This window comes from Cnephaeus nilssonii, assembly GCF_951640355.1.
Source record: "Cnephaeus nilssonii genome assembly, chromosome: 12".
NCBI classification, from domain to species: domain Eukaryota; kingdom Metazoa; phylum Chordata; class Mammalia; order Chiroptera; family Vespertilionidae; genus Cnephaeus; species Cnephaeus nilssonii.
In genome coordinates this window covers 65,443,725-65,566,311 of record NC_137083.1, presented here as the reverse complement: position 1 = coordinate 65,566,311, position 122,587 = coordinate 65,443,725, and the positions used below count along the sequence as shown (strand labels likewise).

The 122,587-nt window shown below is 38.6% G+C and overlaps 1 protein-coding gene across 5 annotated transcripts; it reads right to left on the bottom strand.

Annotated features, from left to right (window-relative positions):
- Nucleotides 1–28,811: 28,811 nt before the first annotated feature.
- POT1 (protection of telomeres 1) lies at nucleotides 28,812–101,473 on the bottom strand. Of its 5 annotated transcripts, none has more exons than XM_079785641.1 (20): nucleotides 101,322–101,473; nucleotides 97,817–98,015; nucleotides 95,729–95,801; nucleotides 94,634–94,725; nucleotides 84,902–85,012; nucleotides 82,911–82,958; nucleotides 80,889–81,003; nucleotides 69,052–69,182; nucleotides 65,711–66,001; nucleotides 62,436–62,591; nucleotides 58,007–58,176; nucleotides 56,806–56,888; nucleotides 51,155–51,211; nucleotides 49,387–49,543; nucleotides 46,606–46,811; nucleotides 43,393–43,528; nucleotides 37,041–37,129; nucleotides 34,974–35,065; nucleotides 32,340–32,445; nucleotides 28,812–30,557 (listed from the first exon to the last, which is right to left on the bottom strand). In XM_079785641.1, exons 2-20 carry the CDS (start codon nucleotides 97,937–97,939, stop codon nucleotides 30,445–30,447), a joined length of 2,349 nt encoding a protein of 782 aa, XP_079641767.1. In that variant the 5' UTR covers nucleotides 97,940–98,015; nucleotides 101,322–101,473; the 3' UTR covers nucleotides 28,812–30,444. The 5 variants fall into 5 exon arrangements, with proteins under 5 accessions (XP_079641767.1, XP_079641768.1, XP_079641770.1 ...); XM_079785642.1 differs by lacking the exon at nucleotides 101,322–101,473 and adding an exon at nucleotides 101,189–101,300; XM_079785644.1 differs by lacking the exon at nucleotides 97,817–98,015 and having other exon boundaries at nucleotides 101,322–101,369.
- Between the last annotated feature and the right edge of the window lie 21,114 nt (nucleotides 101,474–122,587).

The window sequence follows — 122,587 nt, the reverse complement described above, 5'->3', positions numbered from 1 at the left end:
GGGGCGACGGGATCCCCTGGTGGTTTACGGCTCACTAATCCGACACGCGTTTCACTCCAGCCCTTTGTAGCGGCTTCCACTCCTGGGAGCTGGAAGCCGGCAGGGAGGAAACCAGGGCGGAGGCGCGGATCCTGAGCTGCTCTAGGCCAGGGGTGGGTGGGACGTGCGAATTCCCCAGGTGTGGGAACCAGCCCGACCGGTCCGGGAGAAGGGACGGGGGGAGACCCGAGTGATCGCTGCCCATCCGCTGGGCCGGTGCGCATGCCCAGGCCTCGGGCCCCAGCGGGTAGCCCAGTGAGGCGCGCACCTCCGTGGGTATTCCGGGAGAGAAAGGAAGCTCAGAGGTTTCATGCAGAGAGAATGGACAGTTGCTAGGGTGGGATGCAGAGTGAGAATGCTCAGTATCCACCCTGACCTCCAAGGCGGTTAGGAAGCAGTCTACCAGGCGCTGCTTAGCACCATCCGGAACGTAGTGAACCTGGTTTTGCTTGATGAAGTCCTGGGAGGTGATAGATCGGGGGGGGGGGGGGGGGGGGGGGGCGGGATTCACTTGAACAAATTTGTCACCATAGCTGACCGTGCCTTTCCAACCTTTATAATAAACCCCACACTCCTACCACAGCTGTCAGGGTGTAGTTATTAAAGTGGGCAAATGCACAAATTGCTTGAGAGAAAGTGACAGTGGAAGAGAGAAACACCTTTTGAAATGAGAGACAGGATAAAGTGCAATGAAAAATATGACGCCAATTGTAGTCGATAGAATAATGGCCCTCCAGAAGATGGCCACATCCTAATTCCTAATACCTGTGAGCATGGCAAAAGGGTCTTGGCAGTTGTGGTTCAGTTAGAGTTCGGGATGGGGAGAGTGTCATGGACTGTCCAGGTGGGCTCTTGGAGTCCAGGGGAAGGCAGGAGGGTTAGACTGAAGTGGGGCCATGAGCCAAGAAATGCTGGGACTCTATTGAAGCTGGAAAAGGCCCCTACTTGCCCATTTTAGACTTCTAACCTCCAGACCTGTAAGATAATGAATTTGTGTTGTTTTAACTCACTACGTTTGTGGTAATTTGTTGCAGCAGCAATAGTAAACTAATATACCAATTAATCTGACAATGTAGATTAACAAGAATAATTTTATAGAAAAATACAAACTAACAAAAATAACTCAAGAAGAAATGTTTTAGAAACAAGTAGAACTATAACATTAAAGAAATCAGATCATTCATCATGCTCTACTCACAAGGAAGCACTAGACCATAGCAAATCCAAAGAAATAAGTATACATTTATACAAAGTGTTTGGAATAAAAATATACATTTATACAAAATTCATTTTATGAAGCCAGAATATCCTTACTATCAAAATCAGACAATGACAGAAAAAGAGAAAAAAATTATAGACTTATTTACTTATATATTAAGTTATTCATTTATATACACTGATTAATTATATCACATGAATTAATTCAGTAAACAAATATTCTGCCCAAGTTATGTAAGGTAGATTAATGAACAAACTAAGGTCTGCTCTCACTGAATTTATATTCTCTTGGAGGAGATAGGCAATAAGCAAATAAATATGTAATGTCAGATGATGGTAAGTACTATGGAGAAAAAAATAGAGAGTAAAGGAATACAGCAATTAATGGGGAAAGCTGCCCCTTTATAAAGATGGTAGTGAAAGCCTCTGTAATAAAGTGATGTTTTAGTATTTACACACTCATATCCAAAAATACCAAAGAAAATTCTGACAAGTTGATTTCCACACCACCTGTTTGTTGTTGTTGTTGTTGAATATAGCATTTAATAGGGCTTGTCCCAGGAATGCCAAGATACCTTAACATTTACAACATTTTAAAAAATAATTAATGAAATTGAGATATTGAAGGACTAAGATATATTCATCTCAACAGATGCAGGAAAAAACATTTGGTTAAATTCAATCATCATTATTAAATCTGTTAGCAAACTACAAATAGAGATGTTTCCTTAATATACTAAATGTTAACTAATAAAACACGGCAAAGATCTGTGTGAAATGCGGTTTATTTGACAGGAAATGATAAAATGGTGGTAAAGAGCCTCAAGATTACAGCATCATTCTCAAAGCGGTCAGCTGCAGCTGAGGTCTCCAACTTGGAGAGTGGTTTAGGAAAATCCTGGAGGCGGGATGCCTTTTGTCTGAGAGAATGCCTCATTATTTATAAGAAGTCTCCTCCTTAACCTGAATGATGATGCCTTCCTACTTGGATGACTGCCATGCTCTGGCACCTTAAATAAAGTCTTAGTGACCATGAATAAAATCACAGAGAACTCCAGCCACTCTATTGGAGCTTGCACAATGTCAATCACCAATATTAGGAAACACAATTTTCTTATCAGTAAAACAAAGATACTCATACCTGGTCTCAGCTCTGCCCGCCCAAGTTGTTATAATAAGTAGGCACATGTGAAAAGACTTCATCAGTGTACAATATTTGTTTGCTTTTAGGAATTCAACTATTTCTTGCTGTTAGCAAAATTTCAATGCCATCAAGAACATATAAGCCTTGATAAATTAGTCTAAAGTAATGAGTTTATTTTATAAGAAAATTTAGAAAGCATTCACTGCAAAAAGAAAAATAAATGTCTTTCAAATCTTTTCCCAAAGCTTATCGCATCTGTAATTATATTTTTTAAATGAAAATTGTCACAGCTCATCTATAATAGGAAAATATGTTGGCTAATCATTGTCTGGTTCACATTAGAGGTCATTTGTCTGTACAAAAACTGATTTGAACATGGATTTTTCTGTGTCAGCATGCCACAGGGTTTCTAATATATAATATTGACTTTTTATATACAAAAGAGAACATGTAAATTATTACCTGTCTTGGCATTTCTATACAATCTATTAACTTCATTTAGTGTTTGGTGTGCTGAAATAAGACATATTACAAAATAAGAGAAATGACTATTTTAAGTTTTAAGATACATCATTGAACAGGAAAAGTGTTACTCAGCACTCAGTTTACTTCTCAGATAATTTTTCTTTCCTTTTGGCTCCAGAGACTACAAATGGACCATTTCTCTAAGAGAAATTCTAACATGCAACCAATAGTTTATTATTTTCTGAGATTCAAAATATGTCTTTTTAAAAGATCGTGGCTGCTTTCTCTGTCCCTAAATTACTAATTGTTAGTTTGAAAGCCTTTTATTGACTATCCTTCCCCTTTGCCACATGTAACAGCCCCTTTAGAATCAATGACAAAAATGGTACTGTTAAGGATAAATCGCCAATATGATTATGTCTACCTCAAAATTCAACTATCAATGTATAATTATATAAAATTTAATATGAAAGAACAATGATTAAAATAATCCTTTATTTATGACAGAAAAAAAAAATGTGTCTGTTGGGCTCCATAAAATACATTTGGGCCGCCGAAACCGGTTTGGCTCAGTGGATAGAGCGTCAACCTGCAGACTGAAGGGTCCCGGGTTCGATTCCGGTCAAGGGCATGTACCTTGGTTGCGGGCACATCCCCCGTGGGGGGTGTGCAGGAGGCAGCTGATCGATGTTTCTAGCTCTCTATCCCTCTCCCTTCCTCTCTGTAAAAAATCAATAAAATATATTTAAAACATAGCCAAGTGTTTGTTTGTTTTTTAACCGGAAAGAAACATGAATGCAAAAAAGGGGTAAAATTAAAGATGAATTAACACACATACATTCTAACCTTTAGCAACTCTTTATGGAAGTAAATGCTCTGAAATGCAGCCTCACCTTGTGATGAAAATCCATTGAGAAGCAAAGATACCAGTTGGCAATGAGCCAGTATGATACAGCTGGAGACCAGAGGACCTCAAGCTTTAGGCCCTTATAACATCTCAAGTAATATATTCCCCCTAGCTATTAATTTAGCTTTAAATTCTATAAATAGTTATAGTACGCAGAACTTTTCAACAGTATCCAAAGAAAAATGTGGTATTATAAAGATACATATTTTATTTCCTTCTATTATTTGGATCCAAGCTGTTTATTGATTCAATAAGATTCCTTCTAAGACTCTCCAAAACAAATCCTCCTATTCTATTAATGCTTAGTCTCTGATCAAGTATCATACTTTAAGTCAGCTTTCTGTGTAAAGTTGATACTGAATAAAACCCAAATATAAAAGCAAATAAAGCCAAATTACAGGAGCATTCTTTTTAAAAAGTTTTCAATACTAGTTAATTTGAATTTTTAGCAAATTGACTAGAATGTAATTTTTCTATACAAAACCAGTGAGGAATATTTACACATTTCTATATGAAAATTGAAAAGCTGAGATAGAAGGATTTAAAGTGAGGAACACATCACTGATTTGGCTCTCTCGGCAATCTATTAACTTTTAGCTCCAGCAAAGAAATTGATTCAATGGACATATCTAAGCCTTAAGTCCTGCTACTTTTTAGCAATTACATTCTTGACTAGTAGTTAAAATGCACTAGGGTAAATGGTGCTGAGGCAGGATAGTAAGAAGCTAGAAAGATTCCTTGGCAAGTGGAAGAGGGAAACAGAGACAGATAGCTGAACAAACTGGTTGAGCAACTAACTTATAGCCACTTACAGGTTACCAGGATGGAAAGCCCTGGGTGCCTAGCAATGGGCAAAACTGGTGCCAGACCTCACCCCCTGGGTGGCCTTTTCTCCCTGGCATATCAATGGACCTGCCATTTAGACCCCCTGATCTTTCCTCCCTAGAGATGACATCGAAATCTCAGTTGTATTTCAGCTGCAGACAATGCCAGGACCAGCTGCATTGACCCCCTGCCCTAGCTCCGATCAATCAGTGAGACAATGACCCTAAAAGAATACACCTGGAAAAGCTGATGACTATTCTATTGAGATTCACCCCTGGGACCTTCCCTAAAAACCCTCACCCTTGAATGTCCTTATGGCTCTCCCTCCTTGGACACGCCAAACCTTTCCTCTCCACCTCTGCTTCCTTCCAGGTGTGTTGCCTTTACCTTTCTCTCTCCTAAGCTCCAAGGAACCTTCTTTTTGCCTCTGAAACTTGTTCCCTGAGCCCATTTCTGCTATGTATCACGTATTCTACCTCTGTGACTTTCTAAATAAACTTTCTCTTAGAGTTTGAGTCTTACCTCTGAATTCTTTCTTAACCGGAACTCAAGTACCGAGGTTACTGAACTGAGGTCCGGTCTGACTGCACGGTTCTAACACCTGGTGCTGTTTTGCTACCACCAACAGGTTCATGTTCATCCCTTCATGAATTCAATATCTGTCCCTAAGCATCCACCTTCAGGGGTAGGGAAGCCTTTCATTTTCACTCTCAGCTAACAAAGTAGCCCATCAACTCCTCGTATAGTAGAGAGAGGACATGAATGTGATAATATGACTGAGGCCCCTTGCAGTGCCTCCCCGGGGAGGTGACCCTGATGATTGTGTCCACAAGGGTGGCCCCGAGTAGGCAGTGTAGGGAAGATGCTTTTTAGCTCACTGGAGAAGAAAAAAACATGCATTTGCTCTATGACAGACTTCTATTAATGAATATATTGGACTTCATAAAGAATTTTATTTATAAAATAAGAGAACTTGGCTGCTAAACAGAAATTAAAGATCAATGATCTAGCACAAGTCCTTCATTTTCGAAATAAGGAAACTGACCAAAGTGGGTGAGGGTGTTTGCTCTCCTTCGTGCAGTGCAGCACAAGTAGACTTTGAACTAAAAACCAAGTTCTCTGAGGGAAGGGGGAGGCAATCAGTCCGTGGGTCAGGAAGGCTTCCTGAAAGAGGTGGGAGGTAAAAGGGCAGGGGGGGAGGAGTTGGTTATTGAAGTGGGAGGAGGAGGAAGAATCCGTGTTGCAAGCAGAGGGATTGCCCCTCAGAAAAGACTGAGAGAAGAGAAAAAGGAAGACTATGGAGCAAGGAGCACTTCGGTGTTGCTAGCATAATGTAGGAGAATTATGTTTAAAGAATATTTTTATTGGTTTCAGAGAGGAAGGGAGAGGGAGAGAGAGATAAAAACATCAATGATGAGAGAGAATCATGTTCGACTGCCTTCTGCACCGCCCTCCCCCAACTGGTGTATCGAACCCACAAACGGGCCAGGAATCGAACCTCGACCTCATGTTAATAGGTCAATGCTCAACCACTGAGCCACACCAGCCAGGCTGTAGGAGAATTTTTGTTCTTAAAAAGCTTAGTGTCAATTTTATTTTTTGAAGAGTACTTAATAAAGAAAATAATTACATGCTATTTGACTTGGAGATCTACTTATCCTGAGTCTGATAATACTTAACTATAGATTAATCTTTTATTCATTCAACAATATTTATCGCTTACCTCTTCTGTACCAGGAATTGTGCTGTGTGTGCAAGATGTATAGTGGCAAACAAAACAGCTATGGTCCATCTCCTCAAGGAACTTACACTATAATAGGAAATTCAATCAGGCAAGTAGGCACTGAATTAGAATCTACCATGTGCCATGACAAAGTTAGCTCTAGAATAGGGAAGGTGGAGCTGCTAATGAAAACTTAAAGAGCTGTCTTATGCAGACTGTATAAATAGGGTGATAGTAGATTCCCTTGAGGCCTGCCAATGAATGGGGTGGGAGAGGGGAGGGGAGAGTTGGACATCCAGAAGAAACTAGGACAGAGCTGAAATTCAACAAGATAGACACTACAACAGTGGCAGCGGTACAATGTGCCTGGGAATAGAGTTAAAAATGAAGTAGGGCGAGTCAGGTCAGAGAGGCAATAAAAGGACACATTATGAATACACTTAAAAGCCAGTGATTTCCCCAGAGCATCCCCCTACAAGGATGCCCTGAGGGAGAGACAGGCGTCAGTGGAGGTGCAGGAAACCATCTGAACAACAATTCACCCTTTGACTCTCTTCTTTCTGCCTTTCCTTTCTTCCAGCATCCCCTCTTCTTTTGCACCTCAAATCCTAAAAGGCTAATATGCGAATCGACCGAATGGCAGAACGACCAGTTGCATGACCTGCACTGACCACCAGGGGGCTGACGCTAATGCAGGAGCTGCCCCTGGTGGTCAGTGCACTCCCATGGGGGAGCGCTGCTCAGCCAGAAGCCCTGAGCCGGGCTCAGGGCTGGCGAGCGCAGGGGCAGTGGCCAGAGCCTCTCCCGCCTCCGAGGCAGGGCTAAGGATGTCCGACTCTTTCATTAAGTACCAGGCAAGGTAGTTTGGGGAGTGTCTCTAATCTTCCTATACTCATGTATCTTCATTTGTAAATGGGTAAGGCATTTAAAAAATGTAATATTCCAAAATAATAATTGTTTAAATGATCACATAATGTCCATAATAGTGATATACATTTTTATATTATTTATAAAAATATCTCTTTGGTACAAGACCTTTGTAGAAAAGAAAAAAATTTAAAAACTCTAATATAGGTGACCAACAATCACTACTAATATTTATGGCTTGTTATAATTACACGTTGCTATGTCTATATGATGCATGTACTATTAGCTAAAAACATGGACCATGTCTGTGCATTTCTGGACTGAGAATGATTGAAAAAATGATTGAAAATATTTATTGTGACTTTTCAGGTGGTACATCATATGTGTGGTTTTATTTTCATATTTTTTTTCAAATTTTTATAAAAAATGTTATTCTTAAGATGAGGAAAAAGTAAAATTTTAAAAGCATGTTGTCCACTTAGAATTAACCGAAATTTTGAATTCACTTAGAGCTTCATTCACCTCTAAGACACGGTCTGCCCATGGCCACCCAGTCCCTGACAGCTACTCCCCAGCAGCCCCGGACACTTGGCTCCCTCCCTCTCCTTGAACCGTGTTGCTTACAAAGTCAAAATCAGTTGTGTCTGTTTCTTTACAAGTGGAAGGCAGTTGTTCTTATCACTAATTATTTAAGTTAACATTATATAAAAAATAATGAGGTAATTATGAAAAGAAAGTGTTGTTATCTTTGAATATTTTATAAAGAAATGATTAAAATGCTATTAAATTAAGGTGATGGTGAGACAAGTGTGAAATGTTATGATGAAAACTTAAAATGCTTATACTTTTAGGTTGCTTTACAAGTGATAGGTCCTTTTTTTTCCTTAATGAAACTCAAACTGGAAATGTAAATGATGTGTTATGGGTGTGGTGTATGCAAGAAAGAAGATGAGGACCTTGCATTAGAAGACAACACTCAAAAGGTTGGTGAATGAGCAATAAATTTATAGGTTTATCTTAAACTAGTAGCCCATTTGCAGGAAGAATCCTGCAAGCGGCCACCGTGGCCGCCGCGCCTGCACCCATGCGCTGCTGCCGCCTGCCCCGCTCCACCCCGCTTTGCCCCGCTCCAACCCCACCCGGGCTTTCCCTCTGGCAGCCACCTTGCTTTCCGTTTTTCCTCCCTCTTCCTTCTAAGTTGTCTTCAGTCTTCACTCCTCCCTCCCTCAGCGTATGCAAATTAACCACCACATACTCGCCCTGATTGGCTGGTGGGCGTGGCTTTGGCTGGTGGGCGTGGCGAATGTGCGGTCAATTTGCATATTACTATTTTATTAGGTAGGATAATAAAAGGCTAATATGCAAATTGACCAAACAGCAGAATGACTGGTCACTATGACATGCACTGACCACCAGGGGGCAGACGCTCAATGCATGAGCTGGCTCCTGATGGGCAGTGCACTCCCACAGGGAAAGTGCCACTCAGCCAGAAGCTGGGCTCATGGCTGGTGAGCACAGGGGTGGTGGAGGTAGCCTCTACTGCCTCTGCAGCAGTGCTAAGGACCCCTCAGGGGATGTCCAACTGCCAGCTTAGGCAGACATCCCCCAAGGGGTCCCGGACTGTGAGAGGATGTAGGCCAGGCTGAGGGTCACCCCGCCGCTCCCAGTGTACGAATATTGTGCACCGGGCCTCTAGTATTACTATAAAGTATTCAAGGTATATGTTAATCACTCTTTAATGAGTCCTCACATTCATTGCTTTTCAATTATGTAACCAACTATAGATTTTCCTTGAATTAAATAAGAGAATTCCTATTATACTATTTATTTAGATGCCAATATGTTAAATAATTATTCTGTGGCTCCTTTCCTACTACATCTATCTTACCTCAAGCCCTTCCTTTCTTTTCAAATCCTTTAATTATCAACAAAGTTTAGATACACCCTGAACTATAGCAAAATTATCTCAGAAGTACCCATTAACAATCTGTTTTTAATCCTGACTATTATTGTAATCACTACAATTTTTAGGGAATTCATTTTTTGGTCAAATCAGTCCATTCACTCAACTTTGTTGGCTCCTATAGAGCAAAGGATTATTACTAGCTTATATATTAAAAGCCACATATGCTAAGTGTCCGGTCGTCCATTCAACCAATCAAAGCATAATGTGCTAATGATATGCTAAGGCTGCTCAACCACTCACTATGACATGCACTGACCACCAGGGGGCAGATGCTTCAACTGGTAGGTTAGCTTGCTGCTGGGGTCCGGCCAATCGGGACTGAGCAAGACAGGCCGGACACACCCTGGAGCCCTCCCATGGTCCCTCCCCAGCTGGCCAACCTCCCGTGTCCTTCCCCAGCCCCGATCATGCACTGGTGGAGTCCCTTGGCCTGACCTCTGCCCTTTCACAATCTGGGCTGAAGGACCTCCTCCTCTTCCCCCCCCCCCCCCCGAGTGCATGAATTTCATGCACTGGGCCTTTAGTAGTTTATATTTTTGAATGTTTAAATAAAAAGCATTTTACCTTGACCAAATTAAATAAAGTGTTACTATTTTTTCAGAATAGCTTGTAAGGGGAGAAATATACAGATATAATTATTTTAAGTGCTTTTTTTTTTTTATGTTTTCTAAAAATTGATTTCAGAGAGAGGAAGGGAGAGGGAAAGAGGAATAGAAACATCAATGATGAGAGAGAATCACTGATTGGCTGCCTCCTGCACACCCCCTACTGGGGAATCCAGCCTGCAACCTGGGCATGTGCCCAGATCTGGAATTGAACCATGACCTCCTAGTTCAGTGGTCAGCAAACTGCAGCTCGCGAGCCACATGCGGCTCTTTGGCCCCTTGAGTTTTTAGCAAAGGCCAGCTTAGGAGTACCCTAATTAAGTTAATAACAATGTACCTACCTATATAGTTTAAGTTTAAAAAATTTGGCTCTCAAAAGAAATTTCAATCGTTGTACTGTTGATATTTGGCTCTGTTGACTAATGAGTTTGCCGACCACTGTCCTAGTTCATGGGTCAACACTCAACCACTGAGCCACAAGGCCAGGCTTATGTGCTTATTGATTCAACAAATATTTGCTGTCTGTTATGTGAAAGACAGTGCAGTGTACTTGTACATACATTAAAAAAGAAAAAAAAAACCTTATATAAGAAAACCTGATATGCCTATTGTCCTCACTTTGGGGAAGTTTTCTTTTGATGATTTTAAATAAGTATGAAATAGACTATGTAAAAAGTGAAGTGAAAACCAATAGTTTTGGTTTTCACTAAAACTATTCTAAAATAATTCTCTGATAAAAGCATGTTTCCATGAATAATATGAAGACAAATGCATTAAATTGAAAACAGTGGGCAAGAAAAACAAGAAAATAAAAATAACAAGGGAAGCTCTCAGGATTTAGATTAAAGGTTATTGTTGTTTTAATCTGTATTCAACATGCTGAAAATTCATCATAGTTTTCTACTAAAACCTGTACACTGAATCAATGCCTGGCATTTTCTCACTGTGTGTCTTCAGCAATGCATTGCCAATGACAGCATTTGATCTCGAGCCTTCCCCACAGGAGAGCTACAGCCCTTGGGGTGAAGAATTTTCTAAAGCAGCAGACCTGCCATTGCTGATCTGTCAGGGTGAGTCAGACAGGCATTCCGCTCCCTAAGGACAACAAGAAAACAAATAAACATCAAACAAAACGCAAACAATTTCATCAAAGGCAATTGACAAATTAGTAGGTGCCCTAAGGAATCAAAAGCAAGGGCAGAAACAAATAGCACTTCATTCATTATAATCTTTTTATTTCAATATTCCAAACATAAATTAGACCATCTTTTATGTCTTCTGATATTTAATTACACAAATACATGGGCTTGAAACCTGGCCAACATTACATGCTTTCATACACTGCTAATACTCATTGTTCACTCTTTCTACAAATGTTTATCAAGCTTCTACTACTCCAAGGCACAGTGCTGGGCCCTGGAAGAATGTCATGGTGAACAGAAGGCAACAAGGACTCTCCCTCACCAAGCCCTTAGTCTACCGGGCGGGGATGGCGAAGCAAGCATAGTAATTACATTTTCACAGAAGCAAATATGAAACTGAAGTAAATACAAATTTGATGGCGAGCTATGTGATTCATAGAATCTATGGTTTTATCTCATCCGGAAGGTCAAAGATGGCCTGTATAAGAAGTTCAGAGGGATTCTTAGAAGTTAATTACTCAAAAAGGGAGGGAATGATACCCCAGGCAGAGGAAACATCCACCTTCTGAAGCATGGTGACAAGAGAGGGTCTCATCCATTGAGGCTGAATGTAAGTCATTGGCTAATGCAGAGCTTGCCAAGGTGCTGTGGCATGCCATGGGTTTGAAAGAGAAACGCAGGAGCCAGAGCATGAAGGACCTCACAGCTGTGATACATGGTTTTGCCTCTATCTTGAGAGCTATATAAAGTCAAAGGAGTGTATGACGTGTGTGTGTGTGTGTGTGTGTGTGTGTGTGTGTGTGTGTGTGTGTTCACGCATGGGTGTGTCTGCTGGTGGTGAGGGTGTCATGCTACTTGAGTAGCCTGGCTTGATGCAGTTTTCTTTCATGCTCTTATACTTTACATAAGCATTTCTTAATTTTACCAACAAACAACTGTCCTTGTTAACAGTTTCTCCATATGGAAAGAGTAATTGGAGTTGAATATAAAGTAGTTTATGTCTAGATTGTGGAAAGCACAAATATAGCATCATTTATGAAGAAAATATTAAGCCAGTATCAATCACAAGTTTTGCACGTCATTTGTAACATAATGTAACTGAATGGTTTTTTTAAATGTATGGTCTGTATTCTAAAATACAGGTGTGGCAAAAGTAGGTTTACAGTTGTTTGTATGGAAAATACTACAACAATGAATAAATAATACAAGAATAAACATCGTGTTTCATGTTCTCACAACTGTAAACCTACTTTTCCCTTCCCTGTAGTACAATTTGCTTTACACATGAAGAGGATCAAGAGTAAACTTGTTCTGACTAAAACCAATCAAATACTTGAATAATCACCCTTAGCATATACACTGTTGCTCCTGAGCAAAATAATGAATAAAATATTATATACCCACCAGTACTGGTTACATTAAAAGTGAATAGTCTTCCTATTTTAGAGAATTTAAAGTAGAGTACATGTACAAGAGGTTGGGAATATAAAAGATCTGAATATACTCTAAGCATAGCACATTGAACAACAATATACAAATTATCACCTTTTTATAATCCTATCTAATAAAAGAGTAATATGCAAATTAACCACCACTCTGCTACACCCACAAGCCATGCCCACCAGCCAATCAGGAGCGAGTATGAAAATTAACCCAACCAAGATGGCTGCAGCCACTGAGTGAGCAGGAGGCTTGGGTTTCTCCTGGCAATGGAGGAAGCCAAGCTTTCCGCACACCCTGGCCAGCCCAGGTCTCCACTCAAGGCTACAAAGTTTCAATTATAGAAGATAAATAAATTCCAACAAAAATGGCTGCAGCCATGGAGCGAGCAGGAGGCTTGGCTCTGCTCAAGGCTACAAAGTTTCAATTATAGAAGATAAATAAATCCCAGATACCAGGGCCTCCGCTTGGGTTGCTGGGGGACATGGCCTGCATGCAAACTACCACAGGCCCCTCGCCCAGGCCACCCCACACCCCAAGGGAACCCCCACTCTGATCTGGGACACCCTTCAAGGCAAACCAACCAACCCCCACCCATGCACCAGGCCTCTATCTTATATAATAATCCTATCTAATAAAAGAGTAATATGCAAATTGACCATCACTCCAACACACAAGATGGCTGGCCCCACGTGGTCAAAGATGGCTGCCCCCATGTGGACCCAAGATGGCTGCCACAAGATGGCCAGCAGGGGAGGGCAGTTGGGAGGGACCAGGCCTGCAAGGGAGGGCAGTTGTGGGCAATCAGGCGGGCAGGGAAGGTCAGTTGGGAGGGACCAGGCCTGCAAGGGAGGGCAGTTGGGGGCAATCAAGCCTGCAGGAGAGGGCAGTTAGGGGTGACCAGGCCGGCAGAGGAGGGAAGTTGGGGGCGACTGGGCCTGCAGGGAAGGGCAACTGGGGGGGGGACCCAGGCCTGCAGGGGAGGGCAGTTAGGAGTGACCAGGCCTGTAGGGGAGGACAGTTAGGGTAAAAAGGCTGGCAGGGGAGCAGTTAGGCATCAATCTGGCTGGCAGGGGAGTGGTTAGAAGGTGATCAGGCTGGCAGGCAGAAGCGGTTAGGGGCAATCAGGAAGACAGGCAGGCGAGCAGTTGGGAGCCAGCAGTCCTAGATTGGGAGAGGGATGTCCGACTGCCTGTTTAGGCCCGATCCTACCTGATCGAGCCTAAACGGGCAGTCGAACATCCCTCAAGGGGTCCCAGATTGGAGAGGGTGCAGGCTGGGCTGAGGGACAACCCCCCCCCCCGTGCATAAATTTCGTGCACCAGGCCTCTAGTAATAATAATAATAACTTCCTGACATGGGTGACTTCAGCCATAAAAAGAACCCAGCTCACAGAATATTCTCTTTTCAAATCAATTTAGTAATACAGTAATATACCTATAGAATTATGGACACTATTACACATGTTGCAGAATTCCAGTTTTTCATGGACTTAGTGCCTGTTATGTGTTAGGTGCTTTAAATGTTTCCATAGTGAATCTTTGTGAGCTGGTTGCTTGCAGGAGGGTCCTCACAGAGCTTGAGTCCGGGGCATGCTGAAGCCTGAGTGTGGGTCACAGGACCTCACTGCATCCCACCTCCATGTAAACACTCAGGAAGGTGCTAATTCTGTTTTGCACTAGTCATTTGCACCTAGTGAGGAGGCAGGCATGCAGCCAGGGTCTCCAGAACAGCCTGCCTGGAACCAAGAGAAGACTATTTTAAAAAAAATTGAAAATGGCAAAGGAAGCTTCCCCCACCTGGAGGAGCCCTCACTCCATTCAGGCAGTACTGTCCCAGCTGCATCATCCCACTGGGACGCACTGGAACGCAGGAGAACATGAGGAGCCATCCCCATCTCTGAAACCTCACTGGGAATCCCCTGCTTCCTGGAACTGTTGTCCGTTTTTCCCATCTCCACCAGGTTCCTCACCTTTTGCCACTGGAACCTTACATCATCCTGCTGATCACATGCTCATCCTCTTGTGAGGTGGAAAGGACCGCTCCCACTCTAGAAAGGAAGACCCTGCGGTTCTGAACGGCACAGTGACTCATCACATGAACAAGCAATCGTGTCACGGTCCTGAGCAACACAACGGAAGCCTTGGTGGATGGAACTGTTAGGAAAGGGCAGGGTGGCTGGTGGTGAGTACATTGTCATGTGAGCACGATGAAGAGGAAAAGAAACCCATTCCATAAACATGCACCTATGACCCGGAGTGGAGACACGTAGATAGATATCAGATCATATAGAGATTAGTGTCTTTATAGCTGGATGTATAGACATCCTACATAATAAAAAGGCAATATGCAAATTGCATCACTCCGCTACGCCCACGATTGGGCCGGCTGGAGGCGCAGGGGGCGGGACTCAGGGTGGCCGATTGGCTGGCGGTAGGAGCGGGGGGCGGGGACTCGCGAGTCCCCGACTCCCGCTCCTCCCACCTGCCGTTAGGCCAACGCTGCGGAAGGACCCACGGGGCCGGCGGAAGACGCTGGTGGTGGCCGATTGCGTGGCTGCTGGCAGCAGTTTTCCGCCAGCACCAGTTTTCCTCTGGCCACCAGCCGATCGGAGCGCCTCTCGATCGGAGTTCCTCTCGGGGTAGCCGATCGCGCTGGTGGGAGGCGCTCTGATCGGCGGGTGGCCAGAGGAAAACTGTTGCCGGCAGCCAGGTGAAAGTCTATTGCACGAAACTTCGTGCAACGGGTTTCTAGTAGGTGCATATACATGAAATATATGCTTTTGTTGTGTGTTTTTTTCTAGTCAATACCATCTGTATGGATCATTCTGACTTCTCAAATGACTTTTCCATCTTTTCCATCTGCACTCTATAGCTGAGACTCAGTAAGACATAAGCATTGCACTGTGGCCGCTACTTAGTGGTAGAACCAGGGACCCATGTGTCCTCCTGTCCTGCTTTTTCCTCTAGGACTCAGATTGCCTCCTTTGCTGAAGATTTTAGTTGAAGAATAGCTAGATGTCAATTTTCCAATTAAGTGCCATTTGGTTTCCATTTTCCTCATTTTTCTTGAAAATATACAGGGTGCCCCAAATATATATATACACACACATTAACAGCTGAAAGCTCAATTTTGAAAATGAAATGTATTTTAATAAGCACTGCCTTTATAATTATTCAAAGTGTGTGTATACCTTTTGGGGACATCCTATAACACCCCCTTGCACTATTTTATGAAAGTTAGAAACCTATTGAAATATGTCTTTTCTACATGGTAACCTCTGTTTGCAGATGTTTTTTTATTTCTGAGGAGAAATTTTATGTGAACTATTGAATTCATCCTGCTACACTTCAGTATCACCCTGGTTTTGATGTTCAGTCCTCTGCTGAAACTAAATGTCCGTTGACTTGCTAAAAGCAAGAACATGATGCTTCCACTTTGGGAACTAATGACAGTGACTGGGATGATAAGATGAGTACCTCAAAGCCTCTAGAATGTATAACACATAAAACTAACTCAGAAGGACAAGAGCCTAGAAGTTATCAATATAGTTACTGTAGAGACTCGGTCTTAAGGCCTGGGAGTGTACAATCCTCACTCTCTTTGTTAATTAAAACAAATGTTTCCAAGCTATCAGTAATGCTCTAAGTAAAGAAGGGAGGCTCATGACCATCATTGTACAAATTAAAACAGAACAAAAGGAATGCAGGAAGATTCTAAGTGTTGCGTTCCAAAAATATGTCCCTAAAATCCTTCCTTAAAGAGAGCAGTGGCAGTTCAAAGCTTCAGCCCTCCAAAGATCACCAACTTGAACTTCGTATTTCAGAACGCTCAAAGGATATGTGAAGGGGAAAATCCAGACTCCAAAGTTAAAATCTACTTTATTTTCAGGCTTATGGCCTCCTCCACTTTCTAGAACCTTACCCAGGAGTAAAGCTGTCCTAACCCAGCAGCCCTAATTACCCGGGGAATCTAGTCAGAAGGCACTTGCCCAGTCCGTCTAGTTTGAGTCCAGCACACTGATTGTGGGCTGGGCCCTAGCTGGTTTGGCTCAGTGGATAGAGCGTCGGCCTGTGAACTGAAGAGTCCCAGGTTTGATTCTGGTCAAGGGCACGTGCCTGGGTTGTGGGCTTGATCCCCAGTAGGGGGCGTGCAGGAGGCAGCCAATCAATGATTCTCTCTCATCATCAATGTTTCTCTCTCTCTCTCTCTTCCTCTCCTTTCATTTCTGAAATCAATAAAAATGTGTTAAAAAAAAAAAAAAAAGATTGTGGGCTGGGAGTGCACATGGGTGAGCTGAATGGAAAGCCCTCCTTTTTTCAGTCTGAGTGGGCACTGAAACTTTAGTCTTCTCTGAAACTACCCAGAATCTCTGAAAACCTCCACACAGCTGTGAAAGGTCCTCCCGTCCCCAGCTGTGTTAGGCCTAATCATATTTCTCAAGGTCTCCAAATAATGGCATTGCCCTGATGCTACTGAGCATGTGGGGTGTTTCTTCTGACCGGCTTGGCTTCTCACGCCTGATTTTTTCCGGGAGGGTTAGGTGAGGAGCTCCCTCGCCGCCTCGCAGAAGGTCATGCCTGGGTGGGCTCATAACTGCCTCCCGCAGCCAATCTGTTCCATTCGATCACGTGGAGTCTGGCTAGATCTTTCCTGGATTGATAGCCCTTCATTCGGAAACCCAGGTTTCATGTATAAATAAATGTATAATTAAAACATCAACCATAGATTGCATGTATAAACAAAGTGTATAACTTGCTCATGGGCTACAGATTTTCTTCAGAAAAACAAATATTATTTCATATGAGGTTTTGGAATTAATAGAAATCTGTTCAGTTGTGAATTATGTGCACTTCCAATCTGAAATTGTTACAGAGAAAATTGTGGCAGTTAATCAACATGCAAATTACATGTTTATGTATGAGTTAAAATAAATTTTGACAAAAGTATGCATGCCAAATATTAAAATTTAAAGCGTTAGCCTTGTAATGAAAGTGACTCAAACCACAGGAAGATCTGCTTTACCTGTAGATATATTGAAGGTCAAGAGAGTTTTAATTAATACTTGCCAGATAATTTTTTGCTTGTTGATAACAGGTGATATAAAATAAAATATTCAAAATGCAGGGAGTCAGAAAACACTCATACTCAAAACCTCACCTGCCACCTCCATCACAACATTGTTATAATATCCATTCCAGTAAATATAATTTTTAGATATGTGTTCAGGATTAAAATGGGTACATTTAAATGGCCATTCTGAGACAGAATTTCTGTTCATAAATATTTAAAAATGGACTCCTGTTTCTGAACCTCAATCATGAAAGTTCAACTTTTGTTAGAAACTTTACAAGATTCTGAATAAAAGAAAGGTGTTGTGTCCTGGCCAGGTAGCTCAGTTGGTTAGAGCATAGTCCTAATACGTCAAGATTGCAGGTTCAATCCCTGGTTAGGTTACATACAAGAATCAACAAATGAATGTATAAATAAGCAGAAGAAAGAGATTTTTAATTAATGTTTTTCTTCCTCTTTCTCTCTAAAATCAATAAAAATTTAAAAAGCAGTTTCTATGAAAAGGTGTGAGATTAAAAGCAAACACAAAGTAATTAAAGTAATTTGCATTTGGAAGATCCTCAAGTTAATATGATTAAACAGAAGTTAAATGTTAGCTACTGTTCTGTACTAGGCAGTGTGCTAATTGCATTACATTCATTATTCTCTTTAAATGTTTGGGAATTGAAGGAAATTGAACCAAACTGAGGCCAAAGGAATGAAATAACTTGACCAGACCACACTGCCAAGAAGAGGAGAGCTATGTTTTCAATCAAGGTCTGGTCCCAGACTCCTTGCACTGACCACTACACTGTACATCTCAGACTATAAGATAGACTAACAACAATGCTTTCTCCCACAGTTCCTTGTCATTTCCTGGGTACTACTGGTTAATGAATTTGGTGTGGAACTAAAGGTGGAGTTACAAGATCCAGGATAGCACCCGTAATGCCAAGGAACAGTTCGAGAAGGAAAACGACTAGCTTTTGGTGTGAGAGACAACAGGATGTCAAAAGAGGGTAGCTGTGAAGAAGATAAGTAGATTTGGGCAGGCTCTGGGCAGAGACTAATTTAACAAATAATAGGGCTTCAGTGAGACAGCCAGGTATACAGTAGAGAATGGAAAAAGTGTTAGAAAATGCAGGATGACAAACTTAAAATGTATATTAAAGAAATTGAATTATAAAGCGGAGATGAAAATGAACCAGGAATTCAGAGCCAAGACTCAAAGTATAAGAGAAAGTTTATGTAGATAGCCACAGAGGTAGAAGCGAGCTGTAGAAGAAACGGGCTCAGGAAACAAGTTACAGAGGCAGGAGAAGGGCCCTTGGAGCTTAGGAGAGAGATACCTGCCTTGGGAGACCAAAGAGGGAGAAGTCTGAGCATGCTGGGGGGGGTGGGAGGGAGAAAGAGAGAGAGAGAGAGAGAGAGAGAGAGAGAGAGAGAGAGAGAGAGAGAGAGAGAGAAACTCACTCTGAGGGTGGGGAAACACACAGGCCTGCTCCATAGAGGGAGCTTTTATCTGAGGTCTCAGGGGAGGATCTCAATAGAATACTCATCAGCTTTCCCCTTGTGTCTCCTCAGGGTCCTGGTCTTCACTGATTGGTCAGTGCCAGGGGGCTCATTACTCATTGCAGCTGGTCCTGATGTCAGTCATGACTCATCCTGTCTGATTTTGCTGCTTCTCTGGGCCTGGAGCTGAGACACAGCTGAAGTCTAGATGGCACCTCCAGAGGTTAATGCCTCAGGGAGTGGTCATGCAAGGGCTTGTAGTCTTGCCCATTGCTAGGCACCAGGCCTCTCCGCCCTGGTGACTCTGCACCTGGCCCATCGTTCCTGCTCTGCTTACGCCTGTGTAGCTGCCTACGACATATTTAGTATCCCACTTGGGATAGGCATTTTTTAATATTTTACTCCATTTAATTTTCATATCAACTGCTCCAAGAACAAATACCTTAGAATATTTTTTTCCTCGTTGTTACAGCTGCAGGTACCAAACATTTTGAAGAACACTGGACTAATAGAATTTAAAGAGTCAATGTTTGAGCCCACACCCTTTGATTCCAAATGCTGCCATATGTTTAAGTACAAGGAGGGAGGGCGTTAATAAAAATAGATGTTTTAGGTGATTTTGAATAAGTTCTTTGCATATAATTTCTAGTTGTTCTTTTTACTATTTTAACCACTTATAACTTTATAGTTCAATAGTGTTAAGTACATTCACATTGTCCTACCAATTTCCAGAATTCTTTTCAATCTTACAAAACGGAAACTCTACCTATTAAACAACTTTCCCATTCTCCCCGCCCCCAACTGTATTTTATCTTTTGAACATGAGAATTATTAGTTTAATCTACTCTTTTGTTTTCTTTTTTTATTGAATCTATTGGTTAATAAAATTATGTAGGTTTCAGGTATACAATTCTATACTACATCAATTGTATATTGTGTTGTGTGTTCACCACCACAAGTCATCTCCTTCCAACACCACTTATCCCGCCTTTACCCTCTTCTATCTCCCTCACCCCGCCCCCCCCCTCCATCTGATAATCACCATACAATTGTCTGTGTCTATGAGTTTTGATGTTTGGGTATGGTTTTTTTTTTTTTGCTTAATCCCTTCACATTTTTCACCCAACCTTGCAACGCCCTCTCCGCTCTGACAGCTTGTAACAGCTGTACATATTTATGGAAAGAAGTGGGAAAAATATTTCTAAAATTTCCTACTTTGTTTGCATTGCTTTTAAGAAGAAAATATCTGTATTTTTCTTGTGAATTGAATTGTATTTTTATAAGTTCAAAATGACCTTTTTTGTTTCAGTCCTCTCCATCTTTAAAGGAAGGTCTATTCTTGAAATGGGGTCTATCAGGCAAGGATTTAGAGCCCTCTTGGGTATTCTGGGTGCAGACAAAGAGGAAAGGGATGAATTTAGAGGTGCATACTATTTCCTCAGTATTATTTTCTTTGTTTTGATTGGCAGGGATAATTACCTAAGATAGGGCACTATTTTTGTGCACATGATAAACCAGGACATGTTAAATCTGGAGGATGTGTCATACTTACTGTGGTTTTAGCACCAAATCAGATCCCTGGGCTCCCCATATGGTGAGCATCAGGGGTGTCTGTGAGAGCTTCCCAACACGGTGGAAGGTGACATGTAGGGACACAGGAGCCTGGCTCACAGCGAATCTCCCATGACTTGCCTTATGATGTCCTGCTGGCCCCAATGGACGCTGGCATTTCTGAAAGAGCCTCCACCTTCCACACAGCCTCGGCTTCACAGAAATGCGGTAGGTGGCCTGGAGACATTTGATTACATTTTAAAAGAATACCTCTCTAAGTTGCAAAATGGAAATACCCCAAAATAGTGTGCTCTTTTTATTAGTTTCCCCCTTATCCCAGAGAGGAGGAACATGTTGAGAAGATTACCATAATGCTGTGATGTCATGAGACTATTTTTCTCAAGCTGTTTAAGAAAGACACTTTTATTCTGCTAGGGTTTCTCCTCGTCTAAGCAGAGTAAAGTGAGTGAAGTTACAAAAACGTGTTTATGCTTTAGTTTGAATATGAGTTGATACACGATCCTCACAGGATTTGGAAAAGTGTACACAGGTTCAAAAATCTGAAACTGCTCGCATTCAGTCGGGCTCTGCCTGTATTTTGGCCTGGGTATGATTTTGAGGGAGGGGGCTGTCTTGTTTTTGCTGCATTCCCAGTTTTCATCACAGTGCTCTGGAAATGTGCTTGTTGAAAAAATGTGTGGACACACGTACTGAACGGGATCAGAGTGCGTGAAGGCTCGAACTGGATTCAAGTGTCCTGACTCCCAGTCGGGGAGAGGTGGGCGCAGCAACCTCTTCTTCTAGACCGGCCTCCACTTCCAAACTTCTTCGTTGAGGCTGGTGCCACGCCCCTGCCGTCTGTGGGAGGTGATCCCTGGAGTTGTGCAATGTGGCCTCTTATTCTCGTACTTGGAAAGCCTGGACAATCTTCTATCTTCAGTCAAACGCCACTTAAGATTCTACACTAACTTTAAATATTTATAACAACATAAAGTATTGCCTTTCTTCCAGACTTGTTTGCATTGTATGAAGGCCCAAGGCCTTGAACCAACGAAGGAAGCTCTTCCAAGTTCAATCTCTTATGAGGTGTTCTTTTGGCAGAGAGGAATTTCTGGTAAAGAGCCAGATTAAGGCAAGTCTGAAGTGGATATTAGCTTTTCAAAAAGCTTTGATTTATTAAGAGTGGCTCCGGGGGAATCCTGTCATGGATGGCTTTCCTTTTAAGGGAAGGAACTGAATTGTAGTTTCACCTCCTCTGCCATGTTCCTTCAGGTGTGGTCTGGTTCTGAAAGATCTGTTTTATCACGGTCTTAGGATAACCGAGTGTTGTGTCATAAAGACAAGAATACCTGGAAGCCAGGTTTAGGTAAATTTTAAGTACCTCATCTGTGTTATTTCTATAAGAACCAAATCTTATTTTCGGAGGCATTTAGATTATGATATGTGTCACATTCCCTTTTGGTGATCTTAGAGTAGAAAGTAATTTTGCACATTCAATATTGGAAATTCAATGATTTTGAATAGGTGTCAGTTACGGTCTGTGGAACCATAAAATAAGCATTAAAATAGCTCACCAAATATCCTGGCATAAAAAATGCATTTTGATTTGCATTTAGATATAACTAAAACCACAGGGACTGAACACTAGTGGTGTATTACATCCTTATTCTTTGTTTAAATCTCTAGTATAACAAGAAGAGACAGGTACATGGAGCCATATAGCTCATTCCAAAATTAGGTGCTACCAAATATTAAGAAACTTTCTTGATGACTCTGAAAACAACTAATAAATAGAAAGGGGATGACTTATTAAATATAACCATTCTTGAGTGATAAAAACATTGGGAAATCCACCGAGTTATTTGCATTCTAGTTGTACGTGACTCAAATGAAGAAACTGAAGAGACTTTTACAGACTACGTTACAAAAAAACTGTCCCCATAATATTGACTTGACTTCTTCTTCTTTTCCACCATCACTTTAGAGTTGTTTTCAATCAGACAAAATATTTTCTCTCTTTCTCAGTGCTTGCGCCCTGTGCTGTTTTCCTCCCCTTGCCACTTAGTCAAGCTGTTCCCAGGGTTTAGACCACTGACTATTTCATGTTATAGGTCAAGGTGCTTCAACCCAAATGCTTTCAGGGCCAGGCAGGTAAAATTAAGGAAGAAAGGAGATGCAGACTCCATACCTTGAACTATTTTGAAAACACTGGTTCTAAATCTTTTACCTAAAAGTAATCATCTGGGAGATTATTAAACATTTAAATTACTGAGCCTCAGCCCCACAGATTCAGTTCAATTTTTTTTTTAAAATACCTAGGTTTGGGCCCTGGCCAGGTAGCTCAGTTCATTAAAGCATCATCCCAATTCACCAAGGTTACAGGTTCCATCCCTGGTCAGGACACATACAAGAAGCAACTAAGGAATACATAAATAAGTGGAACAACAAATAGATGTCTCTCTCCCTTTCCCTCTCTCTCCTTCCCTTCTTCTTCCTCTCTAAAATCAATAAAAACACACACACACCTAGGTTTTGTTTAGATGCAGATTTCTGGGTCCTGGAAATCACTTTAAGGGCTAATATCACTTTAGGTGCCAATAAATTCTAGAATTCTCAAATATTTTATCCATTCTAAAAATATTGCTGAGCACCTATTATACGCCAGGAACTTCTAGGCACTGGGTCAACAGCCGTGAACAAATAAGACGCCCTGCCTCTAAGGAGCTCATGCTCTGTTGGGGAAAGGAAACAGAGTATGAACAAATAAATGGATGTCAGGTGGGTAAGTGCAAGGGAAAAATTGTGTCAGGGGTGGGATGAAGCGTGATAGGGTAGACTGGTCTTTTATATGGTCAGAGGCTGCCTTTCTGATGAGGTCACTTTGGAACAGGGGATGTGAGACAGTCACCCAGGGAACCTGCAACAGCTCAACCATGCTCAGACTAAAGTAAGACCAAGACAAAGTCCTTGAAGGGAAAGTTTGCCTGGTGTGCTGAAAAAACAAGGAGACCGGTGTTTGGAGGGGAGTGAGAGGAGAGAGTGATAGTAATAGAAGTGAGAGGGGCAGTAAGGAAATGGATCACATTGGGGAGTGAAGGCCATGGTTTCACTCTGTGTGACATTAGAAACATTGGAAAACGACAGTGTCTGCCTTTCATTTTGACGGATCAGCCTAGCCTGGCTGCTGTATGGAGGGTGCACTGTGTGGGGCAATGTGGAAGCAGGAAGGGCATTTGGGGAGCTATGGCTCTGGTCCAGGCAAGAGAAGAAGGAGTACACAATAGTCAAATGTTGGATATATATTAGAGAGCAAGCCACCACGATTTCTCAAATGAGGTATGCATGAAAGGAATCAAGGATAAGATCCAACATTGGGGCATTCAGAGTTCAGCAAACCCGGTGTAGGTGAAATATTCTCCCAGCAAATTCCCAGGTGGGCACCGTGTGAACCTTGTTTTACTCGTGAGAAAGCCACACCTTCTCTGGGGCACGGAAAGTGATGCTACAGCACAGATCTTCCAGGGACTGATTCGTTAAGACCCACTTCCTACCTGACATGAAACACTGAACACAGGACCTTTCTGTTACTTCATTACCTGTGTCTGAAAAGGAAAAGGTAAGAAGAGCTAATTTTTGCAGTGGTATGTATACCAGAAGAGAATTGACTTTTTAATTTTCTCCGGTTGTAATGCATTAAGGCTCCTAATAATTCTTGCATAAGCAGAGGTATTTGAAATACTTTGATCATTAATGAAACCCAAGCAAAAAAGTACCTCAAAGAAGAGCCGAAGGTGGACGGCCAGCTGAGAACTCCCTGCTTCCTTTCTCCCACCTGCAGGGCGGCCTCCCACCACTCCGGATCAAGTTGCTGCATTTTAAAATGACTGCTATCAATCACAAAAATCATTGTTTAGTGGGTTAATGAAAAAATTCACCTTGTTACTCCTAATAATGACATAAATAAAAGGTTTGCCTTTTTGAATAACATGATCTAACTTTTGCTATTTGATAACAGCAATGTAAACTGTTGCATTTTCATGCATAAGTTTTGTTCAAAACCTGTAGGTTAGGAATATTGAGTTGTTTTTAACAGTCTTTTCTTTATTTAGCGCCTGTCTTCTTGCCCCATTTTTTAAAGGTTGTGTCTTTTATTGTAAACCACATCAAATCTCTCTTGGAGAGACACTGTATGAATAAGTGAATACAAATGTATAAGCAGGCTTTTAAATACCAATTTTGTATTCTGTGTTCTTTATCTTAACCCCCATTTAAAGTTTTGGTCATTGTACAGAAATATTTGTCAATTATTCCAAAACTTAAGAACAAGTTTATCATTCTAGAACCTTATCTAATGGGGAATAAACACATAGCATTTCTTATCCAATAAAATCAAATCACAGCGATGCCTATCTAATGCAAGCTGTATTTTCATCTGACTCCACAAGTTGGATTTTGTAAAGTGTGTTACCTTTCCTATTAACTGTTACAGAAGCTTGGGACAGAAAGTGGGACAGAAAGTCATTTAAGAGGTCATTAAGCTAGGCAAGAGATTTTAAATTCTAGAAAGACTCTGCCCTCCAATGGAGGACAAAAATCTGCTGAATAGAGTTATATGTAATGACAAGTTGGCTTTTATGTGGGAGTTCACATTTCAAAGGGAAAAAATCATTCTAAACATGTAGGAAAAAAAAGAAGGTATATACTTGAACTTGAAGATTAGATATGAAAAAGTACTTGTTCAGAACTACAATATTTGATGGGATATTTTATGAAGAGATGATAAATAGGTTTTCAGTGAATACATGCTCCAAATCATCAAAACATTGTAAACAAATAGCTGAAATAAAAGAAACTTTTCACACAGTTAAAAAATGTCTTTCTTTGGCAGTTGATGACTAGACTGTCAAGTAAATTGCAATATAGTACCCTGCAAAGTAAACTCAAAACAGAGAATAAAAGCAAGCCACACACACACACACACACACACACACACACGCGCACACACGCACACACGCACTCACACATACACACCTCCCAATGTGACTTTCAGGCCTAGATTCCAGGGGGGAAAAATAGAAATTATGATGTTGCTATTGTCTAAAAATAGCAGAGGAGTTTCTGAACTGTCCATGTTTCATCAACTGGCACATCTGAGGGAGAGCTCCCATAGACATCGATGCATTATCCTTGTCATGTAATTGATGCCTAGCACGTCTCAACCCATCAAATGCAGTCCTGAATGGAAGGGACATTCATCTCCATGTAAGAGGATCATCACTTTGAAACTGCAAGTGATCTCCCATTTCCTAACAGCTCAAATGACAAGATTGCAGGGTGCTACCGATTCATTGCCTGGCTGCCAAAAGAAGACAGAATCTCACATACCAGAGCACACTGGGGCGTCCCAACCCCATTTCCAAGTAGCAGAGGGAAGAGATCACTGTTCCCAGGTTTTACTGGCTGACTAGGTCTCCGTTTTCCTGGGGTGTAGGAGGCTTCGACACTATCCAGAGATCCTGAGGGGAGGGTACAGGAAGAGATAATTTTACTTCCCCTAAAATGATGTTCTAGAACTTCAGTGACCTGACTGCCTTCACAGAGCCTAAATTTCATAGTAAAAGTATTACAGAAGGCATTTTTCTTCCTGACATTAACATAATTCTTTTTACAATGAGCTCTTTAAACTATGAAAGAATATTTCAAGGTAACTATGTCATGGCAGAATTCTGATATGTATTAGAAAGTCTGGACAGGCTTTCAAAATTCTGATCACCTGAAAACCTCCAGAAAATATTCTGAAATCAGATCCCAGGGGCTCCAGGTTTATTTAAAGGGGGGAGGGGGTGGGGGGAAACTACCAGTTAAAATACAGACTAAAATAATAATAACATAATATTATGAATAACTATAAAGTAATAAAGTTAACAAAAGAGGTAATAGGAATACATCCTTACAACAGTGTATTGGCAGAATAAGAAATAGAACCCTTACTCTATGAGTATTGACATAAAAAAATGTCTACTCCATAAAAAGACAAAAGCAAGTTGCAGAAATATATTTACAGCGTTATGCTAGTTTATGTATTTATAGTGATGCTATTTTTAAAACAATTTTTAAATTTATCTTTATTGTTGGAAGTATTACAGATGTCCCCCTTGTTTGTTTTTTTCTCATTGACCCCTTTCACACGGTACCCACCCCTCCCAGGCCTTCACCACTCTATTGTCTGTGTCCATGGGTATGATTATATGCATATAAGTTCCCCAGTTAATCACTCCCCACCTTCCCTCTAAAAGTTGTCAGTCTGTTCTATGCTTCTACGTCTCTGGATCTATTTTGTTCATCAGTTTATTTTGTTCATTGCATTCCACATATGTGTGATATCATGTGATACTTGTTTTTCTCTGACTGGCTTATTTCATTTAGCATAATACTCTCCAGGTCCATCCATGCTGTTGCAAATGGTAAGTTATATTTTTACAGCTATATAGTATTCCATTGTGTAGATGTACCACAGTTTTTTAATCCACTCATCTGCTGATGGGCACTTAGGCTGTTTCCAAATCTTAGCTATGGTGAATTGTGCTGCTATGAACATAGGGGTGCATATATCCTTTCTGATTGATGTTTCTAGCTTCTTGGGATATATTCCTAGAAGTGGGACTACTGGGTCAAATGGGAAACTCCATACTGTTCTCCACAGAGGCTGCAGCAGTCTGCATTCCCACCAGCAGTGAAGGAGGGTTCCTTTTTCTCCGCATTCTCTCCAGCACTTGTTGATTTGATGGTAGCCATTCTGACAGGTGTGAATGTCATTGTCATTTTAATTTTCATCTCTCAGATGATTAGTGCCTTTGAAAATATTTTTATATGTCTCTTGGCCTTCTGTATGTCCACTTTAGACAACTGTCTATTTAGGTCCTTTGCCCATTTTTTCATTGGATTGTCTTCCTTTTGTTAAATTGTATGAGTTCCTTATATATTTTATATAATTTTATTTTTTTTTACAATGGAAAACAGTCTGGAAAACTATATACCAAACTGAAAAGTAGTTTCCTCTGTGGTACTAATTAGAACAGCAATTAATTCAACTTTACATACTTTATGTTGTTTCTAATTCTTACTTTTATTAAAAATATTCTGGATGAAAGAAAAACTTGATGAAATGCATGGGCAAATTCAAACCACTGAAATAATCAGAAGAATGTAGCTTTCCCCCCAGATACCAAGGAAAGCTTCCAGAAAGTGTAGAGGAGAATTGGCTGGATTGAGAATCACACGCTTGACAAACTCATGCTTTGACTGTGGAAACAGATGATGTGAGAAGATTGTGGCCCACTCCTGTGATCTGCAAGTGGCTAGAGCCCAGGATCTACCCTGAGTCACAAAACTGGGCAGCCACTGCCCCATGATGTGGAGACTGCTTTCTCAGGTGGACAGGGATGTGGTCAGCTTCCTCACTTCCATCAACACCAGTTTTTCTATATTCACTTAGAAACAACCCCGGATGTACAGCATGAGACCAGGGGTTAAAAAACAACAACAGGGAATGATGCATTGCATCTGGGCACGTGCAGCTTCCTCAAATAAAGCAGTGTGATGTGGGGGGGAGGGGGGGCGGGTACAGGAAGAACTTGCAAGCAGTGCATATTTCATGACCATAACGAGATAAAGAAGAATCGACTGCCTCGGCTCTTCTAAGAACGGCATGCTCTTCCCCATAAGAACAATCCAGGAGTGTCCAAAACAATGGACGCTGCAGAGACTGAGCTGTAGAGGCTGGACACACACTACTTCCTTAACTTTATGTAATTTTAAAACTGACAGGAAGACTTTACCAGTATTCACAGGGACAATACAAGAGACAGGGCTCAAATCTGGCCACAATAGACTACCATCTAGTTGCTGCTCCAAGAACAGAATTCTATTACTCCGGGTTCCTGTCTAGCGTAAGGCACATACAGCACCACTGGGTAAGTACTAGAGTTGATGGAACTCTTGTTCAAAACTGAAGTTAAAAAATAAAACTAATGATGACAATGTAGGGTGTCCAGGAAAAAGAAAACAAAAGAGAAATAGCCCATCATCATGAAGCTTCATAGTTTCCCTCCTTACTCTGGAGACAGCACAGGTTGACACTCTGAGCCTGGGCACCGTTTGCCCCTACTCTTCTAGACCCGGCGCTTCCTGCGGGCAGAGAAAATGTCTCTCCCCACTTTGTAGCCCAAGCATACCAGCAACACTGAAACTTACCTGTTCAGGTTTATGTCTTGAACCAAGAGTTTAAATCCCCAAAACAGCAGCATCAGTCTCTTTTCATTGTCTCAACAAGCTGTTAATTCGGTGGTAGGGAAGGTGGGTAGTTAGTTCCGGAGATGTGCTAACATGCTCAGAAACTAGAATTCAGAGTTATTATGAGCAGAGGAAATCACATATTCAATTATTATTTGCAAATAAGATGTTAAAAACCTTTTGGTGAGTGTAAGGAAACACATCACTGACTCCTCTCACTCCCAATGATCCAGATGATTAAGGCAGGACTCGTTTGTAGAAAACCCCACGCCAGTTTCTGCTCCAGAATCCTCAAGTAGTGAACAGTGCAACCTCTGGAGAGTACTGACTAGCATTTAATAATGGTATGAACTGAGAAAGTCAGCTCATCAATCAAGCCTTCGTTTATTAGGAAAATGGGTTGTTGTGAAACTCAAATACATGTTAAGTGCTTAGCACAGTACCTGGTGCATAGAGTCCTACATATGTTGTACTGATATACCTGCTTTGATTCTTTGCTTCAAATCATGCCTAAGTTCAAATAGGGCAAACAAACAAAAGAGCTGAATTATGTGCATTTATTCATGATTGAACTAGAAAAATCTGTATCTCTCAGTCTTTAGCAAAAAATATACACAAATGTACACATATATACAAATATATAGAGTAGTTTAAAAAAACTGCATACTTATGATTTTGTTTTTTCAGTTGTTTTAACATTATTTAATGAGTTGAGCAGTCTGTATTTCTCCTCCCCATTCTGTGTTTTAAAGATATCCCAATTGTTGAAATTTATCTGATCTAAGAATTCCTGACAGTAATGATTGTGCTCATTATTCTTAGTAGCATACATTGGCAGTTCACATAATACACGGTTAGTTACAGACTCATAAATCAAGTTTATAAACATAGTAAAAAAAAAAGTACACCACATTCCCAGCACCCAGATACACTAAAGGTGAATCTGACCACTTACTTAAGTCGGGATGAAATAGAATGACTTCTAATATCATACAGAGAAATAAGCAATCAAAGCATATCATTCTGGTCTAAAAAATGGATTTATCCTAAATTGGTCAATATCAGCACCCAAAGAAAGCAATTCTACCACTTGCACTTGAAGTAAACCACTCTTTAAAGTACACCGTGGCTCATTTGAACAAGCGTTTTTTTGAGGGGTATTTGTTTAAGCAGATCCCTTTGTACAAAACTAAAACAAAACAAAACCATTATCCACTACATACCTTGAACTCAGTCAAAGCTCAGATTTCAGGCAAGGGTATCTTCTAATCTTATAACCATGCTAAACTCAACACTGCTGATCTAAAAACCTAGGCAAGAAAGCAGCTCAACCAGGGATGGGGGATGACAGAGAAATCAGTGGCAAAACCAACGGGAAAGTGACTTTAATGCAGGGAACAAAATAGCTTCTCGGAAAGGTCTACGAAGAGTAAGTGAAAGTCTTTATTTATTCATTGTCTCTCTTTCTTTTATAACCCTAGCAGCCATCATACTGGATATTTCGGAGTAACAGGAACATTTTCAACTTACAACAAGGTGTTAAGATAACACAAGGTCTATTTTTTAAAAATTAAATAGTGGTTACAATGGAAAATAAACTACTGAGTTAAAACTTTTACATGTTTATAGCAATCTCATAGAAAATAATGTTTTTTAAAATTACAATAGTTTACATATATTAAGTTGAATGTCAATATTAGATAGCATCATCTGCAACTGTGGTGTCAAAAATCTGATAGCAAATTTGCTGCTCCGTTCCACTTGTGACATTATACGACTTGATGAAGCATTCCAACCACGGATATGTATCTACAAATCCAAAAGAAAATGTTACTTACTCATTAAAATTAAACAAATAACTCTGGCATATCTAAGCATAATGCTTAGCTAGAAAAATTAACATATTTAATTTGAAGATAGAAAAGTAAATAAATATACTTATCAAATGTAATGTTATCTACTCTTTCAAAATACACATTGGATTCATGTTATTATTTTACAGTGATTCTGACTAATTTAAATTTTTTTCTAACAACAGGAAAAAGTACTGTGGGATTTTTAGAATGTTTGATAGAGAATGTTATAAACTACCTCATTCTGAATTTTTATTCCTTTTTTCCCTGATAATTGCTTACTAATCTGTTTTGCTTATTTATTTATTTACTCTCTTGGTTGACTGCAAAGAAACAGATCGATCCTGAATTTCTCGAATCAGCTGAACACCTTACATTTATCAAGGCAAAACTACAGGTACCAAGTACTGAGTCAAGGCAAAGCTGGCAGCCATCGATGCCATTTCCAACCGTTGGTTATGACCACAGAAGGTCTATTTCTAACATCTAGAAAAGTTTCTGAAGGTTTCTTCAAATTTGAATTTGAAAGACATTTAATCTAGTCTTCAATATTGGTGAGTGTCAAGCAGGACAGGGACTATAAATAGGTAAAATATTACTGAAAAGCAATTTTGAAGTATGTATCAGAAGTCTACCAGACCTGTGCTTTTTGAAATGGCAAAACTATTTCCAGAAATCTATCCAAAAGAATCTAAATAGCCAACAAAAATTAAAACTGCCATCAAATAAAAGTATGTAAGTTAAACTTTGTTTCAAATATATAAGAAACTATCTTTGTAGAACTGCTATAAAATGTACAGACTGACCAGGGAAAAATAAAGCCTGATTAAAAATAACCTATAAGCCCAGCGGGTGTGGCTCAGGGGTTGAGTGCTGAACTATGAATCAGGAGGTCATGGTTGGGTTCCTGGTGAGGGCATGTGCCTGGGTTGTGGGCTCAATCCCCAGTAGGGGCTACGCAGGAGGCAGCTGATCAATGATTGTCTCTCATCATTGATGTTTCTATCTTTCTCTCCCTCTCCCTCTCTGAAATCAATAAACAAATGTGTTTTTTTAAAAAAACTATGAAAGTTAAATGAACAGTTAAATCTATAGCTGGTAAAATTTGTTACTGATGGAAAATTATTAGAAGGGTCAAACTGTCTTAATATGATTTAGATCTGCAAGTTTCACTGTAAAAACAGATAATGGCCACAAAAGGAACACTCAGTGGCTTTCGTTATAGTCATCTACAAAATCTGACCTGAAGATTTGGTTGATGAATCAAATGTTAAATCAAAAGCAACTAAAGCTGCTAAAAATAATTAGTAAAATAAAAAACTATAAAATCTGAAAGTAGTTAATACTGAATAGAAAATTTATCAATTAATTAAACTGGCTAAATGGAGTTTGTTATAGAAAATGCTTCTTATAAAAATTTCCTCCCTGTTAATAAAATTTCAAATAAAATATTTGTATGTATAAACAGAGTGTCAAATGTGCTTATGCTCAAAACTGCCTCCCCTTTATTGTATTTCAAAATATTTAAAAAACCTTTTCATTTCAGGAACTATGATTCATACCCATTTTATAGCTGCCACTGTCTTCATCAAAAGGTAGATCATACACTCATCAAGCACTACTTAGTAATTTATTTGGATTCACATTTCCAAGTTTGCATACCTCTAAAAGTTCATAAATTAGAGATATGCTGGTGCTATTTTTAAAAGAAGAATGAATGGCAAATACTACGGCTTACCAATTTTTTTTCCTGGAGGGCAAAGCATATTCATGATCATATCCATACTTTCCTGAAGGTAATCATTGGTTAGGATTTCTGATGCTGAAATATGGAAGAATTTGTCCTTAAAAAATTATAGAAGAAAAAGGAAATGATATTAATCTTTAATTCATGTTATAATTAATATAAAAAGGGTGGGCAAAGGTAAGTTTACATTTGTACTGACAATCTTTTGAGTTAATAAAGCTACTGTAATAATCATAATCCTGTATATCTTTTTCCATAGGAACTATAAACCTACTTTTGCCCACCCATGTATTTTAATACTATCTAATTAAAATAATCTAGACTATGTCACTCTATCAAGATTCCAGAATTCATAAATGACAGTGCTAGTCTGAACTCTAAAATCAGATTCACTACTTTAATCTAATAACAGATTTGAGATATATAATTGAGTTAAATGGCTCTGACTTAATAAGAAAACAGGGAGGTTTACTATCAGCTTAATAACACAGATATTGAGTGCCTACAATGTGTAAATATTAAGTTTAAGGGTATAACATATTTATTTAATTTTTTCCTCTTCTAATAGAATATAAGGAGGAAAGGGATTTTGCTTGTCTTGCTCACTGCTATGTCTTTACCACAAAGAATAGTACCTGGCACATAGCAGGTGCTCATTAAACATTTATTTAATAAATGGATAAACAAACTGTTTAGGCAGGAGAAAAATTCCCCACCTTACCCCAGATTCTCTCACAATGTGCGTAGTAAAAACATAATGTTACCAGCCTCTCCCTTGGCTTCTGGGAGGTCATCTTTAAACCCTGGGATGTCATGCCTGACAGGAGTGCCCTTGTTTGCTGGGGACACGGGGTCACACTGGATAGTCTAACAATGTGAGTTTGTGTCATGCAGTATTAGCCTGACCACTGCAGGGGGCTGGAGACGGAGATCAGTGACGTGTACATTCGTCCATGACTATGTGATGGGACTCCAATGAAAACTCTGGACACTAAGGCTCAGTGGAGCTTCTCTGGTTGGCAATACTCCATATGGACCCTTACACATTGTTGCCAGAAAGTAACTGTCTGCTGTCTCTACAACACGAAAGAGGACAAATGAAAGTGCCACATTTGAAACTTTCTTGGATTCTGCCCTATGCACCTCTTCCCTTGGATATTTTAATCTGCATTCTTCAGCTGTAATCCTATCCAATAAAGAGGGAATATGCTAATTGACCCTCACGCTGTCGCAAACATGGCGGTGCCCACAGACAATAAGGAGGGAATATGTTAATTGACTGCCCCGCCCCCAAAGATGGCAGCACCCACAGCCAGCCACAAGATGGCGGCACCCAGTCCCCTCAGCCCCACCGGTGTGGCAAGGCCAGGCCCATCCCCAGGCGGGCCTGGCTGCTCTGTGTGCCTGCCTCTGGAGTCCCCCAGTGCCCTCAGCCTCCCAGCCACCCAGGGCTGGCCTGAGGCACAGGCAAGCCTCAGATGGCGGCTGCCCAGGGCCACCCGAGGCTCAGGTGACCCGGGCTGGCCGAGGCTTGCGCTGCCAGCAGTGGCAGCAGCAGAGGTGTGATGGGGCGTCGCCTTCCCTTGATATCTGGGTCGCCTCCCACCCCTGAGGGCTCCCGGACTGTGAGAGGGGGCAGGCCGGGCTGAGGGACCCCCCCCTCCAGTGCATGGGCCTCTAGTAAACTATAATGGTGAATAAAACTAACAAGCAAAATAAAAAGACTCATAGATAGCATGGGGTGGGGGTGGGTGCAGCTGGGTATGGAGTGTGGAGAGATTGAGCAAAAAAGAAAAAAAAGATAAAAAACTCACGAACATAGACAACAGTTTGGTGACTGCCAGGGGGATGAGGGGAAGGGGAGGTGGAAGAGGGAAAAAAATAGCTTTCAGTAAATTCTGTGGGTCTTTCTAGTGAATTATCAACTAATGGTGGTTTTGGGGACCTGTGAACTTGTAACCTGAGTCAGAGGTTACAAGTGGAACTGTTGCTGGAAACGAGGGTGGTCTTGTGGAAAGCTCCCAAGCTTTCCCCATGTCACTATCTCCCTACCAACGTAATTGTGTTCCTCTCATATGAAATGAGGAGGCTTAAGAAGCCTAGGGAATGCTGATAGTTAATGCCTAGAGCAGTGATGGGCAACCTTTTGAGCTTGGTGTGTCACACTTCGCCAAAAAACTGAGCATAACTCGGGTAGTGTGTCACTTTGAGGAAAAAACATTATTTCGCAAATGTTTCATCCTCGGCATGGGGCCGCCTCAGCGGCCACGTGTCATCAAAAATGGCTACGCGTGTCAGTGCTGACACACGTGTCATAGGTTCGCCATCACTGGCCTAGAGGATGTGGCTATACTCTGCCTTTTGCTCCTGGCACAGATTTCTGGGTGGTATGAAAAATGACTCTCCTAAAACCCCTATTTCTCAATTTTTCATTATTTGGACATTAAGATTTATAGTATAATATCAAAAGAGAGATAAACACATAGACAATTTAAGATCTATGCACTCATATTTTTTTCTACATTGCCTTAAATCTTGTTAGTAATAAAGCAGATATGAATAAATATATTAAAATTAAAAATATATTATTTTTAGTTAGAAATATCTTCACCACCTGTTACTTACAGAATCCATGAGATAAGCTTCCAATACTCCTGTTCCATCATCAAGAGTGAATGTCATCACAAACACATGTTGAAGGGGTACAATACCCAATACTAGTGAAGGGAAAAATAGATGAGATGATATGAATTTGTTTTCGGATAGTATGTACCTGTTAATTTTGTTTATTGAAATAATTTAAAAGAGAAAGAAAAACATATACATACTATATCTTTTTGTTCTCTAATATCAACATATTAAACTAATTTTAGAACATTACAATATACCTATATAGGGGCAATGACTTATAAACAACTGTATTTTTTTGACTAAATATTAATATATCTTTAAAATGAGTTGATCTTGATAGAAAACATAAAAATTGACTAATGAAATACAATTTATTACATGTTAACCTTATGAAAGACAAAAACAAAGTACCAGAATGCTCTAAAAATAGCATGCAGTTCAATATTTATGATTATGTAACATGTCTCTCCCCTTTGTACTATAGGCATAGGGATCACTTATTTTTTAAGAGACATCATCAGGTGAATGGACAAAAACGTCAGAATCTGAGATTTCATAATTTAGTAAGATGAAGAAATTAATGAAATAATAAATCATATGAAAATTTACAAGTTAAATGAACATCTTTGTGTTTGGAAATGGAAGACATTCAATATGTTTACATAATGGAATAAACAGAATTAATTAGGGGGGAAACTAAGAAGAACAAATTAGGGCATACAGTTGTGACAGTGATTGTTAATACAGATAAATTGATTTTTAGGATTTAAGGGGTCTCAATAGGTTAACACTGTGAGCTAAAACCAAGAAATATGAACACAAAACCTACTCTGAGGGACCATACAAACAGACAACTGCATTAAGAATAGGATAGGAAGGCCACGCTGTCTAGCCAGAAGCTCATGTGAAAGTAACCTGGAATTGCACTGGACCACAAACAAAATAAGAGACAGCAGTATCATATAGCTGAATTAAAAGAGAAGGAAAACAAAACCAAGTATACAAATTAATATAAAAAACAAATTAATATAAAAATTAATATCTATACAGTAAGTTCTTAACAACATTATCAACAGGTTCTTGGAACTGTGGCAAAACAACATACAATAAAACCAATTTTACCAGAGACTAATTGATATAAACAAGAGTTAAGTTCCTAAGGCATCTCCTCAATGTTACAAGTAAATGACAATGAACAAAATTATGTTATTTAAGAACCTGCTGGACAATGAAATTTTCCGGCCAGCAGAGAAGCAAAGTGTCCAATTTTAGGGAAATACAAGTTTTGTTTGTATTCTGAATTGGCCAATATCTGCAGCCCTATTTCCAGCTTTGAATGCTAAACTTTGAGGAGAGTATTGGTAAAGTGAAATGTTTACTGAGAAGGAGAAATAAAATACGAAGGAATGTGGGAAAGTAACAAAGGAAGTGAGATGCTTGCTTGGACAAATAAAGACTAAATGAAAGCTCAACAGATATTTTCAAATGTACTAAGTCTGCTGATCTTTGGAAGAGGGAACAGATAAACTCTAATTCTAGTAAACAGAATGTGGCCCAGGTTAAAATTATAGGCAGGCACAGTTTGCCTCACTATCAAAAACTGCCTAAGAATTAAGGGAATATGTTGCCTTGCAGTGTAATGAGTCCCGTCACTGAAAGTTTTAAGCCAAGGCTAGGCGAACTCAGTTAAACATGTGAAATAAAAAGATAATTGTTCCAGCTAAAGACTTGTATTGGGCAAAAAGTTGTAATAGCTACTGGTATCTCGAACACTCTTTTAAATTCAAGGTACTATGAGCTGAAGAGATTTTTCAGAAGTTGTATTTGTGATCAATAATTAATACTAAAACAAATTACTGAATATTAAAATAAGAGTAAAAATTACAAGATACTGGCAGATGCTTGAAAGTTAAGTTTCCAAATATTTTAAGCATTTACTTTATACTTTTATTATAATCACTTTGCTCTGGTTTTACTATATCCAGAAATACTGAAATATAATCAGTGAGATCACCTGACACAAAGACAGTAAAAATTGAAGGACAAAGAAATTTAGCTAACCTTCTGCCACAGAAGAAGGAATCCAGGATGTTTTATCAACCAGATTATTTAGATTTTGTATTGGTCTCAAACTAGAACACCTTTTACATCTGAAATTAATAAAACAAAAACAAACATTTTAAAATAACTTATATTACTTATTATAACTCATTTAATATTATAACTTATTTTTGCTGTTCGAGTATGCACATTTAAAAAATATAAATTAAACAAAATAGTATTGTCCCTTCTATATTGTGCATATGACAATCAGAATTATTTTAAGAAATAAGCTTTTAACAATAGAAGCAATCAAAAAGAAAATATAGTTCAGAATCCCATATAAAAAAAGCCCAGCGACCAAATGGTGGAACGACCAGAAAGACCAGTTGACCAGGTGCTATGACACACACTGACCACCAGGGGGAAGATGCTCAACAGGAGCTGCCCCATGGTGGTCAGTGCGCTTTCACTGTGGCCGATCCCCGCAGGCCATGCCCCCCACCAGTGCATGAATCCCAGGCACTGGGCCTCTAGTAAACCAATAAATTGAGAATAAGAGAAAGGTTTCAGGTCCGGATTATTAACTTAATTTGACTGATTTCCTTATTTGGTAAAACAAAAATGTTTAAACAGATAATCTTTAAGAACTTTCATTTTATGGCTCTGTGATCAATAAATAATAGCCAAGGTCTTAATATGAGCAAAATATTGTGACTACAGAAGGCTGTATTAGCAACATTTGGGTATTATATTCAGTAAGTACATATTTATAGTTTTATAGTTTGTGATGCCTAATACTATAGTTATTCTTCATAACATAAATCAATTTAAAACTATACAATATTATAAAATTATACATTATTTAGTATAGATATTTTGATTACTTATATACAACATATTTAAAGTAATTTTTATTACATAACATCATAACTTTTAGGAGATGATAAAATATGTATTTAAATGAAAACATAAAAATCAATATTCAAGAGGTTCATTCCTTTTTATTTGCAAGCTGGGGGAAAACAGAGGGTAACAAATATCACCTCCTACCCTTCAAACAAATCTAAGTTCTATGTTGTTTTTTAACAGAAAAAGGCAATTGAAAGAAATATTATTGCCTTAAAAATGGCAATATTAACTTTAGACATTGATAAAGTATACAAATAAAAAATTAGCATGCAAATGAAAAATTAAGGGTAACAAATAAAAATTAAATAGAGAATTCATTACTTCTGACATAGTGAAAGAGAAAAATGGAGAAAATTAAGAACATTTTTTATAAATCAATTCCATAGAATATTGAAGAAAAAAATAAATAAAATAATAACAAAAATAAGAGGAAAACAGCAATAGCAAAGTGAAAAACAACATAAAATGTAGAAATAAAACCTAATTATATCAAAAATTAACATTTTAAACTTATCTATTTAAAAATAACTAAAATCTACTCATAACTATTTATTCACGAGACCTACTAAAAGATAACAACAAAGGAACATGAAAGCAAAGGGGTGAGAATAAGATACCAAGCAATTACGAACTGAAAAAAATCCTGATTCAATAATAAAAATATAATAAAATCCAAAAATCTTAGGGCAAAAAGTCATGAGTAGAGATGAAGACATTACAAAAGGATATACCAAACAATGAATTCTCCAGAAGTTTAAACACTGAACCTGAATGAACCAGCAGCGTCTCAAATACCTAAAGCACACATTGACAGAATAAAAGGTCACAAACCCACAATCACAGGGCACATTAAGCACACTCTCTAAGAAATGATTAAACAGATAAAATTACAAAGGAAAAATAACACAGTTTTGAATATGATTAGCAATCATATTTTTGGTTTAAAGCAATGACTATTTTTTTCTGTCTAACGAACATGACAACACACTAAACATAACTATTTAAGAATACAAATTCTCTAAAAGTCTATGTAATATATTCAAAATCTGAATGGACATATTCTAGGGTAAAGCAAAGCTAAACGAATCTCAAAAAATCATTATGAAATGCATCAAACTATTTGGTTATAAAGTCATCTAACCAAAATGCAAACAAAAACATGGCACCTGAAATGTGTGTATAAAATTTTTAAAAGAATTCATGGGCCAAAGATATAATGGGAATTATGAAACATTCAGCAGTGACAAGAAAAACACTACTTATGAATCTTGGGTTAAAGCAATGACTATTTTTTTTTTCTAGGAGAAAATTATAGACTGAAATATAAATATTAAAAAATACATTAGAATTAATAAATTGAGGTAACTGTTCAATTAAAAACATTTGAAAAAAACAAGGAAACCTAATGAAAGGAAACAAATAAAGAAAAAAAACAATAAAAATAATATAAAGCAACAACAAAAAGAAGAGCTTGTTTTGGCAAAAAAGGCCAAGAAATAAAAAGGTGAAAATATTATGAAATGAATTAAAGAATGGGCAAAATGGATATTTAAAAATTATCAGAAAGTACTATGAACAATTGTACGTCAATAAATTTATACTTTAAAAATAAATGAATACTTCTCTAGGAAACTTTAATTAATAAAATAGATTCAGTAAGAAACAGAAATCATTAAAAGACATGTAACTGTTGAAGAAACTCAATCATTAGTTTAAATTCTTTAAAAACTCATTGGATCCTGAAATCAAAGTAAAATTTTATAAAGCTATTAAGGTTTTGACAAACATTTTGGTAAACCTGACTATATTAATATTTTAAAAATCTGTAAAACAAAAGATACCAGAGTTTAAAAGGTACAAGACAGACCAGAAGTTTCTTGAAATAATTAACTGACAAAAGATTAGTATCTCTTACACAAAAATAATTCTGAAATCAGTTAAACACACAACCAAAACAGAGACCAGTAACTCAAAAGAAAAACAGGTAAGAGATGTAAATATAGAATTCAAAGAATAGAAAACTGAATAGCCAATAAAAAGGAGGGCTGTTTACATTCACTAGTCACCTAGGAAATGCAAATAATAACACCATAGATAAATACCATTTGATGCTCATCAGAATCGCAAAATATCAAGTTAGACCAACACTAAGTGTTAGAGAAAATCTGGGGGAAAGTGAACATTTTACACACCATTGATGGGACCATAAAATGTTACTATTATTCAAAGAACAATTTGATACCTTCTACTAAAGCAGAAAATATGTATACTACTAATTCCAGTTCTAGCTAAATTTTCTGGCAAGAACTTAGAGTAAGAAATTTATTTTATATCATGACACAGAATACCACATACATGCACAACTGAAACAAAGGTTTAGAAAACAATACTGACTCTTACTATGTAAACAAGGTCTTTGTTATCCTTCTGATTTATTCCATTTTATACCATACCACACCATACCATTATATCACAACATGTCATTTAAAAAAGAAATGCTGACCATTAACAAGTGACAAGTGCTGGCAAGGATGTGGAGAAAAGGAACTGCAGACTGGTACAGCCATTATGGAAAACAGTATGGAGTTTCTGTTTAAATAATTAAATAATTCTAATAAAAAATTAAACATGGAACTACCATTTGACCCAGTGATCCCACTTCTAGGAATATATCCTAAGAAATCCAAAGCACCAATCAAAAAGAATGTATGCACCCCTATGTTCATAGCAGTGCAATTTACAATAGCTAAGATCTGGAAACAGCTCAAGTGCCCATAAGTAGACGAGTGGATAAAAAAAGCTGTGCTACATTTACACAATGGAATACTATGCAGCAGTAAAAAAGGAGGATCGCTTACCCTTTGAAATAGCATGGAGGGACCTGTAGAGTATTATGCTAAGCGAAATAAGCCAGTCAGAGAAAGGTAAGTATCATATGATCTCACACTCATATGTGGAATCTAATGAACAAAGTAGATTCAGAGACAAAGAAGCATGGAACAGACTGTCAAATCTCAGTGAGAAGGTGGAGCTTATTAGGTGGGTGGGTGGGAAGAGATTAACCAAAGAATTTGTATGCATATATACATAACCTATGGACACAGACAATAGGGTGGTGAAGGCCTAGGGCAGGGGGTGGGGCAGGCTAGAAAGGGTAAGTTGGGGGAGAAAAGGGGAACATATGTAATACTTTCAACCAAAAAGATTTAAAAAAAAAAGAAAGAAATGTTGGGCATGATCCAACTGATACTATGACAAAGGAAATATGCAAAAAAATATATATAAAAGCACTTCATTTAACATTTCTGTAAATGTAATACATGAAAATAACATATACCTATTAATAAATAGGAAGTTGATTAATAAATCATAATATATCCCATATGAAATAAAATACCATATAGATATTAAAATACTAAATCTACATGCATCAATATGGATAAATCTTTCAAATTAATATTGAATGGGGGAAAAAAACAAGTTGCAAAAGGACTGTCATAGTATGAAACAGTTTACATTAATTTTTAAAGCAAAATAATATGCTTATTCCTTACAAGTTCACACATATATTATACTAAGAGAATAAAAACATTGATGAGAGGAACTGACTCCCAAGTTTGGGAAAGTAGTTACTTCTGAGAAGGAAAAGGAAGGAGAAGACCTAAAAAATATGTTAAAGCATTTAGATTTCTAAGTGGAGGATATGTAACTGTTTATGGTATAATTCTTGACATTTTTCTGTAGTTAAAATTATTTTTTCAAAATTAAAAAGTCAATAAAAAATATGTTATGTTGGCTTTTCTGACATCAATCAAAGTAATGGAAAATCTAAAAAAAAAAAGTCTTACAAGTTGGAATGTGAGCATAATTTCCCAGTTTATGCTGAAAATGGGGGAATATTGAAAGCCTTAACAGAACTTTTATTTTAGAAATCTAGTAAGTGAAGGATATTCCAAAGCTTAATAATTAATATTGTTTTTTCTGGTTCGAGACTGGCCAAAGTGACTGATACTAGTAAGTGTATTAGAAGAGAGGAAGAGAAGAGAAAGAGCAAGCGAATGAGGATGGGCATGTAAAAAAGAAAGAGAAGGCCCATGTTAGTGACTTATTAAAAAGAAACAAACAGCCCTAGCTGATTTGGCTCAGTGGATAGAGCGTTGGCCTGCGGACTGAAGGGTCCCAGGTTCGATTCTGGTCAAGGGCACATGCCTGGGTTGCGGGCTCGATCCCCAGTAGGGGACGTGCAGGAGGCAGCCGCTCAATGATTCTCTCTCATCATTGATGTTTCTATCTCTCTCCCTTTCCCTTCCTCTCTGAAATCAATAAAAATATATTTAAAAATAAAAGAAACAAAATTTGATAAACTTTTATTTATTATTATTTTCTAAATCCTTACCCAAGGACATGCTTTAGGGAGAGAGAGAGAGAGAGAGAGAGGGAGGGAGAGAGAGAGAGGAAGAAATGAAGAGGAAGAGAGAGTGAGGGAGAAACATCAATGTGAGAGAAAAACGTCAATTGGTTGCCTTTTGCACGTGCCCTGACCGGGAATTGAACCAGCAACCTTTTGGTGGTGCACAGAACGATGCTCAACCAGCCACTCTGGCTGGGCAATAAACTTTTAGTTTTGAACTAATTGCTGGATAAATCTTGATGAACTTGACTCTGAGGTCATAAGTCCAATGAGAGATATAATTAAAAACACCGGGCACATCAGAGTAAAAATAGCTATCACCCAGGCTTTAACTCAGTGGCACACTAGTTCCACCTTATTCCTGAAGTTTGATATTTTGTATATGGAACAGAACCCAGGACAACCTCCACATGCCTACCAATGACTTCCGCAGTCACAATCACAGTGATATCGTGACTGCAGGATGGTTTTCAGCTGAAATCGAGATTTACATATTATACCAATGAACAACAATGGCTACAAATACAGGAGTACGCAAGGGGGAGGGCTGGTATAAGATGTATTTTATAATTCAAGGTTCTCAAAGCAGAGCTTTTCCAAGATGATTGTTTCATCAAGTGAAGGAAAGGAGATGTTATCCCCACTACTTCCTTCCAAAGGTAAAAATCTATTTCTAGTGCCTAATGTATTCTCATATGTTCCAATTACTCAGTGGCAACTAATTTGTAACTTTGTGCCACAGAAATTCTGGAATTCAATCACTTAACGTTGACTAGGCGGCAGCTCTGAACCTTTCTCTGTAAGTAGTTAAATCCTTGTGAAAGCAAACAAATGATAATTACTCTCTGGGTAGCCTTATATCTAGCACATTGTAGGCACTCAATATATGTGCTATCAAATCAATAAATACGTATAAAAATTCTAGTACATATAAATTGGTATTCAGTAAGTATCCACTGACTATACAGAAACAAGTGGGTAAAATAACAAAAGTAAAAATTACTCTTAAAGTATTTTTAATTTATAAAGTTCCCAGAATTAAAAACATACCCGTAGTGATGTATTTTTCCTTGGATAAGGAATGGTACTGAAAGGTCAAGCAGTTCCAGGTCTTCATGGCCAGATCTCACAGGGATTACACTATGAAACTTGTCTGCGAGTTTGTAGATTTCACTTAGTGTACCTCCTATTAAGAGAATAAAAAAACCCTTCAAGTAGCACAAATATAATGTAGGCAAAATGCAAGGTATAGTAAAAGAGAAGAAGACAAAGCCATGAATTTAGAGATTCAATATATTTATACATTCATTCTGAAAAATGATTTTGTAAACTTAGCATGGAAACCACTGAACAGAAATGCTGAGACTTGAGCAAAATATAAGGCTTATGAAATTTTAATCATCTTCTTACATGTATACAAGTTGCTCCTGATGCCAGGAACACTTGGTTTCAAAGAATCAAAAGAATAAAACCGAAAGGCCAAGTACACAGGATTTTCATTATTACATTTTCTATTACAACTAATGTCTAGGCAAGTTCAGTCCTGAGTTTGAGATAACTCTTTTAACTTTCAGGTCAACATTACATTTAAGTAAAGATGCATAGTCCATGTAATATGAATTCATGTATAGTGTTGGTTCATTTTTCCTGGGAAAACCATCTCAATTACCTCAATTCTATGACAGGGTGAGCATTAAAACCATCACGTTGGCTGAGCAGAAACAATATGCCCGATGGTGCACCATTATTACAAGGCAGCATTTTCGGGGAAAACTCACACCTCTTGGTACCTTTTCTGGTGTACTTTTTACTTAGATTGATAATTTTCCTCTCTAGGGAAAAAGAATATGATTTATAAAAATACTTTGGTGTATTTCCTAAAATCTGTATCAAATTAGTAACATTAAAATTCAATTGTGATGGGAAGCAATTCTGGCATAGCTGACTAAGGATGTCCAAAAACACACTTCTCCCTAAAGACAAAATGAACACTGGCAAAACGGTCAAATTCAATTCTTCCAGAGCTCTAGAAATTCACCAAAGGCTCACAACAATGCAAGGATAGACTTTCCCCATCCCTCTGTCTGCAGCTCTGTGGGAGCTGGGAACCACAGCTCCGCCAGGTCACACTGCAGTTAGGTCCTAGCCTCAGGTTAGGCAGGGCTACAATACTCAGAAACATAATAAAATACAAAAATTACATTTTGATGATACCCTTTTAGATTTTAAAGTGCTTTCAACATACACTTTAATTCTTTGTAAGGTAAAGTGTTCTTGCTTTGGATGTACTTATTTATTTAATAAATATTTACTGAGAGCCAGTTATATGCCAGGCATACTATGCCAGGTGCTGAAGATACATAGATTAAAATAAACGTGTATCCTGTCCTTAGGGAGCTTACATTCTAATAAGAAAAAACTTTTATGAACAGACAGATAAAACACAAATATAATACAAGAAGAAAAGTGCTCTACTGGAAATACAAGCAGTATGTAATAAAAACCACTCAAATCTGGCTGGTCAATCAGAAAAAGGGCTTCAAATGTATAAGTGCTCTTTAAATATTCCACATGAATTGCTAAATAAAGGGAATTACTGAATTTACTTCTAAACATGTACTACAGCACAAATTCTCAGAAGAGCAATGGAGTGACAAAAAGGCACAGAGTAATATACAGGGTTCAGGAATTACCACCAGTTCAGTATGGCTGGAGAGTGGGGTGGGAATTGTGGGAGCAGAGACTGAAGGTTTGTGGCTGAGTGGTAAAGACAGGATCAGGAGCTAAAGGGACTTTGTAATTCAAGCTCCCTTTGGCCTTCAAAGCCACCTTGGCTTCAGCACAGAATTCTGTGGGAGGCAAGTGTAACAGGAGGGCGCTGAGGCACACAGCACACCCTCCAGTTGGCCCTGCAGGACAGTTCTTACAAACCTCAGAGGACCGCGGCTTTATTTCTATAGCCTTCAAATACTCTGACTCCACTTTTTTGCATGCATGTGTCTGTGTTTTTGTTTTGAAATCTATCTCCTGGTACAGATTAAAATAATGCGAATGGAATAAGATACCACATTTCACTCATCAAAGTAGCCCAATTCTTTAAAGTACTAGTATATGATCACGTGGGTAGGGAGCAGATAATTGCCTACGCCACTCAAGCATATGCAACTAGGATAACTTCACTAAAAAGGAACATTTACTTAATTACTGTGCCCTCATAATTACAGTTTATCCAAAGTTCATCACAGAGTTACTATGTCAAACAATGGAAAACAATTCGGTTCCACCACTTACCACCTATATTGCGAAAAACATTTAACTTCTCCGCAGTTCAGTTTTCTCATGCATAAAAACAGCTTATAATAGTACCAAATGTATAGGATTGTTGTAATGATTTAATTATTACACAGAAATTAAAATAGTTTCTGGTACACTATAAATGTATTAAAATGAGATGCCCATGAAAATGATAAAATGTGTATTCTAGATATACCTATTTTTCTAAAAGGGTTATGTATTGCTACAAAATAAATACAAAAATGTCAGTAATAACAATGATCATAACCCACTGTAATAAAGAGCATTCATTTCATGCAACTACAGATTTCTATAATGCAAATTAAAGATGATGTTTTCCTTTTATTATGGAATATTCTTAAGAAAAAAGTCTCAAGGAAAATAATGAAACTTTAAATTTAGCATGGGAAAAAATCTGTGGTAAATATATTAGATAAAAATAAGACAAAAGTGGAAAAGCAATGCAAAAACAAATAAGACTCAAATTTTCATTTTTTAAAAACATCTTTACTTGTCTCAAGGGTCCCTTCTTTGGTTAGATATCAATAGATGATACCTATTTCATTTTACTTTTATGAAGCAATAGTGACACCCAGAGGCCAAGATAACAGCGACTGTACATCACAAGCAGCCTCTTAATTATTATTACTCACCTTGATAATCAGCTTGGATCTGATTAAAATTACATGCAAAAATTCAACAAAATGAACAAATGCAAACACTCAAGTTTAATGTACAATTTCAAAATGTCATTCAGATAAGTTTATATATGTGTGTGTGTGTGTATATATATATATATATATATATATTTGAATCTAGTTGTTATTGATAATATATTCCATTTTATGAAATTTAAATAAACAATATTTTGGCTTAATATGTCCTAGGTTGCCCCTAAAATATGTTTAACAATTAGAGAAAGACATAAGAAAGCTGTAGTCTAATAAAACAATAACTTAAATATCTTACCTTCTATCAAAATTAGACAGTCATTTGAAAGTGGGAGAACACCATTATTTTTCACAAAATGAATAGCTACTTGTCGTTCTCCCTGATCTTTAGTGGTCCAGACTTTCGAATCATATAATAAGGTATTTTGTATTTTGGTATCAGGAGTTTTAGTTGTGTTCTCTTGCAAAATTCGATCCAAATCACCTTCGTGCAGAACTTCCTGCCTAAAATAATCAACAATGAAAAAACACAAAACATCTGGCATAAGCTTGGAAATTCAAATGTTACAAATTATCCAATCCAAAAATTGTTTATGTGCTGAAGAGCCAGCTACTTATTTTAAAATATGGAGATAATTCACTTTCCTGATTAAAGACCATTATTCAACAGAAAGATATTTGTATTTCATGGCTAAGTAGCTCCTTATCAATAATTACATTAACCACCAGCAACTTCCTTGCCTGGTTTTGTGATATCCAAGTTTTTAATTATAATTATTTGTAGCACCAATTTGTTCTCCTTTGTAGGGAATGCTCAACTTCCCAGTGGGATAAGAAAATGCAGCAGTCCCCTTTTTGTCTTCAATCCACTTACCACCTAAGAAATCTCAAAGTCATGCGGTAAAGTATGCCTGAGTAGAAATGGCATGATCTGGAATCAACCAGCTATGTAACTTTAGGTAACACCTCTTAACCTTTGTAAGGCAATTTCCTTATTTGTGTCAAAACAAAACAAAAAAATGATCAGAGAGGATGATTTTGTTTCACAAAGTTAAGCGATTTTACAGAATTTGACAAACTATCATTTGATAATGTTTCAAGAACTATCTAAAATCTGTTTGATATTTTAATTCCATCTATCATTTAAAATTCAAATGGGCAGAAAACAGTCCCCCCTTTCAGTTAAGAAGACATGATCAAAAATCTCTACAAATAGTATTACACTTAGATTTTAGAGGGGACTATACATATATTAGTGTTCACGGAGGCATACTAGTAAACACAAACAATATATAAACACACAAATATAATTGAGATGCGTATATAGTAGTATTTATACATCATATATTTAGAGGGAAGATTGTTGAGCTAGTAAGTACACATTCATTCTAATGTATTATACATTTATATGTTTATCTATATATATAAAAATCTAATGCAAAAAGACCAAACAGCAGAACAATCGAACAACCGGTCGCTATGATGTGCGCTGACCACCAGGGGGCGCACATGGAACATGGCGGACACTGACTGTGGCGGGATGATGGAGCAGGTGAGTGGGGGCGCCAGACCAAGGCAGGGCACTGGGCTCTGTCATCGGGGCGAGCCTATGGTGGTTACTGAAAATTCTTTGCTCCCATGTGCTGTGGTCCTGCCCGGCGCTCACACCCGCTGCTGGCACCTGGCACTGGTCTCAATTGCTCGGCATCATCAGCAGGTATGAGCGGCGGCTTCCAGCCCCAATCACCCCTGAGGGTTTCTCCACCTCTCCCTGCTCCTGAGGGGCAATTGGGGCAGCAGCCACCACTCACACCTGCTGCTGGCGCCGGCCCCAATAGCTCTGTGCCGTCAGCGCCATAAGCGTGTGGGAACAGCAGCAGTGGGAGAGGGGCTGCCTGCAGACAGGGGACTGGGCGTCACAGTCGGAGGGGCCGGGTGGGGCGTGGAGGATGGGCAGAGACCTGCCCCTGTGCCCACCGCAGCCTCATGGCCCACAGTTCCTTTCAAGTGCACAAATTCATGCACTGGGCCCCTAGTATTATAATAATTGATGTTTAGAATGAAGACTTTAAGGTACTGAGAAATTTTCAATTACTAACAAGAATTTAAATTGCATTTACTATATTGTCGTTATTAAACAGGAGAGAAATATTTCCAACAAGGCTTCCTATTTTAAAATTTTCAACTAACCAGAAGTCTTTTCTATTTAAGAATTTTAGTTGCCTTGACTATTTGGGGTCTTTTATAATTCTATACAAATGTGATGATTATTTTTTCTATTTCTTTAAAAAATGTCATTGGGATTTTGATAGGATTACATTAAATCTATAAATTACTTTGAATAATATGGGCATTTTAACTATATTGATTGTTACAATCCATGAACATGGAATATTTTTTCAATTCATTGTGTCTTTTTCAATCTCTTTAATAATGCTTTGTAGTTTTCAGTATATAGGTCTTTCATGTTCTTTGTTAAGTTTATTCCTAGGTATTTTATTTTTTGTTGCAAATGCAAAAGAATTGTTTTTTCCATTTATTTTTCTGAAATTTCATTGTTAGTATATAGGAATACAGTGGATTTTTGTACAATGACTTTGTATCCTGCAACTTTACTGTATTTGTGTATTGTTTCTAATAATTATTTGGTGGAGTCTTTAGCGTTTTCTAAGTAAAGAATCATAAAATCATTTATTTTAACAACAATGTTATCCCAATAAATTTAATTTAAATAAATAAAAAGAATTGTAGTAGTTAATGGTTTATTTTTAAGAATATTTTTGTGACAAGTCTCCCCAAATATTTTAATAGTTTATTATTTGTCTGCATTTGACAGAGCTACTAAATTGAATTTCACATCTAAAAATAGGCCCTACTTTTATTTGTTATTACTAAGAAATATCAGAAGGATTTACTTTCTAAGAATTTAGTATTTTCTCTTAAAAATGTTAGCAATCTATCTAAATATAATGCAGAGAATCACAATTTACTCATTTCCAGGACTTAAACTGACATATATGAAAACATATATACATAAATATTATGAAATGAAACTTGTATTATTATGGAAGATACTTACATTGACTGACAGTTAGGACAATAAAGTTTAACAGACTGAAAGAGTCTTCTGGGTTTATATGATCTCAATTTTGCTCGGATGCGATATCGTTGGGGAGCTTTTTGTTTCAAAATAGCACATAGTGGGGTGTTCTCCAAATATTGATGATCTGTAAGTACTATAAAGAAATTTTAGATTAAGGCAGAATAATCTCTAAGAATAATAAGTATATTCATGACATGAATCTCCTTGAAAATATATCCAAAAAAATCTAATTAAATTGTATTGTTTGTCAACCTTGATAAGATTTTTCCACATTTATCATCACCTCCATCTGTCTTTATCTCTGTCTCTCTCTCCACATATACAGGGTGTCCCTCCCAAAATGTATGCACATTCTAACAGTTGATATTGTGTGTATATACATTTTTGGGGGGACACCTTATATCTTACAGATCATAATTCATTTATATGTGTGTATATATATGAATCCTTAGAGAATAATTTCCAGGCATCACACCCCTTTATCCCTAAATATTTCAGTGTGTATTTCACAAAAACAAGACTTCATTTACACAATACAACAGACTTTATTCAAATTTCTCCAACGGTCCTCTCATAATGTTCTTATTCAGCATTTTATTTCTGGGTTGAGAATCCAATCATGAGCCATGCATTTCATTTACTTTTTAAATCTCTTTAGACTCCTATCATGGTAAAGAATGGTTCCTCAGCTTTTCTCTGTTTTTCATGACATTGACGCATTTGAGAAGAGACCATTTATTTGGTTGTGCCTGCCTTTTCTCATGAACAGATACAAAATATGCATTTTTGGCAGGAATATTACTATACAAATAATATTGTGACCTTCCTTCTCAATGTATCACATCAAGAGCCAGAGGATATCAGTGTTTTCTTTCCTGGGGATTTAATTTTGTTGGTTGAGGTGGTGTTCAACAGATTTCTTGAGTATAAATTTATTTTTCCCCTTTTTAACTAAGAAGAAAGTAATTGGGAAAATATAAATATCCCAATCTTATTAATAATTGAAGATTCCACTAGTTTAGGACACACTGGCAATTCACAAATGAATCAATTACTTTCATGGTTGCAAAATGGTGTTTGTTTGTTTTTCCTAGCTTCATCATTCCTTTTATATTCATTAGTTGCCATTCTATTTTTAATAAGAGCTTCCAAGCCTGGTTGGTGCTGCTCAGTGTTGAGAGTGTCATCCCCTGCACCCAAGAGTATTGGGTTCAATTCCTGGTCAAGGGCACATACCTGGTAGGTTCAATCCCTGGTCCTGGCCAGGATTCCTGTGGGAGGCAACCAATCAATGGGTTTCTCTCACACAGATGTTTCTCTCTCTCTTCCTCCCCCTTCCCACTGTCCCTCCCTTCCGGTCTCTAAAAATAAATGGGGAAAAAAAGTTTAAAGAGTTTTCCATTCAACTTCATTTGTTTTGTTCTTTTATTTACTATCCACATGAGCTAGTGGATTCTACTTTATTCAATAAGTTCTATTCCATCACTAGTATGTTTTATTTTGATACTCAATTTGAACAAGATTTGACATGTTCCATCATTAACTGAGAATTTCTTTTCTGGGTTTCATTTTATGCTAGTTAGGATGAGGTAGAGGAATAAAAGATAAATATAGATATGTTTTTGCCCTCATGGACATCTGCTCTCAATATTTAATAGAAATGAATTTGTTGATATGTGTAAGGGCAGGTTTTAATATCCTCAGAATTATGCCGTATTTCAAAAATGAAAAATGGTCATCTTACTTGTAGCTGATAGTTGTTGACATCTTTCTACCTCATACAATGATACTGATCCAGAGCCTATGGGAAGAAAAAGGAATAGGGAATTATACAGTTTTAAAATCCATTAAAAATTTAATGAGGCATTGAACACTATAAAACATTGCAGAGAAACTGAAAAAAAATTAAACATATAATAAAATATGCCATGTTAAGGGATGGGAAGTTTCCCAAATTACTCTGTAGATTCAATATAATCCTAATCAAAATTGCAGATTAACTGTAGAAAGAGACAAGCAGGTTCTATCACTTAGGTGGAAATATAAGAATCTAGAACACATCTTGACAAAGAATAAAATTGGAGAACTTATACTCAAGACTTAAAGACTTGCTAAATTAAAACCATATGGTACTGACATAAAGACTGACCAATATATCAACAAAATTAAATAGAAAGCTCAGAAATAAAACCACAGTTACATGATCATTTTATTTTTGATAAAGGTAGCAAAGCAATCTAAAGGGAAAGCACAACTCTTTCAACAAATGAGGCTGCAAGACTGGAAATTAGTGTGAAGAGAAAAATTGCTTAATTTATAATATTAGTAGGCACTGAATGGAAAACCCAGAAATAAATCCACATTTATACCCATTTGATTTTTGACAAAGATGCCAAAGCCATCTTACAGAAAAACAAGCAGGTGATACAACTGTAAATTTGTATTTTAAAAATGTCTATCTCATACAATCCTATTAGCATTAAAAAGGAACAAACTATTGACACATGCAACAATCCATATATATATAAAAGGCTAATATGCAAAGTGTCCCCTCGGGAGTTTGTTTGCTCACTATGATGTGAGCTGACCACCAGGGGGTGGCATAGAACGAAGAAAGGCCCTGGCCAGCAGCCAGGGAAGGAAGGCCCCGGTCAACAGCTGGAAGGTCCCGATTGGCCCTGATCTCCAGCCAGGCCTTGGGACCCTATCCGTGCATGAATTTTGTGCACCAGGTCTCTATTATGAATATAAAAAACATAGTATATATAGGGTACAAGTAATTTATTTATTTGAAGTTCTAGAAGAGATGCAGTTAATCTAAGGTAGAAAAAAAATAATCAGAAATTCTGGAGTGGGGGTAGTGATGAGGATTCACTGGGAAGAAGCATGAGGGAACTTTCTGTGACAAGGATAATGTTTTAGATTTTAAGAGAAATTAGGTTACACAGATTTGTGTATTACTGAAAAGTCATGAAATCGTACACATAAGTTGTCCATTTCATTGCATATAATTGTACCTCAAAAATAAAAAATAAAAAATCCTAAAAAAACACTGAACTCTAGTTAATGATGTTCATTCTGAAATGTTTAGGAGGTATACTAGGTCTGCAACTTATTTGAATCAAAAAATAATATGGATAGATTAAGAAAGATAAATGACAGAGCACATAGAGTAAAAGGTTAACTTGAGAAACAGGTTATGAGAATATGAGTGCTCACTGTAAATTGTTTCAACTTTTCTGTATGTTTAAAAATTTCATTATTTTGGAAAAATACAATGTGAAGGAAATAAAGGGAAAGGTGGATAAAATAATAAACTTACTAAATTTAATAGGATGACTTGGTGAACTACTTTTATAAAATAGAATTTTAATTCACCAAGAAAGCAAAAGTAGTGAACAGAGCAATAAATTTGAGTTTTAATAATACTTTCTAAAATGAAGAATTTAACACTTCAAAAAGTACCTATATTTTGTAATTACTCTTCCTTAGATTCTATTATATAAAACCAGAGACCCAATGCATGAAATTTTTGCACGGGCATGGCCCCTAGGTCTGGCCGGCAATCAGGGCCATTTTCCCAGGCTGCCGCAGCCAGCCCCACCCCCCGCCGCCACCCACCCCTGGTTCCCTATTCACCATCCGGCAATCGGAGTCTGCAGGCCAGGGAAAGGGACCAAAAGGTTGGCCGGCAGCTCCTGCGTTGAGCATCTGCCCCCTGGTGGTCAGTGCGCGTCACAGCGACCCATCGTTACACCGTTCAGTCAATTTGCATATTACCCTTTATTATATAGGACAGTATATTATAATTTAGGGTCATCATGTATAATACTTGTCCTTCTTCTTCAGCATTACTAATAAATTACATAAGAATCCATGACAAGAGAACTTGAATGGACATGCTAAACTGGGAAAGTATAATTTCAATGAATCTTATTGATTTCTTAATAAATGCCATTCTGCATGAAGTAAAAACAATGGCTAAAATCTTAAAAGTAGTCAAGTAATGAGAAAATTTGTGTAAAATATATACATGGTCTCTCATAAACAAAAATGATAAAGAATCCATAAAGAATCCAACAGGAAATCAGATAAGGGATAAGAGCTGACAAAGAGGGAGTAAAAAGGGCCATTAAGTATATGATAAACTTTTACGTGTCCGGGTTCAAAATGGCTGTGGAGTAGATGAAAAAAGCAAGACACACCTCCTTCTGACACTAAACTGGATTTACAGCTAAAATTTAGAACCATCAACCTGAATAAACAACTGAAGGGCACTTGAACAGGAGTATTACATCCAAGGACTGAAAAAAATAAGCTACACTGAGTCTGTTAAGAAAGGTGGAGACACGGAGAAGGCTGGTCCCTACACCCAGGTGCAGGGGCTGAGAAGTTGGAGGGATATCGTAGCTGCAAAAGTCCCCCCTGAGGAAAGTAGGGTCTCAACACCACACCGGGACCCCAAACCAGAGCACCAGGGACAGGAAGAAGATCCTACATAGTATCTGGGAGCAAAAATAAGCGGGGACTTTGTCCGCTGAAGAGTGGGGAGGTTTGCTAGAATACCAGGGCCAATGCACTGGGGCTCACTCTTTGGCACTCACCCAAGGCTCTGGCAGAGGGAAGGAGACTCAGGGCATAGGGAAGCCATAAAGAGAAGATCTGGGGGGCACAGCTATGGAGATCTGAAAGGTTGGCTACTGAGGTGCGGGTCCTGAGTCAATATCCCAAACCACCCTCAGGCGCCATCTTCCAAGGTCGAGCACTTGTATTCTTAGAGCACCAGCTGGAAAAAGTGCACTAACCCCGTCCTCCAAATACTGGTGACACCACCCTGCCAAGACTGAGTCCAGCAGAAAGGACTGTTGGCTGCATCCAACAGGGACTTAAGGTGCACTCTTACTAGAGCCACTCAGCCTGAAGGGTTACCTCCACCCACTAAAGGGCCAACAACAGTCATCAAGATGCAACTAAAACAGAATGCACATAACCCATAAGAAACATTCCTGGAGCACTGAGCACAGGTGATCTCAGAGACTGTGCCACTGAGCCCAACAAGACACCTCGAGACTATACCTGCACAGCAGCTTACACACCATGGTCAGGGCCAAGCCTCAGTTAGCCAGCCTGAGGGTCGATCCCACACTTGAACATGCTAAAAAACAATCAAGACCTAATTACAAAAAGAAGACCCAAATAATCCACACAAGAGACATTCCTAGAGTGCCCAGCTCAGGAGATCAAGGAGACTGCACCACGGGGTCCCACAGCACACCTACTACAGAAGGCCACCACACCAAGACTGGGAGTCATAGCAGTTCTATGTACTATATAAAAGAAACACAAAGAGACATCAAACTGGGGAGACAAAGGGAAAAACCCTAAGTAAAAGAAAAGAAGGAAATCCAGAAAAAGAGCTAAATGAAATGAAGGCAAGCAATTAATGAGATATAGATTTCAAAGTGGCTATAAGGATGCTCAATAGCATGAAAAATGACATAGAAACCATGAAAAATAATCAGGCAGAAATGAAGAATACCATAGCTGATATAAAGAATACATTAAAAGAAAAAACAACATATTTAACAAAGCAGAGGATCAAATCAGCAATTTGGAAGACAAGGTAGAAAAAAATCATCCAATTAGAGCAGCAAAAAGAAAAAAGAATTAGAGCAGTGATGGACAACCTTTTGAGCTTGGTGTGTCAAACTTTGCCAAAAAACTGAGCATAACTCGGGTAGTGTGTCACTTTGAGGAAAAAACATTATTTCGCAAATGTTTCATCCTCAGGAGCAGCAAATGTTTCATCCTCGGCATGCGGCCGCCTCAGCGGCCGCGTGTCATCAGAAATGGCTACGCGTGTCAGTGCTGACACGCGTGTCATAGGTTCACCATCACTGAATTAGAGAAAGAGGATACTTTAAGGGAACTTAGGGAAAACATGAAACTTAACATCTACATCATAGTGTTTCCAGAAAAAGAAAGCGAGCAAGGGATAGAGAATCTATTTGAAAAAATGACTGAAAATTTCCCTAACCTGCTGAAGGAAAAAGTCATGCAAGTTCAGGAAGCACAGAGTCCCACTCAAGATGAAATCAAAGATATGCACACCATAATTAAAATGGCCAAGATTAAAGACAAAGAGCGAATCTTAAAGGCAGCAAGAGAGAGACAATTAGTTATCTGCAAGCAAGTTCCCATAGGCTGTCAGCAGATTTCTCAACAAACACTTCAGGCAGGAAGGGAGTGGCATAAAGTATTCAAAGCAATGAAAAGCAATGACCTGAAACCAAAATTGATCTATCTAGCATGCTATCACTTACTAGTAAATTCAAAGGCAAAATAAAGAGCTTTCCAGACAAAAAAAAAAGGCTAAGGGAGCTCAGTACCACCAAACCAGCATTGCATGACATGCTATAGAGACTGCTTTAAGAAGAAAAAGAAATAAGAGAGAAGAGGAACATAAGCATAAAGAAAAAAATGGCAATAAGTAAGTACCTATGAAAAATAACCTTAAGTGTGAACTTATTAAAAGCTCTAATTGAAAGACAAAGTAGCTGAATGGATAAGAAAACTTGACCCATATAATATGCTGTCTACAAGAGACACAACTCAGAACAAAATATTCACATAGGCTGACTGTGAAGGGATGGGAAAAAATATTCCATGCAAATAAAAACAAAATAAAGCTGGGGTAGCAATACTTATTTTTGACAAAATAGACTTCCAAACAAAGGCCATAACAAGAGACAAAGAAGTTCACTACATAATACGAAAGGGATCAATCCAGCAAGAGAATATAACACTTATAAACATATATGTACCCAATATAGGAGCACCTAAATATATTTTTAAAAACTGGTGCTAGACTTTGGGGGATAGATCAACAGCAAAATAGTCATAGTAGGGGACTTTAATACCTCACTGTCATCAATGCATAGATCTTCCAGACAAAAAAATCAACAAGGAAACAGTGATCTTAAATGGAACACAGGATCAGATAGATGGATTTAATTGATCTTTATAGAACATTTCATCTCAAAGCAGCAGAATATACATTCTTCTCAAGTGCACATGGAATATTCTCAAAGATAGACCACATGCTAGGACACAAAATAAGTTGGGGCGTGTGTAGGAGGAAACCATTCAATGTGTTTCTGTCACATCATGTTTCTCTCTCTCTCTCTCTTTCTCTCTTTCTGTCTGTCTCTCACTCTTCTCTCTCCCCCTTCCCCTTCCACTCTCTCTAAAACAATGGAAAAAAATATCCTCACTCCTTGGGTGAGGATTAAAACAAAAAAAGAGACAGATATAAGAAGATATTAGAGGATTAATGTTGATAAAACCATTTTACTTGGCAGAGATTAAACTGTGAACGTTAAAAGTTGTCCTTACTTGTTGGAAAGCTGTCCTCACATTCCGATTGACATATACCATCTGAACTCTGATTGGCTGTCAAACTTGCACATTCTAAAGCCCTATAATTGGAAGAATGTAAGTTAAAATCACATGAAACAAAGTTAAGATGGTCAGTTTAGCTCTACCCATAGAAACCAAGAACTCACTAAAATTGCATAAAAAATTCTGTGTGTGTATGCATTTCTCCATAGGTCTATATATCTGGAGTTCCAAGGGTCCTCAAAATTAAAAAAACAACAAAACAAAACAAATGAGTCTAGGAAGATACAAGTGTAACAGTGGGATGGTGAAATATTGTGAACAAAAATAAGTTGGTAATTTAATGGATAACATTCTTAGAACAATCTCACTCTAGATCCAAGAAAGTAAAATATTATAATATGATAAACTAGTGAAACTCATATAAGATTATTAAAATAGCTAATTTAACTGATTTTAAAGTAATTGCTTTTAATATTTAGAATTTATATTGCTTTTAATATTTAATTTTAATATTTAGAAAATATCTACGTCATTTCAATGTACTAAATGGGATATTTTCTATATCTCTTTGAAGATATGCAGATTTACTTTTATTTCTCTAGAATATTGGTCAAAAAGTTTCTGTAGAGAGACTAAAAACACATCAGGAAAAAGAACTGCATGTATCTAGCAGGACTTAGGGTACTACTCACTTTCTGGAAACATCTAAAAGTTTTAAAAATATGATACCCTAAAACACTTCTGTTAACCTATTTTATCAGCGACAGGCGCTTTAGAAAGGCCATTATTTTTTTCATAGCAGGATCAAGTATGTTTGGAATGCTAGATATGTACGCAATTTTCCAACTTGAGCTAAGCTCCAGTTTCCTCTCTTTGTTGCTGTCCTTGGAAAATGTGGCAAATGACAGAAGAACATATGTGCAAGAATAGACGAATAGAGGTAAGTACGTACATACTGAAGTAGAAACCTTAGATTATCTCCAGCTCTGCTATTTAGCTATTTGAAGCTACAATCACTTGATTTGTTTCGTTTGGTTCATCTCACTAAAAAATGGACAATGCCACAGAAGGCTATGAGGATCAATTACAAGGAACCTTTTAGATTCCCCCTTACCATCCCAGAGCAGTATTATTTTAAAAATCTGCTTATTGATACCTTATTTACAATTTTTAAATAGATGTCTAATAAGCCTACTTTTTCAGCTGATCCACATCAGAGTTGTTTTCTGGCAAGACTCTGATTCCACGACCATAACTGGTACCTCCATGGAGATGAAACTCTAGAGCTAACAATGTTGCCTGGTTCTCCGAATTCACTGACTGAAGTTTGGTATGAAGGCTATAAATTCTAAGAAAGCTTCCGACCTAAAAAGAGATTGATTTTTTTTTAGAAAATGGAGAAAAATCAAACAATTTCTAGTACTCAAAATATTTAACAACAATATGGGGTACAGACCAACAACCAGGGGCACTTTAAGAAAGGCCAATAATCCTATTTAATAAAAGAGTAATATGCAAATTAACCACCACTCCGCTATACCCACAAGCCAATCAGGAGCAAGTATGCAAATTAACCCCAGCCAAGATGGCTGCGGCCCTGGAGCGAGCAGGAGGGAGGCTTGGGTTTCCCCAGTGATGGAGGAAGCCAAGCTTTCCACACACTCTGGCAGACCCAGGCCTCCCCTCCAGGCTACAAAGTTTCAATTATAGAAGATAAATAAATCCCAACAAAAATGGCGGCAGCCACGGAGCTGGAGAGAACAGGAGGCTAGGGTTGCCCCCAGCGATAGAGGAAGCCAAGCTTTCCACACACCCTGGCTGGCCTAGGCCTCTGCTTAAGGCTACAAAGTATCAATTATAGAAGATAAATAAATCTCAACAGAAGTGGCTGCCACCATGGAGCGAGCAGGAGGATTGGCTCTGCTCCAGGCTACAAAGTTTCAATTGTAGAAGATAAATAAATCCCAGATACCAGGGCCTCTGCTTGAGTTGCTGGGGGGCGTGGCCGGCCTGCAAACCACCACAGGCCTCTTGCCCAGGCCGTCCCACGCCCCAATGGAACCCCACTCTGATCTGGGACACCCTTCAGAGCAAACCAGCTGGCCCCCACCCATGCACCAGCCCTCTATCCTATCTAATAAAAGAGTAATATGCAGATTGACCATCACTCCAACACACAAGATGGCTGCCCCATGTGGTTAAAGATCCTGCCCCCATGTGGACACAAGATGGCCACCACAAGATGGCCATCAGGGGAGGGAAGTTGGGAGGGACCAGGCCTGCAAGGGAGGGCAATTGGGGGCAATCAAGCCTGCAAGGGAGGGCAGTTAGGGGTGACCAGGCTGGCAGGGGAGCAGTTAGGCATCAATCAGGCTGGCAGAGGAATCGTTAGGGAGTGACCAGGCTGGCAGGCAGAAGCTGTTAGGGGCGATCAGGCAGAGGGAGGTGAGCGGTTGGGAGCCAGCAGTCCTGGATTGTGAGAGGGATGTCCAACCGCCCGTTTAGGCCTGATCCCACTGGATCCCTAAAGGGCTGGTTGGACATCTCTCAAGAGGTCCCCGATTGGAGAGGGTGCAGGCTGGGCTGAGGGACAACCCCCCACCCCCTGCATGAATTTCGTGCACCAGACCTCTAGTTTTAAAATAAAGGTACAACAATTAAGACAGTCTCGTATTAATGCAGGCATATGTATGAACATAGATAAATCCTAAAAATATAATGTCAAAGAAAAAAAGCAAATTATATAATGATACATATACAACATACACTTTTCAGACAAAAGCATATAAAAGTATAATAAACATGGGTATTCATGCCTACATGTTAGGATATGCAGAAAGAGAATTTTGAGGAGGAAAAATGAGAAAAAGCAGAGATACACAGAAGGTTCAGTATGTAGTTTTAGTTCTAGAAAATTCAAAGTACCTAAAATAAGTGTGTCAAAACATTTAGAAATGTTAAGTATGAATTGTAAGCACATCAATGTTTACCATACTATCTTCTCTATTATTATTTTCAAAATAAAACAAAATTTAAAGACCAAGAGAGAATTTATTTATATAAATAAAGATGACAAATTGTTATTTCCAGAAATTCCTTCTGGAGGCAGCATTGTATTTTTATAAGCTTACTAAATACACTAGGAAATATGCCAGATGTTCTATTATTAGGGACAAATATTACTTAATCTTGTCGGGAATGTGATAAGATTCCAGAAATACAAGTGATGGCGTCAGAACCAAACAATTACAAAAACTACTTTAAAAATTGTTACAAAAGCCCATTTCAATGCAGAAACATTAAAAATAAAGTAAAGCAAGTACAGGTATTAAGAAATCACTATCCCTTTAGAAATAATTTAAAGATTCCTTATAAACTCTCATGAATTTCACTTTAGGTTTAATATTTTTAAAGATCTGTATATGTCCAAATTTAAGGAATCTTTAAATTATATCTCTTGAGTCACTGAAGGCTAAACAAAACTATTACAACATGTTTTATAATTATTTTTAAATTGTGTCAGGATAAGACTGAGGATTGAATAGATACTGTTTTAACTTCCAGATAAAAGGTTTAAAATAACAGTTTGTGTAAAATGCTTAGTCAATGAGATAACCTAAAAGCAGCATATATGAAAAATGTTATGGGCAACTTATGCTGTAAAAAATGTGTTATAAATAGAAGTCAATTATATTTATTTTATAATTGCTTTAACTGTCCTCTTTATTTAAAAAAAAACACTTTTTTTTTTTTTTTTTTTTTTTTTTACTGTACCTAAGCAGTAAAAATGTGTTCCATGTATTTCGGTATAGAAATGGAATTTTAAATAGTTATCCCCAAATGTTGATAAGAATTCATTTGTATCAATGTCATCTGTCTTAATTTCTTAAATTAATATGGAATGGTTAAAAAAAAAAAATGGAATGGTTGATATAGAAGTTGTCTCAGAAAAATTTAAATGTGATATAAATGTACATTTATAAAAGCCTTGAGTTACATTACTTATTCACAGAAAAAATCCTCTTCATTTTTCTATTACACTGCAGATAAATATGTCATATCTTCAGAAAAAAACTAAGCGCTCAATATTTAATTGTGTGCTCACAGCACCCTCTAGTGGCTGAGATGAAGCAGACAAAAAGGAAGAGGGAAAAACTGAAAAAAAATTCACAGTACATACTCATTCACTCATTTACCAGTAAATACTTTTTTTTTTTCATCCTTTACTACATGGAAAGCACTGTGCTGGGTGCTGCTCAGGAGTTGGATAAGGGAGTCAGGACAAGTGAGGGGAAACAGAAAGACATATGGAAGCAGCAGAGGGAAAGATAGGGCATTTGAAAACTGATCTACAATGTAAATCATTTTCACTTATAAAAGAAATCAATATTTTTAAAAGATTTTAGCACTAGCTTTAACATTACATTTTTTAAAAATAAGCAAATCAATGTAGATAAAATGAGGGAAAAGCATCAAAGATCTATCTCCAACAGTTAATTTTCTCTAATATGTCAGAACATGAATGTATACACACGCATAAAGGAGTAAGGAAGTGCAGTAGTTATCACCATCATGGACCCTGACTTAATCTAATTTATTGATTTGGGTTGAGTGGGCTTTATTTGTAACACAATGTGCAAATGGAAATATTTCCTCCTCCAAAAACATGTATTTACAAAGGAAAACTGGGCACTAAAATCAGTTCTAAAAATTGCAATTCACTTTCAGTTTTCTTCCTATAAGTTGGTTGTATAACTTTGTGTAAGTAAGCTGTGTACCTAACTCCCTAAAGCTATTTGCAATAAAGAAAATAATTTCTTTATACTGGTTAAGAGGATTGGCTTTGGAAACAGTGTAAATTCAAATACTGGCTTCAACCAAGTAGCTGTGAATTCTTGGGCTTACTCTCTGAGTGTGTCCGTTTTCTCATTTGTAAAATGGAAATGATGACAGTTATCTACTGCACAGGATAAAACTAAATACAGATGAAGTGCTTAATAAACTGTACTATTATTATTGTTATTATTAATGATGCTATTCTTTGCTGGAAAGAACACTTGCAAATAAGATATAAAAAAATAAAAATATTCCTTAAAATAGATTATTACTAAGCAAAAACTACTGTATCTAAATAATATATGTTTTCCTAAAGCTATATCCCCAAAACAGTGAGCAAATTCTCATAGACTGTACAGTAGACACACAAATAGACATACAATTTAAGATGATAGAGGTGGATTAATAATTTCTTAAATTAGTATGTACAAAGACTAGATTTTATCAAACCGAAAATTAGCAAAGCTTAATGTTTAAATTTACAAATATTTTATAAATCCTGTCATTTTAAAGCAGTACATTGTACACAACAAAATTTTTCTTTACTATTTTCATAGTAATATTGCGTATAGATTTAAGATATTCAGGAAACATTCTTTACTTTGAAAAAGCTGTTCAAGCCATTATATTTTAGTACACTAATAATTATTATGAACATACATTTTACAAATTAAATATTAAAGAATATAAATTTGGAGTTAATTTCTAGACCTCAAATATTATCCACAAATGTGATTTACCCCATTTATAAAAATAAAAAAAGCAAACAGCTCGCTATTCAACATCACCTTCAGAGATTTTGCCACTTGAATATGGTTATCATAGACTAAAATGTCTACTGCCAGGTTCTGCAGCCGACGGATGTAACTTAAATCACCGTGAAAAACAAGGTCTTGTACGCAGACTCTCCAGGATGGAAACGGGGTCCTGGTGCCATCCCATACCTGCCGGAAGAGGGGAGAGCAAAGTTTAATGACCTCTTTGTAAAACTGTGGAGGCTAAAAGTGTTTCACTTGCTGGAAATATAACTTAAAAGTAATTAAATGTATCCTCCCAAATATCTGCTATACTTTAAATATGATGTACACCCTTTTCTGACTGTAAAAGGACTACATATGAAGACGTAAAAAAAAAAAGTTCAAACTACTATGACCACAGAAAAAAGTGTTGAACTTTATACTTTTTTCTTCAATGTATTTATGTCTTGTATTATTATTATTTTTTAACAAACTAGCATTATATTCTGTTTTTCATTTCTTAGTATATTTTTGAGCAACTTATCAGGAAATTTAAATATTCTAAAATATAATTTTCAATATAAATTTCCTGGCATGGATGCACACAAATTTATTAAACCAATAACCCCTTTATTGGTCATTTGAGTTGTTTTAAACCTTTCATACTATTTCAAATAATTTAGCAATAATTATCTTACATATATAAACTTTTATGAGTACCTCTGCTAATATTCTTAAGTATAAATTCCTAGCTTTTAGGAATGTTTGCTCAGTTTGTTTCGATTTGGAAAAGGCCTTTAAATGTACAGACAGGACTATTTTGCTCATGTTAGATGTTATAAATACAAATGAATAAACATCATTGGTGCTGGAAAAGGAAAAGGGATGTTGATTGCTATGTAAGGTGCACTCAGACAAAGATGGGAACAGGCCACAGGGCCAGCATGTACTGCCCCATCCTTAGGACAAGAGCCAGCCCGTGCTGTGCTGTAAGAGGGGATGAAGTGGGAATGCCTCTGCATGTCAGGAGTTTGATTTGAATAAAAAAACACTACATTTCTAAAGAGAAGATGTCTGCCAGTGTCAGGTTACGGAGGAAGTACTGAGTAATGCTGGTGACAGTGCAAGTTTCTAATAAACAACTGTGGGTTTGTGTCACTCATTCGGATTCTGCTCCCTAACTAATTCAAAGACGCAGGGCAATTACTTGGGGAGCAGTAACATCGTATGGCACAAACATTATTCTCCATTTGGAATTTGTTCCACTTTGCGTAGACTGTTTTTGTGATTTTAAAATGTCTTTACAGACCAATCCACAAGTCTTTTGAGGGGAGGAACTGAGAGGGCACAGTGTTGCTATATTACTTTTATGCTCTAGTTTTAATTGCCTAGAAATCAGACTTTTAACAACCTTTCTTTACCAATTTGAAATGTTATTTTTATCACATTTTGATTACTATAGGTATAAGACCATTCCTGAGGTTTCTAATCCTTTCCATTGATCAGTCTTACTATAACTAACATTTTTAAATATCTGACATAGAGCTCCCATTTAGCTTTCTTTGGCAAGCTTTTCTTGTTTTATTCCTAGTCATTTAATGTTTCTAATAAACTTCAGAATTATAATCAATTTAAAAAAAACAACAATGTAATTTTAATTAAAATCTTATTTTATTGCCCTAACTTGTTTGGCTCAGTGGATAGAGCGTCAGCCTGCGGACTCAAGGGTCCCAGGTTCGATTCTGATTAAGGGGCATGTCCCTTGGTTGTGGGCACATCCCCAGTAGGGGGTGTGCAGGAGGCAGCTGATAGATGTTTCTCTCTCATGGATGTTTCTAACTCTCCCTCTCCTTTCCTCTCTGTAAAAAAATGAATAAAATATATATATTTTTAAATCTTGTTTTATTTAAAAACATTTTAGTAAAAAAATCAAAAGTCTTTTATTAGTTCGAGTTTTCTTTAAAGCTCCTCAGTAAAGTTTTCTTCACAGAAATTGAGATATTTCTTACATGAACTTTATTTTACAGTCATTGAGATTTTGAAAGTTATTTTTTAAAAATGTATTTTTATTGATTTCAGAAAGGAATAGAGAGGGAGAGATAGAAACATCAATGAAAAAGAGAATCAATCAGCTGCCTCCTGCATGCCACCTACTGGAGATCCAGGTGGCCCCAACTTTGGCATGTGCCCTGACCTGAATGGAAATGTGACCTTCTGATTCATAGGTCCATGCTCAACCACGGAGCCACACTGGCAGGACTGAAAGATTTTTGTTCAATTATCTGTTCTATTTATTGCTGATATGTAGAAGAGCTATATTTTACTAATGTTTTAAACCACTTAGATCACTGAATAATTTTATTAGTGAAAATAGCTTTTTAGTTTATTGTTGGGGTTTTCATGTCTTGTGAGTACTAGGCACACATAAATGATATTTGCTTGTGAATACTAAGCCAATAGCATGCATTTACATATTCAGAGTATTTAATGTGTATATAAACATGTGTTATTATCAACTTCAAAAACTTCACATTTTACTCAAAGATTTCTATCTTCACCATTCCTTAATATGGGCAAGGTATAAATGATAATAATACTAAAGCCCAATATTGGTCCAAGAACTACTGCAATCCATTTCCTTCCCTACTGTTCCAAAGAGCCAGAAGCTAAAGTAAACCCACAGGAGCAAGGCTGAAGCAGTGTTGTTTAAATGCATCCTGCCTAGGATGGGTAGGTGAAGATAGTATCAGACAACTGCCTTCTTCAAAAGCTATTCATGATTAAACAGGGAGAGTGGCAAACAAAGACTAGATGGGTCTTAAGGCACTTTTTTAATTCTGTTGATTTAAAAACATAAGAAGAGCAACAAATACTTCAAAACCATGACCTACCCAGGAAGCAGGCAGAGAAATGACATGAGAGGAGAACGTGACATCAAAGGGCCAAAAAAGTAAATGAGAAGGCTACTTTGACAAGGAAGCAGAAATATGCATATATAGAACCGCAACTAAAAAATAGTAGTATTTTTAGTACTAAAATAAAAAATACATATTTTATTAGTACTAAATTAATAAATATAACAAAGTATACTACATTTAAAATGTAGATCTGATAATACTGTTTTTCTGTAGTCATACAGGATAAAGGGAAATGCAGGAGTAGAGTTGCATGAATATCCAGGCTTATCAGAAATGGTAAGTTAGAGTTTAATTTCATCATATAACACACAGTATATATAATTATTCCATCAGAATGCTAAAACATAAGTACCTTAGAGACATGTAGGTGGTACTAATTAATAATTGCAAGTGTTTAAAAATATCTACCTTTAGAAGAAATGATGCTCCATCCACTTGAGCTTTGCCCAAGAGCTGACAAGTCAGGTCAAAATACTGCATCGAATGAACATCACACAATTTTACTAATGTCGAAGAAGGTGGAATATGAACAGATGCCCAAGCACGTAAGGTTTCTACCATTTTGTGGTCCTCAGTTGTGAAGTTAAAATACTTGCTCGAAGTACGAGGTATAACAGGAGTCCCCAAAGTTCCCTCAAATGTCAAAGACGCAAAGCCAGAGCTGGTGATACCTTGGGTCTCATTTTTATATACTTGGATCTAAGAAAGGGGGGCAAAGTAGAAAACAAAACAGAAACACATAAAATTGCTTACTGATGCAAAACCTGGGAACTGAAAATCTGAAAGATTATAAAATCTTGCCAGTATAGTTAACAGAGGACATAATTCTTTAGTATTTCATTTAATTAGTATATGAATTTTAAAATCAACTGGGCTCCATCAAGATCCGCAAACACCACGTAAACTGTAAAACACTATGCACAATCTATTTCTATTTTCTACAGAACTAGGTGTTAGAATCCCTAGTCCTACCAAGCTTGTACTTTTACATTTATTAGGTTTAAGAGAATTTACAGAAAGAAAAATAACAAGTGCCAGTTATTTATGAGCATAATAGAGAAAACTAGAACACCTAAAATGTAAGTTTGAAGTGAATTAAATGCAACTGAGGCTAAGGTTTCACCAGCCTGAGAGAGCTGAGTGAGATATGCCACTTTAGCTTTCTAAATTTTCAAGCTCAGTTATTAGATGCACATGCACTTATGATACGTATTTACAAAGCAACCTTGTGAAACGCTCCCCCATGCCGAAACCGGTTTGGCTCAGTGGATAGAGCGTCGGCCTGCAGACTCAAGGGTCCCGGGTTCGATTCCGGACAGGGGCATGTACCTTGGTTGCCGGCACATCCCCAGTAGGGGGTGTGCAGGAGGCAGCTGATCGATGTTTCTCTCTCATTGATGTTTCTAACTCTCTATCCCTCTCTCTTCCTCTCTAAAAAAATCAATAAAATATATTTAAAAAAAAAAAAAAGAAATGCTCCCCCATTCTGATCTTTTGTAAACTATCTGATATTAATAGTTATTTTATTTTTTACTTACTATTTGCTTGGTATATCATATCTTTTCTACAGCTCTGCTTCCAACTTGTTTGCATCTTTATTTCTTGTACAGATATATTTGGTTCTTGCTTTTTATCAGTCAATTTTTTTCTTCCACAAGAAAATGTAGTACCTATTGATATGGTTATATTTAAGTCTACTATCTTATTTTCCTTTTACAATTTTTTTCTATTGTTTCTTTCCTGTCTTATTTTGAACAATATGTGTCCCATTGACTTCTCTTTAGCTATGGATGAATCCTAACATCTCAGTCAATTTGGAACACTTTCTCTTCTCCATTTCACACTTCACACTTGTCCTATTCCATCTTACACTTTTTACTGAAAGTATAATAACCTCTAAAGGTAACAATCTTTCAGTGGCATAATTCCGTTTAACCTTCCCACCATCCTTTGTGCTGTTGGTGTCATGTTTTCCTACATATTTTACACACTTCACCTTCCAAAATAATTGTTTTTCTTTTATATAGCCATATGTATTTTAAATTATAGGAATACAAAACACTGTCTTTCATATTTGTTCATTAGCCATTTCTTTCTTTTTCATTCCTCTTTGCCCTGAATACTTTCTTATAGTGAAGACATGCTACCTATGGACCCTCTCAATTTCATTTATATAAAAACTAGAGGCCCGGTGCACAAAATTCGTGCACGAAGGGGGATGTGTGTATGTGTCACTCAGTCTAGCTTGCACCCTCTCCAATCTGGGACCCCTCGAGGGATGTCCGACTACCCGTTTAGGCCTGATCCCAAAACGGGCAGTTGGACATCCCTCTCACAATCCAGGACTGCTGGCTCCCAACCACTCGTCTGCCTGCCTGATTGTCCCTAACCGCTTCTGCCTGCGAGTCTGATCACCCCCTAACCACTCCTCTGCCAGCCTGGTCAATGCCTAACTGTTCCCCTGCCAGCCCAATTGCCCCCAACTGACCTCCCCTGCTGGCCCGGTAACCCCCAACTGCCCTCCCCTGCCAGCCCGGTTACCTCCAGCTGCCCTCCCCTGCAGGCCTGGTTGCTCCCAACCCAACTGCCCTCCCTTGCAGGCCTGGTCACCCCCACATGAACTCCCGTGCAGGCCTGATCACTCCCAACTGCCCTCCCCTGCAGGCCTGGTTGCCCCCAACTGCCTTACCCTGCGGGCCTCGTTCCCCCCAACTGCCCTCCCTTGCAGGCCTGATCCCTCCCAACTGCCCTCCCCTGCTGGCCTGATCGCCCACAACTGCCCTCCCCTGCTGGCCATCTTGTAGCGGCCATCTTGTGTCCACATGGGGGTGACCATCTTGTGTGTTAGAGTGATGGTCAATTTGCATATTACCTCTTCATTATATAGGATTTTTATCTTTATGAACATATTTCTACTATTCATCTATTCTTAGGGGAAAAGTACTGATAGATCAAGAGAAGTAATTCACACCATAGAATATAACACACCTGGAATATTGTGCTAATTTATAGGTTTCACATTGACCACGAGGGACACAAACAAACTGAAGTAGTTAGAAAAAAAAGACAACCAAGATAATGAAGGAGTTGCATGGAAACCCATGTAACGAGAAAATATTGAGGGACTAAAATGCTTAAAATCTAAGGGACTGAAAATATTAAAATACTGAAAAACTGATTTAAAAAAACACACATACCACTTATTAGCTTTACTTTTATATCAAAGGTTTTCTTATATTTAATTATTTAACTGTTAGCATAACTTTAAAATTATCTAAGTATCTGTTCACATTTTAACACATTTGATTTGTTTTGATTTTATACTTAATTTTTCAATGCTTTCATTGTACTGGAATTAATACAACAATCAGGAATGAATAATATAATCTCCCAATCTTTGTACACTTTTGTTGTTGTTAACCTAAGATTTTTTTAAAACAAAGTTCTGTATTCATGGAAAACATTTAAAACATCGATCTATAGATGTTAGAAGCAAGATGACAGAGCACAACCAGTCAGAATCATAGCATCTAACACATTTGCATGGAAGAAAGGCAGGCAGCTGGCTCAAATAAAGAGGTTTCCTAATATACATTATTTGAAGTCTGATACAACTTACAATTCTTCTCATCTCTTGAAAATGCTTGATGTCATGTTCTAACAAAGCAACCACATAATTAGTGCTAACTAGTTTTAGTGAATACAGTGCTTTCTTAAAAAATATAAGTTCTAGACAGTATGAATTATACCTTCAGCCTGTGAAAGCGAACGATATCTCCATTTTTATAAATTATTGGAAGGCTTTCATAATTTCCACTGAAGAGCAGGCAGGTTAACTTTACATTTGTCTGGTCCACAATTGTAACAACCGAACAATAATCTGGAAAACACAAGAATATTTTTACCTGACTCTTATTATTTCAAAAGATTTCAGTTCAAAATATCAAACAAACTTTATGCCTTTACATATTATAAGAATAAGATAAAAACACAGAGGCATTTTCTTTGCTCTCAAAATGTACTATAAAATTATTTTACAAGTGTTTCACCAAAACTAAATTTGGTAAAACAAAAAATAAAATCTTACTTAATATAACTTATCTGGAGTGGCAATAACTTTATATTACACCAAAATTTGAAATCATGATTCAGATAAAAACATTCAATATAATTTATAAAATAAACAACTACAGAGTGAAAGCAAAAGACTAAATGTTTGCAACAAATCTGAAGATGAGTCAATATACTGCATAAAAGTCTCATGAGAACTGGTTATAAAACCTGGATTTCACAGTAAATATGTAATTCCAATGAATGAACAATACATTGAGAATTATATAACAAACTCAAATGGGAAATGATTTATTAGTTACTTCTATGAGTTTACACACTACAGCAAGAAATATTTTATATAATTTAAACTGGAGAACAATTAATGATACTTGAGTTGCAATGGAAACAGTAACTTCAAATATTGTTGGTAGTAAAATTGCAACATATGCTGCTTTTTAATATACAAGTTTCAGAAAATTGTACACTCAAAAAAATATGTTGACTCGTGTCCTTCACAAGAGCCTAGTAATTACAATATCTTATCTAATAAAGAGTTGATATGCAAATTGGCCATCAAACACACAAGATGGCCACCCCCATGTGGACACAAGATGGCCACCACAAGATGGCAAGCAGGGGAGGGCAGATGTGAGACCAGCCCTGAAAGGGAGGGCAGTTGGGGGCGATCAGGCCTGCAGGGGAGGGCAGTGAGGGGCAATCGGGCAGGCAGGGGAGGGCAGTTAGGAGGAACCAGGCCTGCAGGGGAGGACAGTTGGGAGGGACCAGGCCTGCAGGGGAGGGCAGTTGGGGGCAACCAGGCCAGCAGGAGAGGGCAGTTAGGGGTGACCAGACCTACAGGGGACAGCAGTTGGAGGTGACTAGAACTGCAGGGGAGGGCAGTTGGGGGTGACCAGACCTGCAGGGGAGGGCACTTGGGGGAGATCAGCCTGCAGGGGAGGGCAATTAGTGGTGACCAGGCTGGTAGGGGAGGGCAGTTAGGGGCAATCGGGCCGGCAGGGGAGCAGTTGGGCGTCGATCAGGCTGGCTGGGGAGTGGTTAGGGGGTGATCAGGCTGGCAGGCAGAAGCAGTTAGGGGCAATCAGGCAGGAAGGCAAGCAAACGGTTGGGAGCCAGCAGTCCTGGTTTGTGAGAGGGATCGGGTCTAAATGGGCAATCGGACATCCCTCGAGAGGTCCCAGATTGGAGAGGGTGCAGGCTGGGCTGAGGGACACCCTCCATGCATGAATTTTGTGCACTGGGCCTCTAGAAGAGATAGAAAAGAATAACCCAGAACAGTGAAGAAAGGGAGAGGAGAAGGGAAGAGAAAAATAAAGGGCAAAGAATATCAATATATTTCAGGAAGATGGAAAAATAAATGGTTAAGGGATAAAATGAACTGGCTATCATCAATAAAACAACAAGCAACAAGTGCTGGCGAGGATGTGAAGAAATGGGAACCCTTGAGCACTGTTGGAGGGATGCAGATTGGTATAGCCATTATGAAAAGCAATATGGAGGTTTCTCAAAAAATTAAGTATGGAACTGCCTTATGATCCAGCCATTCAACTTCTGCAAATTTATCCCAAAACATGTAATTGAAAGAATATACGCACCCCTATGTTCATTGCAGCTTTATTTATAACTAGAGGCCCAGTGCATGAAATTCGTGCACGGGGGGGGGGGGGGTGTTGTTCCTCAGCCCAGCCTGCACCCTCTCCAATCTGGGACCCCACTGGGATCGGGCCTAAACGGGCAGTCGGACATCCCTCTCACAATCCAGGACTGCTGGCTCCCAACCGCTGGCCTGCTTGCCTTCCTGATTTCCCCTAACCACTTCTGCCTGTCAGCCTGATCATCCCCTAACCACTCCCCTGCCAGCCTGATCGACATCTAACTGCTCCCCTGCTGGCCCAATTGCCCCTAACTGTGCTCCCCTGCCACGTTGGTTGCTCCTAACTTCTCTCCCCTGTAGATCTGGTCGCCCCCAACTGTCCTCCCCTGCTGTCCTGGTAACCCCTAACTGCCCTCCCTTGCCAGCCTGGTCGCCCCTAACTGTCCTCCCCTGTAGGCCTGGTCCCCCCCAACTGCCCTCCCCTGCTGGTCTGGTCCCCCCACAACTGCCCTCCCCTGCAAGGCCTGGTTGCCCCCAACTGCCCTCCCCTGTAGGCCTAGTATCCTCCAACTGCCCTCCGCTGCAGGCCTGGTCCCCACAACAGCCCTTCCCTGTAGGCCTGGGTCCCCCCCAACTATCGTCCCCTGCAGACCTGGGTCCCCCCTAACTGTCCTCCCCTGCTGGCCCGGTCACCCCTAACTGCCCTCCCTTGCCAGCCTGGTTGCCCCTAACTGTCCTCCCCTGCTGGCCCGGTCACCCCTAACTGCCCTCCCCTGCAGGCCTGATCACCCACAATTGCCCTCCCCTGCTGGCCTGATTGCCCACAAATGCCCTCCCTTGCAGGCCTGGTCCTTCCCAACTGCCCTCCCCTGCTGGCCTGATCACCCACAACTGCCCTCCCCTGACGGCCATCTTGTGGTGGCCATCTTGTGTCCACATAGGGGCAGCCATCTTTGACATGAGGGCGGCCATCGTGTGTATTGGAGTGATGGTTAATTTGCATATTACTATTTTATTATATAGGATAGCCAAGATTATTTGGAAGCAGCCCAAGTGCCCATCAGTAGATGAATGGATAAAAAAACTGTGTTACATTTACACAATGGAGTACTACTCCACCATAAAAAAAGGAAAATGTACCCTTTGTGACAGCATGGATGGACCTGGATAGCATTATGATAAGTGAAACAAGCCAGTCAGAGAAAGACAAGTACCACATGATTTCACTCAACTGTGGAATCTAATGAACAAAATGAACTGATAAAAAATAGTGACAGACTCAGAGAGCTGGCTGACAGCTGCTGGGGGACTGGGGTCCAGAGTGGAGAGACTGAACAAAAAAACATGGGCAAGGACAACAGTGTGGTGATTGCCAGGGGAAGCAGGGAAAGGAGGGAAAGGAGGGAGATAAATGGTGATGGACAGAGACTTGACTTGGGGTCAAGTCATATTAGTGGGCTTACCGCCTGACAGACAGCTCTCTTCCCACCCACCCTAGGCTGACACTTTCAGTCAATACCCTATGCCAGTACTAACTGTCTCCATCAGATTTCCCATGCAAGACAGATATCAAGTTAGAAGAATAAGCTACTCATATACAAATGTCTACAACCCCAAATAAACCATATTTAAAATGTAAAGACAGCAATTACCATAAACAAAACCGGAAGGAAGAAAGAAAGGAGGGATGAGGGACAGAGAGAGGGAGGGAAAGAGGAAGGGCAGGAAGGAGGGACGGAAGGAAGGACGGAAGGAAGGGAAAGAGGGAAAAAAGGGAAAGAGGGAAGGAAAGGAGGGAAAGAAGGAAGGAAGGGAAGGAGGGAAGGATAATGGGAGAGGGGTGAGAGAGATGAATATATGACAGCAAGACTGAAGAGAAAGAGGAAAGAAGTGGGAGGGAAAAGGGGGAAGAAAGGTAAAGAGGGAAGATGGAAAACAGAGAACATAAAAAAACCCCTTAAAAATAAAAACAAAACCTTAATTTAAAAAGAAAAAAGATATTATATGTTCATCTCTTGTTATACTAGCAGGATCCACTGAACCCAAGTTTAGTTTCTGAGTTTCCTTTTTTAGTAGTTCCAACAAATGTAAGGAGGTTATTTCATGACATTTTTTCTATCTTAGCAGTCTGCCAAAGATCACAAAAAAAGACAAATTTTACTTTTTAAAACAGAAAACACATTTTTGCTTGCCACTGTCATATGGCTCTACCATACCTTTTAAAAATCTAAGATACATATGGGATCTTAGTCACCTGTTTCTTCATGTGAAGTCTGTCAGTATATTAAATCTAACTTTATAACTACTTTCCTTGCAGGTGTACACACACACACACACACACACACACACACACACACACACACACACACACCAGCTCTATTCAATTACTGAGCTGAAGGCCCGAAAAGACTTACAATAGGAATATTCTTCAAAATATCATCTACCTGCTGCAGAGCACACTCTCTGGGATGGCATAACTAAACATAAGGATGCTCTTAGAATCTCCTAAGGTTATCTATAAAATAATGAGGAGCTTCACAATAAAATACCATTTTATATACTTTATTTTGTATTTAAATATGAATATACTTACAAGAAGAAAACAAAATTTCAGATTCAAAATACAAGTGTCATTTTAAAAATCTAGTAATTTGCTCTCAAGAACAATAAAGACAAGTAGCAATCTAAATGAAATATTAGCTTTTGAGTTCTTTCAATTGGCGTTAGATCCATGTCATGACTGGAAAACAAGGTAACCATTTATTTTTGAATATTTTTTACTGACTTTAGAGAGAGAAGAATGGAGAGGGAGAGAGTGATAGAAACACTGAAGAGAAAGAAACATCAATCAGCTGCCTCTAACCAGGAATGGAACCAGTGACCTTTTGGTGCATGGGATGACACTCAACCAACTGAGTCACACTGGTCGGGCACAAGTTACCCATTTTAACAAATACTAAAAAGGCAAACTACTAAAATAAGTGCTATTTAACTACTCTAAGAAGTGTTCTACCAAATACAAACATACATACATAATCCTTCAATAATGACTACATTAAATAAAAGTATTTATTTCCCATGATTCACTTTTTACTTAGTCCCAAATGAAGAAAAAATTAACTTGTGGAATTAGAGACAACTTATAACTTCACATTTTCATAATAAAGTTAAAAGGCTAAGAAGGTTATAGTCTATTTTCTTGATAGTTAACATCAGCAGGGAAGGTAGAAACAGTAAAAAGACCTTTATTAAGTATTCTTACTTTACCTAAAGAGTACAGTCTCTAAAAAGATATTCAACCTTTACAGTACTGACTTTAACTACTTTAATGCATTAGTAAGACTTCATATTTAAACTGTTGACAAAGTATTTAACTACTTTAATGCTTAGGTAATACTTCATGTAACTTAATATAAATATGGAAAAGATAACAAATGATAAATTAAGCCCTATGCTCTGCAATCTTGAGCAATTCACCTAATTTCCTGAGTATGATTAAGTGCAAATTGCGTTGGAGTTTTATTATAAGAAAAAGTTGATAGTACATCTAAGCAAGGTCCTTAATCAAAGAATCATCCATGGATAAATTATGTAACCCACATAAAAATACCTCCTGAAAGCTGCTTCACCATTTTATCTACTACAACACTGCTTTTAAACTAATCAGTATTTCGGCTACAGCTTTCCGTTCATATAAAACTTTATTGAAACATTCAAGTAAAAGCTATGATGGCAAATCATTGAATCAAGGTCATATTATATGCTACAATCTTTGTTTCACAAGGAAGCATCATTCAACACATATAATAGCACTCCCTTTAGTAGGCTGGTGTGAGGTTATATAATTTCCCTTTGTGTTTTTATTATATTGCAAACGATCATGGGAAGCAGGAAAGAGAAGGAAGCATGATCACTATGATCTTCTGATATATATATAGTGAAAGAGATTAAATAAATAGGTAAGTAGGTACACAGATAGGTATTCCATGAGTTCATAGTTCATAACTGTTTTTCTGGAATTACAAAGACGAGCAATGGTCTCTATCTTCACAAAGGTTGTATTTAAAACAAAAAAGACCAAACAACAAAAATATATTTAAGATACCTATAAGAGTATATTGATATTCAGTAATAAAAATTGATACCTGCTATAATATGGATGAAACTCAAATCATATGCTAAGTGAAGAAGCAAAGACTATATGTTCTGTGAGTCTTCTATATGAAGTATCCAGAAAGATATACAGACAGAAAGAATTTAGTGGTTGCCTAGGACTGGGGATGGGAATGAGGATTGACTGCAAACAGAACTGAGACTTTGGGGTATGGCGTTTCTTCTGTATGCTGTCCCCATGCATCAAAATAAAATTCAGTCTTCTTGGTTAAATCAATTAGCATCAACCACCCAAATCTCAGCATTGAAGTTTTGCTAGCATATCTTGTTAACTATCATCTCCTCTTCCGTTCTATTTGACATTAAAATCAGACCTTTTTTTAAACTTGGAGTTTAATTGTAACTTCAGAGGGAGCAAATATAAACACAGGCATTCTACTGTCTGAATCCTTCTAAAATGTGATGAAAACCATAACCATGAATGAAATCAGAGGTCAGCAAACATGGCCTGTGGGCCAGCTGCCCATTGTTATAAAGTTTTACTGCAATATAGCATAACCTGTACCACTTCTAATTCCACATTTATACAACAGAGAAGATACTACATCACACTTAGGGCATCCTGCAAATGTAAACAACAATCAATATGAAAGACCTAACAGAATTTAGTAAATAAGAACTAAAATATTATTCAGAGGGTCATGCCCTGGAAGAATACAGGCAATATGAATTACACAGAACAAAATGTTTCATAAACAACTGTAGTTTAGTAATGTTACATTTCTAAACTCCTTTTAGTCTTAATTTTATATTTTAAAAGGTATCATTAGCAGAAGGTGGGAGTGAAATTAGTCCCTCATAGAGAGAAATCTTCCTCATGACTTTAGAGACTCTTATGGTTTAAAAGTGGTTCAGTGGTTGAACATGGACTTATGAACCAGGAGGTCACAGTTCGATTCCTGGTCAGGGCACATGCCCGGGTTGTAGGCTTGATCCCCTGTGGGGGTTGTGCAGGAGGCAGCTGATCAATGATTCTCTCTCATCATTGATGTTTATATATCTCTCTCTCCCTCTTCCTTCCTCTCTCTGAAATCAATAAAAACATATTTTTAAAGTGTCAATAGGTTAAAAATCACCCAGAGAACAAATCTACTGTGGGAAAAGGACAATTAATAAAATTTTCATCAGAACTTCAAAATCATTTGATTTAATTAGTATTTGTATGCATTCACGGCTTTCAGAAAATTTCTCAATAATTTCATAAACATAAATTAAGCTAGACAGATCTTGTTAACAGGCAAATCCAATCAGTTGCTAACTTCCACTGATCTTACTTCCATATCTTATTTTACAATCATACCTTTTTCTTTCTTCTCAATGTCATAGCCCAGGTTCATGTCCTCTTTTTCTTAATCATGTCATTATAATAATTTCTTATTTGTGTTCCTTTATCTTCATTGCTTCCTTTCTACAATGCTGTCAACTACCACCATGTTGTTTTCCTTCAGTTTTGCACTCATCTCCTCAAACATCTCCCGGTACTTTCTATTGCATACAGAAAAAAGTATCTAGCTAGGAATGAGACTGAACACAACTCAACACTAATCTCTCTCTCCAAATATACTTTCCACAATTACTCTTCAAGTACTTTATTTTTCAGACAAAATGAACTTCAAATTCCTTGTAAAAATCCCCAAGTGCCCTATGTGCTTTTTTCATACACTGTATTGCGTGAATTTATTCATGTCGAACCCTAGCTCTATCACATCAGTGACCTTTAGCAAACCTCTTAAATTGTCTCAGGTTTTTCAACTGTAAAAGGGGAGTAACAATAAGAATCTAATACACCAGGGTTTTGTGAGGGTTAAATGAGATAATACATTAAAAATACTCTTACAAGTGGTATAATTACATGTAATCTTCAAGGGCTCACACATTCAGAAAGTCCCTTCTTTCCAATGCCTTCTCAGATCCCCACAACTACAAGTAATCTTCCCCTTTTGACCTCCGTATTCCACTGCACTTTTTTTATCTTCTCTCACAGCAACACTACTTTCTACCTTGTATGCCTTTTATTTTTAATACTAGTAGCCCATTTGTAGGAAGAATCCTGCAAGCGGCCGCTGCGGCCCGCGTGCGCTGCCGCTGCCGCCTGCCCTGCTCCGCTCCGCCCCGCCCCGCCCCGCCCGGGCTTTCCCTCTGGCAGCCACCTTGCTTTCCGCTTTTCCTCCCTCTTCCTTCTAAGTTGTCTTCAGTCTTCACTACTCCCTCCCTCCGCGTATGCAAATTAACCGCCATCTTGGTTGGGTAATTTGCATACTCGCCCTGATTGGCTGGTGGGCGTGGCTTGGGCGTAGCGAAGGTGCGGTCAATTTGCATATTTGTCTATTATTAGGTAGGATAACTTAAACATAAAGAGTTTAATACACACCTCATATCCTTTCTCCCTTAAATAGCTTGTAGATAATATTACTCAAATTTCAACATGCCCTATTTCCTTGAATACGGAAGTAAAAAGTTATAGTGATGTACTCAAAGTAAATAGTAGATTTACTTTGGTCCAGAATTTATCACAAATTGAAGATAATTTCGTAAGGGTTAATGTGATTCAACCAGCAGAATGTTCTGATTATTAAATTTGTTTCCTTAAGAAAGATGGAGTACCATATTTTCCAGCGTATAAGACGACTGGGTGTATAAGATTTTCCTGGGTTAAAAAGTCGTTTTATACGCCGGAAAATACAGTAGTCCAATATATCTAATCCATTATATCTAATCCCATCAATATAGTCCAATATACCGTATTTTCCGGCGTATAAAACGACTTTTTAACCCAGGAAAATCTTATACGCCAGTCGTCTTATACGCCTGAAAGTACAGTACATGAACCCCAAAACTCAGACTCTCCTTCCAGTCTTAGGAAGAAATAAAGCAGTAAAAGATAAATCTGCAATTTCTAGTGTAACTACTGTAAGAATCTTTCTTTAAAATTTTCCATAATTATACAAAAAACTCTAAAAATAGATAATGACATGTGAGTTAAATGTTAATTTGTTCACACATTAAACACTGAAGGCCTGATATATACTAAAGATTGTGCTAGAGCTATAGCAGGGAGAGAAGCTGGAGTCAAATAGGTAATTAAGTCAGTGTGATCAGTGCACTAACAGGTACTTTGGGAGCACACAGAGGAGCATCTAACCCAGAGGCATGCTACACAGGGAGCATCTAACACACAGGCATGCTGGGATGGGGTAGGGGTGAATAAAGTATGGGTTAGAGTAGGATTTCTCAACCTCAACAGTACTGACATATTGGGCTGGATAATTAATTCATTGTTGGGCGGGGGTGTCCCATGCATTAAAATATATTAAGCAGCATATCTGGTCTCTATCCACTAGATTATACAGACAGTCCTCAGGTTATGTCGGACTCGACGTCATTTCGTGGTTACGTCGCCATCTCCCATTTATTTATTAAAAAAAAAAAAAGTTCCGTCATTTTGACGTATGTACATATGTGCTTTATGCTTTTTATTATTTATTTACCACAAGTAAAGGTCAGGAATTGTTATCTTTCTTTTAAATTTTTACTGTTTCACTTCATTACTGCTGTGTATGTGCTCCATGTGAGTGACCTAGATGCTTATGTAGGTGGGTTCCGACTTATGGTGAAAATCGAAAATTGCGTTACGTTGCACCATAGGAATGAATCTCCAATGTAACCCAAAGACCTTCTGTATCTGGTATGTACATAGTACTCAATAAATGTTTGTTAAAACCTATGTATTTATTTTTGTTTTAATTGCTATATATTAAACCAAGAATGTCTGTAGTGATTTTGATATTAACTGGCTATTCAAATAAATAAGTATGAACATACTACAGATCAGGAGTTTGTTTGGAATGTGGAACTCAAAGGGTGGGGAACATGAACCTTTGATAGTGTAAGATTAATTTTTATGCATGTATGTGTATTTTTCTAGAATAGGCTCTATAGTTATCATCACATTTTCATAAGGATGCAGGACTGCAAAATGGTTAAAACTGACATTATACTTTCTGTCCGGAAGACAAAACAGGCTGGATGCTTAATGTGTTAATCCCATTGTATTAAACTAGAGGCCCAGTGCACAAAATTCATGCACTTGGGGGGGGGTGTCTCTCAGCCTGGCCTGTGGCCTCTTACGGTCCAGGATCCCTTGGGGGATGTCCGACTGTTGCAGAGGCAGGAGAGGCTCTTGCCACTACCACTGCGCTCACCAGCCATGAGCCTGGCTTCTGGCTGAGCAGCGCTCCCCGTGAAAGTTTACTGACACCAGGGGGCAACTCCTGTGTTGAGCGTCTGCCCCCTGGTGGTCAGTGTGCATCATAGTGACTAGTCATTCCGCCATTTGGTCCATTTGCTTATTAGTCTTTTATTATATAGGACTAGAGGCCTGGTGCACGAAATTCGTGCATGGGGGGGTGTCCCCCCTCAGCCCAGCCTGCACCCACTCCAATCCAGGAACCCTTGGGGGATGTCCGACTGCTGGGTTAGGCCTGATCCCAGGAATCAGGCCTAAACCAGCAATTGGACATCCCTCTCACAAATCTGGACTGCTGGCTCCTAATCGCTCACCTGTCTGCCTGCCTGGTCACCCCTGCCTCTGCATGCTGACCTGATCGCCCCTCACTGCCCCCACTGCCGGCCTAATCACCCCCAACTGCCCCCACTGACGGCCTGGGCAACCCCCAGCCAGCCTGGTCTCCCCTAACTGCCCCCCCCCCCCCGCCAGTCTAGTCGCCTTTTACTGCTCCCCCTTGCCGGCCTAGTCGCCCCTCACTGCCCCCCTGCCAGCCTAATCGCCACCAACTGCCCCCCCTGCTGGCCTGGTCACTCCCAACTGCACCTCCCGCTGCCAGCCTGGTCGCCCCACATGCCCCCTCCCCTGCCAACCTGGTCACCCCACACAGCGTGCTGTTCAGTCATTTGGTCGTCCCTCAGTAACCCCCCTGCCGGCCTGGTTGCCCCCCGCAGCCTGCTCGTTCAGTTGTTTGTTTGTCCCTCACTAACTCCCCTGCTGGCCTGGTCGTAGGCAGCCATCTTGTGAGGGTGTGGGGGTCAATATGCATATCAACGCTTTATTATATAGGATTACTGATAGAGATTTACTCCTGCCAATTTGCTCATTGTTTTCAGTCTGTCTTGTAGCTCTTTTGTCCCTTGTTTCCTGTTACAGTCTTCCTTGTGTTTCACCTTATTCCTTTCTCATTTTCTTTTGTGTATCATCTATAGGTATTTTCTCTGTGGTTACCAAAAGTTTACATAAAACTACTTATAGTTATAATAATCTATCTTAAGCTGATAAAAAATAAACTTCAATCACATACAAAAACTCTACACTTTTACTACCCCACATACACACTTTACATTATTGATGCCACAATTTATATCTTTTAATATTGTGTATCCATTAACTTACGTTTACTGGTAATTATTTTTTATACTTTTGCTTTTTAGCTTCTAGGCTAGAATTAAAAGTGATTTACATATCACTGCTACAATATAATAGTATTTTATACTTATCTATATTTATGTTTTATAGATGTTTTTATACTTTCATGTGCTGTCATATTGCTGTTTAGCATCTTTTTCATCTAAAGACCACATTTATTTTATAATTAAAAATAGCAAAAAAAATACACGAGTGTTGGTTGGCAATTATAAATATGACTTGAGCTTCTAAGGCAGGATACTGAAGCTGTATTCCTGAAACCAATAAAGTAGCACCAATCTATTATATTCTTGACCAATTTTAATACCTACCAGTTCCTTTGCTTAGATATGGAGGCTTAAAGAACTTCACAACACCATAGACATTGACAACCATGCCACCTTTGAGTTCATTCAGCGGTGTGTACGTATAACGTGTTGCTGGAACCTGAAGAAAGACAGTAAATAAGTCAATATTAAGTATTTACATTTTAGAATCATATTATGATCAAAGATGAGTCATCTAACCACATCTTTTTTCTTTTGAGTGTCTGAAAAGAGGCTGAAGCTTGAAAAAGGAAATGTTCAGCTTAAAAGGTTGCAATATAAACCACTAGTATTAATTTATCTTAGGAATCACTTTGATCATAAATGGTATAATTTGTACACAATTCTAAGAAATGACATTTAAAAGATTCTGGTTCTGGTTTTTAACCCTAAGTAATATCATTTCAGAACTTGTGGGAAATAGATTTTATTTTGGCCTAAATAAAGCCAGGTTTTAATTACAAATGTGTAAAGACATTAAAAATGGTAATGAGCAATGAAATTTTCTGAAATAACTGTATATAAGTTTGGAAAGAAAAAGGAAAGTGATTCCCAAGGATAAGTCTACATATTTGTCAAACAATCCATAAAAGAGTTCAAACATCTGGTCCTATTACCCACCCAATATACTATCTTAAGAAATATCTCCCTAATGTATAGATGAATGACAATATCTATTTTGGTCATCTAAGTAATGTACTTGTTAATTCATAGCTAACAAACAACTTAACTATAATCTGGCTTTCCATGTAAATAAGCCAGTATATATGTATGCAGAGCAGCTAAGTTATACTCTAATAGTTCAGAATACCTGGGTTTTCTGAACAACCATTTTCCTCAAGTTTAGAGGCTCCTTTGTTTACTTCTGCCTTATTTAGGGGTTCATGGATGCATCAAATATTTGAACCTGATCTATTTATACCAATTCTGAGAAATACTAATATTTGGGATTAATTTACTTTTTTTTAACAAAGTATATTAATCCTTTAATTGGTTATACTTTCCCTAAATCAAAAATTCATATTATACCATTATAGAATTATTCAGAATTTAAAACCTGTACCTAGTAGTTATTGTCAACTAGAAACAAAATCTCTGAACTCTGTCCACTAGAAACTAAGGGCTTAAGAACATAGAACACAAATTTTGTATTAAACTTTATCAATATACTAGAGGCCCAGTGCACAACATTTGTGCACTGGGGTGGGGTCTCTCAGCCCAGCCTGCGTCCTCTTGCAGTGTGGGACCCCTCGGGGGATGTCCGCCTGCTGTGGAGGCAGGAGAGGCTCCCGCCACTGCTACTGTGCTCACCAGCCGTGAGCCCGGCTTCTGGCTGAGCAGTGCTCCCCCGACCCGCCGTGGGAGCGCACTGACCACCAGGGGACAGCTCCTGCATTGAGCGTCTGCCCCCTGGTGGTCAGTGTGCATCATAGTGACCAGTTGTTCTGCCGTTCAGTGGATTTGTATATTAGCCTTTTATTATATAGGATTAGCTTCTTTCCAGTTTCACTCAGCTACAAGAAGCTCACCTGTAAAAATGGGAACCTTCCTATTGCTATGATAACAAAGTTTTATTAAATACTGAAAGTGAGAAAAAAAGAAGAGCAAAATGTCTGACAAGCCTAATAAATTACTTCTAATTACATAATTCAACACATAATAATCTGTTTAAATACAATATGATTAAAACACGAGAAATACAGCTGGCTGAGGTTTAAAAGTAGTAGAAATCCCAATGTCTTCACATAAATAAAATTTTTTTCCTTTTCAGTTTTCTTATGCATGTAGCTTAGAGAAAACATCAGCAGATCTTCCAGACAACAGAATAACCAGGTATTAATTACTAGGTAAATATATACCTTGAATGGAACATCAGATATCAAAAAAGTAAAGATTATGATTTCCCACTGTATCAAATACTACTTCAAAATCAGATTATAAATATACATATATATTCATGTGTGTATCTATAGTTGTGTATATGTGGGTGTATGTACATGTTCTAAATTAAAGTAAATATCATCTTACCAAAGACATTAACTCTGTAGAAAAATGTATTACAGCTTTAACATAAACCTGAAAAAAAAAAAAACAACAGAAGGGGTTTATTTGTATACAACAACTTCCAATGAGATTACATACCTTTAATTGTAGTAAAACTACACACTTAAACTGTATATAATATTCAAACGCATCACAGTGGCATAAAGTTATGGCTTTTAAATTAACAGTGACATGTGCAAAGTAGTATAAGCTAAGCTTCAGTCTACTTCATTAATTTTAATACCACAGGACAACTTCTAGCCCAGTAATGCCCTGTGCATACTACAGAGAAACAGGCAGATGTTGGCCTGTAAGCACATGGCTTGACCCAACTCTACATGACAGCTTTCCTCAAACACGTAGTCTACAAGTGTGTGTGTGAGGGCTGGATATGGGTCTGGAGGAGGGAAAAAGTGAAGACAAACAGAATGAGCACTTTCATAAAAGAATAAAATAGGAGGAAATCAGTTTTACCTAAAAAGGGATACTTGATCAACTTAAAAGTGCAATTCAATAGATCATCAAAGAGGCTGACAATATAATTGCAAAGAATAAGATGAAATCTGGAGTGCCTGTGGAGTTTCAACATTTTCATCAATAAGTAACAATCTTTAAGGGATTTTTCTTTTCTACCTGGAGTCATCCTACCTAATAAAAGAGTAATATGCAAATTGACCCTAACTCCACTACATCCACAAGCCATGCCCACAAGCCACACCCACCAGCCAATTAGGAGCAGATATGCAAATAAACCCAACCAAGATGGCTACAGCCACAGAGAGCAAGGTTTCCCAGGCAAAAGAGGAAGCCAAGCTTTCCGCCTGCCCTTGCAGGCCTAAGCCTCCACTCAAGCTACAAAGTTTCAATTATAGAAGGTAAACAAATCAAAACAGAAATGGTAGCAGCCACGGAGCTGTAGAGAGCAGGCCAGAGTTGCCCCCAGCAACGGAGGAAGCAAAGCTTTCCACACACCCTGGCCGGCCCAGTTCTCCACTTAAGGCTACAAAGTTTCAATTATAGAAGGTGAATTAACCCCAACAGAAATGGCTGCCGGCCATGGAGTGAGCAGGAGGCTTTGTTCTGCTCCAGGCTACAAAGTTTCAAGTGTAGAAGGTAAATAAATTTCAGATACCAGGGCCTCCGCTTGGGTCGCCAGGGGGGTGTGGCTGGCCTGCAAACCACCACAGGCCCCTTGCTCAGGCCGCCCCACACCCCAAGGGAACCCCCATCCTGATCCGGGACACCCTTCAAGGCAAACCAGCTGGACCCCACCTGTGCACCAGGCCTCTATCCTATCTAATAAAAGAGTAATATGCAGATTGACCATCACTCCAACACACAATATGGCTTCCCCCATGTTCAAAGATCCTGCCCCCATATGGACACAAGATGGCCACCACAAGATGGCGAGCAGGGGAGGGCAGTTGGGAGGCACCCGGCCTGCAAGGGAGGGCAGTTGGAGGCGATCAACCCTGCAGGGGAGGGCAGTTAGGGGTGACCAGGCCGGCAGAGGAGGGAAGTTGGGGGCAAACAGGCTGGCAGGGGAGCAGTTAGGCATCAATCAGCCTGGCAGCAGAGTGGTTAGGGGGTGATCAGGCTGGCAGGCAGAAGGGGTTAGGGGCAATCAGGAAGGCAGGCAGGCGAGCAGTTGGGAGCCAGCAGTCCTGGATTGTGAGAGGGATGTACGACTGCCCATTTAGGCCCGATCCCAGGCAGTCGGACATCCCTCGAGGGATCCCAGATTGGAGAGGGTACAGGCTGAGCTGAGGGACACCTCCCCTCCGTGCACAAATTTCGTGCACCGGGCCTCTAGTCTAAACATACAGTCAGAAAAAAAATTCTATTTTAAAACTTAAAATATTAAATTAAAATAATTCAGTCAGACTAAATTGAAGATTTATAGAAGCACTACTTCTATTCCATCACCTTACCTCATTAAAACTATAACATGAGCAGAGACTAAAAGTTACACTTACATAAACAGTTGACTTGAAGTCCTCAAGTGCTTTCAAAAACAAGCAATGTTCACCATCTTTGCTTGTCGTAGGTGAAGACAAAACAATAAAACCAGCCACTGCAATGGTGTCCTACATTTAAAAAAAAAAGTTTCCATTATCAAAATATCTATCATTTTTAAATTTTTTATTATTTATAAACAGGAATCATTGCTATAAAATGGAAACTGGTTAGCTGGACTTGTTTAATTCTTTCTGAATGTAAGACTAAGCCTACCACCTCCTCTAAAAGGGTATCAACAGTGTAGCCATAGGTGATATTACATCCCACTTCACAGACCAAGAAAACACGATTTATAAATGATTTGGAAATTTTTATTTATTTAATGGGACTTCAAAAATCAATGTTTATCTCAATTTATGTCAATAAGTTTGTACAAATAAACAAAATGAAGACAAAACACATGATCCAACAGTGTTATGAGTGGAATTTAAATGAAACAATCTCAGACTTAAGACATCTCAGTACAAAAACCCCACATTGTTTCAAAGCTAATATATGTGCCTATAAATTCAGGGTATGAGACATAAGACATTTCCATCTATAAACTATTATGGTTTATAATAGCAGTAAGAAGTCACTCTACATTTAGTCCTGCCTACCTTATTCTACAGTTAAATTTTCTTATTTTCCAAATACTAAAACATACATACTCAACAAGTTCTGTCTTGTTGCATTATATATATTTTATTATCTTACTCCTCTAATTTTAGCACCCAAATCTTGAAATAAAAAAATTCCTGGGCTTTTGGCAGCTTCCTTCAATAATCTTAATCTCTACCAAGTAGAAGCCTTTTGTATAGAAGGCTTTAGCTTTGCACATACAAAGTCTGGTTTCAATTCCCAGGGTTCTATATTTGGATCCATTAACTAGGCTGTGAGTATCCTGAAGACAGGGTCCTGCTTTGTATTTACAGGGTTTGGCACACAGAAGGCCCTCCATAAATAGTTTGTGAGTCAATGAAAGGATCTTATATTGTCTTTCTAAAACCTCTAGTCCTATCCAGATATTTCAACTCTGCAAAACTTCTTTTTTTTCTTCTTCAGGTGATTGCCAAACAATTGTGTCTATCCTGATAATGCTAATAATCTCAACTCTTTATAGTTAAATGGGAGAAAATGTTCCCTCTTACTCTATGTTTCCACCATGTTTTAAAGGGGAATAAAATAAACAGTAAGATTGCTTCTGGAACAAATTACTTTTACAAACTGAAAAATATGCAATGCTTTCAATTTATTATCTCAGACCAGTATGCTCTGATTTAAATGAAAAATTAAGATTTTAGTAAAAGCTCTGAAAGAAACCTTCAACCCTCTTCAGCATGGAAGCAGTTAAGAGGCCACCAATACCCCCTTTCCCTGAAAGAATTCAGAGCCAAGATCCTTGAGGGGATGTGTTAGGCAGATAGACAGACATGAGCAGAGTAAGGACAACGGGCCAACTGGAGGAGAAATGGGTGAGCCAACCCTGAGATGTGCTTTTTACCACTCCAACTGCTCTGAAACCAGCAATGAACCTGTGTGGACTCTCTCCCCCTCTCCCTTCCTCTAAGAAATCAAACAGGTTTTAGAACAGGTAATGAAGATAGAATCAGTGTAAGAAAAAGAGGGGAGAATTTGTAAGGAACATGCCTCTGGTTTATCTTCACAGAAAAGAAACAGCATGTGGCCCGGCCATTACTGAATTTCCACAGAGAAAACAGGATGTGGGGGTGTGGAGATGGTATAAACTGTACAGTGGCCAATAGCACATGTCCTAGGAAGATTCCCCTGACAAAGGGAGGTGGAGGCAACTAGAGAAGCCACCAGCCCATTTTTTTAATAACCCAATGGCAGACAGCAAGACCTAGGTGACCTATTAGGAAACAGGTGATTAAATAGTACTCAGCCAATGAGGAACCGGAGGAGGGTCTAAATAAATAGGCTATGTTCCCAGCCCCATGTGTGATCCTGAACAACGGGCTCCTGCTCTTGAGAGTGTTATTAAAAGTATCATTTTCACCATGGAGAAAAAATAAAAATAAAGTTTAATCAAACTAACAAAGGAAGATAAATAGAAGTAGGTGAGTCACTGGCTTACCAGTTCTAAATTCTCTTAAAAGTACAAAAAATAACCTAACTCATGTTATTTTCTATCTTACTTTAAAATGTCTTAAACATAAATATTATATAAAAGAAATACATTAGATGCAAGTGTTTGAGGTACAGATGCACATTTTTCTTTCTACTTCTCTGTATAATCTAAATTTTTAGAAAGAGAATTTCTATTATGATGGAGAAAATATTTCAAATGAAGAGAATAAATAACTGAAAACTGAAGATCAGCAGTTATAGAAAATGTTTATTATATTTATTATATAAAGTTTAATAAACATCCTATATAATAAATAGGTAATATGCAAATTGACCATCACTCCAACACACAAGATGGCTGCCCCAATGTGTACACAAGATGGCCGCCACAAGATGGCCAGCCAGGGGAGGGCAGTTGGGAGAGACCAGGCCTGCAAGGGAGGGCAGTTGGGGGCAATTAGGCTGCAGGGGAGGGCAGTTGAGGGGACCCAGGCCTGCAGGGGAGGGCAGTTGGAGGGAACCAGGCCTGCAGGGGAGGGCAGTTGGGGGGAACCAGGCCTGCAGGGGAGGGCAGTTGGGGGGAACCAGGCCTGCAGTGGAGGGCAGTTGGGGCCAACCAGGCCAGCAGGTGAGAGCAGTTAGGGGTGACCAGGCCGGCAGGGGAGGGCAATTAGGGACGACCAGGCCTGCAGGGGAGGGCAGTTGGGGGGAACCAGGCCTGCAGTGGAGGGCAGTTGGGGCCAACCAGGCCAGCAGGTGAGAGCAGTTAGGGGTGACCAGGCCGGCAGGGGAGGGCAATTAGGGACGACCAGGCCTGCAGGGGAGGGCAGTTGGGGGGGACCAGGCTTGCAGGGGAGGACAGTTGGGAGGGTCAAGGCCTGCAGGGGAGGGCAGCTGGGGGGGACCAGGCCGGCAGGGGAGGGCAGCTGGGGGGGACCAGGCCGGCAGGGGAGGGCAGTTGGAGGGGACCAGGCCTGCAGGGGAGGGCAGTTAGGGGTGACCAGGCTGGCAAGGGAGGGCCGTTAGGGGCAATTGGGCAGTCAAGGGAGGGCAGTTAGGAGTGACCAGGCTGGCAGGGGAGGGCACTTAGGGGCCATTGGGCCGGCAAGGGAGGGCAATTAGGGGCGACCATGCTGGCAAGGGAGGGCAGTTAGGGGTGACTGGGCCAGCAGGGGAGGGCAGTTGGGGCAACCTGGCCTGCAGAGGAGGACAGTTAGGGGTGACCAAGCCGGCAGGGGAGGGCAGTTAAGGGTGACCAGGCCGGCAGGTGAGGGTAGTTAGGGGCAATCGAGCTGGCAGGGGAGCAGTTAGGCATAGATCAGGCTGGCAGGGGAGTGGTTAGGGGTGTTCAGGCTGGCAGGCAGAAGAGGTTAGGGGCAATCAGGCAGGCAGGCAAGCGATTGGGAGCCAGCAGTCCTGGATTGTGAGAGGGATGTCCGACTGCCTGTTTAGGCCCGATCCCAGTGGACCCATCTCTTGAGGGGTCCCAGATTGGAGAGGGTGCAGGCTGGGCTGAGGGACACACACCCCCATGCACAAATTTCGTGCACTGGGCCTCTAGTGAACATATATTTGAATATAACTACATTAGAGGCCCTCAGGGATCTCATTCCAACTGACCTTGCATACTTTATCTCTATACAGTTCCATTCAATACTACACACATCGGATTCTTTTACACACCTACTGCTTTTCCACATATATTCTTTGCTTATTCTGAGGCCCCACAATAATAAATAGAATTTTTCTCCTTTGCAAATACCTGACCCTATTGATCTTTTAAAGTTGGGGCTATAAATGCTTCTTCCCAGTGAGGTCTAGAGTAGACTTTTGTCACTCTTCCAGAAAAGTAATTATTCTCTGAACTCTCCTATGCAGCTTTCAATATTTTTCATTTTGTTTGTTATTTGTAAACTTTACTTATTGTTTTAATGCCCTTAAAACTCTGTAAGATCCTTGGGACTTCCCTAGCTGGTTTGGCTCAGTGGATAGAGCATCGGCCTGCATACTGAAGGGTCCAGGGTTCGATTCCAGCAAGGGCACATGTCTGGGTTGCGGGCTAGATCCCCAGTAGGGGGTGTGCAGGAGGCAGCCATTCAGTGATCCTCTCTCATCACTGATGTTTCTATCTCTTTCCCTCTCCCTTCCACTCTGAAATCAATAAAAATAAAAATATTTTTAAAAAATCCTTGGGACTAAGAATAATGTACTATCTGTATAACCCATACTAGTGACTGGCAGAGACTTCTTTTCTGTTCATAGTCAGTGCTCAACAAATAGCTGTTGAATAAATTAATTAATACTGGTAAAAACTGAATTACAGATCTAAACAAACAAGAAAAAAAACTGGTTCTTAGGATTCAGTTCCCATAAACTTACAAATCATAATGGCTTTTAAATTAATTCACATACACAAAGGATAAGAAAAATAAGTATACAATAGGCAGTATTTGTATTATAAACATCATTAGATTGAGTTAAAAATTAGATTTAATATGCATTATTTTAATTTCTAAGCTTCTGAGAAAAGCACACTGAAGCTGTTCAAACAAGAATGGGAATTATATAGTTCAATGTCAAGAGTATATTCTGTGATATCAGAGTAGATGTTTTCTCAATCTGCTAAAAGAGTATTAGGAAACCAGCCTGAGAAGAATGCCATGCTACTAAAAGTGATAAGGCTTTATCAATATACTAGAGGCCCGGTGCACGAAATTCGTGCACGGGGGAGGGGGGGCGCGGGGTCCCTCTCAGCCCGCCCTGCAATTTGGGACCCCTCGGGAGATGTCCGACTGCCTGTTTAGGCCCGATCCCGCAGGCAGTCGGACATCACTCTCACAATCTGGGACTGCTGGCTCCTAACTGCTTGGCTGCCTGCATGCCTGATTGCCCCTCAACCACCCACCTGCCTGCCTGATCTCCCCTAACCACTCTGCCTGCCTGCCTGATCACCCCTAACTGCTCGCCTGCCTGACTGATCGCCCCTGCCACAGCGGCTTCATCCAGAAGGACGTCTGGAATGACATCCGGAAGGTTATTCAGATGTCTGGTCTAATTAGCATATTACACTTTTATTATTATAGATGTGCATGAATATTATAAAATATGAAAACATTATCTGGTCTAACTGAACTCTTTGAACTAACATGATACTCATATATCAGCAAATGGAGCTTTTCCCATTTGTGTCTGTACTACCCTGTCACAGTGCCTTAGAAAGAGTAAGCCCTTGTCATTAAACAATTTCCTGTTTAGGTTAGCTTATAGGAATATTTCTTCAGCAAAGCAATTGCAGAGAAAATGAATGAAATCACTACAGGTCTTTTTAACATTAATAGTGTTCTTGAAAAATCAAGAATTAAAAGGCAAAAAATCAGATAACTTATTTCCACATTGACAAATATGGTTTTCACATACTTCCTAATAAAGAATGCATTCAGCAATGAATAAAAAGCAAATAGATAAATTCAATAACAAAAATGTAAACAAGACCAGTGTATTAATTTGCTAATTTTCAATAGACGATAAATTAAAAATTCTCAGGCACTCTTAGTGAGGAGGGACAGGACACAGACAATATGAAACAACTAATAACCACCCAACAAAAACACTTATCTGACTTTAACAGGCATTAAGTACTTTTTACTACAATGATCTTGCAAGTCGTGTTAGGTTATCATATTTTAAAAGAGAGAAAGTACAAGAATCTGACATCACTGATAGTGTAGTGATTGACAGAAAATGTTTTTCTAATATAAAAGGTATATTTCATGAGTATGAGCATGTTTTTGGATTATGTAACACCAAGGACATAATTGGTATATATGTAATATCACAAAAACCAAAATCTTAAAATGGCCCTCAAATCACTATATAATCTGACTAGAGGCCTGTTGCATGAAAATTCATGCACTGGAAGGGGGGGTCCCTCAGCCCGGCCTTGCCCCCTCTCACATTCCGGGAGCCCTCAGGGGCGGGAGGTGACCCCACTGATCAGGGGAAGGCAACGCCCCATCACACCTCTGCTGCTGCCACCGCCGGCAGCGCAAGCCTGGGCCAGCCCTGGTTACCTGAGCCTTGGACCGGCCCTGGGCGGCTGCGGAGCTGAGGGGACTGGGGGACTCCGGAGGCAGGCACGTGGGGCAGAGGGGACTGGGTGCCGCCATCTTGTGGCTGTGGGCGCTGCCATCTTTGAGGGCGTAGCAGTCAATTAGTATATTCCCTCCTTATTGGCTGTGGGTGCCATCTTCGAGGGCAGGACAGTCAATTAGCATATTCCCTCCTTATTGGCTATGGGCACTGCCATCTTTGTGATGGCATGAGGGTCAATTAGCATATTCCCTCTTTATTAGATAGAATGTCCACCTATCTCACTAGCTACACGTTGTGTGTCTCACTCTGGAATTCCACCTTCTCATACTGCTTTAGCATTTCAGGATCCTCACTCAGGGCCTGCATAGTAAATACACTGTTCTTCCTTACTGATCCACTCTCATAGTACCCCTGCTCTGATTCTTTCTGCTACTTTTCTCATTCTGCTACTCAATCTTCTCAGTTTCATATTATATCTGGATAAAATAATTAATTCCATAATATTTAATTCCACTCTTCTCCATTAAACACTGTTCCATAATGGCAAGGTCCATAATTGCCTTATTCAGTTAAGTCTCTGACACTTAGCATAGTAGAGGATAGAAAACATTCAACAAATGTTTAGACAACCAAATGCATTACCAAACATATGAATGTAAATATAAATAGAGAATACCTGTATTAAATCTTCAACAAGCTGAACATACTACCAACCTTACTTCATAGCATCTTAGCATTGTAGAAATGGAAAAGGACCTTCATTTTTCAGAAAATAAAAGCCAAAAAGGATAAATGAGTAGCCTAAGGTCACATACAGCTAATTAATTATAGATCAACACAAAAACCCAGATCTCCTGACTTCCAAGACAGGCATTACTCTACTTCTTCTCTCACAACAAAATCTTACAGGAATGAGACAAATTGATTAATAAAGGTCTACTTTTGACAGTTGTAATAAAATATTTTTAAAACTTTCAAAATACTTTGGAAAGTCTTTCCTCGTATTTTATATCCACATATTAAATGTTCAAACTTCTTTAAATAAAAGCTAAACCTGGAGAAAAAGAGAACAGGGGGTCTCATACTGAGGGCGGTAAAATGAGGACACACGTATCCCAGCAAAATGCATCATTAGTCCAGCAAAGCAAAAACTAAACTTTTGTTAAAAATTCTTTTTTAATGTTTTAAGATATTTGTTGTATTCAAATACAGAGCTAACCTTAAGGGCACGAGCACAAAACAAATAAAGGTGCAGGAATCAAAACAGAAAATTCACTGTTTTGTGCAGTAAGTTTTATCTTCGATTTGCAATCATCTTTAACCTTAATACTATAAGCTCTGAATTAAATAGCCTACTTAGGCCTCCCAAATGACCCGCATTTGTGGATTTTAAACCAGAAAGAATTTAAAGTAGACTGTGACCTCAGTCTTCTCACCCTTGTATTTTAAAAAGGAGAAATCTTACTTACCATTGTTAACATCCTCTATTACCTGACAAGTACTAATTAGATAGTATAGTTCTCTTCTATTCTAATATCTATTTTTAAAATTTCAATAGAAGAAAACACTTTTCACATGTTAGGTAAAATACTAATATCTAATATACAGTATATATTTTGCAGATGCATTTTCGCTAAATCATTATATTATAACCTTTAATATTATTTCTCAAATAAAAATTTAATATTAGAATCTTAAAGGATAAAGATGGAAGTGTATTTAAAATATAAGCAAACAGATCCCTAACATTCAAAAACATGTAATTATTTTCAAAATCCTCTTCTAAGATATCCAAGATATATTGTGGGGAAAAAAATCAATTTATAAAATATGGATAGATGAAGTCATTTGGTAAAATATATATGGATACAAAATTATGTATATATATATGCATATATAGTTATCCATATGTATACACACATATTTATAAAAGCTGAAAGGATACCAAAAAAAAAGAGAGAGAGAGAGAGCAGTACAATGGGCGAGGCAATGGGAATGTGTTCAGAGGTAGCGGGGCAGTGTCTGCTTTTCTGGTTATACCTTTGCATATTGCTTGAATGTTTTCAAAACTATGACCACATAAGAACAATACTTAAGCTAAATATTTTCAAGACCTAATTCAAGTCCACTATATCTCCCTGAGACAGGAAAAAAATACATTTGTGGAGATAAGTTTCTCCACTTACTACAAGTTCTATAGCAAATCTTAGGCTTAGAATGGTTATTTTCAGAACAGTACTAATAACCATCACCACAGGGGATTAATAAAGGTTAATATGTTTATCAAATAATAAACATATGGAAGCACTTTGCAATTTGTGAAATTCCATACAAATGTAATACAATATTCTTAGTAAAAGATTAGAAAAAAAGATGTCATATGTCAAAGATTAGTAATAGAATATTTTTAGTAAAAGATTAGAAAAAAACTGGTTAAACTGTCTAGTTGGTGTGAGTCAGTGGTTGAGCATCAACCTATGAACCAGGAGGTCACAGTTTAATTACTCTAGCTAGAACTTCCAATACAATGTTGAGTAGCAGTGGAGAAAGTGAGCATCCTATGTCTTATTCCTAATCTTAGGGGAAATGCTTTTAATCTTTGACCACTGAGTATGATGTTAGTTGTGAATTTTTCATAAATGTTCTTTATAATGTTGAGGAAGTTCCCTTCTATTCCTAGTTGTCTAAGTGTTTTGATTATGAACAGGTGTAGGATTTTATGAAGTGACTTTTCTGCATCAATTAAGATGATCATTTCCTTTTTTCCTTTGTTCTATTAATGTGATGTATTGCAATGATTGATTTTCTTATCTTGCACTCCTAGGATAAATCCCATTTGGTCTGTGTGTCTACTCCTTTAATATGCTGCTGGGTTAGTTTTGATAGCATTTTGATGAGGATTTAGCAGGCATGTATTTTTAAAACAATTATAAGAAAATATTATAGCCCTTGCCAGTGAAGCCTGGTGGTTAGAGTGTCAGCCTGCTAACTAAAGGGATGTGGGTTTAATTCTCAGTCAAGGGCATGTACTTGGGTTGTAGGTTTAATCCTTAGCCCTGGTTGGGAAGCATGTGGGAGGCAACCAATTGATGTGTCTCTCTCACATCAATATTTCTCCCTCTGTCTCCTTCTCTTCCAAAAATATACTCGGGTGAGGATTTAAAAAAAAAAAAAGAGAGAAAAAAAGAAAACATTACAAACATACAGAGAGCTATTGCTCATATTATTACTTAGTAAAAAAGAATTTTTTTTTAATTTGAGGGTAAATGTATATATCTTTAAGACATTCTATTGAACACTAAAAATTAAAGTGAAGAGGAAAAAATGTCCCTTTTTATGTCAATGCTGAGTTTTACTAATCTTAGGGTTGCTGCGATTTTAAAGATGTTGCTTCTTTAAGTATCATTCTTTTACATACCTGAAAATATGTAATGAATCTCTAAAAAGAAGTCTACAGGATAAATATAGCATCATCAATAATTCTAAACATACCTCTAAAATGATAAAGTAATATGAAAATATTTTACCCCTTCAGAGAAAACTTTTGCACAGTCCTTTGCTAATTTTCCAAAAAATAACACATTGATGGTGTTACTCTCCAAATCTGAATTTTCTTGTTCTGGAGAAAAACACACACAGAAAAACACTTATTCGATATAGCAGTTTTATACACACAAGAAAAGTGATGGCAACTACATTCTAAAAACAGTAATTATGCTCTGACCGGAGTGGCTCAGCTACTTGGGCATCGTCCTGTGCACCAAAGGATTGCTGGTTGTATTCTGGGATAGGGCACATACCCGGGTTGTGGGCTGGATCCCTGGTAGGGGGCATGCAGGAAGCAGCCAATAGATGTTAAGCTCTCACATCAATGTTTCTCCCTCTCTCTCCCTTTTCCTTACTGTCTCTCTAAAAATCAGTTAAAAATATTTGAAAAAATAAAAACAATGTAATTATAAAGAATAGTTAAAATGTTTACAATTCAATTTTGGTTTACTACTTTCATTTCAAAAACAATGAAGAGAATGCTACTGGGCACAAAAACCAAAACTATAACAAGTTTCAAGTAGAATATGTTCTATAAATTTCTGTAAATATCACATTAATATCACCTAATGACCACTTTCAATTTAATTTCCCATATTTATAATCAAAAGAAACTGAACAAGATATTAATTGTTCCATTTTTATACAATATAACAATATCACCCTGCAAATATTTACTTAACTTCTAGTAACTACCGTTTCTGGCATATTAAGTTTTAATTTAGACAAGTGTGGTCTTCTCCCCCATCGCCCATATATCACAGAGTAAAAGAGCTGTGTAAAGACCAAGCTATCTGTAATTTTGAAAATAAAAATTACTTGGGTATAAGAAATAAGCATTGTACAAGTCACCTCATTTGGATTTTAGAGGCTTTGGGAAAGAATCTCCATATCTTCATTCTCTAGGAATCACTTCCTATAACCACTGCAGCAAGGCCGAATGCTAAGACTCAACTATATCATCGTGTAAGGAAAATTGCGCTTTTGTGTGTATTTATCTGTGTGTGTACATTTATATACAAAGTTACCCACTTGTATATTACAGGGAAAAGTTAAATAGAAATGATCTTACATACCTTGTAGTCCAATCTCCAAAATAGGTGTTCTGTTTCCACCATAGGTTAGAGGAGAGATACGTGAAAGTTTTCCCTGAAATGAGAGAAAAAGAATTACACAGAAAAGTCAAAAGAGGTTATTATAACACCAAGATATAAGTAAAGATTGGAATCATTTTTTAAAGGCAATTGACTTTTATCTTTCAAGAAATCAAAGTACCATGTTTAAGTCAGTATTTTTAAGACATGAAAATGATTTATCTAGAGAAAAATGAGGGCCTAAAAATACTTTCGTTCATAAATTAATTTCTTTTTTCTTTGTTTTTTATTGTCTTAAGTTTTACATATGTCTCCTTTTTCCCTGACTGGTCCCTCCCACAACCATCTCCACCCCTGAGGGCAAGCCCCCACCGCTCCAGTGTCTGTGTCCATTGGTTATGCTAATATGCATGCATACAAGTCCTTTGGTTGTTCTCTAAACTCCCCACCCCGCCCATAAAGTAATTTCTTAATCGTATTAGTTAAATATTACCAATTCCTCATTTTATATAAAGATGAACTAGCTCAACTTCAACTTTATTTTAGCCTATAAAACTGTTTTCTACTAAAGAAAAAGATTAAGAGTTTGCTCCTAGAAAGAAATTAAAACTTATTAAGAAAAAATTTAAAGTACAAAATGATAATCTCATAAATAAGGACAGTGTAGACAAATCAATGGACTAAGGCACAAATACAGTTTAGTCTTTGTTCTGCTTCTGTAACTAAGCAACCCCATCAGTCAAAAAAAGTTATTTAGTCAGTTTCAGAAAAATAAATTATTTAATCTGGATAGTTTTTATCATTTCTTCTAGCTCTAAAATTTAATGATTCTATGAGCAAATATATTATAGCACTCTTTGAAAACTTCCACACAGAAATAAAATCAATTTAAGAAAGTTTAAAAATAGATCCTATTATACATACCTCCTAAACTAATATTCCAACTCTGATATAGCCAACAATAACAAAAAACAGCTATGTTCATAAATCAATCTTACTTAAAAGCATCAGAAAAAAAGAAAATATGACTATCATCAGCACAAAATGATTCAGTCAAAGTAAAGGTAAATAGTTCCACTTAGGAGGTAGAAAGCTGGAGAGAATGAGAAAAAGTGGAACAATGAACAAATTCACAATTTTTCTTGACCCACCACAGCTGAAAACAGAAAGCAATCAAATAACCAGAAATTTAGGAAAAGAGAAGTACCTCCATTGAGAGATGAGAAGCAAGTATGTATATGGAGACTATTGATTAGAAGGGCAAAACCAAAATGTAGCCTTATTTCTCTTTCCTTTACTCTTGGACTCATTATACTGATAAGACTCTCACCTACATCCCATCATTTTCTCCTTAGTCCCTAACTTAAAGGTGCAATAATGAAAATGAAAAATTCACTAAATATGCATAACAGAATATTGGATATGGCAGAAAAAAAGGTTCAGTGAACCTGAAGACAGATCAATAAAAATTACTCAATCTAAAAATCTCTCTCCACCAAAAAAAGAAAACAATGCTGAAGAAAAAGAGAACTGTAGGACACCAGCAAATACCCTAACATACAAACATATATGTAATTGATGTCCAGAAGGAGAAAAGAGTAATAATGTCAGAGGGAAAAAATTCCAAGGAACATCCTATATAATAAAAGCCCAGCGACTGCATAGAGGAATGACCAGAACAACCAGTCGACCAGTTGCTATGATGTGTACTGACCACCAGGGGGTAGACACTCAATGCAGGAGCTGCCCCTGGTGATCAATGCACTCCCACAGTGGGAGTACCATTCAGCTGACCGGGATGAGCAGGTCCACAGCCACTCAGCTGACAGGGATGTGTGGCACTCCCATGGCGGGCCGATCCCCAGAGGCCATGTCCCCCACCAGTTCACAAATCCCGTGCACCGAGCCTCTAGTTAGCCAATAATTTCCCTAACTTGATGAAAAACATGACTTATGGATCCAAGTAGTTCAGTTACTAAGAAGCAGGAGAAATTCAAAGAAAAACCACACCTAGACATACAAAGTCTAACTACTAAATACAAAAGGTAACTATTCTATGAACATTCTTACCTGGACATATTTCTTGCTATAATCACAACCTAGCTGTAGGGATCTGAAATCTATTTTGTGTAGTTTATTTAGCGGCTCACTTTCAGGCACCCCATTGACTTCTTTTATTAATTCCAGTGGCATATCAGATCTGCTTTACAGTGGCATATCAGATCTGCTGTCCAAAGCAAATTCAATCAGGGAAGTTGATATCTTGATGCTGAAAATACAGAGACCAGTTTTTTTATACAAAATGTAGTCAATATCTGCTTTAAGCTCCTATGTCTTAGTTTTGCTTTTCTTTTCCTTTTAGTTAGTTGTCACTGTTGGCAGACGAGAGCTAGAGAATGGATTATGCTATAATTTTATTATAAGGATCAATATACACATTCTTCTAAATCACTGAAACTTAATCCCCTTCTATTTGCTTTTGTATTTTATTTTTTCTAAATTAAATCTTCATTGTTGAAAGTATTACACATGTCCCCTTCCTTTCCTCATTGACTCCTTCTAGCCTGCCCCCACCGCACACCCCAGGCCTACACCACCTGTGCCCATGGGTTATTCATATATGCTTACAAGTTCTTTGATCTCTTCCCACCCACTCACCCAGTCTCCCCCCATCTTTCCTGAGGTTCCACAGCCATTCCTATGCTTCTAAGTCTCTGGATCTACCTTGTTCATCAGTTTATTTTTTCCATTAGATTCAACATATGAATGAGATCATGTGTTACTTGTTGTTCTTTGACTGGCTTATTTTGCTTAGTATAGTACTCTACAGGTCCCTCCATAATGTCTCAAAGGGTAAGAGATCCTTTTCAACAACTGTATAGTATTCCATGATATAAACGTACCATAGCTTATTTATCCACTCATCTACTGATGGGCACTTGGGCTGTTTCCAGATCTTAGCTATTGTAAATTGTGCTGCTATGAACATAGGGTGCACACATTCTTTCTGATTGGTGTTCTGGGTATCTTAGGATATATTCCTAGAAGTTGGATCATTTAGTCAAACGGGAGTTCAATTTTTGATATTTTGAGGCAACTCCATACTGTTTTCCACAGTGGCTGCACCAGTCTGCCTTCCCACCAGCAGTGTATTTAGGGTTCCCTTTTCTCCACATCTTTGTCAACTCTTGTCATTTGTTGATTTGTTGATGATAGCCATTCTGACAGGTGTATGAATTTTAAGTTGTATGAACTCCTTATATATTTTAGATATATATAAGATATATACACTGAGTGGCCACATTATTATGATCTCTGAATGCATAATAATCTGGCCACTCAGTGTATATCCTATATAATAAAAGGCTAATATGCACATTGTCCCCTCGACCAGGAGTTCGACCAGCAGGCAGGCTGGCCAACTGCCCATGTCCCCTCCCCCTGGCCAGGCTGGCCGGAACCCACCCATGCACGAATTCATGCACCGGGCCTCTAATATATATACACTGAGTGGCCAGATTATTATGCGTTCAGAGATTATAATAATCTGGCCACTCAGTGTATATAACCTTTACCTGAGGTATCATTGCCAAATATGTTCTCCCATACAGTGGGCTACCTTTACAGAAGCTTTTTATTTTGACGTAGTCCCATTTGTTTATTTTCTCCTTAGTTTCTTTTGCCCTAGGAGATGTAAACATATTATATCTGTAAACATAGTGCTATGAGAGATGTCTGAGATTTTGCTGCCTATGGTTTCTTCTAAGATTTTTATGGTTTCACATCTTACATTTAAGTCTTTCATCCATTCTGAGTTTATTCTTGAGTCTGGTTTAAGTTGGTGGTCTAGTTTCATTTTTTTGCATGTATCTATCAAATTTTCCCAGTGCCATTTACTGAAGATACTGTCTGGACTACAATGTATATTCTTGCCTCCTTTGTCAAATATTAATTGAGCATAATGGCTTGGGTAGGATTTATTCCAGGGATGCAAGGCTGGATCAATATTCACAAATCAATAATGCATCACATAAAAAGACTGAAAGACAAAAATCACATGTTCATATCAACAGACGCAGAAAAAGCACTCGACAAAATCCAACTCTCAGCAAAGTGTGAATAGAGGGATTATATCTAAACATAATAAAGGCCATACGTGACAAACCTACAGCCAACATCATACTCAATGGGCAATAAACTAAAACCATTTCCACTAAGAACAGGAACAAGACAGGGATATCGGCTTTCAGCACTCTTATTCAACACAGTACTGGAAATCCTAGCCACAGCAATCAGACAAGAAGAAGGAATAAAAGGCATTCGAATTGGAAAGGAGAAAGTAAAATTCTAGTTATTCACTGATGACATGATGTTGTACATAGAAAACCCTAAAGATTCCACCAAAAACTTCTATATTTAATAAATGAATTTGGCAATATAGCAAGATACAAAATTAACACCCAGAAATCAATGGCATTTTTATAAACCAATAATGAATTCTCAGAAAGAGAAACTAAACAAATAGCCCCATTTATCATAGCAACAACAACAACAACAACAAGATACTTAGGAATGAACTTAACCAAGGAAGTAAAAGGCTTCTACTCCAAAAACTACAGGACATTGAAATAAGACACAGAGGAAGATATGAACAAGTAGAGAATATACCATGTTCATGGATTGGTAGAATCAACATCATTAAAATGTCCATACTACCCAAAGCAATCTATAGACTCAATGCAATCCCCATTAAAATACCAATGGCATATTTCACAGATCTAGAACCAATACTCCAAAATTTTATATGGAACCAAAAGAAGACCCCGAATAGCTGCAGCAATCTTAAGAAATCACAATACCAGATATCCAGTCATACCACAAAGCCGCTGTAATCAAAACAGCCTGGTACTGGCACAAGAACAGGCACATAGACCAATGCAATAGAACAAGAGATTTTAGTTTTGTATTTTAAAAAGTCCTTCCAAAAGTCAGTTTTAATATCTGTGAAAACGGAGATCAGAATAGCCTTTACCGCCATGCTTTAAAAATGTACAAGCTAACTGGGCAAGGCAAGTTTTGGCTTCATTTTTTAAATCCCTTGGACAGTTTTAACATGGCGTAGGCAAACGGTACGACCAAAAGCAAATTACTCCAGAATGTATCTGTTGCCTCCTCCCCCGCGCCCGTGTAACAATCAAAAGAAATGACTGCTGAACTGATGTCGACGTGTGCATTGTAGGTGCAACCTTACTTCTCAAAACTCTTAGCTGGGACAGTCACTAGTGTCAACAGTCACAGTCGGGGTGTGCGCGCCACCCTTCCCCGCCGCCAGCAGCGCTCCGTGATGGCGGGGACAGGGGTAACCCCACCCCCCAAACCCCAGCGGCCCCCCAAGCCCCGGCGGGAGGCTGAGCGCCGCAGGCTCACGACAGTGACGCGCACCAAGGGCTTCTCGGCAACAACGACGTCCCCTCTGGGTCCAGACGGAAACCAGCCTCTTTATGATGCCAGGTCAGGGCCCAACCCACCTCGGACCCACACCACCCACTCCAAACCCACTCAGAAATCCACTCACCGCGCTCCGGAGCGAAACCCGGCGTGTAGACCGGCGCGCCTGTGACGTCACTGCTCGCCGGCGGCGGAGCTCCCACGCATGCGTGCTCGGGCCCTGGGACTACGTCGCCGTTTTCTCCCGCGGCCGCTGGAGACGCCGGGCGGCTCCCAGCGTGTCCGTTGCCCTGGGAGTCTAGCGGGACACGAGACGAGGCATGCGGCCCGCCGGCCGCGAGTTTGACATGCTTGGCCCTGAGCCGGGTCGGGGGGGACGGAGAGGGGCCGACCGTAGCGTCCGCTTGGATTCCCGCCTCCCCTTAGCTCCGCCCCCGTCGGTTCCCGCGGTGGAGCCGGAAGCGCCTGCCGGGGCGGCGGGAGCTGATGGTCACTCCTGTGACTAATTAAAAACCATTCGCAGACGGATCAGGGATTCCGTTGGCTGGACTGGAAGCTTCGGTGGGCAGGGCACTTCTTTTAACCTCCAGTTCTCCCCCCCCCCCACCCCCAGCAATGGCCCAGGGGTACATGCTGCAAAGAAGTCGTTCCAGCTGGAAGGCTGTGTGCAGACTGGCTTGATGGACCTCTTCGCTGGTCCAGGGGGCCATGATTTTGTGTCTGATTAATCATTGCTCACCGCAGACCAAAAGCGGGCCAGGTATTCCTTGAGCTGAAAGGACTTACTGGGGAGGGGCAGGAAGGAGTGCAAGTCAGTCCAGCATCCACCACTAGCCACGTGCCTGAAGCAGCCAGACCACAGGAAGCTCTCTCATGCAGGGGAAGAGCACGTTGGGGAGAGGGAAGTGCAACCATAAAGTTCTGTTACAACCACCGAGTTCTTCCTGGGGGGCATGCAAAACAGACCTGGGCTGGGGGAGTCCTCCCCCAGGCCCTGCACTTTCCAGCCTTGGTTAAGGTCTCTCATAAATTTTGACAAGATCCTGTTAAATGTGAATCCTCTGCCAGTTTATGATTCGTGCCTCTGATCATTTCAGTGAAACCAACAAGTGCAAAACAATAATAAAGAATTACATAGCCCTGACTGGTTTGGCTCAGTGGGTAGAGCGTCGGGCCTGTGGACTGAAGGGTCCCAGGTTCTATTCCAGTCAAGGGCATGATGTACCTTGGTTACAGGCACATCTTTGGTAGGGGGTGTGCAGGAGGCAGCTGATCAGTGTTTCTGTCTCATTGATGTTTCTAACTCTCTATCCCTCTCCCTTCCTCTCTGCAAAAAATCAATAAAACATATCAAAGAATAACATAAATATTTTCAAAGCTAATTTGAAGTAAAATATCTGCTGTAGATACACATTTGCAGGAGGAAACAGCTTTTAAAGTAACTTTTTTTCAGCAGAAAGCATTAGTTAGATGTTAGACTATCTTCCCTCCCACCCCTGTATTTATAGACCCTGCATGAATCAGCAGTGACAAGATTTTTTTTTTTTTTTAAGAGAAAACTGTGCTTAGATAGATATTCCTCTTCCTATCCTGGCCTCACTCAGCTTAGAAATAACTGTTCCTCCTCCGAAGAGAAGACCTCCACGTGGATCTTGATAGTTTCATTTTACCTCCATCATCAATCATATTGTCTTTCAGCATAGCTTCAACTGCTTTTTTTTTTATTCTTTGGCATCAGCATTTAAACACATTCTTCCACAGCCTAAGCTTATTAAAGGGAGAGAGAATTGTTTACTATTATTTGCATGAGTTTCTGCTGTGCCAGGCACATTGTAGGGCCTAAATATTTTGAAACTGTCCATCAAGATCACTGAAGTCCTCTTTATTTCTAAGCCAAAAGGACAATAGTCTTTCTTGCTCATATATTTTAAGTGTTTTCATTTTGCTACCACATGTTTTTAGTTTCCCTCTTATCCTGTCAACTTAATCTTTCAACGTTTTTTCTTTTCCTCTATTTACTCTATAAATGTTCATGTTCTAGTATAATGAAGACATCTAACAAAAGTGTCCATAATTGATTTTATTGTGATTATTCTCATTTCTCTAGGACTAAACAATTCTTACACATCCAAGTAAATTTCAATCTTGTTTCTTCTTTAGTCTCCTAATTAGTGACAGAGGCTGGGATGCATATGGCTCAAGAACCTATATTGCTTTCCCTAAGATTACCAATTAGTTTGTCCTACAAATAAAGAAAATTGAACTTGAATATACAGTACAATTTAAGTTAATAAGAGAGGGAAAAAGAGGTTGAATCAATTATATAACACATTGAAGCCAAAACAATCCATTACTGTTTTTCTATATCCATTGAAACAGCATTAAAGCTACTTCAAGACAATGCAATAACTATTAAAAGTTATAATTTTTAAAGGTGTAAAGAAGAAAGTTTTGATATAATCTACAATGTAAACAATTCAATTTTAAAAATAGTTAAAATGAGATTTTCACTGCCCTGGCCAGTTTAGTTAAGTGGTTAGAGTGGTGGCCCGCAGACCAAAAAGTCAGGGGTTCAATTCCCAGCCAAGGGCACGTACCATGGTTGCAGGTTCAGTCCCCAGCCCCAAACCAATCAACATGTCTCTCTCACATTGATGTTTCTCTACCCCTCCTTTCCCTCACTTCCTCTCTCTCTGGAAAAAAAAAAAATCAATGGAAAAAATATTCTCAGGTGAGGATTAAAAAAAAGAGAGAGAGGGATTCTCACTGATAAATAATGAGCACCAGAAGTGCAAAACTTCTCGTTTCCTTCAAATCAAATGTAGACCTTCCTCAGGAATCCTAGGGGACAAACCAAACACTAGGGGAAGAGTGAATGGTTCTCTGGGAAGAGAAAATAAAAGACTAAAAGCCAACTTAGCATAACAGGGAACCCCAATGCGTGAAGAAAGGCATGGACTAAGCAAGAAGGAGCAAGATTTCATTAGGAATAGGAATGGGTCATTCTCCTTTGAGCCATCCCGTGTGATACCCAAGTGGCTCATAGTTTGTAAAAGGCCCAGGGTTGAGATAGGCTGTCTCAACAGAGATAAATTTTGATTAAGTTACACCAAAGATATGTTGAGATAGAAAAAAAAAATGCATTCACAAACACTACCATGAGTGTTAATTCAGAAAAGGTTTCTCTGACAAGCTTATAGGAAAACACGTAGATCTCCAGGTGCCTATGTAAGAACCACATTGTCTAAGAAAATGGTTGGTTCTTCAGGTTTCTCTGAGAGGAGGGTAAGAGATAAAAATTGAGAAGGAATCATCACAAGGCCAGGGGGTGTGCACGATTCTCAGAAGAGATGTCCCTCTTTGATGCCTCTGCTGTTTTCCATTCACCCATTACAAAAAATAAACAAAATGTTGTAACAATGTGAAGTTATTGTTCTCACAGTAAGAAGGTAAGGAACTTGGTTTATGTTCATATTGATATCAGAATAATTGAGGAAGTATACACATAGAAGGAGATGGAAAAAATAAGAGGAAAAGAGTTGCTGGAAATTAACAGACATGAAGGATACGTTTAACAAAGATGTTTCAGCTTAACACTGTAGGGGTTTATGCCTTAAGCTCAGAGTCCCTGTTTTCTACATGGCCTACATTTTTTAAAAAAAATATGTTTTTATTGATTTCAGAGAGAGGGAGAGAGAGAGAGAGAGTAACATCAGTGATGAGAGAGAATCGTCCATGGGCTGCCTCTTGACCCCGCTGTGGATCAAGCCCCAAACCTGGGCATGTACCCTGACTGAGAATCGAACTGTGACCTCCTGATTCATGAGTCAATGCTCAACCATTGAGCCACACCAGCTGGGCCATGACCTACATTTTATACCGTGAGAATATGTCCAGAAAACTTCATACAAAGAACCGTATTTCTATGTAATCTTGGACTAAAAAATTGTGTTGATGGTTTGATTGCTTTGAAAAGATGGTGGTCCAGCTCTAAAAGATGGAGGGTACACTAGCATATAGCAATTGGTCTGATATTTTCCTCTTTCTTTCCCCTCTTTTTATGAGAGATCAAAAATAGGCACACTTTAAAACCTTTATAATGAATAGCTTTAAATAATAGAAAACACATTAGCAAGTTGCATGCTTTTTTCAAAATTCATCATAATTATTAGGAATATTTGAGAGCATTTACTTTAGATTCAGAATGCATTTTTAACACAGAAAGACATTTTATAACTTTGTTGAATGGTTTTATTGCTAGTTTAAATAGAATCTGCATTTATACATTATGTTCATACTAGTACACTTTTTCAGGAACTGGAAAAGTTGACAGCAAAGAGTTCTCTTGATGAAAATTGAGGGGTTTTATACATTTTTCAATTATATCTGATAACAGTGAAATTTTCTATGTCTAAATGACAGTTTGTCTTTTCTCCCCACAATTGCCCATCAAAGATTGTGTGTTGTTAGAATGATAGGGTTATAGCTACTGGATTAATTAGAGAGTAAAACAACATTTGTGTTGGCCCTACTTTTATTTAGTTCTCAATAGTGAAAAATTAGTCCAGGATATTTTTCCCATGATTAAAGCTGAATAGAAATGATTACCATATAATCACATTTGTAAAACTTCATTTTAATTAGGCTATATTCAGCCCAGAGTGCAGTGTCAGAGCCTCGCTAGCCAAAGAAATGGAACAGATGGAGAAAAACCCTACTATTCCTGCTTATTTTCATATTAAGATGGTGTGAAACAGGACGAATGTCTAGAGACATGTTGATTTAACAGTGTTTTATGACTATTAGAATAAAAGGAAATGGTGAAAAGGTAATTTATTCTTTTTTTCCTGTCATTTATATCTGACCATCAGAGTTTTTTATGTATGCCAAAATATCTGCTAATTTTACTCATATTAGATTCACAGATACTAATAACATTAACCTTGATCAATCTCTTCCCTAATTTTCCCTTATATTAGAAATGCCTATTTTCTTTCCATTTCTCCCAGGTATTCTGTATATCACACCATCTATTTCTCCATCAGAAAAATCCTATATTCTTTCCCACAGTTACAGATTCAAGAATGAGCATATGACCCAATGCAAGCCGGGGAGAGGTGAAGAGATATTTGCTGGGTCTTCTGGAAGAGATTCCCCCCCCCCCTCTCTCTCTCTCTCTCAACACTTGACAAATCAAGTAAAAACAAAACAAAACATGTAAAATAATTACTCCTGGCAACCATTCTATGGCAACACACACACACACACACACACACACACACACACACACACACAGCAACAGATTTAAGATGAAGCCAGTCTATGGTGACTGTGTAAAAACAAACAAACAAACAAAAAATCATTCTCTAGCCAGTTTGGACTGAAGGGGCCCAGGTTCAATTCTGGTCAAGGGCATGTACCTCGGTTGCAGGCTCGATCCCTGGCCCCGACTGGGGTGCATGCGAGAGGCAAATAATCCGTGTGTCTCTCTCACATGGATGTTTCTCGCTCTGTCTCTCCCCGTCACTATCACTCATTTATAAGTACAAGCACCTAGAAGATATTGTGGGTTCAGTATCAGACTAGCACAATAAGATGAGTATCACAATAAAGTGAGTAACACAAATTTTTGGATTCAAGTGCAAATAATAGTACCTTGAATAGCAAATGAATATATACCTTAATTAAAAATACTGCATTGCTAAAAAATTCAATATGTAAAAAATGCAATATATGCCCTAGCCCAGTGGTTGGCAAACTCATTAGTCAACAGAGCCAAATAGCAACAGTACAACGATTGAAATTTCTTTTGAGAGCCAAATTTTTTAAACTTCTTCTAATGCCACTTCTTCAAAATAGACTCGCCCAGGCCGTGCTATTTTGTGGAAGAGCCATACTCAAGGGGCCAAAGAGCCTCATGTGGCTCGCGAGCCGCAGTTTGCCGACCACAGCCCTAGCCGGTTTGGCTCAGTGGATAGAGTGTCAGCCTGTGGACCGAAGGTCCCAGGTTTGATTCTGGTCGAGGGCACATGTCTGGGTTGTGGGCTAGGTCCCTGGTAGGGGCCATGCAGGAGGCAGCCAATCAATGACTCTCATCATTGATGTTTCTATCTCTCTCTCTCCCTCTCCTTTCCTCTCTGAAAGCAAATATATATATATATATATATATATATATATATATATATATATATATATATATATATATATATTTGCTTTCAGAGAGGAAAGCAAAGTATGCCTTGATTTCTCTTTTTAGCCAGTTGTATTTTCTGCATCTTAAATCTGTTGGTATCTGAGACTCTCTTTGCGTTTCCACTTTTCATTTCCAATTTCTCCCTTCTATTTCAAGGGCAGATATAAACTTAAAATAAGGGACAATTCTCCACATTGAAAATAAGGAAAGAAACTCTCTCTTACTGCTTTTCTTAGAGAACTTATTTCAGAAAATGTGTAAGTTCTTTCTCTGCCTCTTTGAAATATATATAAATCTTCTTAGAAGCTAAATAATCCTCCTAACAGCTTTATGAAGCAGGCATGTCTCTCAAGGACCTGGGAACCATCACTCATTCCTACGTCTCTGTCTCTGTGGGAGGATTGAAGCTTTATTTGGGTGGAAGCCTTCTTTAAGTTGCAAAAATACTTCCAGTCATAAGTGTATGAGAGTTTTGTTTTTCCTTTGGTAATGGACATGATTTGTTTTTCCTTTGGTAATTGACATGATTATCTCTGGTTAGTTAATTGCCAGGTAAATTTAAATATGTTTTTATTGATTTTAGAGAGATAGGAAGGGAGCAAGAGAGAGACTAAAACATTGATGAGAGAGAAACATTGACTGGCTGCCTCCTGCACACCTCCGGTTGGGGATGGAGCCTGCAACCCGGGCATGTGCCCTGACCAGGAATGGAACTGGCAACCCTTGGATGCATGGGATGACATTCAATCAACTGAGCCACTCTAGCTGGGCCATATTTATTAGTTCAGTCTAAAGTTTAATAGTTAATTTTGGCAACTATAGTGTGGCTGGTAAATTTTGAACCTGCCACTGACTAGCATTAAAATGGAAACCCAAAATGGCGTCACTTATGCTAAAGCCCATGCTACCAAACCTTGATGTAAAACCTGACCTAATTGCTGCTCCCAGAAACAAAATCTTTGTCAACCAGTCTGGAATTTCTTGGTCAAGTACCAGTAAAGTAATCCGTCTATGGGGCCATCTCCATCCCCCATAGAAAGAAGAGGCAATCAGCATGGTAGAAACCTTTGCCACTTTCTTCGCCACAAAAGAAGATGTCCTGGTCAAAAACAATTCTTTTTTTAATTTTATTTGGTCAACTCCCTTGCCCCACCCTATTCCTATAAAATCTGTCCATTTTCTACAACCCCTCAGACAGCCTTCCTAGTTGCTAGATGGGATGCTGCCCAATTCATGAATTACTTAATAAAGTTAATTAGATCTTCAGGTTTTCAGAGTTGAATTTTGCTTTTTAACACCGGATCATAGAACCTCTGGTAAAACAAATTCCTCCAGTTTAGACTTGGCATTAGAATGGAAAAAAAATGTGAACATAGGACTTTGTTTTTCCTGGTTCAATTTTTATCTAGATAGAATCAGCTCATTTTTTTCTAACAGGTCTTTATGAAGATGTGTTATCCAAACTATTAGCTATGCTCTCAGTTCTATGGTATTAACAAATTTAATAAGTATATTGTTGTTTTTTTCATTTTTTCCTGTGGATAAAAGATTGACTTGTATTAGTTATTCTCTAGAACAATCTAACTTCCATAAAGATAGCAGACATCACATAATTGAAAATGGTTTTTATGCGACACCTGATATAATAACACATTATTATATCAAGTATTTCTTGAACTCATATATAGTATATGTTAAAAGCAAGAAAATGAGCCAAAAATAAAGTTGCTTGTGCTAAACTCCAAGTCACCAAACTGAAACTTAATCACAGTTTGGGCTCTCCTAGCAATGGGTTCTGAAAACAGTCAATCAGAAATCACCTGATCAGCACTAGCAAACCTCTGCCATCCCCTAAAAGAAAGTAACTGCAATAGTCAATCCGCTTTTTTGTCTAGTAGAATTTCCTTCTTTCTGCTCCCTTCTGCCTATAAAAGTCTCTTATTTTGCACAGCTCCTCAGAGCTTTATTCTATCTGCTAGATGGGATGCTGCCCGATTCTAATTTAATTTTGCTCAAATAAATTCAAAATTTTAACTTGTCTCATTTTTTCTTTTAGCAAGTATTTATATGTTCCAGGGATTGTTTTAAATGGAAATATCAACCCAGTCAACATTTATCATAGCTCTGTGAGGTGGTACCATTACCATTCCATTTATAGGTGACTAAACTGAAGTATGAAATGGTTACATAATTTACCCCCCAAAAAGTCTTAGATTGTAAATAGTAAAGCCAAGATTTCAACCTAGAAAAATCTCACTGCAGACTCCGTGTTTTATAACAAAGTCAAGTCCTGTTCTATCCCAATGTATCACTCTGTAGTTACATTGTAGTTTTATTATATGATAAATGAATTCAATGTTATTATTATTGACTAGTGCCCCAGTGCACGGATTTGTACACATTGAAGGTGGATGGTGGGGGATGACTGGGCAAGATTGGCTGGACTCGTCCTGGAGCCAACCTCCCACGATTTCTCCCCGGCTGGCCACACCTGGGGCAGCGCTGCAGCTTGAAGGGCATCTGCAGAGTGAACGGATCCCTCTGGCAGGTGGTGTCCCTTGGGCCAAAACTGGCTCTCTGACATCCCCTAAGGGGACCCAGATTGCGAGAGGGCAGTTCTTGGGTGACACACCCTGGAATTGGGCTCCCTCCTCTCTGGTTCTGGGGGGTGTCACCTGAGAACCGCCGCTGCCAAGTCACTGCAGCTCAGCAGCTCCTTTGTTGAAGGTCTGCCCCTGGTGGTCATTGCACATCATAGCTATCGGTCAGATGGTCAGATGGTCGCTTAGCCTTTTATATGTATACTAGTGGTTCGGTGCATAAAATTCGTGCACGGGGTGTGTGTCCCTCAGCCCGGCCTGCACCCTCTCAAATCTGGAAACCCTCGAGGATTGGGCCTAAACCAGAAGTCAGACATCCCTCTTGCAATCTAGGACCGCTGGCTCCTAACTGCTCACCTGCTTGCCTGCCTGATCACCCCTAACCACTCTGCCTGCCGGCTGGCTTGCCCCCAACTGCCCCCCCTTGCTGGCCTGATTGCCCCCAACTGCCCACCCCTGCTGGCCTGTTCACCCCCAACTTTCCCCCAGCCAGCCTAACTGCTCACCTGCTTGCCTGCCTGATCACCCCTAACCACTCTGCCTACCGGCTGGCTTGCCCCCAACTGCCCCCCCTTGCTGGCCTGATTGCCCCCAACTGCCCCCCCCCGGCCTGATCACCCCCAACTCCCCTCCCCTCCGGGCCTGATTGCCCCTAACCACCTCTGCCTCAGCCCTGCCACCATGGCTTTGTCTGGAAGGACGTCCGGAAGGTCTCTTGGAAAGTGACCCAGTCTAATTATTATATTACCCTTTTATTAGTATAGACTAGAGACCTGGTGCACAAATTTGTGCATGGGTGGGGTTCAGCCAGCCTGCCCTGATCAAGGTCAATTGAGGTGTGGGGGGGCTGATCGGGGGTGTGGTGGCTAGGGGGAGGGGCCCTGGGTGTTTTGCAGGCCGGCCCCGCCCCCTGGTCAAACTCCGGTCAAACTCCTGGTCAAGGGGATAATTTGCATATTACCCTTTTATTATATAGGATAGATAACATTTTTGTCCTCATAGTAAAATGCTTGATCAGTTTATGCTCAGAAATTTATTTTACTAATTATCTTCATTAGTTCTAGAGAATCCATTTTTTGTTGTTGACATTATTATAGATGTCCCCCTTTACTCCCCCCGCTTTGCCCACCTCCACCTAGCCCCCCTTCTTTATCCCCTGGCCTTCACCACACTATTGTCTATGTCCATGGGTTATGCATCTATGTTCTTTGGAGAATCTCTCCACCTTCTTTTATTCAGTCCTCAGACCCTCTCAGATCTGTCAGTCTATTTCATGTATCCATGCCTCTGTATAGTAGTTAAATAGCGGAACCTACAAAAGATTCTGAGAAGTAAAAGTGATTTAATTACATTTCTATAATTGGATCTGAGGATTTTTGTTTTGGAATAAAACTGCAAGCACTTAAATGTTTTTAAGTAAACACTTTATTAAGTTAAGTAAAGGAACTTCATACATCTCCTGGTGTTACACGGTTCTAGGCTCTGACTTTAAAGCTGCTTACAGGAAGCTGGTGCTTTTTCAGCAAGAAGGCTCTCTGCAACCACAGGGATAGATGTTTTATATTATTTGATAACTTAAATCTTAGTTTGTGAAAACAGCAACATCTACAGTGAGAAGAGTATTCTCTCATAATTTATTCTATATAACTGAGTTCATGTGAAATTTTAAAGTAAATCAGCTGAGAAGTGAAAATATTTTTAAATAAAAATGTCATATTTATTCTCAGCTCTTATGTTCAACCATTATCTCATACTGATCATCAAAATTTTTGTGTGAATGTACATATTTTGGAAAAACTCAGGCATACTATAATACTGATGAGAATCTGTAGAAATTTGAAATATAACAAGTTACAAAAACTTATTGTATTTGTATTTGATATTGTTCTTATAGTTCTGCTAATTTATTAAAAATATTTTAAAGAATTATTTTAGGACTAATTTGTAATTTTTAATGTCTAGGAAATTGTCATCATTTTCAAAATCTCTGTTGGGATGGACCAGAAAATTAACTTTGATTTTTATCTCTCAAATAGGAGAAATGCAGGCAGTTATACCTTTTCCCTTACCTTAACAAAACAGTTCTGAGATAAATATAGTGATGTTTTTTTTCTGTTATTTGGGGGGAGAATGGCATTTTTATTTTTCTTACCAAGACACTATTGTATCATATATCTTTTATAAAAACACTTACATTTATTTTGTGGCACTATTGTTATTTGACTTTAAACAACTCAAAGGAAACTCTTTAATAATCTCTATATATAAAAGCCTAAGTGACCAAACAACTGGTTGACCGGTTGCTATGACGTGCACTGACCACCGGGGGCAGGGGAGATTATCAATGCACAGGATTGAACTCCCTCCTGTCTGGATCGGGCCTGTGGGGATCGGGCCAAATCCAGCTATCTGACATCCCTTGAGAGGTCCCAGATTGCGAGAGGGCACAGGCCATGCCGAGGGACCCCACTGGTGCATGAATTCATGCACCAGGCCTCTAGTGGATGATATAAAAGTAAATGAGCTATAGAAACAGATATGCTAAAAATAAAAAAACAGCACACACTTTGACCTAAATGTGAAATTTTTTCCCACATGAAAATAAATGTTCTTTGGAAGTTAACTAACATAATAATAAAACATTATTTCTAAAAATTTTAAACTAATTATGAGAAAATGAGATTGACATCAATTTAGACATGCAACAGAGCAAAATAAATTTTTATGAAATAAGCTCACACAGCTAAGGCAGGCTATGTCAGCTGTTAATCTTATCGAGAAAGCATCTGTTTAAAGCTTCATTCTACAATATGGAACCTAAAGAATTATGATTGGGAAAGCAGAGTTTGCCACCCAAATATGCCTCTTGGAGATATTGATTATTTTAAGCTGGTTACTTTTCTTTTTTTCAATCCTCACCTGAGGATATCTTTTTATTGATTTTAGAAAGAGAGAAAGAGAGAGAGAGAGACATTGATGTGAAAGCAAAACTTTGATTGGCTGTCTCCTGTGTGCACTGCAACTGGGGATTGAACCTACAACCTTGGTATGTGCCCTGACTGGGAATTGATCCCATGATCTTTCGGTGTATGGGATGATGCTCCAACCAACTGAGACATACAGGCCAGGGTTAAGCTGGTTACTTTACTTATTTTTTTTTTTTAGGAATTTATTGATTTATATTAGCAAATATCTACCATAGAAACACTGGACAATAACAATAACAACAACAAAAAACATTAAGGGGGAAAATCACTGGAGAGAGTCAGCATAACAGTGGTTAAAAACATAGACTCTGGAGCCAAACAATCTCAGCGCCACTCCTTCCTATCTGTGTCCATAGGTCAGTTTCTCAACATTTCTGCCTCAGGTTCTCCATTTGTAAAACTGGGATAATAATAACACCTACCTCATAGAACTAAGTGGATCGAACACATTAATAATCGAAAAGCATTTAAAACAAAGCCTAGCACATGGTAAGTGCTGTTTGTGTTTATAAAACAACAAAAAAAATAAAAATTAGCTGGATTAATTCATCCATGGGTCTTCCCAGTCCTTATCCGTATACAATTTCATATATTATAGTAGATGTGGATATATAACTCTATGTCCTTGCTATTCCTTCAGCTTATGTACTCTGCTGCAGTGTCCATGATTATGACTTATAGTGATTGCCTAAAACAAATTACAAACGAATGTCCAACAATGATGCCCTAGCCGAGTGGGCTCAGTGGATAGAGTGTTGGCCTGCAGACAAAAGGGTCCTGGGTTCGATTCCAGCTAAGGGCAGGTACCTAGGTTGCAGGCTCCTCCCCGGCCCGGGCCCTGGTCAGGGCTCGTGTAGGAGGTAACCAATCAATGTCTTTCTCTCACATCGGTGTTTCTCTCTGTCTTTCCCTTCTCTCTGAAAATCAATGGGAAAAAAATATCCTCGGGTGAGGATTATAAAACAACAACAATGAGTGAACCATGGACACAGACACACTGTGTTGTTAAATGTCATATTTTGTCCCAATACATCAGTCTCATACTTCTAGGAAGTAACCTTTCCACCACTAGTAATCTCATTTACTAATTTGCTAAGGTTAATCTCAATCAACAGTAAATATCCCACTCAATACTACTTTTTTTCTTAAATTTAGACTGAGTATTCCATGTTCTATTCCTTAAAGGGCACCCCGAACCTTCCGCTTATAATAGCAAAATCTGTAAAGACTCAGGAAGAAGTTTTGACCTTTCCACTAACGGCCTAAAAGAATTTCGATAGAGGACCTGCTCCAGGAAAGGCGTTATCATCATAGATAACTATAGTTTAACGTAAACTGTGTGTGATAGGGAGGAACCTAGCCAGGCCCATTTGATCCAAGTCCTTTCTGTGACCCACAGTTAAAGATAGACCGCAAACATTTGCTTTACATCTTTATGTGAATTGCCTTCCCGCCCTTTGGAGTCCGTCTGAAATCACAATCCTCCTTTCTCCTTAGCTCAAAACAGCAGATAAGCCTCAACTTCCCCATGGTCTTCTTATTCCTATAGAACACCCATATGGACATACGTGATTAAGTGTGGCTAGTTTCTCCAGCTAATCTGTCTCGTGTCAATTTGGTTATTAGATCAGCCAGAAGAACTTAGAAGGGTGAACGAAAATTATTTTTTCTCTCCTACAATGCAAAGCCAAATATCTATTTTGATAAATTGGAAGTATGCTAAACTGAGATCAATTTTCACCCCAAACACAAGTTATAAGGTATATAAAATAAAGCAAAATTTTATATTCTGTAGACATATCCATCTGCTCCTGTCAAAATATGGCTACACAATGTGGTTACGCAATGGTCACTACAGTTATGAGGTGTATATTTTAGCAATTGTTCTACTTGATGGAGTACACTGTATCTATAAATTCATACATATACCAAGCACCTTGTATATCTTGGTTTCTGCTTATCTTTTTTCCTCAGTAACCTTCATAGACAGTTAGTATAAATACCTACTTGCTATCTCTCTAACCAGGTTAAAAAAAAGGTAATCAAAGCTGTGTGGTTATAAGATATTTTGGATCTACGTGAAATCATTTATTATTTTGTACAAAGACCTCTGATTTGTAATAAAAGTTTTGTTGAAATATTTATTTGAAAAAAATCAGTTTTGTTGTTAAAATACTGATCTAGTGTTTCTCAAAATGCATTTGACAGCATACAACACAGGAAAAGCTTTCCAGAAACAAAGAGATTTTAAAAAATTCTTTATTGTTTAAAGTATTACACATGTCTCCTTTTTCTCCATTGACCTCTCCCTGGCCACTCCCACCCCCAACAAAGATATTTTGACAAGAAAAATTGTAATGTTTAAAATTTTAGTTTAAAAATATATCTTTTACCTGAACTTTAAAAAAATACATATGTTTTTATTGAGTTAAGAGAGAGAGAGAGAGAGAGAGAGAGAGAGAGAGAGAGAGAAACATCAATGTGAGAGACATCTCTCACACCCAGACCAAGGGCCAAATCCACAACCTGGGCATGTGCCCCCTGACCAGGAATGGAACCAGCATAGGATGACACTCAACCAACTGAGCCACACTGGCCAGGACCATACCTGAACTTTTAAAGTAACATTATCATCACTGTGAATAAAAGAGCTTTAAAATAAAATATTAGGAGTGTTTATTTTATTGCTCCTTCACTAGAAAATAGAAGATGGATTTCTATTTCAAGAATTAAAGGTAAACATTCTCAATATTATTGTGTTTTGTTGCATCATTTATATGCACTAATAATTGAAATTGGGCGCTGGGTGGTTTTGCTCAGTGTTTAGAGGGTTGGCCAGCAGACTGAAGGGTTGAGGGAAAGATTCTTAGTTAAGGTCATCTACCTCAGTTTCAGGTTCAATCCCTGGCCCCAGTTGGAGTGTGTGGGAGGCAACGTGTCTCTCTCACATTGATGTTTCTCTCTCTCCTCTCTCTCTCTCTCTGCACCCTCCCTCTCTTCCACTTTCTCTCTAAAAAAGAAGAGAAGAAGAAGAAGAAGAAGAAGAAGAAGAAGAAGAAGAAGAAGAAGAAGAAAAGAAAAAGAAAGAAAAAAGAAAATCAATGGAAAAAGTATTCTTGAGTGAGGATTAAAAAAATTGAAGTTGGTAAGTTCCCCATAGCTAATTAATTTTGGAGTAAAATAGTTACAAAATTTCTCTAAACTCTTTTTTTTCCCTCTGAGACCTTAGAAATCAATTCTTTAAATCATGCATTGCCATGTTTTATTGCAGTGAGGGAGGGAGAACATTTAGAAATTGCTTGCTACACTAGAACATATCATGCCTTCGTATTTGAATAAATGGCTTTACCTTCAAGTAAATAGAGCCCTGTTTATAATATAAAATGATGACACTAACTTCTTTTTATTTCAAAATCTATTTGTAAATTAGTCATTTAGAACTTTAAATGCATTTTTCTTCCCTATGGAGCTAGTAATACTATAGTGAGTGTTAAGTAAAACCTAAGGTAAGTCATACATACATGTAATCCAATGTATAACTAACTAATAACAAAATTCATATAATAATTTAAATTATTAAATGGCTACTAACTTGTTGCAGTTACCAATATCCTCATTTGGACTACCTCATTTAATCCTGATAATGACTTTGTACATTCAATACATTAAAAATGTAGTGTTTTTATACTAATAGAATTTAAGACATTCATGTTCTTGTTTCTATAGGAAAATACAGTCCATATTTATACTTTCCCAACTGTATTTGAATTTTTAATCCAGCCCTTTAAAGTTGTCAAACAAAAACAAATCAATATATTTGAATTCTGCTTCTAGCAAAGACTGTAGAAAAATATGTCTATCCTCATAAAAACTGAAAAAAAGACACATTGTAGCTCATATATATGTTTGCAATGAACAAAAAAAATTTAAAGTGTTTTAAAACAAAGAAAGATCAATTAATAACACAAGTTGATACTGTACATCTAGGAGGTGATGATCAAATTCAGAGATGGAGTACAATGCCCAAAGACTTGAGTTTAAATGTTCAGATACAAAAGATGAAACATTTGGGTCATATAAGATATGAATTGGAGCTAAGGCACTTGTATAAATCTGGAGTCCTCTAGATTTTTTTTCACTTTTGGTGAAAAGGGGATTACAAAATACTAATCTAAATAAAATCATCATGTGTCTGTTTAGTTCTCTGGGTAGAAAACACAAACATTTCATGCAAATTCACAACCAAGGGTGTTCCATGCCAGGGTTGAAGCCTGATCTAGACTACTTGTTTATATGTGTGAATCTTTTCTGTACGAATCCTGAAATAGAAACATAAGTATTAATATTGGTACTTGTGTTATAAGGATAGACATATAGGTAAATGGAATAAAAGGAATAGAATTGAAAGTTCAAAAATAAATCCATAAAATTAAGGCCAGTGATTTTTAATGATGGTGCTGTATTAATTAAGATTCTCCAGAGAAAAGGAATCAATACGATGTGTATGTATGTGCATGTGTGTGCATGTGTATGTGTATGTGTGTGTACACAAATATATGGGAGGGGGGAGGGATGAAAGAGAGAGAGAGATTTTTTGTTAATCATCACCCCAGGATATTTTTTTCCATTGATTCTTAGAGAGTGGAAGGGAGAGACAAAGAGAGAAACATTGATGTGAGAGACACATTGATTGGTTGCCTCATGCACCTACCCAGACCGGCCTCCCATCGAGCCTGCAACTGAGGTATGTGCCCTTGACCAGAATTGAACCCACAATCCTTCAGTCCACAGGCTGATGCTCTAACCATTGAGAAAAACCGGGTAGGACTAGAGAGATTGATTTTAAGGAATTCATTCACACAACTGTGGAAGCTTGGCAAATCCAAAATTGGTAAGGTCGGTCTCCTACAAACTGGAGAGGCAGGAAAAGTTGAAGTCTGAGTCCAGGGGCAGTCTACTGGCAGAATTCCTTTTGGCTAGAGGGAGATTGTCTTTGCTCTATTCAAACCTTCAACTGGTTCGATGAGGTCAATATGAAGGGTAATCTGCTTTACTCAAAGTCAACTGATTTAAAGGTTAATCTCATCCAAAATCTCCTTCACAGAAAAATCCATGATAATCTTTTATCAAATATCAGGGCACTGTGGCCCAACCAAGTTGACACATAAACTTGTCAAGGTGTCAAGGTGTCAAGGCAGTTCCATGGGAAATGAGGAGTATAAAGATATGAACATTAGACTTTGTCAGGTTAGGTTACACAAATTAGAAATTTAAAGGGAACCACTAAAATACAAAAAAATATTATAACTTCCAATAATTTAGAGCAGAAAAACAATAGAATGAAGGCACTGTTCAACCCAATTGAAGACAGTAAAGTAGGAAAAAAGCACAAAAAACACACAGTGAGGTAGCACAAACAAAAACTAAAAACAGACAATAAGTAATAAACTTGACCATTAAAAGAAGGAAATTCTATGACTGGATTATAAATTTCCAGCTATAAGCTATTATAAAAGGCACATCTAAAATAAATGATATGGTACATGTGAAAGGGTAAGAAAAATTATATCTCTAATAAATATTAACCAAAATAAGCTGGTGTAGCTATACACTCTCAGGAAAAACAGTTTAAGTCAGAAAACAATAAGGTGAAATAGGGTCACTATAAAATGATAAATTAAAAAAGTGCTCACTAGAAACAAGGATAAGAAAAAAATCTAGAAATCCATTGTTGAGTATTTATGCATGTATAATTCTCAAAATGTTTAAAACTAGAATAGGCCTACTTCAGCAAACTTCCTTTTTTTATTTCTTGACAGCTCACCTTGGAAGTTCAGGACACATTTCTTTCACTAAGACTTCCAGGATTGACTTTTTCCAACCCTTTCCACCTTGGCTTTTGCTCTTACACAGTATATTGCATATTGAGTATGATGGGAAACCTCACAGGAGCTTTGCCTTTTATATACTTGTAAGTGCCATGTATTCTTGCAACTATTATAAATAAATAATCATCATCATCTTGGGATGAAAATAAAACATAAAAATGTCAACCTTTCAAACAAAAATGAGTTACCTTCCTCTTTTTAACTATACCTTAGAGATACATTCTTATAAAATTCTAGAAACTCGTTCAAGTATATATTTAAGTTAAAAAAGAAAAAAATAATAATGCTATATCAGCTTAGGGTGGACAGCAATAGTTTGCCTGATTTTAGCACTAAAAGTCTGTTTCCCAGGAAACCCTTCAGTCTCAGGCAAACTGGGATAGTGGGTTGCCCAACAATATCACTCTTCAGTTAAGAAATCTAAAGCACAAACATCTTACACTTTTTATTGAATATTTTATCTAAGTAAAGTTTTAGGCAAAAGATCAAAAGTTAATATTCATAATGAAGAAAAAAACAGTAATTTTCCTTAAATAGAGTTCTTTATTTCTATTGTTAAAAAAGAAAATGTCTACACTTTTGTAGCCTAAGTATCTCTTTCTAATTTGATTGAATACAGGGCATCTTATTAAGTAAAAAATTTTCAAAATGGTGGAAAATGGACTTTTCCCTTAAACTAGTATCTGTTGCCAAGAAGTTTCGGGTATTTCTAAAATTTTTATTAAGCATTCTAGAGAAGTACACACTTATTTTCAGATACTACAATCTTTGTTAAGTTGAAGAAGGTGAAGGATTTATGAAACCAGTCACCAATTCTTAAAAATAATATTTCAAAAATGTTTCATAGCTTTTGATTTGCTTATATTAAACAGCTAATTATTTTAGCAAGGAAGTGATTAAAATAGACTATGGAATTTACAGTAAAGAGAGAATATGTGGTTACAATAGGATATATTTCCATAAGCAAATGATATAAATCTCTCAGTTATCTGAATTATAAGGAAGTATATTTTCCATATTTGTTGACTTGTAATATTTAAATTTTCTCATGTAGTCAAAATGTTTCTAGGAACCTGATATTTTCTCAAAAATGTTCATTCATTCACAAAATTACGTACTAAGTGTCTGGATTTCCAAAGAGGACCCTACCTTTAAGGGATTCATATTCTGTTTTAACTCATAGGTAAACATTAATTTATTAAAGTTGAATATAATGCCCTGGCTGGTGTGGCTCAGTTGGTTGGAGCATCGTTCTGTACACCAAAAAATGATGGGTTTGATTTTAAGTCTGGGCACATAGCTTGCAGGTTCAGTCACTGGTTGGGACCATGTAGGAGGCAACTGATTGATGTTTCTCTCTCACATCAATGTTTATCTCTCTTCCTCTCTCCCTTCTTTCCTCTAAAATCAATTAAAAAACATTTAAAGTTGAATATAATATAGTATTACATGGAAGGTGCTATCATTATAACAAGAAATAAGTTACTAAGATGTAGAGCAAAAACTTCAGAAAGGATTTGATGCTTGAATTAGATTTTGAATTCATTTATTCATTCATGAATGCATTTATCAAAATGATTAAGCAACAATTTTGTGCCAGGCACTGTGCTTAGTGCTAACTATCTATATAATAAAAGCTTAAGTGACCATTACGGCAGAACGACCAGAACAACCGGTCTCTATGATGCCCACTGACCACCAGGGGGTAGATGCTCAATGCAGGAGCTGTCCCCCGGTGGTCAATGTGCTCCCACAGGGGGAGCGCCGCTCAGCCAGAAACCAGGCTCACGGTTGGTGAAAGCAGTGGCAATGGCTGGAGCCTCTCCTGCCTCCATGGCAGTGCTAAGGAGCAGCGAGCCAAGTGGTAAGGAGCAGTGAATAGGTGGGCAGTAAGGAGCAAGGTGTCCCAGACTACAAGAGGGATGTCCACCTACTGGCTTAGGCCCGCTCTCCAGCAGGCAGACATTCCCTAAGGGCTCCCAGACTGCGAGAGGGTGCAGGTCAGGCTGAGGCACCCCCACCCCCTGTGCATGAATTTCATGCACCAGGCCTCTAGTTTATATATATAAAAGGCTAATATTCAAAGTGTCCCCTTGGGAGTTTGACTGGGAGACCAGGAGTTCAATTGCTCACTATGATGTGTGCTGACCACCAAGGGGTGGCGCAGAACAAAGGAAGGCCCCAGCTGGCAGCATGAAGGCCCTGCCTAACCCTGATTGCCCGCCAGGCCTAGGGACACTACCCATACATGAATTTCATGCACCAGGCCTCTAGTAAATTATAAAAAGGAAAGAGAAGCTTCTAACATTATGCAGCACATATTCTATTAGAAAATAGAGTCAATAAACATGTTCACAAATAAATAAAATACATTAATAACAGATGGTGGCAAATATTATCAAAGAAATAAGCAGGTGATGTGAGAGAGACCATTTGAGAGAGTTTAGGAATAAATAGGAGTTTTTCAGGCAGATGGGGTGGGATGGACAAGGTCATGCCAAGGAACAGATTCCTTCAAACTGTCTGGCTTCCTTCTACAACACATACTTGGCACTTCATATCAGTGGTCAGCAATCTTTTTGGACTTCTTTTGGTAACTTACTACAAAAGTAAATCCTAACATTTTATCCACCACATTCTAATTTGTTTATAACATTTCACCCTTTGACCTCATGTCCTTTTTTCCTGTATTTTTTTTAATTGCTTTGCTAGACTTTTTATTTAATACCACTTTCCTGCCAGCAACTTTTTTTTTTTATTCTGATTCCTATTCTTTTACTGGTATGACCAGAGGTAAAGTGAGTCCGAAAGTAAGGGATGAATATCAAACCAAAAAAGCCAAATCTTCTATAATTTCCAGGGTAAAATATGCAGGAGCAGGAAAAGTTAATTAAAATAAAGAACAGGTCTGGGGAGAAGTGAGCTTATGTTAGAAGGAGGAAGAGGTAGGGGGGAGGCAGGAAGAGGAGGAGAAGGGGAGGGGGAGGAGGAGGAAGAAGAAGAATGGGAAAAGAAGGAAAAGAAGATGGAGAAAAAAAGAAAAGATCAAAGCAATTATAGATATTTTGTCCAATCAGGTATGAAACAACCTAAGTTCTACATTATTGGATACAAGTATGGGAGTGAATGAGCCTCAGATAAAGATCCATAGGTTTTAGAAACCCACCAACCCTTTGGCATCAACAATACCACAATGAATTTGGGATTTCGTTTCTGGCTTTATATGGATTATAGAAATGATGAGCCTAAGCATCCTTTACCACAAGAATGCTCTGTCAATGTAGATCTGTGTTTTCCCTCTTTCTTTTAATTAAAAGCTTTTAATGTTGACATTATTGCAGACTTCTCCCAATATCTGTGCTTTTTCCATACTACCTCTGTGAAGTCCACCCAACACATTTATGATCTGTCCCAACAAAAAATAGAGAGGTAGCATGTGCAAAGCAAGAGGCTTATATTGCTGTTGCCAAAATGTCTGCTTTATAACCAAGACCTACAGAGAATGATTCTCTTTCGCATGGACTCTGCTTGGGCAACTTCCATTAATAGCAGTTGCTTTGACAGAAGAGCTGGCAGATGGTTTTGTTTTTAATCCTCACCAGAGAATACATTTGCATTTTTTATTCTTTTGTGTTTTTGTTTTTGTTGTTGTTTTAGTTGTTGTTTTTAGAGAGAGAGAGAGGAAGGGGGGGGAGAGAGAGAAACATTGATGTGAGAAACATTGA

Bases quoted from the DNA above. Each gene is read 5' to 3' on its own strand.
- POT1 (XM_079785641.1), bottom strand. From the start codon at position 97,939: ATGCCACTGGAATTAATAAAAGAAGTCAATGGGGTGCCTGAAAGTGAG. The intron at 95,802-97,816 runs GTAAGAATGTTC...CTCTCATTTCAG, and splicing joins ATAGCAAGAAATATGTCCAG to GGAAAACTTTCACGTATCTC. The intron at 66,002-69,051 runs GTATAATTCATA...CCCCTTTCTTAG, and splicing joins TTCGCTTTCACAGGCTGAAG to ATCCAAGTATATAAAAATGA.